Genomic DNA, 144179 nt, shown 5'->3' with positions numbered 1-144179 from the left:
TTCATGTTGATTTTAAAATGACCTTTTTCATGTTTGAAATGTACTAACTCGTTTTTCCCTCACAGCAGGTCACATTGTGTGTGGTTGCAACATTACGGTCACATTGAGTACATTTTTGGAGAAAGGGACATCAGTTGCACCACAGGGCGGGTGGGGGGTGCAGAGCACGATACATTTTCTTTCTTCGGTAAGCATTTTTCTGTGTATTATACTTTTGGAATTTTGGTTTTTCATGTTGATTTGAAAATGGCCTTTTTCATGTTTGAAATGTACTAACTCGTTTTTCCCTCACAGCAGGTCACATTGTGTGTGGTTGCAACATTACGGTCACAATGAGTACCTTTTTGGAGAAAGGGACATCAGTTGCACCACAGGGCGGTTGGAGGGTGCAGAGCACGATACATTTTCTTTCGTCGGTAAGCATTTTTCTGTGTATTATACTTTTGGAATTTTGGTTTTTCATGTTGATTTTAAAATGAACTTTTTCATGTTTGAAATGTACTAACTCGTTTTTCCCTCACAGCAGGTCACATTGTGTGTGGTTGCAACATTACGGTCCCATTGAGTACATTTTTGGAGAAAGGGACATCAGTTGCACCACAGGGCGGGTGGAGGGTGCAGAGCACGATACATTTTCATTCTTCGGTAAGCATTTTTTTGTGTATTATACTTTTGGAATTTTCGTTTTTCATGTTGATTTTAAAATGACCTTTTTCATGTTTGAAATGTACTAACTCGTTTTTTCTTCACAGCAGGTCATATTGTGTGTGGTTGCAACATTACGGTCCCATTGAGTACATTTTTGGAGAAAGGGACATCAGTTGCACCACAGGGCGGGAGGAGGGTGCCTAGCACGATACACTTTCTTTATTCGGTAAGAATTTTTTTGTGTTTTATACTTTTGGAATTTTGGTTTTTCATGTTGATTTTAAAATGACGTTTTTCATGTTTGAAATCTACTAACACGTTTCTTCCTCACAGCAGGTCGACTTGTGTGTGGTTGCAACATTGCGGTCCCATTGAGTACATTTTTGGAGAAAGGGACATCAGTTGCACCACAGGGCGGGTGGAGTGTGCAGAGCACGATACATTTTCTTTCTTCGGTAAGCATTTTTTTGTGTATTATACTTTTGGAATTTTGGTTTTTCATGTTGATTTTAAAATGACCTTTTTCATGTTTGAAATGTACTAACTCGTTTTTCCCTCACAGCAGGTCACATTGTGTGTGGTTGCAACATTACGGTCACATTATGTACATTTTTGGAGAAAGGGACATCAGTTGCACCACAGGGCGGGTGGAGGGTGCAGAGCACGATACATTTTCTTTCTTCGGTAAGCTTTTTTTGTGTATTATACTTGTGTAATTTTGGTTTTTCATGTTGATTTTAAAATGACGTTTTTCATGTTTGAAATGTACTAACTCGTTTCTTCCTCACAGCAGGTCAACTTGTGTGTGGTTGCAACATTACGGTCCCATTGAGTACATTTTTGGAGAAAGGGACATCAGTTGCACCACAGGGCGGGAGGGGGGTGCCTAGCACGATACACTTTCTTTATTCGGTAAGAATTTTTTGTGTTTTATACTTTTGGAATTTTGGTTTTTCATGTTGATTTTAAAATGACGTTTTTCATGTTTGATATCTACTAACTCGTTTCTTTCTCACAGCAGGTCACATTGTGTGTGGTTGCAACATTACGGTCCCATTGAGTACATTTTTGGAGAAAGGGACATCAGTTGCACCACAGGGCCGGTGGAGGGTGCAGAGCACGATACATTTTCTTTCTTCGGTAAGCATTCTTTGTGTATTATACTTTTGTAATTTTGGTTTTTCATGTTGATTTTAAAATGACGTTTTTCATGTTTGAAATGTACTAACTCGTTTCTTCCTCACAGCAGGTCAACTTGTGTGTGGTTGCAACATTACGGTCCCATTGAGTACATTTTTGGAGAAAGGGACATCAGTTGCACCACAGGGCGGGTGGAGGGTGCAGAGCACGATACATTTTCTTTCTTCGGTAATCATTTTTTTGTGTATTATACTCTTGGAATTTTGGTTTTTCATATTGATTTTAAAATGACCTTTTTCATGTTTGAAATGTACCAACTCGGTTGTTCCTCACAGCAGGACACATTGTGTGAGGTTGCAACATTACGGTCCCATTGAGTTCATTTTTGGAGAAAGGGACATCAGTTGCACCACAGGGCGGGAGGAGAGTGCTGAGCATGATACATTTTCTCTCTTCGGTAAGCATTTATAGTGTTTTATACTTTTGGAATTTTGGTTTTTCATGTTGATTTTAAAATGACGTTTTTCATGTTTGAAATGTACTAACTCGTTTCTTCCTCACAGCAGGTCGACTTGTGTGTGGTTGCAACATTGCGGTCCCATGGAGTACATTTTTGGAGAAAGGGACATCAGTTGCACCACAGGGCGGGTGGAGGGTGCAGAGCACGATACACTTTCTTTATTCGGTAAGCATTTTTTTGTGTATTATACTTTTGGAATTTTGGTTTTTCATGTTAATTTTAAAATGACGTTTTTCATGTTTGAAATGTACTAACTCGTTTTTCCCTCACAGCAGGTCACATTGTGTGTGGTTGCAACATTACGGTCCCATTGAGTACATTTTTGGAGAAAGGGACATCAGTTGCACCACAGGGCGGGTGGAGGGTGCAGAGCACGATACATTTTCTTTCTTCGGTAAGCATTTTTTTGTGCATTATCTTTTGGTTTTTGGTTTTTCATGTTGATTTTAAAACGACCTTTTTCATGTTTGAAATCTACTGACTCGTTTCTTCCTCACAGCAGGTCGACTTGTGTGTGGTTGCAACATTGCGGTCCCATTGAGTACATTTTTGGAGAAAGGGACATCAGTTGCACCACAGGGCGGGTGGAGGGTGCAGAGCACGATACATTTTCTTTCTTCGGTAAGCATTTTTTTGTGTATTATACTTTTGGAAGTATGGTTTTTCATGTTGATTTTAAAACGACCTTTTTCATGTTTGAAATGTACTAACTCGTTTTTCCCTCACAGCAGGTCACATTGTGTGTGGTTGCAACATTACGGTCCCATTCAGTACATTTTTGGAGAAAGGGACATCAGTTGCACCACAGGGCGGGAGGAGGGTGCTGAGCACGATACATTTTCTTTCTTCGGTAAGGATTTTTTTGTGTATTATACTTTTGGAATTTTGGTTTTTCATGTTGATTTTAAAATGACCTTTTTCATGTTTGAAATCTACTAACTCGTTTCTTCCTCACAGCAGGTCGACTTGTGTGTGGTTGCAACATTGCGGTCCCATTGAGTACATTTTTGGAGAAAGGGACATCAGTTGCACCACAGGGCGGGTGGAGGGTGCAGAGCACGATACATTTTCTTTCTTCGGTAAGCATTTTTTTGTGTATTATACTTTTGGAATTTTGGTTTTTCATGTTGATTTTAAAATGACGTTTTTCATGTTTGAAATGTACTAACTCGTTTTTCCCTCACAGCAGGTCACATTGTGTGTGGTTGCAACATTACGGTCCCATTGAGTACATTTTTGGAGAAAGGGACATCAGTTGCACCACAGGGCGGGAGGAGGGTGCTGAGCACGATACATTTTCTTTCTTCGGTAAGGATTTTTTTGTGTATTATACTTTTGGAATTTTGGTTTTTCATGTTGATTTTAAAATGACCTTTTTCATGTTTGAAATCTACTAACTCGTTTCTTCCTCACAGCAGGTCGACTTGTGTGTGGTTGCAACATTGCGGTCCCATTGAGTACATTTTTGGAGAAAGGGACATCAGTTGCACCACAGGGCGGGAGGAGGGCGCTGAGCACGATACATTTTCTTTCTTCGGTAAGCATTTTTTTGTGTATTATACTTTTCGTTTTTGGTTTTTCATGTTGATTTTAAGACGACCTTTTTCATGTTTGAAATGTACTAACTCGTTTTTCCCTCACAGCAGGTCACATTGTGTGTGGTTGCAACATTACTGTCCCATTGAGTACATTTTTGGAGAAAGGGACATCAGTTGCTCACAGGGCGGGAGGAGGGTGCTGAGCACGATACATTTTCTTTCTTCGGTAAGCGTTTTTTTGTGTATTATACTTTTGGAATTTTGGTTTTTCATGTTGATTTTAAAATGACCTTTTTCATGTTTGAAATGTACTAACTCGTTTTTCCCTCACAGCAGGTCACATTGTGTGTGGTTGCAACATTACGGTCCCATTGAGTACATTTTTGGAGAAAGGGACATCAGTTGCACCACAGGGCGGGTGGAGGGTGCAGAGCACGATATATTTTCTTTCTTTGGTAAGCATTTTTTTGTGTATTATATTTTCTAATTTTGGTTTTTCATGTTGATTTTAAAATGACCTTTTTCATGTTTGAAATGTACTAACTCGTTTCTTCCTCACAGCAGGTCGACTTGTGTGTGGTTGCAACATTGCGGTCCCATGGAGTACATTTTTGGAGAAAGGGACATCAGTTGCACCACAGGGCGGGTGGAGGGTGCAGAGCACGATACACTTTCTTTATTCGGTAAGCATTTTTTTGTGTATTATACTTTTGGAATTTTGGTTTTTCATGTTAATTTTAAAATGACGTTTTTCATGTTTGAAATGTACTAACTCGTTTTTCCCTCACAGCAGGTCACATTGTGTGTGGTTGCAACATTACGGTCCCATTGAGTACATTTTTGGAGAAAGGGACATCAGTTGCACCACAGGGCGGGTGGAGGGTGCAGAGCACGATACATTTTCTTTCTTCGGTAAGCATTTTTTTGTGCATTATCTTTTGGTTTTTGGTTTTTCATGTTGATTTTAAAACGACCTTTTTCATGTTTGAAATCTACTGACTCGTTTCTTCCTCACAGCAGGTCGACTTGTGTGTGGTTGCAACATTGCGGTCCCATTGAGTACATTTTTGGAGAAAGGGACATCAGTTGCACCACAGGGCGGGTGGAGGGTGCAGAGCACGATACATTTTCTTTCTTCGGTAAGCATTTTTTTGTGTATTATACTTTTGGAAGTATGGTTTTTCATGTTGATTTTAAAACGACCTTTTTCATGTTTGAAATGTACTAACTCGTTTTTCCCTCACAGCAGGTCACATTGTGTGTGGTTGCAACATTACGGTCCCATTCAGTACATTTTTGGAGAAAGGGACATCAGTTGCACCACAGGGCGGGAGGAGGGTGCTGAGCACGATACATTTTCTTTCTTCGGTAAGGATTTTTTTGTGTATTATACTTTTGGAATTTTGGTTTTTCATGTTGATTTTAAAATGACCTTTTTCATGTTTGAAATCTACTAACTCGTTTCTTCCTCACAGCAGGTCGACTTGTGTGTGGTTGCAACATTGCGGTCCCATTGAGTACATTTTTGGAGAAAGGGACATCAGTTGCACCACAGGGCGGATGGAGGGTGCAGAGCACGATACATTTTCTTTCTTCGGTAAGCATTTTTTTGTGTATTATACTTTTGGAATTTTGGTTTTTCATGTTGATTTTAAAATGACGTTTTTCATGTTTGAAATGTACTAACTCGTTTTTCCCTCACAGCAGGTCACATTGTGTGTGGTTGCAACATTACGGTCCCATTGAGTACATTTTTGGAGAAAGGGACATCAGTTGCACCACAGGGCGGGAGGAGGGTGCTGAGCACGATACATTTTCTTTCTTCGGTAAGGATTTTTTTGTGTATTATACTTTTGGAATTTTGGTTTTTCATGTTGATTTTAAAATGACCTTTTTCATGTTTGAAATCTACTAACTCGTTTCTTCCTCACAGCAGGTCGACTTGTGTGTGGTTGCAACATTGCGGTCCCATTGAGTACATTTTTGGAGAAAGGGACATCAGTTGCACCACAGGGCGGGAGGAGGGCGCTGAGCACGATACATTTTCTTTCTTCGGTAAGCATTTTTTTGTGTATTATACTTTTCGTTTTTGGTTTTTCATGTTGATTTTAAGACGACCTTTTTCATGTTTGAAATGTACTAACTCGTTTTTCCCTCACAGCAGGTCACATTGTGTGTGGTTGCAACATTACTGTCCCATTGAGTACATTTTTGGAGAAAGGGACATCAGTTGCTCACAGGGCGGGAGGAGGGTGCTGAGCACGATACATTTTCTTTCTTCGGTAAGCGTTTTTTTGTGTATTATACTTTTGGAATTTTGGTTTTTCATGTTGATTTTAAAATGACCTTTTTCATGTTTGAAATGTACTAACTCGTTTTTCCCTCACAGCAGGTCACATTGTGTGTGGTTGCAACATTACGGTCCCATTGAGTACATTTTTGGAGAAAGGGACATCAGTTGCACCACAGGGCGGGTGGAGGGTGCAGAGCACGATATATTTTCTTTCTTTGGTAAGCATTTTTTTGTGTATTATATTTTCTAATTTTGGTTTTTCATGTTGATTTTAAAATGACCTTTTTCATGTTTGAAATGTACTAACTCGTTTTTCCCTCACAGCAGGTCACTTTGTGTGTGGTTGCAACATTACGGTCACATTGAGTACATTTTTGGAGAAAGGGACATCAGTTGCACCACAGGGCGGGTGGAGGGTGCAGAGCACGATACATTTTCTTTCTTTGGTAAGCACTTTTTTGTGTATTATACTTTTGGAATTTTGGTTTTTCATGTTGATTTTAAAATGACCTTTTTCATGTTTGAAATGTACTAACTCGTTTTTCCCTCACAGCAGGTCACATTGTGTGTGGTTGCAACATTACGGTCCCATTGAGTACATTTTTGGAGAAAGGGACATCAGTTGCACCACAGGGCGGGTGGAGGGTGCAGAGCACGATACATTTTCTTTCTTCGGTAAGCTTTTTTTGTGTATTATACTTTTGGAATTTTGGTTTTTCATGTTGATTTGAAAATGACCTTTTTCATGTTTGAAATGCACTTACTCGTTATTCCCTTACAGCAGGTCACATTGTGTGTGGTTGCAACATTACGGTCTCATTGAGTACATTTTTGGAGAAAGGGACATCAGTTGCACCACAGGGCGGGTCGAGGGTGCAGAGCACGATACATTTTCTTTCTTCGTTAAGCATTTTTCTGTGTATTATACTTTTGGAATTTTGGTTTTTCATGTTGATTTTAAAATGACCTTTTTCATGTTTGAAATGTACTAACTCGTTTTTCCCTCACAGCAGGTCACATTGTGTGTGGTTGCAACATTACGGTCCCATTGAGTACATTTTTGGAGAAAGGGACATCAGTTGCACCACAGGGCGGGTGGGGGGTGCAGAGCACGATACATATTCTTTCTTCGGTAAGCATTTTTTTGTGCATTATCTTTTGGTTTTTGGTTTTTCATGTTGATTTTAAAACGACCTTTTTCATGTTTGAAATCTACTAACTCGTTTCTTCCTCACAGCAGGTCGACTTGTGTGTGGTTGCAACATTGCGGTCCCATTGAGTACATTTTTGGAGAAAGGGACATCAGTTGCACCACAGGGCGGGTGGAGGGTGCAGAGCACGATACATTTTCTTTCTTCGGTAAGCATTTCTTTGTGTATTATACTTTTGGAATTTTGGTTTTTCATGTTGATTTTAAAACGACCTTTTTCATGTTTGAAATGTACTAACTCGTTTTTCCCTCACAGCAGGTCACATTGTGTGTGGTTGCAACATTACGGTCCCATTGAGTACATTTTTGGAGAAAGGGACATCAGTTGCACCACAGGGCGGGAGGAGGGTGCTGAGCACGATACATTTTCTTTCTTCGGTAAGGATTTTTTTGTGTATTATACTTTTGGAATTTTGGTTTTTCATGTTGATTTTAAAATGACCTTTTCATGTTTGAAATCTACTAACTCGTTTCTTCCTCACAGCAGGTCGACTTGTGTGTGGTTGCAACATTGCGGTCCAATTGAGTACATTTTTGGAGAAAGGGACATCAGTTGCACCACAGGGCGGGAGGAGGGCGCTGAGCACGATACATTTTCTTTCTTCGGTAAGCATTTTTTTGTGTATTATACTTTTGGGTTTTGGTTTTTCATGTTGATTTTAAAACGACCTTCTTCATGTTTGAAATGTACTAACTCGTTTTTCCCTCACAGCAGGTCACATTGTGTGTGGTTGCAACATTACTGACCCATTGAGTACATTTTTGGAGAAAGGGACATCAGTTGCTCACAGGGCGGGAGGAGGGTGCTGAGCACGATACATTTTCTTTCTTCGGTAAGCGTTTTTTTGTGTATTACACTTTTGGAATTTTGGTTTTTCATGTTGATTTTAAAATGACCTTTTTCATGTTTGAAATGTACTAACTCGTTATTCCCTCACAGCAGGTCACATTGTGTGTGGTTGCAACATTACGGTCCCATTGAGTACATTTTTGGAGAAAGGGACATCAGTTGCACCACAGGGCGGGTGGAGGGTGCAGAGCACGATATATTTTCTTTCTTTGGTAAGCATTTTTTTGTGTATTATACTTTTCTAATTTTGGTTTTTCATGTTGATTTTAAAATGACCTTTTTCATGTTTGAAATGTACTAACTCGTTTTTCCCTCACAGCAGGTCACTTTGTGTGTGGTTGCAACATTACGGTCACATTGAGTACATTTTTGGAGAAAGGGACATCAGTTGCACCACAGGGCGGGTGGAGGGTGCAGAGCACGATACATTTTCTTTCTTTGGTAAGCATTTTTTTGTGTATTATACTTTTGGGATTTTGGTTTTTCATGTTGATTTTAAAATGACCTTTTTCATGTTTGAAATCTACTAACTCGTTTTTCCCTCACAGCAGGTCACATTGTGTGTGGTTGCAACATTACGGTCCCATTGAGTACATTTTTGGAGAAAGGGACATCAGTTGCACCACAGGGCGGGTGGAGGGTGCGGAGCACGATACATTTTCTTTCTTCGTTAAGCATTTTTCTGTGTATTATACTTTTGGAATTTTGGTTTTTCATGTTGATTTTAAAATGACCTTTTTCATGTTTGAAATGTACTAACTCGTTTTTCCCTCACAGCAGGTCACATTGTGTGTGGTTGCAACATTACGGTCCCATTGAGTACATTGTTGGAGAAAGGGACATCAGTTGCACCACAGGGCGGGTGGGGGGTGCAGAGCACGATACATATTCTTTCTTCGGTAAGCATTTTTTTGTGCATTATCTTTTGGTTTTTGGTTTTTCATGTTGATTTTAAAACGACCTTTTTCATGTTTGAAATCTACTAACTCGTTTCTTCCTCACAGCAGGTCGACTTGTGTGTGGTTGCAACATTGCGGTCCCATTGAGTACATTTTTGGAGAAAGGGACATCAGTTGCACCACAGGGCGGGTGGAGGGTGCAGACCACGATACATTTTCTTTCTTCGGTAAGCATTTTTTTGTGTATTATACTTTTGGAATTTTGGTTTTTCATGTTGATTTTAAAACGACCTTTTTCATGTTTGAAATGTACTAACTCGTTTTTCCCTCACAGCAGGTCACATTGTGTGTGGTTGCAACATTACGGTCCCATTGAGTACATTTTTGGAGAAAGGGACATCAGTTGCACCACAGGGCGGGAGGAGGGTGCTGAGCACGATACATTTTCTTTCTTCGGTAAGGATTTTTTTGTGTATTATACTTTTGGAATTTTGGTTTTTCATGTTGATTTTAAAATGACCTTTTTCATGTTTGAAATCTACTAACTCGTTTCTTCCTCACAGCAGGTCGACTTGTGTGTGGTTGCAACATTGCGGTCCCACTGAGTACATTTTTGGAGAAAGGGACATCAGTTGCACCACAGGGCGGGAGGAGGGCGCTGAGCACGATACATTTTCTTTCTTCGGTAAGCATTTTTTTGTGTATTATACTTTTGGGTTTTGGTTTTTCATGTTGATTTTAAAACGACCTTTTTCATGTTTGAAATGTACTAACTCGTTTTTCCCTCACAGCAGGTCACATTGTGTGTGGTTGCAACATTACTGACCCATTGAGTACATTTTTGGAGAAAGGGACATCAGTTGCTCACAGGGCGGGAGGAGGGTGCTGAGCACGATACATTTTCTTTCTTCGGTAAGCGTTTTTTTGTGTATTATACTTTTGGAATTTTGGTTTTTCATGTTGATTTTAAAATGACCTTTTTCATGTTTGAAATGTACTAACTCGTTTTTCCCTCACAGCAGGTCACATTGTGTGTGGTTGCAACATTACGGTCCCATTGAGTACATTTTTGGAGAAAGGGACATCAGTTGCACCACAGGGCGGGTGGAGGGTGCAGAGCACGATATATTTTCTTTCTTTGGTAAGCATTTTTTTGTGTATTATACTTTTCTAATTTTGGTTTTTCATGTTGATTTTAAAATGACCTTTTTCATGTTTGAAATGTACTAACTCGTTTTTCCCTCACAGCAGGTCACTTTGTGTGTGGTTGCAACATTACGGTCACATTGAGTACATTTTTGGAGAAAGGGACATCAGTTGCACCACAGGGCGGGTGGAGGGTGCAGAGCACGATACATTTTCTTTCTTTGGTAAGCATTTTTTTGTGTATTATACTTTTGGAATTTTGGTTTTTCATGTTGATTTTAAAATGACCTTTTTCATGTTTGAAATGTACTAACTCGTTTTTCCCTCACAGCAGGTCACATTGTGTGTGGTTGCAACATTACGGTCCCATTGAGTACACTTTTGGAGAAAGGGACATCAGTTGCACCACAGGGCGGGTGGAGCGTGCAGAGCACAATAAATTTTCTTTCTTCGGTAAGCATTTTTTGTGTATTATACTTTTGGAATTTTGGTTTTTCATGTTGATATTAAAATGACCTTTTTCATGTATGAAATGTACTAACTCGTTTTTCCCTTACAGCAGGTCACATTGTGTGTGGTTGCAACATTACGGTCAAATTGAGTACATTTTTGGAGAAAGGGACATCAGTTGCACCACAGGGCGGGTGGAGGGTGCAGAGCACGATACATTTTCTTTCTTCGGTAAGCTTTTTTTGTGTATTATACTTTTGGAATTTTGGTTTTTCATGTTGATTTGAAAATGACCTTTTTCATGTTTGAAATGCACTTACTCGTTATTCCCTTACAGCAGGTCACATTGTGTGTGGTTGCAACATTACGGTCTCATTGAGTACATTTTTGGAGAAAGGGACATCAGTTGCACCACAGGGCGGGTGGAGGGTGCAGAGCACGATACATTTTCTTTCTTCGTTAAGCATTTTTCTGTGTATTATACTTTTGGAATTTTGGTTTTTCATGTTGATTTTAAAATGACCTTTTTCATGTTTGAAATGTACTAACTCGTTTTTCCCTCACAGCAGGTCACATTGTGTGTGGTTGCAACATTACGGTCACATTGAGTACATTTTTGGAGAAAGGGACATCAGTTGCACCACAGGGCGGGTGGCGGGTGCAGAGCACGATACATTTTCTTTCTTCGGTAAGCATTTTTCTGTGTATTATACTTTTGGTATTTTGGTTTTTCATGTTGATTTGAAAATGACCTTTTTCATGTTTGAAATGTACTAACTCGTTTTTCCCTCACAGCAGGTCACATTGTGTGTGGTTGCAACATTACGGTCACAATGAGTACCTTTTTGGAGAAAGGGACATCAGTTGCACCACAGGGCGGGTGGAGGGTGCAGAGCACGATACAGTTTCTTTCTTCGGTAAGCATTTTTCTGTGTATTATACTTTTGGAATTTTGGTTTTTCATGTTGATTTTAAAATGACCTTTTTCATGTTTGAAATGTACTAACTCGTTTTTCCCTCACAGCAGGTCACATTGTGTGTGGTTGCAACATTACGGTCCCATTGAGTACATTTTTGGAGAAAGGGACATCAGTTGCACCACAGGGCGGGTGGAGGGTGCAGAGCACGATACATTTTCTTTCTTCGGTAAGCATTTTTTTGTGTATTATACTTTTCTAATTTTGGTTTTTCACGTTGATTTTAAAATGACCTTTTTCATGTTGTAAATGTACTAACTCGTTTTTCCCTCACAGCAGGTCACATTGTGTGTGGTTGCAACATTACGGTCACATTGAGTACATTTTTGGAGAAAGGGACATCAGTTGCACCACAGGGCGGGTGGAGGGTGCAGAGCATGATACATTTTCTTTCTTCGGTAAGCATTTTTTTGTGTATTATACTTTTGGAATTTTGGTTTTTCATGTTGATATTAAAATGACCCTTTTCATGTTTGAAATGTACTATCTCGTTTTTCCCTCACAGCAGGTCATACTGTGTGTGGTTGCAACATTATGGTCACATTGAGTACATTTTTGGAAAAAGGGACATCAGTTGCACCACAGGTCGGGTGGAGGGTGCAGAGCACGATACATTTTCTTTCTTCCGTAAGCATTCTTTTGTGTATTATACTTTTGGAATTTTGGTTTTTCATGTTGATTTTAAAATGACTTTTTTCATGTTTGAAATGTACTAACTCGTTTTTCCCTCACAGCAGGTCAACTTGTGTGTGGTTGCAACATTACGGTCCCATTGAGTACATTTTTGGAGAAAGAGACATCAGTTGCACCACAGGGCGGGTGGAGGGTGCAGAGTACGATATATTTTCTTTCTTCGGTAAGCATTTTTCTGTGTATTATACATTTGGAATTTTGGTTTTTCATGTTGATTTTAAAATGACCTTTTTCATGTTTGAAATGTACTAACTCGTTTTTACCTCACAGCAGGTCACTTTGTGTGTGGTTGCAACATTACGGTCACATTGAGTACATTTTTGGAGAAAGGGACATCAGTTGCACCACAGGGCGGGTGGAGGGTGCAGAGCACGATACATTTTCTTTCTTCGGTAAGCGTTTTTTTGTGTATTATACTTTTGGAATTTTTGTTTTTTATGTTGATTTTAAAATGACTTTTTCATGTTTGAAATGTACTAACTCGTTTTTCCCTCACAGCAGGTCACTTTGTGTGTGGTTGCAACATTACGGTCCCATTGAGTACACTTTTGGAGAAAGGGACATCAGTTGCACCACAGGGCGGGTGGAGGGTGCAGAGGACAATACATTTTCTTTCTTCGGTAAGCATTTTTTGTGTATTATACTTTTGGAGTTTTGGTTTTTCATGTTGATTTTAAAATGACCTTTTTCATGTTTGAAATGTACTAACTCGTTTTTCCCTCTCAGCAGGTCACATTGTGTGTGGTTGCAACATTACGGTCACATTGAGTACATTTTTGGAGAAAGGGACATCAGTTGCACCACAGGGCGGGTGGAGGGTGCAGAGCACGATACATTTTCTTTCTTCGGTAAGCTTTTTTTGTGTATTATACTTTTGGAATTTTGGTTTTTCATGTTGATCTTAAATTGACCTTTTTCGTGTTTGAAATGTACTAACTCGTTTTTCCCTCACAGCAGGTCACATTGTGTGTGGTTGCTACATTACGGTCCCATTGAGTACATTTTTGGAGAAAGGGACATCAGTTGCACCACAGGGAGGGTGGAGGGTGCAGAGCACGATACATTTTCTTTCTTCGGTAAGCATTTTTCTGGGTATTATACTTTTGGAATTTTGGTTTTTCATGTTTGATATGTACTAACTCGTTTTTCCCTCACAGCAGGTCACATTGTGCGTGGTTGCAACATTACGGTCACAATGAGTACATTTTTTGAGAAAGGGACATCAGTTGCACCACAGGACGGGTGGAGGGTGCAGAGCACGATACATTTTCTTTCTTCGGTAAGCATTTTTTGTGTATTATACTTTTGGAATTTTGGTTTTTCATGTTGATTTTAAAATGACCTTTTTCATGTTTGAAATGTACTAACTCGTTTTTTCCTCACAGCAGGTCACATTGTGTGTGGTTGCAACATTACGGTCCCAGTGACTACATTTTTGGAGAAAGGGACATCAGTTGCACCACAGGGCGGGTGGAGGGTGCAGAGCACGATACATTTTCTTTCTTTGGTAAGCATTTTTTTGTGTATTATACTTTTGGAATTTTGGTTTTTCATGATGATTTTAAAATGACGTTTTTCATGTTTGAAATGTACTAACTCGTTTTTCCCTCACAGCAGGTAACATTGTGTGTGGTTGCAACATTACGGTCCCATTGAGTACACTTTTGAAAAAAGGGACATCAGTTGCACCACAGGGCGGGTGGAGCGTGCAGAGCACAATACATTTTCTTTCTTCGGTAAGCATTTTTTGTGTATTATACTTTTGGAATTTTGGTTTTTCATGTTGATATTAAAATGACCTTTTTCATGTATGAAATGTACTAACTCGTTTTTCCCTTACAGCAGGTCACATTGTGTGTGGTTGCAACATTGCGGTCAAATTGAGTACATTTTTGGAGAAAGGGACATCAGTTGCACCACAGGGCGGGTGGAGGGTGCAGAGCACGATACATTTTCTTTCTTCGGTAAGCTTTTTTTGTGTATTATACTTTTGGAATTTTGGTTTTTCATGTTGATTTGAAAATGACCTTTTTCATGTTTGAAATGCACTTACTCGTTATTCCCTTACAGCAGGTCACATTGTGTGTGGTTGCAACATTACGGTCTCATTGAGTACATTTTTGGAGAAAGGGACATCAGTTGCACCACAAGGCGGGTGGAGGGTGCAGAGCACGATACATTTTCTTTCTTCGTTAAGCATTTTTCTGTGTATTATACTTTTGGAATTTTGGTTTTTCATGTTGATTTTAAAATGACCTTTTTCATGTTTGAAATGTACTAACTCGTTTTTCCCTCACAGCAGGTCACATTGTGTGTGGTTGCAACATTACGGTCACATTGAGTACATTTTTGGAGAAAGGGACATCAGTTGCACCACAGGGCGCGTGGCGGGTGCAGAGCACGATACATTTTCTTTCTTCGGTAAGCATTTTTCTGTGTATTATACTTTTGGAATTTTGGTTTTTCATGTTGATTTGAAAATGACCTTTTTCATGTTTGAAATGTACTAACTCGTTTTTCCCTCACAGCAGGTCACATTGTGTGTGGTTGCAACATTACGGTCACAATGAGTACATTTTTGGAGAAAGGGACATCAGTTGCACCACAGGGCGGGTGGAGGGTGCAGAGCACGATACATTTTCTTTCTTCGGTAAGCATTTTTCTGTGTATTATACTTTTGGAATTTTGGTTTTTCATGTTGATTTTAAAATGACCTTTTTCATGTTTGAGATGTACTAACTCGTTTTTCCCTCACAGCAGGTCACATTGTGTGTGGTTGCAACATTACGGTCCCATTGAGTACATTTTTGGAGAAAGGGACATCAGTTGCACCACAGGGCGGGTGGAGGGTGCAGAGCACGATACATTTTCTTTCTTCGGTAAGCATTTTTTTGTGTATTATACTTTTCTAATTTTGGTTTTTCATGTTGATTTTAAAATGACCTTTCTCATGTTGTAAATGTACTAACTCGTTTTTCCCTCACAGCAGGTCACATTGTGTGTGGTTGCAACATTACGGTCACATTGAGTACATTTTTGGAGAAAGGGACATCAGTTGCACCACAGGGCGGGTGGAGGGTGCAGAGCATGATACATTTTCTTTCTTCGGTAAGCATTTTTTTGTGTATTATACTTTTGGAATTTTGGTTTTTCATGTTGATTTTAAAATGACCCTTTTCATGTTTGAAATGTACTAACTCGTTTTTCCCTCACAGCAGGTCATACTGTGTGTGGTTGCAACATTACGGTCACATTGAGTACATTTTTGGAAAAAGGGACATCAGTTGCACCACAGGTCGGGTGGAGGGTGCAGAGCACGATACATTTTCTTTCTTCGGTAAGCATTCTTTTGTGTATTATACTTTTGGAATTTTGGTTTTTCATGTTGATTTTAAAATGACTTTTTTCATGTTTGAAATGTACTAACTCGTTTTTCCCTCACAGCAGGTCAACTTGTGTGTGGTTCAACATTACGGTCCCATTGAGTACATTTTTGGAGAAAGGGACATCAGTTGCACCACAGGGCGGGTGGAGGGTGCAGAGCACGATATATTTTCTTTCTTCGGTAAGCATTTTTCTGTGTATTATACATTTGGAATTTTGGTTTTTCATGTTGATTTTAAAATGACCTTTTTCATGTTTGAAATGTACTAACTCGTTTTTACCTCACAGCAGGTCACTTTGTGTGTGGTTGCAACATTACGGTCACATTGAGTACATTTTTGGAGAAAGGGACATCAGTTGCACCACAGGGCGGGTGGAGGGTGCAGAGCACGATACATTTTCTTTCTTCGGTAAGCGTTTTTTTGTGTATTATACTTTTGGAATTTTTGTCTTTTATGTTGATTTTAAAATGACCTTTTTCACGTTTGAAATGTACTAACTCGTTTTTCCCTCACAGCAGGTCACATTGTGTGTGGTTGCAACATTACGTCCCATTGAGTACACTTTTGGAGAAAGGGACATCAGTTGCACCACAGGGCGGGTAAAGGGTGCAGAGGACAATACATTTTCTTTCTTCGGTAAGCATTTTTTGTGTATTATACTTTTGGAGTTTTGGTTTTTCATGTTGATTTTAAAATGACCTTTTTCATGTTTGAAATGTACTAACTCGTTTTTCCCTCACAGCAGGTCTCATTGTGTGTGGTTGCAACATTACGGTCACATTGAGTACATTTTTGGAGAAAGGGACATCAGTTGCACCACAGGGCGGGTGGAGGGTGCAGAGCACGATACATTTTCTTTCTTCGGTAAGCTTTTTTTGTGTATTATACTTTTGGAATTTTGGTTTTTCATGTTGATCTTAAATTGACCTTTTTCGTGTTTGAAATGTACTAACTCGTTTTTCCCTCACAGCAGGTCACACTGTGTGTGGTTGCAACATTACGGTCCCATTGAGTACATTTTTGGAGAAAGGGACATCAGTTGCACCACAGGGCGGGTGGAGGGTGCAGAGCACGATACATTTTCTTTCTTCGGTAAGCATTTTTCTGGGTATTATACTTTTGGAATTTTGGTTTTTCATGTTTGATATGTACTAACTCGTTTTTCCCTCACAGCAGGTCACATTGTGCGTGGTTGCAACATTACGGTCACAATGAGTACATTTTTTGAGAAAGGGACATCAGTTGCACCACAGGGCGGGTGGAGGGTGCAGAGCACGATACATTTTCTTTCTTCGGTAAGCATTTTTTGTGTATTATACTTTTGGAATTTTGGTTTTTCATGTTGATTTTAAAATGACCTTTTTCATGTTTGAAATGTACTAACTCGTTTTTTCCTCACAGCAGGTCACATTGTGTGTGGTTGCAACATTACGGTCCCAGTGACTACATTTTTGGAGAAAGGGACATCAGTTGCACCACAGGGCGGGTGGAGGGTGCAGAGCACGATACATTTTCTTTCTTCGGTAAGCATTTTTTTGTGTATTATACTTTTGGAATTTTGGTTTTTCGTGTTTATTTTAAAATGACCTTTTTCATGTTTGAAATGTACTAACTCGTTTTTACCTCATAGCAGGTCACTTTGTGTGTGGTTGCAACATTACGGTCACATTGAGTACATTTTTGGAGAAAGGGACATCAGTTGCACCACAGGGCGGGTGGAGGGTGCAGAGCACGATACATTTTCTTTCTTCGGTAAGCGTTTTTTTGTGTATTATACTTTTGGAATTTTTGTTTTTCATGTTGATTTTAAAATGACCTTTCTCATGTTTGAAATGTACTAACTCGTTTTTCCCTCACAGCAGGTCACATTGTGTGTGGTTGCAACATTATGGTCCCATTGAGTACACTTTTGGAGAAAGGGACATCAGTTGCACCACAGGGCGGGTGGAGGGTGCAGAGGACAATATATTTTCTTTCTTCGGTAAGCATTTTTTGTGTATTATACTTTTGGAGTTTTGGTTTTTCATGTTGATTTTAAAATGCCCTTTTTCATGTTTGAAATGTACTAACTCGTTTTTCCCTCACAGCAGGTCACATTGTGTGTGGTTGCAACATTACGGTCCCATTGAGTACATTTTTGGAGAAAGGGACATCATTTGCACCACAGGGCGGGTGGAGGGTGCAGAGCACGATACATTTTCTTTCTTCGGTAAGCATTTTTTGTGTATTATACTTTTGGAATTTTGGTTTTTCATGTTGATTTTAAAATGACCTTTTTCATGTTTGAAATGGACTAACTCGATTTTTCCTCACAGCAGGTCACATTGTGTGTGGTTGCAACATTACGGTCCCATTGAGTACATTTTTGGAGAAAGGGACATCAGTTGCACCACAGGGCGGGTGGAGGGTGAAGAGCACGATACATTTTCTTTCTTCAGTAAGCATTTTTTTGTGTATTATACTTTTGGAATTTTGGTTTTTCATGTTGATTTTAAAATGACCTTTTTCATGTTTGAAATGTACTAACTCGTTTTTCCCTCACAGCAGGTCACATTGTGTGTGGTTGCAACGTTACGGTCACATTGAGTACATTTTTGGAGAAAGGGACATCAGTTGCACCACAGGGCGGGTGGAGGGTGCAGAGCACGATACATTTTCTTTCTTCGGTAAGCTTTTTTTTGTGTATTATACTTTTGGAATTTTGGTTTTTCATGTTGATTTTAAAATGACCTTTTTCATGTATGAAATGTACTAACTCGTTTTTCCCTCACAGCAGGTCACATTGTGTGTGGTTGCAACATTACGGTCACAATGAGTACATTTTTGGAGAAAGGGACATCAGTTGCACCACAGGGCGGGTGGAGGGTGTAGAGCACGATACATTTTCTTTCTTCGGTAAGCATTTTTTTGTGTATTATACTTTTGGAATTTTGGTTTTTCATGTTGATTTTAAAATGACCTTTTTCATGTTTGAAATGTACTAACTCGTTTTTCCCACACAGCAGGTCACTTTGTGTGTGGTTGCAACATTACGGTCACATTGAGTACATTTTTGGAGAAAGGGACATCAGTTGCACCACAGGGCGGGCGGAGGGTGCAGAGCACGATACATTTTCTTTCTTCGGTAAGCATTTTTTTGTGTATTATACTTTTGGAATTTTGGTTTTTCATGTTGATTTTAAAATGACCTTTTTGATGTTTGAAATGTACTAACTCGTTTTTCCCTCACAGCAGGTCACATTGTGTGTGGTTGCAACATTACGGTCCCATTGAGTACACTTTTGGAGAAAGGGACATCAGTTGCACCACAGGGCGGGTGGAGGGTGCAGAGCACAATACATTTTCTTTCTTCGGTAAGCATTTTTTGTGTATTATACTTTTGGAATTTTGGTTTTTCATGTTGATTTTAAAATGGCCTTTTTCATGTTTGAAATGTACTAACTCGTTTTTCCCTCACAGCAGGTCACATTGTGTGTGGTTGCAACATTACGGTCACATTGAGTACATTTTTGGAGAAAGGGACATCAGTTGCACCACAGGGCGGGTGGAGGGTGTAGAGCACGATACATTTTCTTTCTTCGGTAAGCGTTTTTTTGTGTATTATACTTTTGGAATTTTGGTTTTTCATGTTGATTTTAAAATGGCCTTTTTCATGTTTGAAATGTACTAACTCGTTTTTCCCTCACAGCAGGTCACATTGTGTGTGGTTGCAACATTACGGTCACATTGAGTACATTTTTGGAGAAAGGGACATCAGTTGCACCACAGGGCGGGCGGAGGGTGCAGAGCACAATACATTTTCTTTCTTCGGTAAGCATTTTTTTGTGTATTATACTTTTGGAATTTTGGTTTTTCATGTTGATTTTAAAATGACCTTTTTGATGTTTGAAATGTACTAACTCGTTTTTCCCTCACAGCAGGTCACATTGTGTGTGGTTGCAACATTACGGTCCCATTGAGTACACTTTTGGAGAAAGGGACATCAGTTGCACCACAGGGCGGGTGGAGGGTGCAGAGCACAATACATTTTCTTTCTTCGGTAAGCATTTTTTGTGTATTATACTTTTGGAATTTTGGTTTTTCATGTTGATTTTAAAATGACCTTTTTCATGTATGAAATGTACTAACTCGTTTTTCCCTCACAGCAGGTCACATTGTGTGTGGTTGCAACATTACGGTCACAATGAGTACATTTTTGGAGAAAGGGACATCAGTTGCACAACAGGGCGGGTGGAGGGTGTAGAGCACGATACATTTTCTTTCTTCGGTAAGCATTTTTTTGTGTATTATACTTTTGGAATTTTGGTTTTTCATGTTGATTTTAAAATGACCTTTTTCATGTTTGAAATGTACTAACTCGTTTTTCCCACACAGCAGGTCACATTGTGTGTGGTTGCAACATTACGGTCACATTGAGTACATTTTTGGAGAAAGGGACATCAGTTGCACCACAGGGCGGGTGGAGGGTGCAGAGCACGATACATTTTCTTTCTTCGGTAAGCATTTTTTTGTGTATTATACTTTTCGAATTTTGGTCTTTCATGTTGATTTTAAAATGACCTTTTTCATGTTAGAAATGTACTAACTCGTTTTTCCCTCACAGCAGGTCACATTGTGTGTGGTTGCAACATTACGGTCCCATTGAGTACACTTTTGGAGAAAGGGACATCAGTTGCACCACAGGGCGGGTGGAGGGTGCAGAGCACAATACATTTTCTTTCTTCGGTAAGCATTTTTTGTGTATTATACTTTTGGAATTTTGGTTTTTCATGTTGATTTTAAAATGGCCTTTTTCATGTTTGAAATGTACTAACTCGTTTTTCCCTCACAGCAGGTCACATTGTGTGTGGTTGCAACATTACGGTCACATTGAGTACATTTTTGGAGAAAGGGACATCAGTTGCACCACAGGGCGGGTGGAGGGTGCAGAGCACGTTACATTTTCTTTCTTCGGTAAGCTTTTTTTGTGTATTATACTTTTGGAATTTTGGTTTTTCATGTTTGATATGTACTAACTCGTTTTTCCCTCACAGCAGGTCACATTGTGTGTGGTTGCAACATTACGGTCCCATTGAGTACATTTTTGGAGAAAGGGACATCAGTTGCACCACAGGGCGGGTGGAGGCTGCAGAGCACGATATATTTTCTTTCTTCGGTAAGCATTTTTTGTGTATTATACTTTTGGAATTTTGGTTTTTCATGTTGATTTTAAAATGACCTTTTTCATGTTTGAAATGGACTAACTCGTTTTTTCCTCACAGCAGGTCACATTGTGTGTGGTTGCAACATTACGGTCCCATTGAGTACATTTTTGGAGAAAGGGACATCAGTTGCACCACAGGGCGGGTGGAGGGTGCAGAGCACGATACATTTTCTTTCTTCGGTAAGCATTTTTTTGTGTATTATACTTTTGGAATTTTGGTTTTTCATGTTGATTTTAAAATGACCTTTTTCATGTTTGAAATGTACTAACTCGTTTTTCCCTCACAGCAGGTCACATTGTGTGTGGTTGCAACATTACGGTCACATTGAGTACATTTTTGGAGAAAGGGACATCAGTTGCACCACAGGGCGGGTGGAGGGTGCAGAGCACGATACATTTTCTTTCTTCGGTAAGCTTTTTTTTGTGTATTATACTTTTGGAATTTTGGTTTTTCATGTTGATTTTAAAATGACCTTTTTCATGTATGAAATGTACTAACTTGTTTTTCCCTCACAGCAGGTCACATTGTGTGTGGTTGCAACATTACGGTCACATTGAGTACATTTTTGGAGAAAGGGACATCAGTTGCACCACAGGGCGGATGGAGGGTGCAGAGCACGATACATTTTCTTTCTTCGGTAAGCATTTTTTTGTGTATTATACTTTTGGAATTTTGGTTTTTCATGTTGATTTTAAAATGACCTTTTTCATGTTTGAAATGTACTAACTCGTTTTTCCCTCACAGCAGGTCACATTGTGTGTGGTTGCAACATTACGGTCCCATTGGGTACATTATTGGAGAAAGGGACATCAGTTGCACCACAGGGCGGGATTAGGGTGCTGAGCTCGATACATTTTCTTTCTTCGGTAAGCATTTTTTTGTGTATTATACTTTTGGAATTTTGGTTTTTCATGTTGATTTTAAAATGACGTTTTTCATGTTTGAAATGTACTACCTCGCTTTTCCCTCACAGCAGGTCACATTGTGTGTGGTTGCAACATTACGGTCACATTGAGTACATTTTTGGTGAAAGGGACATCAGTTGCACCACAGGGCGGGTGGAGGGTGCAGAGCACGATACATTTTCTTTCTTCGGTAAGCATTTTTTTGTGTATTATACTTTTCGAATTTTGGTCTTTCATGTTGATTTTAAAATGACCTTTTTCATGTTAGAAATGTACTAACTCGTTTTTCCCTCACAGCAGGTCACATTGTGTGTGGTTGCAACATTACGGTCCCATTGAGTACACTTTTGGAGAAAGGGACATCAGTTGCACCACAGGGCGGGTGGAGGGTGCAGAGCACAATACATTTTCTTTCTTCGGTAAGCATTTTTTGTGTATTATACTTTTGGAATTTTGGTTTTTCATGTTGATTTTAAAATGGCCTTTTTCATGTTTGAAATGTACTAACTCGTTTTTCCCTCACAGCAGGTCACATTGTGTGTGGTTGCAACATTACGGTCACAATGAGTACATTTTTGGAGAAAGGGACATCAGTTGCACCACAGGGCGGGTGGAGGGTGCAGAGCACGATACATTTTCTTTCTTCGGTAAGCATTTTTCTGTGTATTATACTTTTGGAATTTTGGTTTTTCATGTTGATTTTAAAATGACCTTTTTCATGTTTGAGATGTACTAACTCGTTTTTCCCTCACAGCAGGTCACATTGTGTGTGGTTGCAACATTACGGTCCCATTGAGTACATTTTTGGAGAAAGGGACATCAGTTGCACCACAGGGCGGGTGGAGGGTGCAGAGCACGATACATTTTCTTTCTTCGGTAAGCATTTTTTTGTGTATTATACTTTTCTAATTTTGGTTTTTCATGTTGATTTTAAAATGACCTTTCTCATGTTGTAAATGTACTAACTCGTTTTTCCCTCACAGCAGGTCACATTGTGTGTGGTTGCAACATTACGGTCACATTGAGTACATTTTTGGAGAAAGGGACATCAGTTGCACCACAGGGCGGGTGGAGGGTGCAGAGCATGATACATTTTCTTTCTTCGGTAAGCATTTTTTTGTGTATTATACTTTTGGAATTTTGGTTTTTCATGTTGATTTTAAAATGACCCTTTTCATGTTTGAAATGTACTAACTCGTTTTTCCCTCACAGCAGGTCATACTGTGTGTGGTTGCAACATTACGGTCACATTGAGTACATTTTTGGAAAAAGGGACATCAGTTGCACCACAGGTCGGGTGGAGGGTGCAGAGCACGATACATTTTCTTTCTTCGGTAAGCATTCTTTTGTGTATTATACTTTTGGAATTTTGGTTTTTCATGTTGATTTTAAAATGACTTTTTTCATGTTTGAAATGTACTAACTCGTTTTTCCCTCACAGCAGGTCAACTTGTGTGTGGTTCAACATTACGGTCCCATTGAGTACATTTTTGGAGAAAGGGACATCAGTTGCACCACAGGGCGGGTGGAGGGTGCAGAGCACGATATATTTTCTTTCTTCGGTAAGCATTTTTCTGTGTATTATACATTTGGAATTTTGGTTTTTCATGTTGATTTTAAAATGACCTTTTTCATGTTTGAAATGTACTAACTCGTTTTTACCTCACAGCAGGTCACTTTGTGTGTGGTTGCAACATTACGGTCACATTGAGTACATTTTTGGAGAAAGGGACATCAGTTGCACCACAGGGCGGGTGGAGGGTGCAGAGCACGATACATTTTCTTTCTTCGGTAAGCGTTTTTTTGTGTATTATACTTTTGGAATTTTTGTCTTTTATGTTGATTTTAAAATGACCTTTTTCACGTTTGAAATGTACTAACTCGTTTTTCCCTCACAGCAGGTCACATTGTGTGTGGTTGCAACATTACGTCCCATTGAGTACACTTTTGGAGAAAGGGACATCAGTTGCACCACAGGGCGGGTAAAGGGTGCAGAGGACAATACATTTTCTTTCTTCGGTAAGCATTTTTTGTGTATTATACTTTTGGAGTTTTGGTTTTTCATGTTGATTTTAAAATGACCTTTTTCATGTTTGAAATGTACTAACTCGTTTTTCCCTCACAGCAGGTCTCATTGTGTGTGGTTGCAACATTACGGTCACATTGAGTACATTTTTGGAGAAAGGGACATCAGTTGCACCACAGGGCGGGTGGAGGGTGCAGAGCACGATACATTTTCTTTCTTCGGTAAGCTTTTTTTGTGTATTATACTTTTGGAATTTTGGTTTTTCATGTTGATCTTAAATTGACCTTTTTCGTGTTTGAAATGTACTAACTCGTTTTTCCCTCACAGCAGGTCACACTGTGTGTGGTTGCAACATTACGGTCCCATTGAGTACATTTTTGGAGAAAGGGACATCAGTTGCACCACAGGGCGGGTGGAGGGTGCAGAGCACGATACATTTTCTTTCTTCGGTAAGCATTTTTCTGGGTATTATACTTTTGGAATTTTGGTTTTTCATGTTTGATATGTACTAACTCGTTTTTCCCTCACAGCAGGTCACATTGTGCGTGGTTGCAACATTACGGTCACAATGAGTACATTTTTTGAGAAAGGGACATCAGTTGCACCACAGGGCGGGTGGAGGGTGCAGAGCACGATACATTTTCTTTCTTCGGTAAGCATTTTTTGTGTATTATACTTTTGGAATTTTGGTTTTTCATGTTGATTTTAAAATGACCTTTTTCATGTTTGAAATGTACTAACTCGTTTTTTCCTCACAGCAGGTCACATTGTGTGTGGTTGCAACATTACGGTCCCAGTGACTACATTTTTGGAGAAAGGGACATCAGTTGCACCACAGGGCGGGTGGAGGGTGCAGAGCACGATACATTTTCTTTCTTCGGTAAGCATTTTTTTGTGTATTATACTTTTGGAATTTTGGTTTTTCGTGTTTATTTTAAAATGACCTTTTTCATGTTTGAAATGTACTAACTCGTTTTTACCTCATAGCAGGTCACTTTGTGTGTGGTTGCAACATTACGGTCACATTGAGTACATTTTTGGAGAAAGGGACATCAGTTGCACCACAGGGCGGGTGGAGGGTGCAGAGCACGATACATTTTCTTTCTTCGGTAAGCGTTTTTTTGTGTATTATACTTTTGGAATTTTTGTTTTTCATGTTGATTTTAAAATGACCTTTCTCATGTTTGAAATGTACTAACTCGTTTTTCCCTCACAGCAGGTCACATTGTGTGTGGTTGCAACATTATGGTCCCATTGAGTACACTTTTGGAGAAAGGGACATCAGTTGCACCACAGGGCGGGTGGAGGGTGCAGAGGACAATATATTTTCTTTCTTCGGTAAGCATTTTTTGTGTATTATACTTTTGGAGTTTTGGTTTTTCATGTTGATTTTAAAATGCCCTTTTTCATGTTTGAAATGTACTAACTCGTTTTTCCCTCACAGCAGGTCACATTGTGTGTGGTTGCAACATTACGGTCCCATTGAGTACATTTTTGGAGAAAGGGACATCATTTGCACCACAGGGCGGGTGGAGGGTGCAGAGCACGATACATTTTCTTTCTTCGGTAAGCATTTTTTGTGTATTATACTTTTGGAATTTTGGTTTTTCATGTTGATTTTAAAATGACCTTTTTCATGTTTGAAATGGACTAACTCGATTTTTCCTCACAGCAGGTCACATTGTGTGTGGTTGCAACATTACGGTCCCATTGAGTACATTTTTGGAGAAAGGGACATCAGTTGCACCACAGGGCGGGTGGAGGGTGAAGAGCACGATACATTTTCTTTCTTCAGTAAGCATTTTTTTGTGTATTATACTTTTGGAATTTTGGTTTTTCATGTTGATTTTAAAATGACCTTTTTCATGTTTGAAATGTACTAACTCGTTTTTCCCTCACAGCAGGTCACATTGTGTGTGGTTGCAACGTTACGGTCACATTGAGTACATTTTTGGAGAAAGGGACATCAGTTGCACCACAGGGCGGGTGGAGGGTGCAGAGCACGATACATTTTCTTTCTTCGGTAAGCTTTTTTTTGTGTATTATACTTTTGGAATTTTGGTTTTTCATGTTGATTTTAAAATGACCTTTTTCATGTATGAAATGTACTAACTCGTTTTTCCCTCACAGCAGGTCACATTGTGTGTGGTTGCAACATTACGGTCACAATGAGTACATTTTTGGAGAAAGGGACATCAGTTGCACCACAGGGCGGGTGGAGGGTGTAGAGCACGATACATTTTCTTTCTTCGGTAAGCATTTTTTTGTGTATTATACTTTTGGAATTTTGGTTTTTCATGTTGATTTTAAAATGACCTTTTTCATGTTTGAAATGTACTAACTCGTTTTTCCCACACAGCAGGTCACTTTGTGTGTGGTTGCAACATTACGGTCACATTGAGTACATTTTTGGAGAAAGGGACATCAGTTGCACCACAGGGCGGGCGGAGGGTGCAGAGCACGATACATTTTCTTTCTTCGGTAAGCATTTTTTTGTGTATTATACTTTTGGAATTTTGGTTTTTCATGTTGATTTTAAAATGACCTTTTTGATGTTTGAAATGTACTAACTCGTTTTTCCCTCACAGCAGGTCACATTGTGTGTGGTTGCAACATTACGGTCCCATTGAGTACACTTTTGGAGAAAGGGACATCAGTTGCACCACAGGGCGGGTGGAGGGTGCAGAGCACAATACATTTTCTTTCTTCGGTAAGCATTTTTTGTGTATTATACTTTTGGAATTTTGGTTTTTCATGTTGATTTTAAAATGGCCTTTTTCATGTTTGAAATGTACTAACTCGTTTTTCCCTCACAGCAGGTCACATTGTGTGTGGTTGCAACATTACGGTCACATTGAGTACATTTTTGGAGAAAGGGACATCAGTTGCACCACAGGGCGGGTGGAGGGTGTAGAGCACGATACATTTTCTTTCTTCGGTAAGCGTTTTTTTGTGTATTATACTTTTGGAATTTTGGTTTTTCATGTTGATTTTAAAATGGCCTTTTTCATGTTTGAAATGTACTAACTCGTTTTTCCCTCACAGCAGGTCACATTGTGTGTGGTTGCAACATTACGGTCACATTGAGTACATTTTTGGAGAAAGGGACATCAGTTGCACCACAGGGCGGGCGGAGGGTGCAGAGCACAATACATTTTCTTTCTTCGGTAAGCATTTTTTTGTGTATTATACTTTTGGAATTTTGGTTTTTCATGTTGATTTTAAAATGACCTTTTTGATGTTTGAAATGTACTAACTCGTTTTTCCCTCACAGCAGGTCACATTGTGTGTGGTTGCAACATTACGGTCCCATTGAGTACACTTTTGGAGAAAGGGACATCAGTTGCACCACAGGGCGGGTGGAGGGTGCAGAGCACAATACATTTTCTTTCTTCGGTAAGCATTTTTTGTGTATTATACTTTTGGAATTTTGGTTTTTCATGTTGATTTTAAAATGACCTTTTTCATGTATGAAATGTACTAACTCGTTTTTCCCTCACAGCAGGTCACATTGTGTGTGGTTGCAACATTACGGTCACAATGAGTACATTTTTGGAGAAAGGGACATCAGTTGCACAACAGGGCGGGTGGAGGGTGTAGAGCACGATACATTTTCTTTCTTCGGTAAGCATTTTTTTGTGTATTATACTTTTGGAATTTTGGTTTTTCATGTTGATTTTAAAATGACCTTTTTCATGTTTGAAATGTACTAACTCGTTTTTCCCACACAGCAGGTCACATTGTGTGTGGTTGCAACATTACGGTCACATTGAGTACATTTTTGGAGAAAGGGACATCAGTTGCACCACAGGGCGGGTGGAGGGTGCAGAGCACGATACATTTTCTTTCTTCGGTAAGCATTTTTTTGTGTATTATACTTTTCGAATTTTGGTCTTTCATGTTGATTTTAAAATGACCTTTTTCATGTTAGAAATGTACTAACTCGTTTTTCCCTCACAGCAGGTCACATTGTGTGTGGTTGCAACATTACGGTCCCATTGAGTACACTTTTGGAGAAAGGGACATCAGTTGCACCACAGGGCGGGTGGAGGGTGCAGAGCACAATACATTTTCTTTCTTCGGTAAGCATTTTTTGTGTATTATACTTTTGGAATTTTGGTTTTTCATGTTGATTTTAAAATGGCCTTTTTCATGTTTGAAATGTACTAACTCGTTTTTCCCTCACAGCAGGTCACATTGTGTGTGGTTGCAACATTACGGTCACATTGAGTACATTTTTGGAGAAAGGGACATCAGTTGCACCACAGGGCGGGTGGAGGGTGCAGAGCACGTTACATTTTCTTTCTTCGGTAAGCTTTTTTTGTGTATTATACTTTTGGAATTTTGGTTTTTCATGTTTGATATGTACTAACTCGTTTTTCCCTCACAGCAGGTCACATTGTGTGTGGTTGCAACATTACGGTCCCATTGAGTACATTTTTGGAGAAAGGGACATCAGTTGCACCACAGGGCGGGTGGAGGCTGCAGAGCACGATATATTTTCTTTCTTCGGTAAGCATTTTTTGTGTATTATACTTTTGGAATTTTGGTTTTTCATGTTGATTTTAAAATGACCTTTTTCATGTTTGAAATGGACTAACTCGTTTTTTCCTCACAGCAGGTCACATTGTGTGTGGTTGCAACATTACGGTCCCATTGAGTACATTTTTGGAGAAAGGGACATCAGTTGCACCACAGGGCGGGTGGAGGGTGCAGAGCACGATACATTTTCTTTCTTCGGTAAGCATTTTTTTGTGTATTATACTTTTGGAATTTTGGTTTTTCATGTTGATTTTAAAATGACCTTTTTCATGTTTGAAATGTACTAACTCGTTTTTCCCTCACAGCAGGTCACATTGTGTGTGGTTGCAACATTACGGTCACATTGAGTACATTTTTGGAGAAAGGGACATCAGTTGCACCACAGGGCGGGTGGAGGGTGCAGAGCACGATACATTTTCTTTCTTCGGTAAGCTTTTTTTTGTGTATTATACTTTTGGAATTTTGGTTTTTCATGTTGATTTTAAAATGACCTTTTTCATGTATGAAATGTACTAACTTGTTTTTCCCTCACAGCAGGTCACATTGTGTGTGGTTGCAACATTACGGTCACATTGAGTACATTTTTGGAGAAAGGGACATCAGTTGCACCACAGGGCGGATGGAGGGTGCAGAGCACGATACATTTTCTTTCTTCGGTAAGCATTTTTTTGTGTATTATACTTTTGGAATTTTGGTTTTTCATGTTGATTTTAAAATGACCTTTTTCATGTTTGAAATGTACTAACTCGTTTTTCCCTCACAGCAGGTCACATTGTGTGTGGTTGCAACATTACGGTCCCATTGGGTACATTATTGGAGAAAGGGACATCAGTTGCACCACAGGGCGGGATTAGGGTGCTGAGCTCGATACATTTTCTTTCTTCGGTAAGCATTTTTTTGTGTATTATACTTTTGGAATTTTGGTTTTTCATGTTGATTTTAAAATGACGTTTTTCATGTTTGAAATGTACTACCTCGCTTTTCCCTCACAGCAGGTCACATTGTGTGTGGTTGCAACATTACGGTCACATTGAGTACATTTTTGGTGAAAGGGACATCAGTTGCACCACAGGGCGGGTGGAGGGTGCAGAGCACGATACATTTTCTTTCTTCGGTAAGCATTTTTTTGTGTATTATACTTTTCGAATTTTGGTCTTTCATGTTGATTTTAAAATGACCTTTTTCATGTTAGAAATGTACTAACTCGTTTTTCCCTCACAGCAGGTCACATTGTGTGTGGTTGCAACATTACGGTCCCATTGAGTACACTTTTGGAGAAAGGGACATCAGTTGCACCACAGGGCGGGTGGAGGGTGCAGAGCACAATACATTTTCTTTCTTCGGTAAGCATTTTTTGTGTATTATACTTTTGGAATTTTGGTTTTTCATGTTGATTTTAAAATGGCCTTTTTCATGTTTGAAATGTACTAACTCGTTTTTCCCTCACAGCAGGTCACATTGTGTGTGGTTGCAACATTACGGTCACATTGAGTACATTTTTGGAGAAAGGGACATCAGTTGCACCACAGGGCGGGTGGAGGGTGCAGAGCACGATACATTTTCTTTCTTCGGTAAGCTTTTTTTGTGTATTATACTTTTGGAATTTTGGTTTTTCATGTTGATTTTAAAATGACCTTTTTCATGTTTGAAATGTACGAACTCGTTTTTCCCTCACAGTAGGTCACATTGTGTGTGGTTGCAACATTACGGTCCCATTGAGTACATTTTTGCAGAAAGGGACATCAGTTGCACCACAGGGCGGGTGGAGGGTGCAGAGCACGATACATTTTCTTTCTTCGGTAAGCATTTTTCTGTGTATTATACATTTGGAATTTTGGTTTTTCATGTTGATTTGAAAATGACCTTTTTCATGTTTGAAATGTACTAACTCGTTTTTCCATCACAGCGGGTCACATTGTGCGTGGTTGCAACATTACGGTCACAATGAGTACATTTTTGGAGAAAGGGACATCAGTTGCACCACAGGGCGGGTGGAGGGTGCAGAGCACGATACATTTTCTTTCTTCGGTAAGCATTTTTTGTGTATTATACTTTTGGAATTTTGGTTTTTCATGTTGATTTTAAAATGACCTTTTTCATGTTTGAAATGTACGAACTCGTTTTTCCCTCACAGCAGGTCACATTGTGTGTGGTTGCAACATTACGGTCCCATTGAGTACATTTTTGAGAAAGGGACATCAGTTGCACCACAGGGCGGGTGGAGGGTGCTGAGCACGATACATTTTCTTTCTTCGGTAAGCATTTTTTTGTGTATTATACTTTTGGAATTTTGGTTTTTCATGTTGATTTTAAAACGACCTTTTTCATGTTTGAAATCTACTAACTCGTTTCTTCCTCACAGCATGTCGACTTGTGTGTGGTTGCAACATTGCGGTCCCATTGAGTACATTTTTGGAGAAAGGGACATCAGTTGCATCACAGGGTGGGTGGAGGGTGCAGAGCACGATACATTTTCTTTCTTCGGTAAGCATTTTTTTGTGTATTACACTTTTGGAATTTTGGTTCTTCACGTTGATTTCAAAACGACCTTTTTCATGTTTGAAATGTACTAACTCGTTTTTCCCTCACAGCAGGTCACATTGTGTGTGGTTGCAACATTACGGTCCCATTGAGTACATTTTTGGAGAAAGGGACATCAGTTGCACCACAGGGCGGGAGGAGGGTGCTGAGCACGATACATTTTCTTTCTTCGGTAAGCATTTTTTTGTGTATTATACTTTTGGAATTTTGGTTTTTCATGTTGATTTTAAAATGACCTTTTTCATGTTTGAAATCTACTAACTCGTTTCTTCCTCACAGCAGGTCGACTTGTGTGTGGTTGCAACATTGCGGTCCCATTGAGTACATTTTTGGAGAAAGTGACATCAGTTGCACCACAGGGCGGGTGGAGGGTGCAGAGCACGATATATTTTCTTTCTTCGGTAAGCATTTTTTTGTGTATTATACTTTTCTAATTTTGGTTTTTCATGTTGATTTTAAAATGACCATTTTCATGTTTGAAATGTACTAACTCGTTTTTCCCTCACAGCAGGTCACTTTGTGTGTGGTTGCAACATTACGGTCACATTGAGTACATTTTTGGAAAAAGGGACATCAGTTGCACCACAGGGCGGGTGGAGGGTGCAGAGCAGGATACATTTTCTTTCTTTGGTAAGCATTTTTTTGTGTATTATACTTTTGGAATTTTGGTTTTTCATGTTGATTTTAAAATGACCTTTTTCATGTTTGAAATGTACTAACTCGTTTCTCCCTCACAGCAGGTCACATTGTGTGTGGTTGCAACATTACGGTCCCATTGAGTACACTTTTGGAGAAAGGGACATCAGTTGCACCACAGGGCGGGTGGAGCGTGCAGAGCACAATACATTTTCTTTCTTCGGTAAGCATTTTTTGTGTATTATACTTTTGGAATTTTGGTTTTTCATGTTGATTTGAAAATGACCTTTTTCATGTTTGAAATGTACTAACTCGTTTTTCCCTCACAGCAGGTCACTTTGTGTGTGGTTGCAACATTACGGTCACATTGAGTACATTTTTGGAGAAAGGGACATCAGTTGCACCACAGGGCGGGTGGAGGGTGCAGAGCACGATACATTTCCTTTCTTCGGTAAGCGTTTTTTTGTGTATTATACTTTTGGAATTTTTGTTTTTCATGTTGATTTTAAAATGACCTTTTTCATGTTTGAAATGTACTAACTCGTTTTTCCCTCACAGCAGGTCACATTGTGTGTGGTTGCAACATTACGGTCCCATTGAGTACACTTTTGGAGAAAGGGACATCAGTTGCACCAAAGGGCGGGTGGAGGGTGCAGAGCACGATACATTTTCTTTCTTCGGTAAGCTTTTTTTGTGTATTATACTTTTGGAATTTTGGTTTTTCATGTTGATTTTAAAATGACCTTTTTCATGTTTGAAATGTACTAACTCGTTTTTCCCTCACAGCAGGTCACATTGTGTGTGGTTGCAACATTACGGTCCCATTGAGTACTTTTTTGGAGAAAGGGACATCAGTTGCACCACAGGGCGGGTGGAGGGTGCAGAGCACGATACATTTTCTTTCTTCGGTAAGCATTTTTCTGTGTATTATACTTTTGGAATTTTGGTTTTTCATGTTTGAAATGTACTAACTCGTTTTTCCCTCACAGCAGGTCACATTGTGCGTGGTTGCAACATTACGGTCACAATGAGTACATTTTTGGAGAAAGGGACATCAGTTGCCCCACAGGGCGGGTGGAGGGTGTAGAGCACGATACATTTTCTTTCTTCGGTAAGCATTTTTTGTGTATTATACTTTTGGAATTTTGGTTTTTCATGTTGATTTTAAAATGACCTTTTTCATGTTTGAAATGTACTAACTCGTTTTTTCCTCACAGCAGGTCACATTGTGTGTGGTTGCAACATTACGGTCCCATTGAGTACATTTTTGGAGAAAGGGACATCAGTTGCACCACTGGGCGGGTGGAGGGTGCAGAGCACGATACATTTTCTTTCTTCGGTAAGCATTTTTTTGTGTATTATACTTTTGGAATTTTGGTTTTTCATGTTGATTTTAAAATGACCTTTTTCATGTTTGAAATGTACTAACTCGTTTTTCCCTCACAGCAGGTCACATTGTGTGTGGTTGCAACATTACGGTCACATTGAGTACATTTTTGGAGAAAGGGACATCAGTTGCACCACAGGGCGGGTGGAGGGTTGCAGAGCACGATACATTTTCTTTCTTCGGTAAGCATTTTTTTGTGTATTATACTTTTGGAATTTTGGTTTTTTATGTTGATTTTAAAATGACTTTTTTCATGTTTGAAATGTACTAACTCGTTTTTCCCTCACAGGAGGTCAACTTGTGTGTGGTTGCAACATTACGGTCCCATTGAGTACATTTTTGGAGAAAGGGACATCAGTTGCACCACAGGGCGGGTGGAGGGTGCGGAGCACGATATATTTTCTTTCTTCGGTAAGCATTTTTTTGTGTATTATACTTTTCTAATTTTGGTTTTTCATGTTGATTTTAAAATGACCTTTTTCATGTTTGAAATGTACTAACTCGTTTTTCCCTCACAGCAGGTCACTTTGTGTGTGGTTGCAACATTACGGTCACATTGAGTACATTTTTGGAGAAAGGGACATCAGTTGCACCACAGGGCGGGTGGAGGGTGCAGAGCACGATACATTTCCTTTCTTCGGTAAGCGTTGTTTTGTGTATTATACTTTTGGAATTTTTGTTTTTCATGTTGATTTTAAAATGACCTTTTTCATGTTTGAAATGTACTAACTCGTTTTTCCCTCACAGCAGGTCACATTGTGTGTGGTTGCAACATTACGGTCCCATTGAGTACACTTTTGGAGAAAGGGACATCAGTTGCACCACAGGGCGGGTGGAGGGTGCAGAGCACAATACATTTTCTTTCTTCGGTAAGCATTTTTTTGTGTATTATACTTTTGGAATTTTGGTTTTTCATGTTGATTATAAAATGACCTTTTTCATGTTTGAAATGTACTAACTCGTTTTTCCCTCACAGCAGGTCACATTGTGTGTGGTTGCAACATTACGGTCACATTGAGTACATTTTTGGAGAAAGGGACATCAGTTGCACCACAGGGCGGGTGGAGGGTGCAGAGCACGATACATTTTCTTTCTTCGGTAAGCTTTTTTTTGTGTATTATACTTTTGGAATTTTGGTTTCTCATGTTGATTTTAAAATGACCTTTTTCATGTATGAAATGTACTAACTCGTTTTTCCCTCACAGCAGGTCACACTGTGTGTGGTTGCAACATTATGGTCACAATGAGTACATTTTTGGAGAAAGGGACATCAGTTGCACCAGGGGGCGGGTGGAGGGTGCAGAGCACGATACATTTTCTTTCTTCGGTAAGCATTTTTTTGTGTATTATACTTTTGGAATTTTGGTTTTACATGTTGATTTTAAAATGTCCTTTTTCATGTTTGAAATGTACTAACTCGTTTTTCCCCACACAGCAGGTCACATTGTGTGTTGTTGCAACATTACGGTCACATTGAGTACATTTTTGGAGAAAGGGACATCAGTTGCACCACAGGGCGGGCGGAGGGTGCAGAGCATGATACATTTTCTTTCTTCGGTAAGCATTTTTTGTGTATTATACTTTTGGAATTTGGTTTTTCATGTTGATTTTAAAATGACCTTTTTCATGTTTGAAATGTACTAACTCGTTTTTCCCTCACAGCAGGTCACATTGTGTGTGGTTGCAACATTACGGTCCCATTGAGTACATTTTTGGAGAAAGGGACATCAGTTGCACCACAGGGCGGGAGGAGGGTGCTGAGCTCGATACATTTTCTTTCTTCGGTAAGCATTTTTTTGTGTATTATACTTTTGGAATTTTGGTTTTTCATGTTGATTTTAAAATGACGTTTTTCATGTTTGAAATTTACTACCTCGCTTTTCCCTCACAGCAGGTCACATTGTGAGTGGTTGCAACATTACGGTCACATTGAGTACATTTTTGGAGAAAGGGACATCAGTTGCACCACAGGGCGGGTGGAGGGTGCAGAGCACGATACATTTTCTTTCTTCGGTAAGCATTTTTTTGTGTATTATACTTTTGGAATTTTAGTCTTTCATGTTGATTTTAAAATGACCTTTTTCATGTTAGAAATGTACTAACTCGTTTTTCCCTCACAGCAGGTCACATTGTGTGTGGTTGCAACATTACGGTCCCATTGAGTACACTTTTGGAGAAAGGGACATCAGTTGCACCACAGGGCGGGTGGAGGGTGCAGAGCACAATACATTTTCTTCCTTCGGTAAGCATTTTTTGTGTATTATACTTTTGGAATTTTGGTTTTTCATGTTGATTTTAAAATGACCTTTTTCATGTTTGAAATGTACTAACTCGTTTTTCCATCACAGAAGGTCACATTGTGTGTGGTTGCAACATTAGGGTCACATTGAGTACATTTTTGGAGAAAGGGACATCAGTTGCACCACTGGGCGGGTGGAGGGTGCAGAGCACGATACATTTTCTTTCTTCGGTAAGCATTTTTTTGTGTATTATACTTTTGGAATTTTGGTTTTTCATGTTGATTTTAAAATGACCTTTTTCATGTTTGAAATGTACTAACTCGTTTTTCCCTCACAGCAGGTCACATTGTGTGTGGTTGCAACATTACGGTCACATTGAGTACATTTTTGGAGAAAGGGACATCAGTTGCACCACAGGGCGGGTGGAGGGTTGCAGAGCACGATACATTTTTTTTCTTCGGTAAGCATTTTTTTGTGTATTATACTTTTGGAATTTTGGTTTTTCATGTTGATTTTAAAATGACTTTTTTCATGTTTGAAATGTACTAACTCGTTTTTCCCTCACAGCAAGTCACATTGTGTGTGGTTGCAACATTACGGTCCCATTGAGTACATTTTTGGAGAAAGGGACATCAGTTGCACCACAGGGCGGGTGGAGGGTGCGGAGCACGATATATTTTCTTTCTTCGGTAAGCATTTTTTTGTGTATTATACTTTTGGAATTTTATTTTTACATGTTGATTTTAAAATGTCCTTTTTCATGTTTGAAATCTACTAACTCGTTTTTCCCCACACAGCAGGTCACATTGTGTGTTGTTGCAACATTACGGTCACATTGAGTACATTTTTGGAGAAAGGGACATCAGTTGCACCACAGGGCGGGCGGAGGGTGCAGAGCATGATACATTTTCTTTCTTCGGTAAGCATTTTTTTGTGTATTATACTTTTGGAATTTTGGTTTTTCATGTTGATTTTAAAATGACCTTTTTCATGTTTGAAATGTACTAACTCGTTTTTCCCTCACAGCAGGTCACATTGTGTGTGGTTGCAACATTACGGTCCCATTGAGTACATTTTTGGAGAAAGGGACATCAGTTGTACCACAGGGCGGGAGGAGGGTGCTGAGCTCGATACATTTTCTTTCTTCGGTAAGCATTTTTTTGTGTATTATACTTTTGGAATTTTGGTTTTTCATGTTGATTTTAAAATGACGTTTTTCATGTTTGAAATTTACTACCTCGCTTTTCCCTCACAGCAGGTCACATTGTGAGTGGTTGCAACATTACGGTCACATTGAGTACATTTTTGGAGAAAGGGACATCAGTTGCACCACAGGGCGGGTGGAGGGTGCAGAGCACGATACATTTTCTTTCTTCGGTAAGCATTTTTTTGTGTATTATACTTTTGGAATTTTAGTCTTTCATGTTGATTTTAAAATGACCTTTTTCATGTTAGAAATGTACTAACTCGTTTTTCCCTCACAGCAGGTCACATTGTGTGTGGTTGCAACATTACGGTCCCATTGAGTACACTTTTGGAGAAAGGGACATCAGTTGCACCACAGGGCGGGTGGAGGGTGCAGAGCACAATACATTTTCTTCCTTCGGTAAGCATTTTTTGTGTATTATACTTTTGGAATTTTGGTTTTTCATGTTGATTTTAAAATGACCTTTTTCATGTTTGAAATGTACTAACTCGTTTTTCCATCACAGCAGGTCACATTGTGTGTGGTTGCAACATTACGGTCACATTGAGTACATTTTTGGAGAAAGGGACATCAGTTGCACCACAGGGCGGGCGGAGGGTGCAGAGCACGATACATTTCCTTTCTTCGGTAAGCGTTTTTTTGTGTATTATACTTTTGGAATTTTTGTTTTTCATGTTGATTTTAAAATGACCTTTTTCATGTTTGAAATGTACTAACTCGTTTTTCCCTCACAGCAGGTCACATTGTGTGTGGTTGCAACATTACGGTCCCATTGAGTACACTTTTGGAGAAAGGGACATCAGTTGCACCACAGGGCGGGTGGAGGGTGCAGAGCACGATACATTTGCTTTCTTCGGTAAGCTTTTTTTGTGTATTATACTTTTGGAATTTTGGTTTTTCATGTTGATTTTAAAATGACCTTTTTCATGTTTGAAATGTACTAACTCGTTTTTCCCTCACAGCAGGTCACATTGTGTGTGGTTGCAACATTACGGTCCCATTGAGTACTTTTTTGGAGAAAGGGACATCAGTTGCACCACAGGGCGGGTGGAGGGTGCAGAGCACGATACATTTTCTTTCTTCGGTAAGCATTTTTATGTGTATTATACTTTTGGAATTTTGGTTTTTCATGTTTGAAATGTACTAACTCGTTTTTCCCTCACAGCAGGTCACATTGTGCGTGGTTGCAACATTACGGTCACAATGAGTACATTTTTGGAGAAAGGGACATCAGTTGCACCACAGGGCGGGTGGAGGGTGTAGAGCACGATACATTTTCTTTCTTCGGTAAGCATTTTTTGTGTATTATACTTTTGGAATTTTGGTTTTTCATGTTGATTTTAAAATGACCTTTTTCATGTTTGAAATGTACTAACTCGTTTTTCCCTCACAGCAGGTCACATTGTGTGTGGTTGCAACATTACGGTCACATTGAGTACATTTTTGGAGAAAGGGACATCAGTTGCACCACTGGGCGGGTGGAGGGTGCAGAGCACGATACATTTTCTTTCTTCGGTAAGCATTTTTTTGTGTATTATACTTTTGGAATTTTGGTTTTTCATGTTGATTTTAAAATGACCTTTTTCATGTTTGAAATGTACTAACTCGTTTTTCCCTCACAGCAGGTCACATTGTGTGTGGTTGCAACATTACGGTCACATTGAGTACATTTTTGGAGAAAGGGACATCAGTTGCACCACAGGGCGGGTGGAGGGTTGCAGAGCACGATACATTTTCTTTCTTCGGTAAGCATTTTTTTGTGTATTATACTTTTGGAATTTTGGTTTTTCATGTTGATTTTAAAATGACTTTTTTCATGTTTGAAATGTACTAACTCGTTTTTCCCTCACAGGAGGTCAACTTGTGTGTGGTTGCAACATTACGGTCCCATTGAGTACATTTTTGGAGAAAGGGACATCAGTTGCACCACAGGGCGGGTGGAGGGTGCGGAGCACGATATATTTTCTTTCTTCGGTAAGCATTTTTTTGTGTATTATACTTTTCTAATTTTGGTTTTTCATGTTGATTTTAAAATGACCTTTTTCATGTTTGAAATGTACTAACTCGTTTTTCCCTCACAGCAGGTCACTTTGTGTGTGGTTGCAACATTACGGTCACATTGAGTACATTTTTGGAGAAAGGGACATCAGTTGCACCACAGGGCGGGTGGAGGGTGCAGAGCACGATACATTTCCTTTCTTCGGTAAGCGTTTTTTTGTGTATTATACTTTTGGAATTTTTGTTTTTCATGTTGATTTTAAAATGACCTTTTTTATGTTTGAAATGTACTAACTCGTTTTTCCCTCACAGCAGGTCACATTGTGTGTGGTTGCAACATTACGGTCCCATTGAGTACACTTTTGGAGAAAGGGACATCAGTTGCACCACAGGGCGGGTGGAGGGTGCAGAGCACAATACATTTTCTTTCTTCGGTAAGCATTTTTTTGTGTATTATACTTTTGGAATTTTGGTTTTTCATGTTGATTTTAAAATGACCTTTTTCATGTTTGAAATGTACTAACTCGTTTTTCCCTCACAGCAGGTCACATTGTGTGTGGTTGCAACATTACGGTCACATTGAGTACATTTTTGGAGAAAGGGACATCAGTTGCACCACAGGGCGGGTGGAGGGTGCAGAGCACGATACATTTTCTTTCTTCGGTAAGCTTTTTTTTGTGTATTATACTTTTGGAATTTTGGTTTTTCATGTTGATTTTAAAATGACCTTTTTCATGTATGAAATGTACTAACTCGTTTTTCCCTCACAGCAGGTCACACTGTGTGTGGTTGCAACATTACGGTCACAATGAGTACATTTTTGGAGAAAGGGACATCAGTTGCACCACAGGGCGGGTGGAGGGTGCAGAGCACAATACATTTTCTTCCTTCGGTAAGCATTTTTTGTGTATTATACTTTTGGAATTTTGGTTTTTCATGTTGAATTTAAAATGACCTTTTTCATGTATGAAATGTACTAACTCGTTTTTCCCTCACAGCAGGTCACATTGTGTGTGGTTGCAACATTACGGTCCCATTGAGTACACTTTTGGAGAAAGGTACATCAGTTGCACCACAGGGCGGGTGGAGGGTGCAGAGCACAATACATTTTCTTCCTTCGGTAAGCATTTTTTGTGTATTATACTTTTGGAATTTTGGTTTTTCATGTTGAATTTAAAATGACCTTTTTCATGTTTGAAATGTACTAACTCGTTTTTCCCACACAGCAGGTCACATTGTGTGTGGTTGCAACATTAGGGTCACATTGAGTACATTTTTGGAGAAAGGGACATCAGTTGCACCACAGGGCGGGTGGAGGGTGCAGAGCACGATACATTTTCTTTCTTCGGTAAGCTTTTTTTGTGTATTATACTTTTGGAATTTTGGTTTTTCATGTTGATTTTAAAATGACCTTTTTCATGTTTGAAATGTACGAACTCGTTTTTCCCTCACAGTAGGTCACATTGTGTGTGGTTGCAACATTACGGTCCCATTGAGTACATTTTTGGAGAAAGGGACATCAGTTGCACCACAGGGCGGGTGGAGGGTGCAGAGCACGATACATTTTCTTTCTTCGGTAAGCATTTTTCTGTGTATTATACATTTGGAATTTTGGTTTTTCATGTTGATTTTAAAATGACCTTTTTCATGTTTGTAATGTACTAACTCGTTTTTCCATCGCAGCAGGGCACATCGTGCGTGGTTGCAACATTACGGTCACAATGAGTACATTTTTGGGGAAAGGGACATCAGTTGCACCACAGGGCGGGTGGAGGGTGCAGAGCACGATACATTTTCTTTCTTCGGTAAGCATTGTTTGTGTAGTATACTTTTGGAATTTTGGTTTTTCATGTTGATTTTAAAATTACCTTTTTCATGTTTGAAATTTACTAACTCGTTTTTCCCTCACAGCAGGTCACATTGTGTGTGGTTACAACATTACGGTCCCATTGAGTACATTTTTGGAGAAAGGGACATCAGTTGCACCACAGGGCGGGTGGAGGGTGCTGAGCACGATACATTTTCTTTCTTCGGTAAGCATTTTTTTGTGTATTATACTTTTGGAATTTTGGTTTTTCATGTTGATTTTAAAATGACCTTTTTCATATCTGAAATGTACTAACTCGTTTTTCCCTCACAGCAGGTCACATTGTGTGTGGTTGCAACATTACGGTCACATTGAGTACATTTTTGGAGAAAGGGCCATCAGTTGCACCACAGGGCGGGTGGAGGGTGCAGAGCACGATACATTTTCTTTCTTCGGTAAGCTTTTTTTTGTGTATTATACTTTTGGAATTTTGGTTTTTCATGTTGATTTTAAAATGACCTTTTTCATGTATGAAATGTACTAACTGGTTTTTCCCTCACAGCTGGTCACATTGCGTGTGATTGCAACATTACGGTCACAATGAGTATTTTTTTGGAGAAAGGGACATCAGTTGCACCACAGGGCGGGTGGAGGGTGCAGAGCACGATACATTTTCTTTCTTCGGTAAGCATTTTTTGTGTATTATACTTTTGGAATTTTGGTTTTTCATGTTGATTTTAAAATGACCTTTTTCATGTTTGAAATGTACTAACTCGTTTTTCCCTCACAGCAGGTCACATTGTGTGTGGTTGCAACATTACGGTCCCATTGAGTACATTTTTGGAGAAAGGGACATCAGTTGCACCACAGGGCGGGTGGAGGGTGCAGAGCACGATACATTTTCTTTCTTCGGTAAGCATTTTTTTGTGTATTATACTTTTGGAATTTTGGTTTTTCATGTTGATTTTAAAATGACCTTTTTCATGTTTGAAATGTACTAACTCGTTTTTCCCTCACAGCATGTCACATTGTGTGTCGTTGCAACATTACGGTCACAATGAGTACATTTTTGGAGAAAGGGACATCAGTTGCACCACAGGGCGGGTGGAGGGTGCAGAGCACGATACATTTTCTTTCTTCGGTAAGCATTTTTTGTGTATTATACTTTTGGAATTTTGGTTTTTCATGTTGATTTTAAAATGACCTTTTTCATGTTTGAAATGTACTAACTCGTTTTTCCCTCACAGCAGGTCACATTGTGTGTGGTTGCAACATTACGGTCACAATGAGTACATTTTTGGAGAAAGGGACATCAGTTGCACCACAGGGCGGGTGGAGGGTGCAGAGCACGATACATTTTCTTTCTTCGGTAAGCATTTTTTTGTGTATTATACTTTTGGAATTTTGGTTTTTCATGTTGATTTTAAAATGACCTTTTTCATGTTTGAAATGTACTAACTCGTTTTTCCCTCACAGCACGTCACATTGTGTTTGGTTGCAACATTACGGTCACATTGAGTACATTTTTGGAGAAAGGGACATCAGTTGCACCACAGGGCGGGTGGAGGGTGCAGAGCACGATACATTTTCTTTCTTCGGTAAGCTTTTTTTGTGTATTATACTTTTGGAATTTTGGTTTTTCATGTTGATTTTAAAATGACCTTTTTCATGTTTGAAATGTACTAACTCGTTTTTCCCTCACAGCAGGTCACATTGTGTGTGGTTGCAACATTACGGTCCCATTGAGTACATTTTTGGAGAAAGGGACATCAGTTGCACCACAGGGCGGGTGGAGGGTGCAGAGCACGATACATTTTCTTTCTTCGGTAAGCATTTTTCTGTGTATTATACATTTGGAATTTTGGTTTTTCATGTTGATTTTAAAATGACCTTTTTCATGTTTGAAATGTACTAACTCGTTTTTCCCTCACAGCAGGTCACATTGTGTGTGGTTGCAACATTACGGTCCCATTGAGTACATTTTTGGAGAAAGGGACATCAGTTGCACCACAGGGCGGGTGGAGGGTGCAGAGCACGATACATTTTCTTTCTTCGGTAAGCATTTTTTTGTGTATTATACTTTTGGAATTTTGGTTTTTCATGTTGATTTTAAAATGACCTTTTTCATGTTTGAAATGTACTAACTCGTTTTTCCCTCACAGCATGTCACATTGTGTGTCGTTGCAACATTACGGTCACAATGAGTACATTTTTGGAGAAAGGGACATCAGTTGCACCACAGGGCGGGTGGAGGGTGCAGAGCACGATACATTTTCTTTCTTCGGTAAGCATTTTTTGTGTATTATACTTTTGGAATTTTGGTTTTTCATGTTGATTTTAAAATGACCTTTTTCATGTTTGAAATGTACTAACTCGTTTTTCCCTCACAGCAGGTCACATTGTGTGTGGTTGCAACATTACGGTCACAATGAGTACATTTTTGGAGAAAGGGACATCAGTTGCACTACAGGGCGGGTGGAGGGTGCAGAGCAGGATACATTTTCTTTCTTCGGTAAGCATTTTTTGTGTATTATACTTTTGGAATTTTGGTTTTTCATGTTGATTTTAAAATAACCTTTTTCATGTTTGAAATGTACTAACTCGTTTTTCCCTCACAGCAGGTCACATTGTGTGTGGTTGCAACATTACGGTCACATTGAGTACATTTTTGGAGAAAGGGACATCAGTTGCACCACAGGGCGGGTGGAGGGTGCAGAGCACGATACATTTTCTTTCTTCGGTAAGCTTTTTTGTGTGTATTATACGTTTGGAAATTTGGTTTTTCATGTTGATTTTAAAATGACCTTTTTCATGTATGAAATGTACTAACTCGTTTTTCCCTCACAGCAGGTCACATTGTGTGTGGTTGCAACATTACGGTCCCATTGAGTACATTTTTGGAGAAAGGGACATCAGTTGCACCACAGGGCGGGTGGAGGGTGCAGAGCACGATACATTTTCTTTCTTCGGTAAGCATTTTTTTGTGTATTATACTTTTGGAATTTTGGTTTTTCATGTTGATTTTAAAATGACCTTTTTCATGTTTGAAATGTATTAACTTGTTTTTCCCTCACAGCAGGTCAACTTGTGTGTGGTTGCAACATTACGGTCCCATTGAGTACATTTTTGGAGAAAGGGACATCAGTTGCACCACAGGGCGGGTGGAGGGTGCAGAGCACGATACATTTTCTTTCTTCGGTAAGCATTTTTTTGTGTATTATACTTTTCTAATTTTGGTTTTTCATGTTGATTTTAAAATGACCTTTTCCATGTTTGAAATGTACTAACTCGTTTTTCCCTCACAGCAGGTCACATTGTGTGTGGTTGCAACATTACGGTCACATTGAGTACATTTTTGGAGAAAGGGACATTAGTTGCACCACAGGGTGGGTGGAGGGTGCAGAGCACGATACATTTTCTTTCTTCGGTAAGCATTTTTTTGTGTATTATACTTTTGGAATTTTGGTTTTTCATGTTGATTTTAAAATGACCTTTTTCATGTTTGAAATGTACTAACTTGTTTTTCCCTCACAGCAGGTCACATTGTGTGTGGTTGCAACATTACGGTCACAATGAGTACATTTATGGAGAAAGGGACATCAGTTGCACCACAGGGCGGGAGTAGGGTGCTCAGCACGATACATTTTCTTTCTTCGGTAAGCATTTTTTTGTGTATTATACTTTTGGAATTTTGGTTTTTCATGTTGATTTTAAAATGACCTTTTTCATGTTTGAAATGTACTAACTCGTTTTTCCCTCACAGCAGGTCACATTGTGTGTGGTTGCAACATTACGGTCACATTGAGTACATTTTTGGAGAAAGGGACATCAGTTGCACCACAGGGCGGGTGGAGGGTGCAGAGCACGATACATTTTCTTTCTTCGGTAAGCTTTTTTTTGTGTATTATACTTTTGGAATTTTGGTTTTTCATGTTGATTTTAAAATGACCTTTTTCATGTATGAAATGTACTAACTCGTTTTTCCCTCACAGCAGGTCACATTGTGTGCGGTTGCAACATTACGGTCACAATGAGTATTTTTTTGGAGAAAGGGACATCAGTTGCACCACAGGGCGGGTGGAGGGTGCAGAGCACGATACATTTTCTTTCTTCGGTAAGCATTTTTTTGTGTATTATACTTTTCTAATTTTGGTTTTTCATGTTGATTTTAAAATGACCTTTTCCATGTTTGAAATGTACTAACTCGTTTTTCCCTCACAGCAGGTCACATTGTGTGTGGTTGCAACATTACGGTCACATTGAGTACATTTTTGGAGAAAGGGCCATTAGTTGCACCACAGGGTGGGTGGAGGGTGCAGAGCACGATACATTTTCTTTCTTCGGTAAGCATTTTTTTGTGTATTATACTTTTGGAATTTTGGTTTTTCATGTTGATTTTAAAATGACCTTTTTCATGTTTGAAATGTACTAACTTGTTTTTCCCTCACAGCAGGTCACATTGTGTGTGGTTGCAACATTACGGTCACAATGAGTACATTTTTGGAGAAAGGGACATCAGTTGCACCACAGGGCGGGAGGAGGGTGCTCAGCACGATACATTTTCTTTCTTCGGTAAGCATTTTTTTGTTTATTATACTTTTGGAATTTTGGTTTTTCATGTTGATTTTAAAATCACCTTTTTCATGTTTGAAATGTACTAACTCGTTTTTCCCTCACAGCAGGTCACATTGTGAGTGGTTGCAACATTACGGTCACATTGAGTGCATTTTTGGAGAAAGGGACATCAGTTGCACCACAGGGCGGGTGGAGGGTGCAGAGCACGATACATTTTCTTTCTTCGGTAAGCTTTTTTTTGTGTATTATACTTTTGGAATTTTGGTTTTTCATGTTGATTTTAAAATGACCTTTTTCATGTATGAAATGTACTAACTCGTTTTTCCCTCACAGCAGGTCACATTGTGTGCGGTTGCAACATTACGGTCACAATGAGTATTTTTTTGGAGAAAGGGACATCAGTTGCACCACAGGGCGGGTGGAGGGTGCAGAGCACGATACATTTTCTTTCTTCGGTAAGCATTTTTTTGAGTATTATACTTTTGGAATTTTGGTTTTCATGTTGATTTTAAAATGACCTTTTTCATGTTTGAAATGTACTAACTCGTTTTTCCCTCACAGCAGGTCACATTGTGTGTGGTTGCAACATTACGGTCACAATGAGTACATTTTTGGAGAAAGGGACATCAGTTGCACCACAGGGCGGGTGGAGGGTGCAGAGCACGATACATTTTCTTTCTTCGGTAAGCATTTTTTGTGTATTATACTTTTGGTATTTTGGTTTTTCATGTTGATTTTAAAATGACCTTTTTCATGTTTGAAATGTACAAACTCGTTTTTCCCTCACAGCAGGTCACATTGTGTGTGGTTGCAACATTACGGTCACAATGAGTACATTTTTGGAGAAAGGGACATCAGTTGCACCACAGGGCGGGTGGAGGGTGCAGAGCACGATACATTTTCTTTCTTCGGTAAGCATTTTTTGTGTATTATACTTTTGGAATTTTGGTTTTTCATGTTGATTTTAAAATAGCCTTTTTCATGTTTGAAATGTACTAACTCGTTTTTCCCTCACAGCAGGTCACATTGTGTGTGGTTGCAACATTACGGTCACAATGTGTACATTTTTGGAGAAAGGGACATCAGTTGCACCACAGGCCGGGTGGAGGGTGCAGAGCACGATACATTTTCTTCCTTCGGTAAGCATTTTTTGTGTATTATACTTTTGGAATTTTGGTTTTTCATGTTAATTTTAAAATGACCTTTTTCATGTTTGAAATGTACTAACTCGTTTTTCCCTCACAGCAGGTCACATTGTGTGTGGTTGCAACATTACGGTCACAATGAGTACATTTTTGGAGAAAAGGACATCAGTTGCACCACAGGGCGGGTGGAGGGTGCAGAGCACGATACATTTTCTTTCTTCGGTAAGCATTTTTTGTGTATTATACTTTTGGAATTTTGGTTTTTCATGTTGATTTTAAAATGACCTTTTTCATGTTTGAAATGTACTAACTCGTTTTTCCCTCACAGCAGGTCACATTGTGTGTGGTTGCAACATTACGGTCACATTGAGTACATTTTTGGAGAAAGGGACATCAGTTGCACCACAGGGCGGGTGGAGGGTGCAGAGCACGATACATTTTCTTTCTTCGGTAAGCTTTTTTTTGTGTATTATACGTTTGGAATTTTGGTTTTTCATGTTGATTTTAAAATGACCTTTTTCATGTATGAAATGTACTAACTCGTTTTTCCCTCACAGCAGGTCACATTGTGTGTGGTTGCAACATTACGGTCACAATGAGTACAATTTTGGAGAAAGGGACATCAGTTGCACCACAGGGCGGGTGGAGGGTGCAGAGCACGATACATTTTCTTTCTTCGGTAAGCTTTTTTTTGTGTATTATACTTTTGGAATTTTGGTTTTCCATGTTGATTTTAAAATGACCTTTTTCATGTTTGAAATGTACTAACTCGTTTTTCCCACACAGCAGGTCACATTGTGTGTGGTTGCAACATTACGGTCACATTGAGTACATTTTTGGAGAAAGGGACATTAGTTGCACCACAGTGCGGGCGGAGGGTGCAGAGCACGATACATTTTCTTTCTTCGGTAAGCATTTTTTTGTGTATTATACTTTTAGAATTTTGGTTTTTCATGTTGATTTTAAAATGACCTTTTTCATGTTTGAAATGTACTAACTTGTTTTTCCCTCACAGCAGGTCACATTGTGTGTGGTTGCAACATTACGGTCACAATGAGTACATTTTTGGAGAAAGGGACATAAGTTGCACCACAGGGCGGGTGGAGGGTGCTGAGCACGATACATTTTCTTTCTTCGGTAAGCATTTTTTTGTGTATTATACTTTTGGAATTTTGGTTTTTCATGTTGATTTTAAAATGACGTTTTTCATGTTTGAAATGTACTACCTCGCTTTTCCCTCACAGCAGGTCACATTGTGTGTGGTTGCAACATTACGGTCACATTGAGTACATTTTTGGAGAAAGGGACATCAGTTGCACCACAGGGCGGGTGGAGGGTGCAGAGCACGATACATTTTCTTTCTTCGGTAAGCATTTTTTTGTGTATTATACTTTGGAATTTTGGTTTATCATGTTGATTTTAAAATGACCTTTTTCATGTTAGAAATGTACTAACTCGTTTTTCCCTCACAGCAGGTCACATTGTGTGTGGTTGCAACATTACGGTCCCATTGAGTACACTTTTGGAGAAAGGGACATCAGTTGCACCACAGGGCGGGTGGAGGGTGCAGAGCACAATACATTTTCTTTCTTCGGTAAGCATTTTTTGTGTATTATACATTTGGAATTTTGGTTTTTCATGTTGATTTTAAAATGACCTTTTTCATGTTTGAAATGTACTAACTCGTTTTTCCCTCACAGCACGTCACATTGTGTGTGGTTGCAACATTACGGTCACATTGAGTACATTTTTGGAGAAAGGGACATCAGTTGCACCACAGGGCGGGTGGAGGGTGCAGAGCACGATACATTTTCTTTCTTCGGTAAGCTTTTTTTGTGTATTATACTTTTGGAATTTTGGTTTTTCATGTTGATTTTAAAATGACCTTTTTCATGTTTGAAATGTACTAACTCGTTTTTCCCTCACAGCAGGTCACATTGTGTGTGGTTGCAACATTACGGTCCCATTGAGTACATTTTTGGAGAAAGGGACATCAGTTGCACCACAGGGCGGGTGGAGGGTGCAGAGAACGATACATTTTCTTTCTTCGGTAAGCATTTTTCTGTGTATTATACATTTGGAATTTTGGTTTTTCATGTTGATTTTAAAATGACCTTTTTCATGTTTGAAATGTACTAACTCGTTTTTCCCTCACAGCAGGTCACATTGTGCGTGGTTGCAACATTACGGTCACAATGAGTACATTTTTGGAGAAAGGGACATCAGTTGCACCACAGGGCGGGTGGAGGGTGCAGAGCACGATACATTTTCTTTCTTCGGTAAGCATTTTTTGTGTATTATACTTTTGGAATTTTGGTTTTTCATGTTGATTTTAAAATGACCTTTTTCATGTTTGAAATGTACTAACTCGTTTTTCCCTCTCAGCAGGTCACATTGTGTGTGGTTGCAACATTACGGTCCCATTGAGTACATTTTTGGAGAAAGGGACATCAGTTGCACCACAGGGCGGGTGCAGGGTGCCGAGCACGATACATTTTCTTTCTTCGGTAAGCATATTTTTGTGTATTATACTTTTGGAATTTTGGTTTTTCATGTTGATTTTAAAATGACCTTTTTCATGTTTGAAATGTACTAACTCGTTTTTCCCTCACAGCAGGTCACATTGTGTGTGGTTGCAACATTACGGTCACAATGAGTACATTTTTGGAGAAAGGGACATCAGTTGCACCACAGGGCGGGTGGAGGGTGCAGAGCACGATACATTTTCTTTCTTCGGTAAGCTTTTTTTTGTGTATTATACTTTTGGAATTTTGGTTTTTCATGTTGATTTTAAAATGACCTTTTTCATGTATGAAATGTACTAACTCGTTTTTCCCTCACAGCAGGTCACATTGTGTGCGGTTGCAACATTACGGTCACAATGAGTATTTTTTTGGAGAAAGGGACATCAGTTGCACCACAGGGCGGGTGGAGGGTGCAGAGCACGATACATTTTCTTTCTTCGGTAAGCATTTTTTTGAGTATTATACTTTTGGAATTTTGGTTTTCATGTTGATTTTAAAATGACCTTTTTCATGTTTGAAATGTACTAACTCGTTTTTCCCTCACAGCAGGTCACATTGTGTGTGGTTGCAACATTACGGTCACAATGAGTACATTTTTGGAGAAAGGGACATCAGTTGCACCACAGGGCGGGTGGAGGGTGCAGAGCACGATACATTTTCTTTCTTCGGTAAGCATTTTTTGTGTATTATACTTTTGGTATTTTGGTTTTTCATGTTGATTTTAAAATGACCTTTTTCATGTTTGAAATGTACAAACTCGTTTTTCCCTCACAGCAGGTCACATTGTGTGTGGTTGCAACATTACGGTCACAATGAGTACATTTTTGGAGAAAGGGACATCAGTTGCACCACAGGGCGGGTGGAGGGTGCAGAGCACGATACATTTTCTTTCTTCGGTAAGCATTTTTTGTGTATTATACTTTTGGAATTTTGGTTTTTCATGTTGATTTTAAAATAGCCTTTTTCATGTTTGAAATGTACTAACTCGTTTTTCCCTCACAGCAGGTCACATTGTGTGTGGTTGCAACATTACGGTCACAATGTGTACATTTTTGGAGAAAGGGACATCAGTTGCACCACAGGCCGGGTGGAGGGTGCAGAGCACGATACATTTTCTTCCTTCGGTAAGCATTTTTTGTGTATTATACTTTTGGAATTTTGGTTTTTCATGTTAATTTTAAAATGACCTTTTTCATGTTTGAAATGTACTAACTCGTTTTTCCCTCACAGCAGGTCACATTGTGTGTGGTTGCAACATTACGGTCACAATGAGTACATTTTTGGAGAAAAGGACATCAGTTGCACCACAGGGCGGGTGGAGGGTGCAGAGCACGATACATTTTCTTTCTTCGGTAAGCATTTTTTGTGTATTATACTTTTGGAATTTTGGTTTTTCATGTTGATTTTAAAATGACCTTTTTCATGTTTGAAATGTACTAACTCGTTTTTCCCTCACAGCAGGTCACATTGTGTGTGGTTGCAACATTACGGTCACATTGAGTACATTTTTGGAGAAAGGGACATCAGTTGCACCACAGGGCGGGTGGAGGGTGCAGAGCACGATACATTTTCTTTCTTCGGTAAGCTTTTTTTTGTGTATTATACGTTTGGAATTTTGGTTTTTCATGTTGATTTTAAAATGACCTTTTTCATGTATGAAATGTACTAACTCGTTTTTCCCTCACAGCAGGTCACATTGTGTGTGGTTGCAACATTACGGTCACAATGAGTACAATTTTGGAGAAAGGGACATCAGTTGCACCACAGGGCGGGTGGAGGGTGCAGAGCACGATACATTTTCTTTCTTCGGTAAGCTTTTTTTTGTGTATTATACTTTTGGAATTTTGGTTTTCCATGTTGATTTTAAAATGACCTTTTTCATGTTTGAAATGTACTAACTCGTTTTTCCCACACAGCAGGTCACATTGTGTGTGGTTGCAACATTACGGTCACATTGAGTACATTTTTGGAGAAAGGGACATTAGTTGCACCACAGTGCGGGCGGAGGGTGCAGAGCACGATACATTTTCTTTCTTCGGTAAGCATTTTTTTGTGTATTATACTTTTAGAATTTTGGTTTTTCATGTTGATTTTAAAATGACCTTTTTCATGTTTGAAATGTACTAACTTGTTTTTCCCTCACAGCAGGTCACATTGTGTGTGGTTGCAACATTACGGTCACAATGAGTACATTTTTGGAGAAAGGGACATAAGTTGCACCACAGGGCGGGTGGAGGGTGCTGAGCACGATACATTTTCTTTCTTCGGTAAGCATTTTTTTGTGTATTATACTTTTGGAATTTTGGTTTTTCATGTTGATTTTAAAATGACGTTTTTCATGTTTGAAATGTACTACCTCGCTTTTCCCTCACAGCAGGTCACATTGTGTGTGGTTGCAACATTACGGTCACATTGAGTACATTTTTGGAGAAAGGGACATCAGTTGCACCACAGGGCGGGTGGAGGGTGCAGAGCACGATACATTTTCTTTCTTCGGTAAGCATTTTTTTGTGTATTATACTTTGGAATTTTGGTTTATCATGTTGATTTTAAAATGACCTTTTTCATGTTAGAAATGTACTAACTCGTTTTTCCCTCACAGCAGGTCACATTGTGTGTGGTTGCAACATTACGGTCCCATTGAGTACACTTTTGGAGAAAGGGACATCAGTTGCACCACAGGGCGGGTGGAGGGTGCAGAGCACAATACATTTTCTTTCTTCGGTAAGCATTTTTTGTGTATTATACATTTGGAATTTTGGTTTTTCATGTTGATTTTAAAATGACCTTTTTCATGTTTGAAATGTACTAACTCGTTTTTCCCTCACAGCACGTCACATTGTGTGTGGTTGCAACATTACGGTCACATTGAGTACATTTTTGGAGAAAGGGACATCAGTTGCACCACAGGGCGGGTGGAGGGTGCAGAGCACGATACATTTTCTTTCTTCGGTAAGCTTTTTTTGTGTATTATACTTTTGGAATTTTGGTTTTTCATGTTGATTTTAAAATGACCTTTTTCATGTTTGAAATGTACTAACTCGTTTTTCCCTCACAGCAGGTCACATTGTGTGTGGTTGCAACATTACGGTCCCATTGAGTACATTTTTGGAGAAAGGGACATCAGTTGCACCACAGGGCGGGTGGAGGGTGCAGAGAACGATACATTTTCTTTCTTCGGTAAGCATTTTTCTGTGTATTATACATTTGGAATTTTGGTTTTTCATGTTGATTTTAAAATGACCTTTTTCATGTTTGAAATGTACTAACTCGTTTTTCCCTCACAGCAGGTCACATTGTGCGTGGTTGCAACATTACGGTCACAATGAGTACATTTTTGGAGAAAGGGACATCAGTTGCACCACAGGGCGGGTGGAGGGTGCAGAGCACGATACATTTTCTTTCTTCGGTAAGCATTTTTTGTGTATTATACTTTTGGAATTTTGGTTTTTCATGTTGATTTTAAAATGACCTTTTTCATGTTTGAAATGTACTAACTCGTTTTTCCCTCTCAGCAGGTCACATTGTGTGTGGTTGCAACATTACGGTCCCATTGAGTACATTTTTGGAGAAAGGGACATCAGTTGCACCACAGGGCGGGTGCAGGGTGCCGAGCACGATACATTTTCTTTCTTCGGTAAGCATATTTTTGTGTATTATACTTTTGGAATTTTGGTTTTTCATGTTGATTTTAAAATGACCTTTTTCATGTTTGAAATGTACTAACTCGTTTTTCCCTCACAGCAGGTCACATTGTGTGTGGTTGCAACATTACGGTCACAATGAGTACATTTTTGGAGAAAGGGACATCAGTTGCACCACAGGGCGGGTGGAGGGTGCAGAGCACGATACATTTTCTTTCTTCGGTAAGCATTTTTTGTGTATTATACTTTTGGAATTTTGGTTTTTCATGTTGATTTTAAAATGACCTTTTTCATGTTTGAAATGTACTAACTCGTTTTTCCCTCACAGCAGGTCACATTGTGTGTGGTTGCAACATTACGGTCACAATGAGTACATTTTTGGAGAAAGGGACATCAGTTGCACCACAGGGCGGGTGGAGGGTGCAGAGCACGATACATTTTCTTTCTTCGGTAAGCATTTTTTGTGTATTATACTTTTGGAATTTTGGTTTTTCATGTTGATTTTAAAATAACCTTTTTCATGTTTGAAATGTACTAACTCGTTTTTCCCTCACAGCAGGTCACATTGTGTGTGGTTGCAACATTACGGTCACAATAAGTACATTTTTGGAGAAAGGGACATCAGTTGCACCACAGGGCGGGTGGAGGGTGCAGAGCACGATACATTTTCTTCCTTCGGTAAGCATTTTTTGTGTATTATACTTTTGGAATTTTGGTTTTTCATGTTAATTTTAAAATGACCTTTTTCATGTTTGAAATGTACTAACTCGTTTTTCCCACACAGCAGGTCACATTGTGTGTGGTTGCAACATTACGGTCACATTGAGTACATTTTTGGAGAAAGGGACATCAGTTGCACCACAGGGCGGGCGGAGGGTGCAGAGCACGATACATTTTCTTTCTTCGGTAAGCATATTTTTGTGTATTATACTTTTGGAATTTTGGTTTTTCATGTTGATTTTAAAATGAACTTTTTCATGTTTGAAATGTACTAACTCGTTTTTCCCTCACAGCAGGTCACATTGTGTGTGGTTGCAACATTACGGTCACATTGAGTACATTTTTGGAGAAAGGGACATCTGTTGCACCACAGGGCGGGTGGAGGGTGCAGAGCACGATACATTTTCTTTCTTCGGTAAGCATTTTTTTGTGTATTATACTTTTGGAATTTTGGTTTTTCATGTTGATTTTAAAATGACCTTTTTCATGTTTGAAATGTATTAACTTGTTTTTCCCTCACAGCAGGTCAACTTGTGTGTGGTTGCAACATTACGGTCCCATTGAGTACATTTTTGGAGAAAGGGACATCAGTTGCACCACAGGGCGGGTGGAGGGTGCAGAGCACGATACATTTTCTTTCTTCGGTAAGCATTTTTTTGTGTATTATACTTATCTAATTTTGGTTTTTCATGTTGATTTTAAAATGACCTTTTTCATGTTTGAAATGTACTAACTCGTTTTTCCCTCACAGCAGGTCACATTGTGTGTGGTTGCAACATTACGGTCACATTGAGTACATTTTTGGAGAAAGGGACATTAGTTGCACCACAGGGTGGGTGGCGGGTGCAGAGCACGATACATTTTCTTTCTTCGGTAAGCATTTTTTTGTGTATTATACTTTTGGAATTTTGGTTTTTCATGTTGATTTTAAAATGACCTTTTTCATGTTTGAAATGTACTAACTTGTTTTTCCCTCACAGCAGGTCACATTGTGTGTGGTTGCAACATTACGGTCACAATGAGTACATTTTTGGAGAAAGGGACATCAGTTGCACCACAGTGCGGGTGGAGGGTGCAGAGCACGATACATTTTCTTTCTTCGGTAAGCATTTATTTGTGTATTATACTTTTGGAATTTTGGTTTTTCATGTTGATTTTAAAATGACCTTTTTCATGTTTGAAATGTACTAACTCGTTTTTCTCTCACAGCAGGTCACATTGTGCGTGGTTGCAACATTACGGTCCCATTGAGTACATTGTTGGAGAAAGGGACATCAGTTGCACCACAGGGCGGGCGGAGGGTGCAGAGCACGATACATTTTCTTTCTTCGGTAAGCATTTTTTTGTGTATTATACTTTTGGAATTTTGGTTTTTCATGTTGATTTTAAAATGACCTTTTTCATGTTTGAAATGTACTAACTCGTTTTTCCCTCACAGCAGGTCACATTGTGTGTGGTTGCAACATTACGGTCACATTGAGTACATTTTTGGAGAAAGGGACATCAGTTGCACCACAGGGCGGGTGGAGGGTGCAGAGCACGATACATTTTCTTTCTTCGGTAAGCATTTTTTTTTTTATTATACTTTTGGAATTTTGGTTTTTCATGTTGATTTTAAAATGACCTTTTTCATGTTTGAAATGTATTAACTTGTTTTTCCCTCACAGCAGGTCCACTTGTGTGTGGTTGCAACATTACGGTCCCATTGAGTACATTTTTGGAGAAAGGGACATCAGTTGCACCACAGGGCGGGTGCAGGGTGCAGAGCACGATACATTTTCTTTCTTCTGTAAGCATTTTTTTGTGTATTATACTTTTCTAATTTTGGTTTTTCTTGTTGATTTTAAAATGACCTTTTTCATGTTTGAAATGTACTAACTCGTTTTTCCCTCACAGCAGGTGACATTGTGTGTGGTTGCAACATTACGGTCACATTGAGTACATTTTTGGAGAAAGGGACATTAGTTGCACCACAGGGTGGGTGGAGGGTGCGGAGCACGATACATTTTCTTTCTTCGGTAAGCATTTTTTTGTGTATTATACTTTTGGAATTTTGGTTTTTCATGTTGATTTTAAAATGACCTTTTTCATGCTTGAAATGTACTAACTCGTTTTTCCCTCACAGCAGGTCACATTGTGTGTGGTTGCAACATTACGGTCACATTGAGTACATTTTTGGAGAAAGGAACATCAGTTGCACCACAGGGCGGGTGGAGGGTGCAGAGCACAATACATTTTCTTTCTTCGGTAAGCTTTTTTTTGTGTATTATACTTTTGGAATTTTGGTTTTTCATGTTGATTTTAAAATGACCTTTTTCGTGTTTGAAATGTATTAACTTGTTTTTCCCTCACAGCAGGTCAACTTGTGTGTGGTTGCAACATTACGGTCCCATTGAGTACATTTTTGGAGAAAGGGACATCAGTTGCACCACAGGGCGGTTGGAGGGTGCAGAGCACGATACATTTTCTTTCTTCGGTAAGCATTTTTTTGTGTATTATACTTTTCTAATTTTGGTTTTTCATGTTGATTTTAAAATGACCTTTTTCATGTTTGAAATGTACTAACTCGTTTTTCCCTCACAGCAGGTCACATTGTGTGTGGTTGCAACATTACGGTCACATTGAGTACATTTTTGGAGAAAGGGACATCAGTTGCACCACAGGGCGGGTGGAGGGTGCAGAGCACGATACATTTTCTTTCTTCGGTAAGCATTTTTTTGTGTATTATAGTTTGGAATTTTGGTTTATCATGTTGATTTTAAAATGACCTTTTTCATGTTAGAAATGTACTAACTCGTTTTTCCCTCACAGCAGGTCACATTGTGTGTGGTTGCAACATTACGGTCCCATTGAGTACACTTTTGGAGAAAGGGACATCAGTTGCACCACAGGGCGGGTGGAGGGTGCAGAGCACAATACATTTTCTTTCTTCGGTAAGCATTTTTTGTGTATTATACATTTGGAATTTTGGTTTTTCATGTTGATTTTAAAATGACCTTTTTCATGTTTGAAATGTACTAACTCGTTTTTCCCTCACAGCACGTCACATTGTGTGTGGTTGCAACATTACGGTCACATTGAGTACATTTTTGGAGAAAGGGACATCAGTTGCACCACAGGGCGGGTGGAGGGTGCAGAGCACGATACATTTTCTTTCTTCGGTAAGCTTTTTTTGTGTATTATACTTTTGGAATTTTGGTTTTTCATGTTGATTTTAAAATGACCTTTTTCATGTTTGAAATGTACTAACTCGTTTTTCCCTCACAGCAGGTCACATTGTGTGTGGTTGCAACATTACGGTCCCATTGAGTACATTTTTGGAGAAAGGGACATCAGTTGCACCACAGGGCGGGTGGAGGGTGCAGAGAACGATACATTTTCTTTCTTCGGTAAGCATTTTTCTGTGTATTATACATTTGGAATTTTGGTTTTTCATGTTGATTTTAAAATGACCTTTTTCATGTTTGAAATGTACTAACTCGTTTTTCCCTCACAGCAGGTCACATTGTGCGTGGTTGCAACATTACGGTCACAATGAGTACATTTTTGGAGAAAGGGACATCAGTTGCACCACAGGGCGGGTGGAGGGTGCAGAGCACGATACATTTTCTTTCTTCGGTAAGCATTTTTTGTGTATTATACTTTTGGAATTTTGGTTTTTCATGTTGATTTTAAAATGACCTTTTTCATGTTTGAAATGTACTAACTCGTTTTTCCCTCTCAGCAGGTCACATTGTGTGTGGTTGCAACATTACGGTCCCATTGAGTACATTTTTGGAGAAAGGGACATCAGTTGCACCACAGGGCGGGTGCAGGGTGCCGAGCACGATACATTTTCTTTCTTCGGTAAGCATATTTTTGTGTATTATACTTTTGGAATTTTGGTTTTTCATGTTGATTTTAAAATGACCTTTTTCATGTTTGAAATGTACTAACTCGTTTTTCCCTCACAGCAGGTCACATTGTGCGTGGTTGCAACATTACGGTCACAATGAGTACATTTTTGGAGAAAGGGACATCAGTTGCACCACAGGGCGGGTGGAGGGTGCAGAGCACGATACATTTTCTTTCTTCGGTAAGCATTTTTTGTGTATTATACTTTTGGAATTTTGGTTTTTCATGTTGATTTTAAAATGACCTTTTTCATGTTTGAAATGTACTAACTCGTTTTTCCCTCTCAGCAGGTCACATTGTGTGTGGTTGCAACATTACGGTCCCATTGAGTACATTTTTGGAGAAAGGGACATCAGTTGCACCACAGGGCGGGTGCAGGGTGCCGAGCACGATACATTTTCTTTCTTCGGTAAGCATATTTTTGTGTATTATACTTTTGGAATTTTGGTTTTTCATGTTGATTTTAAAATGACCTTTTTCATGTTTGAAATGTACTAACTCGTTTTTCCCTCACAGCAGGTCACATTGTGTGTGGTTGCAACATTACGGTCACAATGAGTACATTTTTGGAGAAAGGGACATCAGTTGCACCACAGGGCGGGTGGAGGGTGCAGAGCACGATACATTTTCTTTCTTCGGTAAGCATTTTTTGTGTATTATACTTTTGGAATTTTGGTTTTTCATGTTGATTTTAAAATGACCTTTTTCATGTTTGAAATGTACTAACTCGTTTTTCCCTCACAGCAGGTCACATTGTGTGTGGTTGCAACATTACGGTCACAATGAGTACATTTTTGGAGAAAGGGACATCAGTTGCACCACAGGGCGGGTGGAGGGTGCAGAGCACGATACATTTTCTTTCTTCGGTAAGCATTTTTTGTGTATTATACTTTTGGAATTTTGGTTTTTCATGTTGATTTTAAAATAACCTTTTTCATGTTTGAAATGTACTAACTCGTTTTTCCCTCACAGCAGGTCACATTGTGTGTGGTTGCAACATTACGGTCACAGTAAGTACATTTTTGGAGAAAGGGACATCAGTTGCACCACAGGGCGGGTGGAGGGTGCAGAGCACGATACATTTTCTTCCTTCGGTAAGCATTTTTTGTGTATTATACTTTTGGAATTTTGGTTTTTCATGTTAATTTTAAAATGACCTTTTTCATGTTTGAAATGTACTAACTCGTTTTTCCCACACAGCAGGTCACATTGTGTGTGGTTGCAACATTACGGTCACATTGAGTACATTTTTGGAGAAAGGGACATCAGTTGCACCACAGGGCGGGCGGAGGGTGCAGAGCACGATACATTTTCTTTCTTCGGTAAGCATTTTTTTGTGTATTATACTTTTGGAATTTTGGTTTTTCATGTTGATTTTAAAGTGAACTTTTTCATGTTTGAAATGTACTAACTCGTTTTTCCCTCACAGCAGGTCACATTGTGTGTGGTTGCAACATTACGGTCACATTGAGTACATTTTTGGAGAAAGGGACATCTGTTGCACCACAGGGCGGGTGGAGGGTGCAGAGCACGATACATTTTCTTTCTTCGGTAAGCATTTTTTTGTGTATTATACTTTTGGAATTTTGGTTTTTCATGTTGATTTTAAAATGACCTTTTTCATGTTTGAAATGTATTAACTTGTTTTTCCCTCACAGCAGGTCAACTTGTGTGTGGTTGCAACATTACGGTCCCATTGAGTACATTTTTGGAGAAAGGGACATCAGTTGCACCACAGGGCGGGTGGAGGGTGCAGAGCACGATACATTTTCTTTCTTCGGTAAGCATTTTTTTGTGTATTATACTTATCTAATTTTGGTTTTTCATGTTGATTTTAAAATGACCTTTTTCATGTTTGAAATGTACTAACTCGTTTTTCCCTCACAGCAGGTCACATTGTGTGTGGTTGCAACATTACGGTCACATTGAGTACATTTTTGGAGAAAGGGACATTAGTTGCACCACAGGGTGGGTGGCGGGTGCAGAGCACGATACATTTTCTTTCTTCGGTAAGCATTTTTTTGTGTATTATACTTTTGGAATTTTGGTTTTTCATGTTGATTTTAAAATGACCTTTTTCATGTTTGAAATGTACTAACTTGTTTTTCCCTCACAGCAGGTCACATTGTGTGTGGTTGCAACATTACGGTCACAATGAGTACATTTTTGGAGAAAGGGACATCAGTTGCACCACAGTGCGGGTGGAGGGTGCAGAGCACGATACATTTTCTTTCTTCGGTAAGCATTTATTTGTGTATTATACTTTTGGAATTTTGGTTTTTCATGTTGATTTTAAAATGACCTTTTTCATGTTTGAAATGTACTAACTCGTTTTTCTCTCACAGCAGGTCACATTGTGCGTGGTTGCAACATTACGGTCCCATTGAGTACATTGTTGGAGAAAGGGACATCAGTTGCACCACAGGGCGGGCGGAGGGTGCAGAGCACGATACATTTTCTTTCTTCGGTAAGCATTTTTTTGTGTATTATACTTTTGGAATTTTGGTTTTTCATGTTGATTTTAAAATGACCTTTTTCATGTTTGAAATGTACTAACTCGTTTTTCCCTCACAGCAGGTCACATTGTGTGTGGTTGCAACATTACGGTCACATTGAGTACATTTTTGGAGAAAGGGACATCAGTTGCACCACAGGGCGGGTGGAGGGTGCAGAGCACGATACATTTTCTTTCTTCGGTAAGCATTTTTTTTTTTATTATACTTTTGGAATTTTGGTTTTTCATGTTGATTTTAAAATGACCTTTTTCATGTTTGAAATGTATTGACTTGTTTTTCCCTCACAGCAGGTCCACTTGTGTGTGGTTGCAACATTACGGTCCCATTGAGTACATTTTTGGAGAAAGGGACATCAGTTGCACCACAGGGCGGGTGGAGGGTGCAGAGCACGATACATTTTCTTTCTTCTGTAAGCATTTTTTTGTGTATTATACTTTTCTAATTTTGGTTTTTCTTGTTGATTTTAAAATGACCTTTTTCATGTTTGAAATGTACTAACTCGTTTTTCCCTCACAGCAGGTGACATTGTGTGTGGTTGCAACATTACGGTCACATTGAGTACATTTTTGGAGAAAGGGACATTAGTTGCACCACAGGGTGGGTGGAGGGTGCGGAGCACGATACATTTTCTTTCTTCGGTAAGCATTTATTTGTGTATTATACTTTTGGAATTTTGGTTTTTCATGTTGATTTTAAAATGACCTTTTTCATGCTTGAAATGTACTAACTCGTTTTTCCCTCACAGCAGGTCACATTGTGTGTGGTTGCAACATTACGGTCACATTGAGTACATTTTTGGAGAAAGGAACATCAGTTGCACCACAGGGCGGGTGGAGGGTGCAGAGCACAATACATTTTCTTTCTTCGGTAAGCTTTTTTTTGTGTATTATACTTTTGGAATTTTGGTTTTTCATGTTGATTTTAAAATGACCTTTTTCGTGTTTGAAATGTATTAACTTGTTTTTCCCTCACAGCAGGTCAACTTGTGTGTGGTTGCAACATTACGGTCCCATTGAGTACATTTTTGGAGAAAGGGACATCAGTTGCACCACAGGGCGGGTGGAGGGTGCAGAGCACGATACATTTTCTTTCTTCGGTAAGCATTTTTTTGTGTATTATACTTTTGGAATTTTGGTTTTTCATGTTGATTTTAAAATGACGTTTTTCATGTTTGAAATGTACTACCTCGCTTTTCCCTCACAGCAGGTCACATTGTGTGTGGTTGCAACATTACGGTCACATTGAGTACATTTTTGGAGAAAGGGACATCAGTTGCACCACAGGGCGGGTGGAGGGTGCAGAGCACGATACATTTTCTTTCTTCGGTAAGCATTTTTTTGTGTATTATACTTTGGAATTTTGGTTTATCATGTTGATTTTAAAATGACCTTTTTCATGTTAGAAATGTACTAACTCGTTTTTCCCTCACAGCAGGTCACATTGTGTGTGGTTGCAACATTACGGTCCCATTGAGTACACTTTTGGAGAAAGGGACATCAGTTGCACCACAGGGCGGGTGGAGGGTGCAGAGCACAATACATTTTCTTTCTTCGGTAAGCATTTTTTGTGTATTATACATTTGGAATTTTGGTTTTTCATGTTGATTTTAAAATGACCTTTTTCATGTTTGAAATGTACTAACTCGTTTTTCCCTCACAGCACGTCACATTGTGTGTGGTTGCAACATTACGGTCACATTGAGTACATTTTTGGAGAAAGGGACATCAGTTGCACCACAGGGCGGGTGGAGGGTGCAGAGCACGATACATTTTCTTTCTTCGGTAAGCTTTTTTTGTGTATTATACTTTTGGAATTTTGGTTTTTCATGTTGATTTTAAAATGACCTTTTTCATGTTTGAAATGTACTAACTCGTTTTTCCCTCACAGCAGGTCACATTGTGTGTGGTTGCAACATTACGGTCCCATTGAGTACATTTTTGGAGAAAGGGACATCAGTTGCACCACAGGGCGGGTGGAGGGTGCAGAGAACGATACATTTTCTTTCTTCGGTAAGCATTTTTCTGTGTATTATACATTTGGAATTTTGGTTTTTCATGTTGATTTTAAAATGACCTTTTTCATGTTTGAAATGTACTAACTCGTTTTTCCCTCACAGCAGGTCACATTGTGCGTGGTTGCAACATTACGGTCACAATGAGTACATTTTTGGAGAAAGGGACATCAGTTGCACCACAGGGCGGGTGGAGGGTGCAGAGCACGATACATTTTCTTTCTTCGGTAAGCATTTTTTGTGTATTATACTTTTGGAATTTTGGTTTTTCATGTTGATTTTAAAATGACCTTTTTCATGTTTGAAATGTACTAACTCGTTTTTCCCACACAGCAGGTCACATTGTGTGTGGTTGCAACATTACGGTCACATTGAGTACATTTTTGGAGAAAGGGACATCAGTTGCACCACAGGGCGGGCGGAGGGTGCAGAGCACGATACATTTTCTTTCTTCGGTAAGCATTTTTTTGTGTATTATACTTTTGGAATTTTGGTTTTTCATGTTGATTTTAAAATGAACTTTTTCATGTTTGAAATGTACTAACTCGTTTTTCCCTCACAGCAGGTCACATTGTGTGTGGTTGCAACATTACGGTCACATTGAGTACATTTTTGGAGAAAGGGACATCTGTTGCACCACAGGGCGGGTGGAGGGTGCAGAGCACGATACATTTTCTTTCTTCGGTAAGCATTTTTTTGTGTATTATACTTTTGGAATTTTGGTTTTTCATGTTGATTTTAAAATGACCTTTTTCATGTTTGAAATGTATTAACTTGTTTTTCCCTCACAGCAGGTCAACTTGTGTGTGGTTGCAACATTACGGTCCCATTGAGTACATTTTTGGAGAAAGGGACATCAGTTGCACCACAGGGCGGGTGGAGGGTGCAGAGCACGATACATTTTCTTTCTTCGGTAAGCATTTTTTTGTGTATTATACTTATCTAATTTTGGTTTTTCATGTTGATTTTAAAATGACCTTTTTCATGTTTGAAATGTACTAACTCGTTTTTCCCTCACAGCACGTCACATTGTGTGTGGTTGCAACATTACGGTCACATTGAGTACATTTTTGGAGAAAGGGACATTAGTTGCACCACAGGGTGGGTGGCGGGTGCAGAGCACGATACATTTTCTTTCTTCGGTAAGCATTTTTTTGTGTATTATACTTTTGGAATTTTGGTTTTTCATGTTGATTTTAAAATGACCTTTTTCATGTTTGAAATGTACTAACTTGTTTTTCCCTCACAGCAGGTCACATTGTGTGTGGTTGCAACATTACGGTCACAATGAGTACATTTTTGGAGAAAGGGACATCAGTTGCACCACAGTGCGGGTGGAGGGTGCAGAGCACGATACATTTTCTTTCTTCGGTAAGCATTTATTTGTGTATTATACTTTTGGAATTTTGGTTTTTCATGTTGATTTTAAAATGACCTTTTTCATGTTTGAAATGTACTAACTCGTTTTTCTCTCACAGCAGGTCACATTGTGCGTGGTTGCAACATTACGGTCCCATTGAGTACATTGTTGGAGAAAGGGACATCAGTTGCACCACAGGGCGGGCGGAGGGTGCAGAGCACGATACATTTTCTTTCTTCGGTAAGCATTTTTTTGTGTATTATACTTTTGGAATTTTGGTTTTTCATGTTGATTTTAAAATGACCTTTTTCATGTTTGAAATGTACTAACTCGTTTTTCCCTCACAGCAGGTCACATTGTGTGTGGTTGCAACATTACGGTCACATTGAGTACATTTTTGGAGAAAGGGACATCAGTTGCACCACAGGGCGGGTGGAGGGTGCAGAGCACGATACATTTTCTTTCTTCGGTAAGCATTTTTTTTTTTATTATACTTTTGGAATTTTGGTTTTTCATGTTGATTTTAAAATGACCTTTTTCATGTTTGAAATGTATTGACTTGTTTTTCCCTCACAGCAGGTCCACTTGTGTGTGGTTGCAACATTACGGTCCCATTGAGTACATTTTTGGAGAAAGGGACATCAGTTGCACCACAGGGCGGGTGGAGGGTGCAGAGCACGATACATTTTCTTTCTTCTGTAAGCATTTTTTTGTGTATTATACTTTTCTAATTTTGGTTTTTCTTGTTGATTTTAAAATGACCTTTTTCATGTTTGAAATGTACTAACTCGTTTTTCCCTCACAGCAGGTGACATTGTGTGTGGTTGCAACATTACGGTCACATTGAGTACATTTTTGGAGAAAGGGACATTAGTTGCACCACAGGGTGGGTGGAGGGTGCGGAGCACGATACATTTTCTTTCTTCGGTAAGCATTTTTTTGTGTATTATACTTTTGGAATTTTGGTTTTTCATGTTGATTTTAAAATGACCTTTTTCATGCTTGAAATGTACTAACTCGTTTTTCCCTCACAGCAGGTCACATTGTGTGTGGTTGCAACATTACGGTCACATTGAGTACATTTTTGGAGAAAGGAACATCAGTTGCACCACAGGGCGGGTGGAGGGTGCAGAGCACAATACATTTTCTTTCTTCGGTAAGCTTTTTTTTGTGTATTATACTTTTGGAATTTTGGTTTTTCATGTTGATTTTAAAATGACCTTTTTCGTGTTTGAAATGTATTAACTTGTTTTTCCCTCACAGCAGGTCAACTTGTGTGTGGTTGCAACATTACGGTCCCATTGAGTACATTTTTGGAGAAAGGGACATCAGTTGCACCACAGGGCGGGTGGAGGGTGCAGAGCACGATACATTTTCTTTCTTCGGTAAGCATTTTTTTGTGTATTATACTTTTGGAATTTTGGTTTTTCATGTTGATTTTAAAATGACGTTTTTCATGTTTGAAATGTACTACCTCGCTTTTCCCTCACAGCAGGTCACATTGTGTGTGGTTGCAACATTACGGTCACATTGAGTACATTTTTGGAGAAAGGGACATCAGTTGCACCACAGGGCGGGTGGAGGGTGCAGAGCACGATACATTTTCTTTCTTCGGCAAGCATTTTTTTGTGTATTATACTTTGGAATTTTGGTTTATCATGTTGATTTTAAAATGACCTTTTTCATGTTAGAAATGTACTAACTCGTTTTTCCCTCACAGCAGGTCACATTGTGTGTGGTTGCAACATTACGGTCCCATTGAGTACACTTTTGGAGAAAGGGACATCAGTTGCACCACAGGGCGGGTGGAGGGTGCAGAGCACAATACATTTTCTTTCTTCGGTAAGCATTTTTTGTGTATTATACATTTGGAATTTTGGTTTTTCATGTTGATTTTAAAATGACCTTTTTCATGTTTGAAATGTACTAACTCGTTTTTCCCTCACAGCACGTCACATTGTGTGTGGTTGCAACATTACGGTCACATTGAGTACATTTTTGGAGAAAGGGACATCAGTTGCACCACAGGGCGGGTGGAGGGTGCAGAGCACGATACATTTTCTTTCTTCGGTAAGCTTTTTTTGTGTATTATACTTTTGGAATTTTGGTTTTTCATGTTGATTTTAAAATGACCTTTTTCATGTTTGAAATGTACTAACTCGTTTTTCCTTCACAGCAGGTCACATTGTGCGTGGTTGCAACATTACGGTCACAATGAGTACATTTTTGGAGAAAGGGACATCAGTTGCACCACAGGGCGGGTGGAGGGTGCAGAGCACGATCCATTTTCTTTCTTCGGTAAGCATTTTTTGTGTATTATACTTTTGGAATTTTGGTTTTTCATGTTGATTTTAAAATGACCTTTTTCATGTTTGAAATGTACTAACTCGTTTTTCCCTCTCAGCAGGTCACATTGTGTGTGGTTGCAACATTACGGTCCCATTGAGTACATTTTTGGAGAAAGGGACATCAGTTGCACCACAGGGCGGGTGCAGGGTGCCGAGCACGATACATTTTCTTTCTTCGGTAAGCATATTTTTGTGTATTATACTTTTGGAATTTTGGTTTTTCATGTTGATTTTAAAATGACCTTTTTCATGTTTGAAATGTACTAACTCGTTTTTCCCTCACAGCAGGTCACATTGTGTGTGGTTGCAACATTACGGTCACAATGAGTACATTTTTGGAGAAAGGGACATCAGTTGCACCACAGGGCGGGTGGAGGGTGCAGAGCACGATACATTTTCTTTCTTCGGTAAGCATTTTTTGTGTATTATACTTTTGGAATTTTGGTTTTTCATGTTGATTTTAAAATGACCTTTTTCATGTTTGAAATGTACTAACTCGTTTTTCCCTCACAGCAGGTCACATTGTGTGTGGTTGCAACATTACGGTCACAATGAGTACATTTTTGGAGAAAGGGACATCAGTTGCACCACAGGGCGGGTGGAGGGTGCAGAGCACGATACATTTTCTTTCTTCGGTAAGCATTTTTTGTGTATTATACTTTTGGAATTTTGGTTTTTCATGTTGATTTTAAAATAACCTTTTTCATGTTTGAAATGTACTAACTCGTTTTTCCCTCACAGCAGGTCACATTGTGTGTGGTTGCAACATTACGGTCACAATAAGTACATTTTTGGAGAAAGGGACATCAGTTGCACCACAGGGCGGGTGGAGGGTGCAGAGCACGATACATTTTCTTCCTTCGGTAAGCATTTTTTGTGTATTATACTTTTGGAATTTTGGTTTTTCATGTTAATTTTAAAATGACCTTTTTCATGTTTGAAATGTACTAACTCGTTTTTCCCACACAGCAGGTCACATTGTGTGTGGTTGCAACATTACGGTCACATTGAGTACATTTTTGGAGAAAGGGACATCAGTTGCACCACAGGGCGGGCGGAGGGTGCAGAGCACGATACATTTTCTTTCTTCGGTAAGCATTTTTTTGTGTATTATACTTTTGGAATTTTGGTTTTTCATGTTGATTTTAAAATGAACTTTTTCATGTTTGAAATGTACTAACTCGTTTTTCCCTCACAGCAGGTCACATTGTGTGTGGTTGCAACATTACGGTCACATTGAGTACATTTTTGGAGAAAGGGACATCTGTTGCACCACAGGGCGGGTGGAGGGTGCAGAGCACGATACATTTTCTTTCTTCGGTAAGCATTTTTTTGTGTATTATACTTTTGGAATTTTGGTTTTTCATGTTGATTTTAAAATGACCTTTTTCATGTTTGAAATGTATTAACTTGTTTTTCCCTCACAGCAGGTCAACTTGTGTGTGGTTGCAACATTACGGTCCCATTGAGTACATTTTTGGAGAAAGGGACATCAGTTGCACCACAGGGCGGGTGGAGGGTGCAGAGCACGATACATTTTCTTTCTTCGGTAAGCATTTTTTTGTGTATTATACTTATCTAATTTTGGTTTTTCATGTTGATTTTAAAATGACCTTTTTCATGTTTGAAATGTACTAACTCGTTTTTCCCTCACAGCAGGTCACATTGTGTGTGGTTGCAACATTACGGTCACATTGAGTACATTTTTGGAGAAAGGGACATTAGTTGCACCACAGGGTGGGTGGCGGGTGCAGAGCACGATACATTTTCTTTCTTCGGTAAGCATTTTTTTGTGTATTATACTTTTGGAATTTTGGTTTTTCATGTTGATTTTAAAATGACCTTTTTCATGTTTGAAATGTACTAACTTGTTTTTCCCTCACAGCAGGTCACATTGTGTGTGGTTGCAACATTACGGTCACAATGAGTACATTTTTGGAGAAAGGGACATCAGTTGCACCACAGTGCGGGTGGAGGGTGCAGAGCACGATACATTTTCTTTCTTCGGTAAGCATTTATTTGTGTATTATACTTTTGGAATTTTGGTTTTTCATGTTGATTTTAAAATGACCTTTTTCATGTTTGAAATGTACTAACTCGTTTTTCTCTCACAGCAGGTCACATTGTGCGTGGTTGCAACATTACGGTCCCATTGAGTACATTGTTGGAGAAAGGGACATCAGTTGCACCACAGGGCGGGCGGAGGGTGCAGAGCACGATACATTTTCTTTCTTCGGTAAGCATTTTTTTGTGTATTATACTTTTGGAATTTTGGTTTTTCATGTTGATTTTAAAATGACCTTTTTCATGTTTGAAATGTACTAACTCGTTTTTCCCTCACAGCAGGTCACATTGTGTGTGGTTGCAACATTACGGTCACATTGAGTACATTTTTGGAGAAAGGGACATCAGTTGCACCACAGGGCGGGTGGAGGGTGCAGAGCACGATACATTTTCTTTCTTCGGTAAGCATTTTTTTTTTTATTATACTTTTGGAATTTTGGTTTTTCATGTTGATTTTAAAATGACCTTTTTCATGTTTGAAATGTATTAACTTGTTTTTCCCTCACAGCAGGTCCACTTGTGTGTGGTTGCAACATTACGGTCCCATTGAGTACATTTTTGGAGAAAGGGACATCAGTTGCACCACAGGGCGGGTGGAGGGTGCAGAGCACGATACATTTTCTTTCTTCTGTAAGCATTTTTTTGTGTATTATACTTTTCTAATTTTGGTTTTTCTTGTTGATTTTAAAATGACCTTTTTCATGTTTGAAATGTACTAACTCGTTTTTCCCTCACAGCAGGTGACATTGTGTGTGGTTGCAACATTACGGTCACATTGAGTACATTTTTGGAGAAAGGGACATTAGTTGCACCACAGGGTGGGTGGAGGGTGCGGAGCACGATACATTTTCTTTCTTCGGTAAGCATTTTTTTGTGTATTATACTTTTGGAATTTTGGTTTTTCATGTTGATTTTAAAATGACCTTTTTCATGTTTGAAATGTACTAACTCGTTTTTCCCTCACAGCAGGTCACATTGTGTGTGGTTGCAACATTACGGTCACATTGAGTACATTTTTGGAGAAAGGAACATCAGTTGCACCACAGGGCGGGTGGAGGGTGCAGAGCACAATACATTTTCTTTCTTCGGTAAGCTTTTTTTTGTGTATTATACTTTTGGAATTTTGGTTTTTCATGTTGATTTTAAAATGACCTTTTTCGTGTTTGAAATGTATTAACTTGTTTTTCCCTCACAGCAGGTCAACTTGTGTGTGGTTGCAACATTACGGTCCCATTGAGTACATTTTTGGAGAAAGGGACATCAGTTGCACCACAGGGCGGGTGGAGGGTGCAGAGCACGATACATTTTCTTTCTTCGGTAAGCATTTTTTTGTGTATTATACTTATCTAATTTTGGTTTTTCATGTTGATTTTAAAATGACCTTTTTCATGTTTGAAATGTACTAACTCGTTTTTCCCTCACAGCAGGTCACATTGTGTGTGGTTGCAACATTACGGACACATTGAGTACATTTTTGGAGAAAGGGACATTAGTTGCACCACAGGGTGGGTGGAGCGTGCAGAGCACGATACATTTTCTTTCTTCGGTAAGCATTTTTTTGTGTATTATACTTGCGGAATTTTGGTTTTTCATGTTGATTTTAAAATGACCTTTTTCATGTTTGAAATGTACTAACTTGTTTTTCCCTCACAGCAGGTCACATTGTGTGTGGTTGCAACATTACGGTCACAATGAGTTCATTTTTGGAGAAAGGGACATCAGTTGCACCACAGTGCGGGTGGAGGGTGCAGAGCACGATACATTTTCTTTCTTCGGTAAGCATTTATTTGTGTATTATACTTTTGGAATTTTGGTTTTTCATGTTGATTTTAAAATGACCTTTTTCATGTTTGAAATGTACTAACTCGTTTTTCTCTCACAGCAGGTCACATTGTGTGTGGTTGCAACATTACGGTCACATTGAGTACATTTTTGGAGAAAGGGACATCAGTTGCACCACAGGGCGGGTGGAGGGTGCAGAGCACGATACATTTTCTTTCTTCGGTAAGCATTTTTCTGTGTATTATACTTTTGGAATTTTGGTTTTTCATGTTGATTTTAAAATGACCTTTTTCATGTTTGAAATGTACTAACTCGTTTTTCCCTTACAGCAGGTCACATTGTGTGTGGTTGCAACATTACGGTCACAATGAGTACATTTTTGGAGAAAGGGACATCAGTTGCACCACAGGGCGGGTGGAGGGTGCAGAGCACGATACACTTTCTTTCTTCGGTAAGCATTTTTTGTGTATTACACTTTTGGAATTTTGGTTTTTCATGTTGATTTTAAAATGACCTTTTTCATGTTTGAAATGTACTAACTCGTTTCTTCCTCACAGCAGGTCAACTTGTGGTTGGTTGCAACATTACGGTCACAATGAGTACATTTTTGGAGAAAGGGACATCAGTTGCACCACAGGGCGGGTGGAGGGTGCAGAGCACGATACATTTTCTTTCTTCGGTAAGCATTTTTTTGTGTATTATACTTTTGGAATTTTGGTTTTTCATGTTGATTTTAAAATGACCTTTTTCATGTTTGAAATGTACTAACTCGTTTTTCCCTCACAGCAGGTCACATTGTGTGTGGTTGCAACATTACGGTGACATTGAGTACAGTTTTGGAGATAGGGACATCAGTTGCACCACAGGGCGGGTGGAGGCTGCAGAGCACGATACATTTTCTTTCTTCGGTAAGCATTTTTTTGTGTATTATACTTTTGGATTTTGGTTTTTCATGTTGATTTTAAAATGACCTTTTTCATGTTTGAAATGTACTAACTCGTTTATCCCTCACAGCAGGTCACATTGTGTGTGGTTGCATCATTACGGTCACATTGAGTACATTTTTGGAGAAAGGGACATCAGTTGCACCACAGGGCGGGCGGAGGGTGCAGAGCACGATACATTTTCTTTCTTCGGTAAGCATTTTTTTGTGTATTATACTTTTGTAATTTTGGTTTTTCATGTTGATTTTAAAATGACCTTATTCATGTTTGAAATGTACTAACTCGTTTTTCCCTCACAGCAGGTCACATTGTGTGTGGTTGCAACTTTACGGTGACATTGAGTACAGTTTTGGAGAAAGGGACATCAGTTGCACCACAGGGCGGGTGGAGGGTGCAGAGCACGATACATTTTCTTTCTTCGGTAAGCATTTTTTTGTGTATTATACTTTTGGAATTTTGGTTTTTCATGTTGATTTTAAAATGACCATTTTCATGTTTGAAATGTACTAACTCGGTTTTCCCTCACAGCAGGTCACATTGTGTGTGGTTGCAACATTACGGTCACATTGAGTACATTTTTGGAGAAAGGGACATCAGTTGCACCACAGGACGGGTGGAGGGTGCAGAGCACGATACATTTTCTCTCTTCGGTAAGCAGTTTTTTGTGTATTATACTTTTGGAATTTTGGTTTTTCATGTTGATTTTAAAATGACCTTTTTCATGTTTGAAATGTACTAACTCGTTTTTCCCTCACAGCAGGTCACATTGTGTGTAATTGCAACATTACGGTAACAATGAGTACATTTTTGGAGAAAGGGACATCAGTTGCACCACAGGGCGGGTGGAGGGTGCAGAGCACGATACATTTTCTTTCTTCGGTAAGCATTTTTTTGTGTGTTATACTTTTGGAAATTTGGTTTTTCATGTCGATTTTAAAATGACCTTTTTCATGTTTGAAGTGTACTAACCCGTTTTCCCCTCACAGCAGGTCACATTGCGTGCGGTTGCAACATTACGGTCACAATGAGTACATTTTTGGAGAAAGGGACGTCAGTTGCACCACAGGGCGGGTGGAGGGTGCAGAGCACGATACATTTTCTTTCTTCGGTAAGCATTTTTTTGTGTATTATACTTTTGGAATTTTGGTTTTTCATGTTAATTTAAAATGACCTTTTTCATGTTTGAAATGTACTAACTCGTTTTTCCCTCACAGCAGGTCACATTGTGTGTGGTTGCAACATTACGGTCCCATTGAGTACATTTTTAGAGAAAGGGATATCAGTTGCACCACAGGGCGGGAGGAGGGTGCAGAGCACGATACATTTCCTTTCTTCGGTAAGCATTTTTATGTGTATTACACTTTTGGAATTTTGATTTTTCATGTTGATTTTAAAATGGCCTTTTTCATGTTTGAAATGTACTAACTCGTTTTTCCCTCACATCAGGTCACATTGTGTGTGGTTGCAACATTACGGTCCCATTGAGTACATTTTTGGAGAAAGGGACATCAGTTGCACCACAGGGCGGGTGGAGGTGCAGAGCACGATACATTTTCTTTCTTCGGTAAGCATTTTTTTGTGTATTATACTTTTGGAATTTTGGTTTTTCATGTTGATTTCAAAATGACCTTTTTCATGTTTGAAATGTACTAACTCGTTTTTCCCTCACAGCAGGTCACATTGTGTGTGGTTGCAACATTACGGTCACATTGAGTACATTTTTGGAGAAAGGGACATCAGTTGCACCACAGGGCGGGTGGAGGCTGCAGAGCACGATACATTTTCTTTCTTCGGTAAGCATTTTTTTGTGTATTATACTTTTGGAATTTTGGTTTTTCATGTTGATTTTAAAATGACCTTTTTCATGTTTGAAACGTACTAACTCGTTTTTCCCTCACAGCAGGTCACATTGTGTGTGGTTGCAACATTACGGTCCCATTGAGTACATTTTTGGAGAAAGGGACATCAGTTGCATTACAGGGCGGGAGGAGGGTGCTGAGCACGATACATTTTCTCTCTTCGGTAAGCATTTTTTTGTGTTTTATACTTTTGGAATTTTGGTTTTTCATGTTGATTTTAAAATGACCTTTTTCATGTTTGAAATGTTCTAACTCGGTTTTTCCTCACAGCAGGTCAACTTGTGTGTGGTTGCAACATTACGGTCCCATTGAGTACATTTTTGGAGAAATGGACATCAGTTGCACTACAGGGCAGGAGGAGGGTGCTGAGCACGATACATTTTCTCTCTTCGGTAAGCATTTTTTTGTGTTTTATACTTTTGGAATTTTGGTTTTTCATGTTGATTTTAAAATTACCTTTTTCATGTTTGAAATGTACTAACTCGGTTGTTCCTCACAGCAGGTCAACTTGTGTGTTGTTGCAACATTACGGTCCCATTGAGTACATTTTTGGAGAAAGGGACATCAATTGCACCACAGGGCGGGAGGAGGGTGCTGAGCACGACACATTTTCTCTCTTCGGTAAGCATTTTTTTGTGTTTTATACTTTTGGAATTTTGGTTTTTCATGTTGATTTTAAAATTACCTTTTTCATGTTTGAAATGTACTAACTCAGTTTTTCCTCACAGCAGGTCAACTTGTGTGTTGTTGCAACATTACGGTCCCATTGAGTACATTTTTGGAGAAAGCGACATCAGTTGCACCACAGGGCGGGAGGAGGGTGCTGAGCACGATACATTTTCTCTCTTCGGTAAGCATTTTTTTGTGTTTTATACTTTTGGAATTTTGGTTTTTCATGTTGATTTGAAAATGACCTTTTTCATGTTCGAAATGTACTAACTCGGTTTTTCCTCACAGCAGGTCAATTTGTGTGTGGTTGCTACATTACGGTCCCATTGAGTACATTTTTGGAGAAAGGGACATCAGTTGCACCACAGGGCGGGAGGAGGGGGCTGAGCACGATACATTTTCTCTCTTCGGTAAGCATTTTTTTGTGTTTTATACTTTTGGAATTTTGGTTTTTCATGTCGATTTTAAAATGACCTTTTTCATGTTTGAAATGTACTAACTCAGTTGTTCCTCACAGCAGGTGAACTTGTGTGTGGTTGCAACATTACGGTCCCATTGAGTACATTTTTGGAGAAAGGACATCAGTTGCACCACAGGGCGGGAGGAGGATGCTGAGCACTATACATTTTCTCTGTTCGGTAAGCATTTTTTTGTGTTTTTTACTTTTGGAATTTTGGTTCTTCATGTTGATTTTAAAATGACCTTTTTCATGTTTGAAATGTACTAACTCGGTTTTTCCTCACAGCAGGTCAACTTGTGTGTGGTTGCAACATTACGGTCCCATTGAGTACATTTTTGGAGAATGGGACCTCAGTTGCACCACAGGGCGGGAGGAGGGTGCTGAGCATGATAGAGTTTCTCTCTTCGGTAAGCATTTTTTTGTGTATTATACTTTTGGAATTTTGGTTTTTCATGTTGATTTTAAAATGACCTTTTTCATGTTTGAAATGTACTAACTCGGTTGTTCCTCACAGCAGGTCAACTTGTGTGTGGTTGCAACATTACGGTCCCATTGAGTACATGTTTGGAGAAAGGGACATCAGTTGCACCACAGGGCGGGAGGAGGGTGCTGAGCACGATACATTTTCTCTCTTCGGTAAGCATTTTTTTGTGTTTTATACTTTTGGAATTTTGATTTTTCATGTTGATTTTAAAATGACCTTTTTCATGTTTGAAATGTACTAACTCGTTTGTTCCTCACAGCAGGTCAACTTTTGTGTGGTTGCAACATTACGGTCCCATTGAGTACGTTGTTGGAGAAAGGGACATCAGTTGCACCACAGGGCAGGAGGAGGGTGCTGAGCACGATACATTTTTCTCTTCGGTAATCATTTTTTTGTTTTTTATACTTTTGGAATTTTGGTTTTTCATATTGATTTTAAAATGACCTTTTTCATGTTTGAAATGTACTAACTCGTTTTTTCCTCACAGCAGGTCAACTTGTGTGTGGTTGCAACATTACGGTCAAATTGAGTACATTTTTGGAGAAAGGGACATCAGTTGCACCACAGGGCGGGAGGAGGGTGCTGAGCACGATACATTTTCTCTCTTTGGTAAGCATTTTTTTGTGTTTTATACTTTTGGAGTTTTGGTTTTTCATGTTGATTTTAAAATGACCTTTTTCATGTTTGAAATGTACTAACTCGGTTGTTCCTCACAGGAGGTCAATTTGTGTGTGGTTGCAACATTTCGGTCCCATTGAGTACATTTTTGGAGAAAGGGACATCAGTTGCACCACAGGGCGGGAGGAGGGTGCAGAGCACGATACATTTTCTCTCTTCGGTAAGCATTTTTTTGTGTTTTATACTTTTGGAATTTTGGTTTTTCATGTTGATTTTAAAATGACCTTTTTCATGTTTGAAATGTACTAACTCGGTTGTTCCTCACAGCAGGTCAACTTGTGTGTGGCTGCAACATTAAGGTCCCATTGAGTACATTTTTGGAGAAAGGGACATCAGTTGCACCACAGGGCGGGAGGAGTGTGCTGAGCACGATACATTTTCTCTCTTCGGTAAGCATTTTTTTGTGTTTTATACTTTTGGAATTTTGGTTTTTCATGTTGATTTTAAAATGACCTTTTTCATGTTTGAAATGTAGTAACTCGGTTGTTCCTCACAGCAGGTCAACTTGTGTGTGGTTGCAACATTACGGTCCCATTGAGTACATTTTTGGAGAAAGGGACATCAGTTGCACCACAGGGCAGGAGGAGGGTGCTGAGCACGATAAATTTTCTCTCTTCGGTAAGCATTTTTTTGTGTATTATACTTTTGGTATTTTAAGTTTTCATGTTGATTTTACAATGACCTTTATCATGTTTGAAATGTACTAACTCGGTTGTTCCTCACAGCAGGTCAACTTATGTGTGGTTGCAACATTACGGTCCCATTGAGTACATTTTTGGAGAAAGGGACATCAGTCGCACCACAGGGCGGGAGGAGGGTGCTGAGCACCATACATTTTCTCTCTTCGGTAAGCATTTTTTTGTGTTTTATACTTTTGGAATTTTGGTTTTTCATGTTGATTTTAAAATGACCTTTTTCATGTTTGAAATGTACTAACTCGGTTGTTCCTCACAGCAGGTCAACTTGTGTGTGGTTGCAACATTACGGTCCCATTGAGTACATTTTTGGAGAAAGGGACATCAGTTGCACCACAGGGCGGGAGGAGGGTGCTGAGCACGATACATTTTCTCTCTTCGGTAAGCATTTTTTTGTGTTTTATACTTTTGGAATTTTGGTTTTTCATGTTGATTTTAAAATTACCTTTTTCATGTTTGAAATGTACTAACTCGGTTGTTCCTCACAGCAGGTCAACTTTTGTGTGGTTGCAACATTACGGTCCCATTGAGTACATTTTTGGAGAAAGGGACATCAGTTGCACCACAGGGTGGGAGGAGGGTGCTGAGCACGATACATTTTCTCTCTTCGATAAGCATTTTTTTGTGTTTTATACTTTTGGAATTTTGGTTTTTCATGTTGATTTTAAAATGACCTTCTTCATGGTTGAAATGTACTAACTCGTTTTTTCCTCACAGCAGGACAACCTGTGTGTGGTTGCAACATTACGGTCCCATTGAGTACATTTTTGGAGAAAGGGACATCAGTTGCACCACAGGGCGGGAGGAGGGTGCTGAGCACGATACATTTACTCTCTTCGGTAAGCATTTTTTTGTGTTTTATACTTTTGGAATTTTGGTTTTTCATGTTGATTTTAAAATGACCTTTTTCATGTTTGAAATGTACTAATTCGGTTTTTCCTCACAGCAGGTCAACTTGTGTGTGGTTGCAACATTACGGTCCCATTGAGTACATTTTTGGAGAAAGGGACATCAGTTGCACCACAGGGCGGGAGGAGGGTGCAGAGCACGATACATTTTCTTTCTTCGGTAAGCATTTTTTTGTGTATTATACTTTTGGAATTTTGGTTTTTCATGTTGATTTTAAAATGACCTTTTTCGTGTATGAAATGTACTAACTCGTTTTTCTCTCACAGCGGGTCACATTGTGTGTGGTTGCAACATTACGGTCACATTGAGTACATTTTTGGAGAAAGGGACATCAGTTGCACCACAGGGCGGGTGGAGGGTGCAGAGCACGATACATTTTCTTTCTTCGGTAAGCATTTTTTTGTGTGTTATACTTTTGGAATTTTGGTTTTTCATGTCGATTTTAAAATGACCTTTTTCATGTTTGAAGTGTACTAACCCGTTTTCCCCTCACAGCAGGTCACATTGTGTGTGGTTGCAACATTACGGTCCCATTGAGTACATTTTTAGAGAAAGGGATATCAGTTGCACCACAGGGCGGGAGGAGGGTGCAGAGCACGATACATTTCCTTTCTTCGGTAAGCATTTTTATGTGTATTACACTTTTGGAATTTTGGTTTTTCATGTTGATTTTAAAATGGCCTTTTTCATGTTTGAAATGTACTAACTCGTTTTTCCCTCACATCAGGTCACATTGTGTGTGGTTGCAACATTACGGTCCCATTGAGTACATTTTTGGAGAAAGGGACATCAGTTGCACCACAGGGCGGGTGGAGGGTGCAGAGCACGATACACTTTCTTTCTTCGGTAAGCATTTTTTTGTGTATTATACTTTTGGAATTTTGGTTTTTCATGTTGATTTCAAAATGACCTTTTTCATGTTTGAAATGTACTAACTCGTTTTTCCCTCACAGCAGGTCACATTGTGTGTGGTTGCAACATTACGGTCACATTGAGTACATTTTTGGAGAAAGGGACATCAGTTGCACCACAGGGCGGGTGGAGGCTGCAGAGCACGATACATTTTCTTTCTTCGGTAAGCATTTTTTTGTGTATTATACTTTTGGAATTTTGGTTTTTCATGTTGATTTTAAAATGACCTTTTTCATGTTTGAAATGTACTAACTCGGTTGTTCCTCACAGCAGGTCAACTTGTGTGTGGCTGCAACATTAAGGTCCCATTGAGTACATTTTTGGAGAAAGGGACATCAGTTGCACCACAGGGCGGGAGGAGTGTGCTGAGCACGATACATTTTCTCTCTTCGGTAAGCATTTTTTTGTGTTTTATACTTTTGGAATTTTGGTTTTTCATGTTGATTTTAAAATGACCTTTTTCATGTTTGAAATGTAGTAACTCGGTTGTTCCTCACAGCAGGTCAACTTGTGTGTGGTTGCAACATTACGGTCCCATTGAGTACATTTTTGGAGAAAGGGACATCAGTTGCACCACAGGGCAGGAGGAGGGTGCTGAGCACGATAAATTTTCTCTCTTCGGTAAGCATTTTTTTGTGTATTATACTTTTGGTATTTTAAGTTTTCATGTTGATTTTACAATGACCTTTATCATGTTTGAAATGTACTAACTCGGTTGTTCCTCACAGCAGGTCAACTTATGTGTGGTTGCAACATTACGGTCCCATTGAGTACATTTTTGGAGAAAGGGACATCAGTCGCACCACAGGGCGGGAGGAGGGTGCTGAGCACCATACATTTTCTCTCTTCGGTAAGCATTTTTTTGTGTTTTATACTTTTGGAATTTTGGTTTTTCATGTTGATTTTAAAATGACCTTTTTCATGTTTGAAATGTACTAACTCGGTTGTTCCTCACAGCAGGTCAACTTGTGTGTGGTTGCAACATTACGGTCCCATTGAGTACATTTTTGGAGAAAGGGACATCAGTTGCACCACAGGGCGGGAGGAGGGTGCTGAGCACGATACATTTTCTCTCTTCGGTAAGCATTTTTTTGTGTTTTATACTTTTGGAATTTTGGTTTTTCATGTTGATTTTAAAATTACCTTTTTCATGTTTGAAATGTACTAACTCGGTTGTTCCTCACAGCAGGTCAACTTTTGTGTGGTTGCAACATTACGGTCCCATTGAGTACATTTTTGGAGAAAGGGACATCAGTTGCACCACAGGGCGGGAGGAGGGTGCTGAGCACGATACATTTTCTCTCTTCGATAAGCATTTTTTTGTGTTTTATACTTTTGGAATTTTGGTTTTTCATGTTGATTTTAAAATGACCTTCTTCATGGTTGAAATGTACTAACTCGTTTTTTCCTCACAGCAGGACAACCTGTGTGTGGTTGCAACATTACGGTCCCATTGAGTACATTTTTGGAGAAAGGGACATCAGTTGCACCACAGGGCGGGAGGAGGGTGCTGAGCACGATACATTTACTCTCTTCGGTAAGCATTTTTTTGTGTTTTATACTTTTGGAATTTTGGTTTTTCATGTTGATTTTAAAATGACCTTTTTCATGTTTGAAATGTACTAATTCGGTTTTTCCTCACAGCAGGTCAACTTGTGTGTGGTTGCAACATTACGGTCCCATTGAGTACATTTTTGGAGAAAGGGACATCAGTTGCACCACAGGGCGGGAGGAGGGTGCAGAGCACGATACATTTTCTTTCTTCGGTAAGCATTTTTTTGTGTATTATACTTTTGGAATTTTGGTTTTTCATGTTGATTTTAAAATGACCTTTTTCGTGTATGAAATGTACTAACTCGTTTTTCTCTCACAGCGGGTCACATTGTGTGTGGTTGCAACATTACGGTCACATTGAGTACATTTTTGGAGAAAGGGACATCAGTTGCACCACAGGGCGGGTGGAGGGTGCAGAGCACGATACATTTTCTTTCTTCGGTAAGCATTTTTTTGTGTGTTATACTTTTGGAATTTTGGTTTTTCATGTCGATTTTAAAATGACCTTTTTCATGTTTGAAGTGTACTAACCCGTTTTCCCCTCACAGCAGGTCACATTGTGTGTGGTTGCAACATTACGGTCCCATTGAGTACATTTTTAGAGAAAGGGATATCAGTTGCACCACAGGGCGGGAGGAGGGTGCAGAGCACGATACATTTCCTTTCTTCGGTAAGCATTTTTATGTGTATTACACTTTTGGAATTTTGGTTTTTCATGTTGATTTTAAAATGGCCTTTTTCATGTTTGAAATGTACTAACTCGTTTTTCCCTCACATCAGGTCACATTGTGTGTGGTTGCAACATTACGGTCCCATTGAGTACATTTTTGGAGAAAGGGACATCAGTTGCACCACAGGGCGGGTGGAGGGTGCAGAGCACGATACATTTTCTTTCTTCGGTAAGCATTTTTTTGTGTATTATACTTTTGGAATTTTGGTTTTTCATGTTGATTTCAAAATGACCTTTTTCATGTTTGAAATGTACTAACTCGTTTTTCCCTCACAGCAGGTCACATTGTGTGTGGTTGCAACATTACGGTCACATTGAGTACATTTTTGGAGAAAGGGACATCAGTTGCACCACAGGGCGGGTGGAGGCTGCAGAGCACGATACATTTTCTTTCTTCGGTAAGCATTTTTTTGTGTATTATACTTTTGGAATTTTGGTTTTTCATGTTGATTTTAAAATGACCTTTTTCATGTTTGAAATGTACTAACTCGTTTTTCCCTCACAGCAGGTCACATTGTGTGTGGTTGCAACATTACGGTCCCATTGAGTACATTTTTGGAGAAAGGGACATCAGTTGCACCACAGGGCGGGAGGAGGGTGCTGAGCACGATACATTTTCTCTCTTCGGTAAGCATTTTTTTGTGTTTTATACTTTTGGAATTTTGGTTTTTCATGTTGATTTTAAAATGACCTTTTTCATGTTTGAAATGTTCTAACTCGGTTTTTCCTCACAGCAGGTCAACTTGTGTGTGGTTGCAACATTACGGTCCCATTGAGTACATTTTTGGAGAAATGGACATCAGTTGCACTACAGGGCAGGAGGAGGGTGCTGAGCACGATACATTTTCTCTCTTCGGTAAGCATTTTTTTGTGTTTTATACTTTTGGAATTTTGGTTTTTCATGTTGATTTTAAAATTACCTTTTTCATGTTTGAAATGTACTAACTCGGTTGTTCCTCACAGCAGGTCAACTTGTGTGTTGTTGCAACATTACGGTCCCATTGAGCACATTTTTGGAGAAAGGGACATCAGTTGCACCACAGGGCGGGAGGAGGGTGCTGAGCACGACACATTTTCTTTCTTCGGTAAGCATTTTTTTGTGTTTTATACTTTTGGAATTTTGGTTTTTCATGTTGATTTTAAAATTACCTTTTTCATGTTTGAAATGTACTAACTCGGTTGTTCCTCACAGCAGGTCAACTTGTGTGTTGTTGCAACATTACGGTCCCATTGAGTACATTTTTGGAGAAAGCAACATCAGTTGCACCACAGGGCGGGAGGAGGGTGCTGAGCACGATACATTTTCTCTCTTCGGTAAGCATTTTTTTGTGTTTTATACTTTTGGAATTTTGGTTTTTCATGTTGATTTGAAAATGACCTTTTTCATGTTCGAAATGTACTAACTCGGTTTTTCCTCACAGCAGGTCAACTTGTGTGTTGTTGCTACATTACGGTCCCATTGAGTACATTTTTGGAGAAAGGGACATCAGTTGCACCACAGGGCGGGAGGAGGGGGCTGAGCACGATACATTTTCTCTCTTCGGTAAGCATTTTTTTGTGTTTTATACTTTTGGAATTTTGGTTTTTCATGTCGATTTTAAAATGACCTTTTTCATGTTTGAAATGTACTAACTCGGTTGTTCCTCACAGCAGGTGAACTTGTGTGTGGTTGCAACATTACGGTCCCATTGAGTATATTTTTGGAGAAAGGACATCAGTTGCACCACAGGGCGGGAGGAGGATGCTGAGCACTATACATTTTCTCTGTTCGGTAAGCATTTTTTTGTGTTTTATACTTTTGGAATTTTGGTTCTTCATGTTGATTTTAAAATGACCTTTTTCATGTTTGAAATGTACTAACTCGGTTTTTCCTCACAGCAGGTCAACTTGTGTGTGGTTGCAACATTACGGTCCCATTGAGTACATTTTTGGAGAATGGGACATCAGTTGCACCACAGGGCGGGAGGAGGGTGCTGAGCATGATAGAGTTTCTCTCTTCGGTAAGCATTTTTTTGTGTATTATACTTTTGGAATTTTGGTTTTTCATGTTGATTTTAAAATGACCTTTTTCATGTTTGAAATGTACTAACTCGGTTGTTCCTCACAGCAGGTCAACTTGTGTGTGGTTGCAACATTACGGTCCCATTGAGTACATGTTTGGAGAAAGGGACATCAGTTGCACCACAGGGCGGGAGGAGGGTGCTGAGCACGATACATTTTCTCTCTTCGGTAAGCATTTTTTTGTGTTTTATACTTTTGGAATTTTGGTTTTCATGTTGATTTTAAAATGACCTTTTTCATGTTTGAAATGTACTAACTCGGTTGTTCCTCACAGCAGGTCAACTTTTGTGTGGTTGCAACATTACGGTCCCATTGAGTACGTTGTTGGAGAAAGGGACATCAGTTGCACCACAGGGCAGGAGGAGGGTGCTGAGCACGATACATTTTCTCTCTTCGGTAATCATTTTTTTGTTTTTTATACTTTTGGAATTTTGGTTTTTCATATTGATTTTAAAATGACCTTTTTCATGTTTGAAATGTACTAACTCGTTTTTTCCTCACAGCAGGTCAACTTGTGTGTGGTTGCAACATTACGGTCAAATTGAGTACATTTTTGGAGAAAGGGACGTCAGTTGCACCACAGGGCGGGAGGAGGGTGCTGAGCACGATACATTTTCTCTCTTCGGTAAGCATTTTTTTGTGTTTTATACTTTTGGAATTTTGGTTTTTCATGTTGATTTTAAAATGACCTTTTTCATGTTTGAAATGTACTAACTCGGTTGTTCCTCACAGCAGGTCAACTTGTGTGTGGCTGCAACATTACGGTCCCATTGAGTACATTTTTGGAGAAAGGGACATCAGTTGCACCACAGGGCGGGAGGAGTGTGCTGAGCACGATACATTTTCTCTCTTCGGTAAGCATTTTTTTGTGTTTTATACTTTTGGAATTTTGGTTTTTCATGTTGATTTTAAAATGACCTTTTTCATGTTTGAAATGTAGTAACTCGGTTGTTCCTCACAGCAGGTCAACTTGTGTGTGGTTGCAACATTACGGTCCCATTGAGTACATTTTTGGAGAAAGGGACATCAGTTGCACCACAGGGCAGGAGGAGGGTGCTGAGCATGATAAATTTTCTCTCTTCGGTAAGCATTTTTTTGTGTATTATACTTTTGGTATTTTGGGTTTTCATGTTGATTTTAAAATGACCTTTATCATGTTTGAAATGTACTAACTCGGTTGTTCCTCACAGCAGGTCAACTTATGTGTGGTTGCAACATTACGGTCCCATTGAGTACATTTTTGGAGAAAGGGACATCAGTCGCACCACAGGGCGGGAGGAGGGTGCTGAGCACCATACATTTTCTCTCTTCGGTAAGCATTTTTTTGTGTTTTATACTTTTGGAATTTTGGTTTTTCATGTTGATTTTAAAATGACCTTTTTCATGTTTGAAATGTACTAACTCGGTTGTTCCTCACAGCAGGTCAACTTGTGTGTGGTTGCAACATTACGGTCACATTGAGTACATTTTTGGAGAAAGGGACATCAGTTGCACCACAGGGCGGGAGGAGGGTGCTGAGCACGATACATTTTCTCTCTTCGGTAAGCATTTTTTTGTGTTTTATACTTTTGGAATTTTGGTTTTTCATGTTGATTTTAAAATGACCTTTTTCATGTTTGAAATGTACTAACTCGGTTGTTCCTCACAGCAGGTCAACTTTTGTGTGGTTGCAACATTACGGTCCCATTGAGTACATTTTTGGAGAAAGGGACATCAGTTGCACCACAGGGCAAGAGGAGGGTGCTGAGCACGATACATTTTCTCTCTTCGATAAGCATTTTTTTGTGTTTTATACTTTTGGAATTTTGGTTTTTCATGTTGATTTTAAAATGACCTTCTTCATGGTTGAAATGTACTAACTCGTTTTTTCCTCACAGCAGGACAACCTGTGTGTGGTCGCAACATTACGGTCCCATTGAGTACATTTTTGGAGAAAGGGACATCAGTTGCACCACAGGTCGGGAGGAGGGTGCAGAGCACGATACATTTACTCTCTTCGGTAAGCATTTTTTTGTGTTTTATACTTTTGGAATTTTGGTTTTTCATGTTGATTTTAAAATGACCTTTTTCATGTTTGAAATGTACTAACTCGTTTCTTCCTCACAGCAGGTCAACTTGTGTGTGGTTGCAACATTACGGTCCCATTGAGTACATTTTTGGAGAAAGGGACATCAGTTGCACCACAGGGCGGGAGGCGGGTGCTGAGCACGATACATTTTCTCTCTTCGGTAAGCATTTTTTTGTGTTTTGTACATTTGGAATTTTGGTTTTTCATGTTGATTTTAAAATGACCTTTTTCATGTTTGAAATGTACTAACTCGGTTGTTCCTCACAGCAGGTCAACTTGTGTGTGGTTGCAACATTACGGTCCCATTGAGTACATTTTTGGAGAAAGGGACATCAGTTGCACCACAGGGCGGGAGGAGGGTGCTGAGCACGATACATTTTCTCTCTTCGGTAAGCATTTTTTTGTGTTTTATACTTTTATAATTTTGGTTTTTCATGTTGATTTTAAAATGACCTTTTTCATGTTTGAAATGTACTAACTCGGTTGTTCCTCACAGCAGGTCAACTTGTGTGTGGTTGCAACATTACAGTCCCATTGAGTACATTTTTGGAGAAAGGGACATCAGTTGCACCACAGGGCGGGAGGAGGGTGCTGAGCACGATACATTTTCTCTCTTCGGTAAGCATTTTTTTGTGTTTTATACTTTCGGAATTTTGGTTTTTCATGTTGATTTTAAAATGACCTTTTTCATGTTTGAAATGTACTAACTCGTTTTTTCTTCACAGCAGGTCAACTTGTGTGTGGTTGCAACATTACGGTCTCATTGAGTACATTTTTGGAGAAAGGGACATCAGTTGCACCACAGGGCGGGAGGAGGGTGCTGAGCACGATACATTTTCTCTCTTCGGTAATCATTTTTTTGTTTTTTATACTTTTGGAATTTTGGTTTTTCATATTGATTTTAAAATGTCCTTTTTCATGTTTGAAATGTACTAACTCGTTTTTTCCTCACAGCAGGTCAACTTGTGTGTGGTTGCAACATTACGGTCAAATTGAGTACATTTTTGGAGAAAGGGACATCAGTTGCACCACAGGGCGGGAGGAGGGTGCTGAGCACGATACATTTTCTCTCTTCGGTAAGCATTTTTTTGTGTTTTATACTTTTGGAATTTTGGTTTTTCATGTTGATTTTAAAATGACCTTTTTCATGTTTGAAATGTACTAACTCGGTTGTTCCTCACAGGAGGTCAATTTGTGTGTGGTTGCAACATTACGGTCCCATTGAGTACATTTTTGGAGAAAGGGACATCAGTTGCACCACAGGGCGGGAGGAGGGTGCAGAGCACGATACATTTTCTCTCTTCGGTAAGCATTTTTTTGTGTTTTATACTTTTGGAATTTTGGTTTTTCATGTTGATTTTAAAATGACCTTTTTCATGTTTGAAATGTACTAACTCGGTTGTTCCTCACAGCAGGTCAACTTGTGTGTGGCTGCAACATTACGGTCCCATTGAGTACATTTTTGGAGAAAGGGACATCAGTTGCACCACAGGGCGGGAGGAGTGTGCTGAGCACGATACATTTTCTCTCTTCGGTAAGCATTTTTTTGTGTTTTATACTTTTGGAATTTTGGTTTTTCATGTTGATTTTAAAATGACCTTTTTCATGTTTGAAATGTAGTAACTCGGTTGTTCCTCACAGCAGGTCAACTTGTGTGTGGTTGCAACATTACGGTCCCATTGAGTACATTTTTGGAGAAAGGGACATCAGTTGCACCACAGGGCAGGAGGAGGGTGCTGAGCACGATAAATTTTCTCTCTTCGGTAAGCATTTTTTGTGTATTATACTTTTGGTATTTTGGGTTTTCATGTTGATTTTAAAATGACCTTTATCATGTTTGAAATGTACTAACTCGGTTGTTCCTCACAGCAGGTCAACTTGTGTGTGGTTGCAACATTACGGTCCCATTGAGTACATTTTTGGAGAAAGGGACATCAGTCGCACCACAGGGCGGGAGGAGGGTGCTGAGCACCATACATTTTCTCTCTTCGGTAAGCATTTTTTTGTGTTTTATACTTTTGGAATTTTGGTTTTTCATGTTGATTTTAAAATGACCTTTTTCATGTTTGAAATGTACTAACTCGGTTGTTCCTCACAGCAGGTCAACTTGTGTGTGGTTGCAACATTACGGTCCCATTGAGTACATTTTTGGAGAAAGGGACATCAGTTGCACCACAGGGCGGGAGGAGGGTGCTGAGCACGATACATTTTCTCTCTTCGGTAAGCATTTTTTTGTGTTTTATACTTTTGGAATTTTGGTTTTTCATGTTGATTTTAAAATGACCTTTTTCATGTTTGAAATGTACTAACTCGGTTGTTCCTCACAGCAGGTCAACTTGTGTGTGGTTGCAACATTACGGTCCCATTGAGTACATTTTTGGAGAAAGGGACATCAGTTGCACCACAGGGCGGGAGGAGGGTGCTGAGAACGATACATTTTCTCTCTTCGATAAGCATTTTTTTGTGTTTTATACTTTTGGAATTTTGGTTTTTCATGTTGATTTTAAAATGACCTTCTTCATGGTTGAAATGTACTAACTCGTTTTTTCCTCACAGCAGGACAACCTGTGTGTGGTTGCAACATTACGGTCCCATTGAGTACATTTTTGGAGAAAGGGACATCAGTTGCACCACAGGGCGGTAGGAGGGTGCTGAGCACGATACATTTACTCTCTTCGGTAAGCATTTTTTTGTGTTTTATACTTTTGGAATTTTGGTTTTTCATGTTGATTTTAAAATGACCTTTTTCATGTTTGAAATGTACTAAATCGGTTTTTCCTCACAGCAGGTCAACTTGTGTGTGGTTGCAACATTACGGTCCCATTGAGTACATTTTTGGAGAAAGGGACATCAGTTGCACCACAGGGCGGGAGGAGGGTGCTGAGCACGATACATTTTCTCTCTTCGGTAAGCATTTTTTTGTGTTTTATACTTTTGGTATTTTGGTTTTTCATGTTGATTTTAAAATGACCTTTTTCATGTTTGAAATGTACTAACTCGTTTTTTCCTCACAGCAGGTCAACTTGTTTGTGGTTGCAACATTACGGTCCCATTGAGTACATTTGAGGAGAAAGGGACATCAGTTGCACCACAGGGCGGGAGGAGGGTGCTGAGCACGATACATTTTCTCTCTTCGGTAAGCATTTATTCGTGTTTTATACTTTTGGAATTTTGGTTTTTCATGTTGATTTTAAAATGACCTTTTTCATGTTTGAAATGTACTAACTCGTTTCTTCCTCACAGCAGGTCAACTTGTGTGTGGTTGCAACATTACGGTCCCATTGAGTACATTTTTGGAGAAAGGGACATCAGTTGCACCACAGGGCGGGAGGAGGGTGCTGAGCACGATACATTTTCTCTCTTCGGTAAGCATTTTTTTGTGTTTTGTACATTTGGAATTTTGGTTTTTCATGTTGATTTTAAAATGACCTTTTTCATGTTTGAAATGTACTAACTCGGTTGTTCCTCACAGCAGGTCAACTTGTGTGTGGTTGCAACATTACGGTCTCATTGAGTACATTTTTGGAGAAAGGGACATCAGTTGCACCACATTGCGGGAGGAGGGTGCTGAGCACGATACATTTACTCTCTTCGGTAAGCATATTTTTGTGTTTTATACTTTTGGAATTTTGGTTTTTCATGTTGATTTTAAAATGACCTTTCTCATGTTTGAAATGTACTAACTCGGTTGTTCCTCACAGCAGGTCAACTTGTGTGTGGTTGCAACATTACAGTCCCATTGAGTACATTTTTGGAGAAAGGGACATCAGTTGCACCACAGGGCGGGAGGAGGGTACTGAGCACGATACATTTTCTCTCTTCGTTAAGCATTTTTTTGTGTTTTATACTTTCGGAATTTTGGTTTTTCATGTTGATTTTAAAATGACCTTTTTCATGTTTGAAATGTACTAACTCGTTTTTTCCTCACAGCAGGTCAACTTGTGTGTGGTTGCAACATTACGGTCTCATTGAGTACATTTTTGGAGAAAGGGACATCAGTTGCACCACAGGGCGGGAGGAGGGTGCTGAGCACGATACATTTTCTATCTTTGGTAAGCATTTTTTTGTGTTTTATACTTTTGGAATTTTGGTTTTTCATGTTGATTTTAGGATGACCTTTTTCATGTTTGAAATGTACTAACTCGTTTGTTCCTCACAGCAGGTCAACTTGCGTGTGATTGCAACAATACGGTCCCATTGAGTACATTTTTGGAGAAAGGGACATCAGTTGCACCACAGGGCGGGAGGAGGGTGCTGAGCACGATACATTTTCTCTCTTCGGTAAGCATTTTTTTGTGTTTTATACTTTCGGAATTTTGGTTTTTCATGTTGATTTTAAAATGACCTTTTTCATGTTTGAAATGTACTAACTCGTTTTTTCCTCACAGCAGGTCAACTTGTGTGTGGTTGCAACATTACGGTCTCATTGAGTACATTTTTGGAGAAAGGGACATCAGTTGCACCACATTGCGGGAGGAGGGTGCTGAGCACGATACATTTTCTCTCTTCGGTAAGCATTTTTTTGTGTTTTATACTTTTGGAATTTTGGTTTTTCATGTTGATTTTAAAATGACCTTTTTCATATTTGAAATGTACTAACTCGGTTGTTCCTCACAGCAGGTCAACTTGTGTGTGGTTGCAACATTACGGTCCCATTGAGTACATTTTTGGAGAAAGGGACATCAGTTGCACCACAGGGCGGGAGGAGGGTGCTGAGCACGATACATTTTCTCTCTTCGGTAACCATTTTTTGTGTTTTATACTTTTGGAATTTTTGTTTTTCATGTTGATTTTAAAATGACCTTTTTCATGTTTGAAATGTACTAACTCGTTTTTTCCTCACAGCAGGTCAACTTGTGTGTGGTTGCAACATTACGGTTCCATTGAGTACATTTTTGGAGAAAGGGACATCAGTTGCACCACAGGGCGGGAGGAGGGTGCTGAGACCGATACATTTTCTCTCTTTGGTAAGCATTTTTTTGTGTTTTATACTTTTGGAATTTTGGTTTTTCATGTTGATTTTAAGATGACCTTTTTCATGTTTGAAATGTACTAACTCGGTTGTTCCTCACAGCAGGTCAACTTGTGTGTGATTGCAACAATACGGTCCCATTGAGTACATTTTTGGAGAAATGGACATCAGTTGCACCACAGGGCGGGAGGAGGGTGCTGAGCACGATACATTTTCTCTCTTCGGTAAGCATTTTTTTGTTTTTTATACTCTTGGAATTTTGGTTTTTCATGTTGACTTTAGAATGACCTCTTTCATGTTTGAAATGTACTAACTCGGTTGTTCCTCAGAACAGGTCAACTTGTGTATGGTTGCAATATTACGGTCCCATTGAGTACATTTTTGGAGAAAGGGACATCAGTTGCACCTCAGTTCGGGAGGAGGGTGCTGAGCACGATACATTTTCTCTCTTCGGTAAGCATTTTTTTGTGTTTTATACTTTTGGAAATTTGGTTTTTCATGTTGATTTTAAAATGACCTTTTTCATGTTTGAAATGTACTAACTCGTTTTTTCCTCACAGCAGGTCAACTTGTGTGTGGTTGCAACATTACGGTCCCATTGAGTACATTTGTGAAGAAAGGGACATCAGTTGCACCACAGGGCGGGAGGAGGGTGCTGAGCACGATACATTTTCTCTCTTCGGTAAGCATTTTTTTGTGTTTTTCACTTTTGGAATTTTGGTTTTTCATGTTGATTTTAAAATGACCCTTTTCATGTTTGAAATGTACTAACTCGGTTGTTCCTCACAGCAGGTCAACTTGTGTGTGGTTGCAACATTACGGTCCCATTGAGTACATTTTTGGAGAAAGGGACATCAGTTGCACCACAGGGCGGGAGGAGGGTGCTGAGCACGATACATTTTCTTTCTTCGGTAAGCATTTTTTTGTGTTTTATACTTTTGGAAATTTGGTTTTTCATGTTGATTTTAAAATGACCTTTTTCATGTTTGAAATGTACTAACTCGTTTTTTCCTCACAGCAGGTCAACTTGTGTGTGGTTGCAACATTACGGTCCCATTGAGTACATTTGTGAAGAAAGGGACATCAGTTGCACCACAGGGCGGGAGGAGGGTGCTGAGCACGATACATTTTCTCTCTTCGGTAAGCGTTTATTTGTGTATTATACTTTTGGAATTTTGGTTTTTCATGTTGATTTTAAAATGACCTTTTTCATGTTTGAAATGAACTAACTCGTTTCTTCCTCACAGCAGGTCAACTTGTGTGTGGTTGCAACATTACGGTCCCATTGAGTAAATTTTTGGAGGAAGGGACATCAGTTGCACCACAGGGCGGGAGGAGGGTGCTGAGCACGATACATTTTCTCTCTTCGGTAAGCATTTTTTTGTTATTTATACTTTTGGAATTTTGATTTTTCATGTTGATTTTAAAATGACCTTTTTCATGTTTGAAATGTACTAACTCGGTTGTTCCTCACAGCAGGTCAACTTGTGTGTGGTTGCAACATTACGGTCCCATTGAGTACATTTTTGGAGAAAGGGACATCAGTTGCACCACAGGGCGGGAGGAGGGTGCTGAGCACGATACATTTTCTCTCTTCGGTAAGCATTTTTTTGTGTTTTATACTTTTGGAATTTTGGTTTTTCATGTTGATTTTAAAATGACCTTTTTCATGTTTGAAATGTACTAACTCGGTTGTTCCTCACAGCAGGTCAACTTGTGTGTGGTTGCAACATTACGGTTCCATTGAGTACATTTTTGGAGAAAGGGACATCAGTTGCACCACAGGGCGGGAGGAGGGTGCTGAGCACGATACATTTTCTCTCTTCGGTAAGCATTTTTTTATGTTTTATACATTTATAATTTTGGTTTTTCATATTGATTTTAAAATGACCTTTTTCATGTTTGAAATGTACTAACTCGTTTTATCCTCACAGCAGGTCAACTTGTGTGTGGTTGCAACATTACGGTCCCATTGAGTACATTTTTGGAGTAAGGGACATCAGTTGCACTACAGGGCGGGAGGAGGGTGCTGAGCATGATACATTTTCTCTCTTCAGTAAGCATTTTTTTGTGTTTTATACTTTTGGAATTTTGGTTTTTCATGTTGATTTTAAAATGACCTTTTTCATGTTTGAAATGTACTAACTCGGTTGTTCCTCACAGCAGGTCAACTTGTGTGTGGTTGCAACGTTACGGTCCCATTGAGTACATTTTTGGAGAAAGGGACATCAGTTGCACCACAGGGCGGGAAAAGGGTGCTCAGCACGATACATTTTCTCTCTTCGGTAAGAATTTTTTTGTGTTTTATACTTTTGGAATTTTATTTTTTCATGTTGATTTTAAAATGACCTTTTTCATGTTTGAAATGTACTAACTCGTTTTTTCCTCACAGCAGGTCACATTGTGTGTGGTTGCAACATTACGGTCCCATCGAGTACATTTGTGGAGAAAGGGACATCAGTTGCCCCACAGGGCGGGAGGAGAGTGCTGAGCACGATACATTTTCTCTCTTCGGTAAGCATTTTTTTGTGTTTTATACTTTTATAATTTTGGTTTTTCATGTTGATTTTAAAATGACCTTTTTCATGTTTTTAATGTACTAACTCGGTTGTTCCTCACAGTAGGTCAACTTGTGTGTGGTTGCAACATTACGGTCCCATTGAGTACATTTTCGGAGAAAGGGACATCAGTCGCACCACAGGGTGGGAGGAGGGTGCTGAGCACCATACATTTTCTCTCCTCGGTAAGCATTTTTTTGTGTTTTATACTTTTGGAATTTTGGTTTTTCATGTTGATTTTAAAATGACCTTTTTCATGTTTTAAATGTACAAACTCGGTTGTTCTTCGCAGCAGGTCAACTTGTGTGTGGTTGCAACATTACGGTCCCATTGAGTACATTTTTGGAGAAAGGGACATCAGTTGCACCTCAGGGCGGGAGGAGGGTGCTGAGCACGATACATTTTCTCTCTTCGGTAAGCATTTTTTTGTGTTTTATACTTTTGGAATTTTGGTTTTTCATGTTGATTTTAAAATGACCTTTTTCATGTTTGAAATGTACTAACTCGGTTGTTCCTCACAGCAGGTCAACTTGTGTGTGGTTGCAACATTACGGTCCCATTGAGTACATTTTTGGAGAAAGGGACATCAGTTGCACCACAGGGCGGGAGGAGGGTGCTGAGCACGATACATTTTCTCTCTTCGGTAAGCATTTTTTTGTGTTTTATACTTTTGGAATTTTGGTTTTTCATGTTGATTTTAAAATGACCTTTTTCATGTTTGAAATGTACTAACTCGGTTGTTCCTCACAGCAGGTCAACTTGTGTGTGGTTGCAACATTACGGTCCCATTGAGTACATTTTTGGAGAAAGGGACATCAGTTGCACCACAGGGCGGGAGGAGGGTGCTGAGCACGATACATTTTCTCTCTTCGGTAAGCATTTTTTTGTGTTTTATACTTTTGGAATTTTGGTTTTTTATGTTGATTTTAAAATGACCATTTTCATGTCTGAAATGTACTAACTCGGTTGTTCCCACACAAGGTCAACTTGTGTGTGGTTGCAACATTACGGTCCCATTGAGCACATTTTTGGAGAAAGGGACATCAGTTGCACCACAGGGCGGGAGGAGGGTGCTGAGCTCGATACATTTTCTCTCTTCGGTAAGCATTTTTTTGTGTTTTATACTTTTGGAATTTTGGTTTTTCATGTTGATTTTAAAATGACCTTTTTCATGTTTTGAATGTACAAACTCGGTTGTTCCACACAGCAGGTCAACTTGTGTGTGGTTGCAACATTACGGTCCCATTGAGTACATTTTTGGAGAAAGGGACATCAATTGCACCACAGGGCGGGAGGAGGGTGCTGAGCATGATACATTTTCTCTCTTCGGTAAGCATTTTTTTGTGTTTCATACTTTTGGAATTTTGGTTTTTCATGTTGATTTGAAAATGACCTTTTTCATGTTTGAAATGTACTAACTCGGTTGTACCTCACAGCAGGTCAACTTGCGTGTGGTTGCAACATTACGGTCCCATTGAGTACATTTTTGGAGAAAGGGACATCAGTTGCACCACAGGGCGGGTGGAGGGTGCTGAGCACGATACATTTTCTCTCTTCGGTAAGCATTTTTTTGTGTTTTATACTTTTGGAATTTTGGTTTTTCATGTTGATTTTAAAATGACCTTTTTCATGTTTGAAATGTACTAACTCGGTTGTTCCTCACAGCAGGTCAACTTGTGTGTGGTTGCAACATTACGGTCCCATTGAGTACATTTTTGGAGAAAGGGACATCAGTTGCACCACAGGGCGGGAGGAGGGTGCAGAGCACGATACATTTTCTCTCTTCGGTAAGCATTTTTTTGTGTTTTATTCTTTTGGAATTTTGGTTTTTCATGTTGATTTTAAAATGACCTTTTTCATGTTTGAAATGTACTAACTCGGTTGTTCCTCACAGCAGGTCAACTTTTGTGTGGTTGCAACATTACGGTCCCATTGAGTACATTTTTGGATAAAGGGACATCAGTTGCACCACAGGGCGGGAGGAGGGCGCTGAGCACGATACATTTTCTTTCTTCGGTAAGCATTTTTTTGTGTTTTATACTTTTGGAATTTTGGTTTTTCATGTTGATTCTAAAATGACCTTTTTCATGTTTGAAATGTACGAACTCGGTTGTTCCTCACAGCAGGTCATCTTGTGTGTGGTTGCAACATTACGGTCCCATTGAGTACATTTTTGGAGAAAGGGACATCAGTTGCACCACAGGGCGGTAGGAGGGTGCTGAGCACGATACATTTTCTCTCTTCGGTAAGCATTTTTTTGTGTTTTATACTTTTGGAATTTTGGTTTTTCATGTTGATTTGAAAATGACCTTTTTCATGTTTGAAATGTACTAACTCGGTTGTTCCTCACAGCAGGTCAACTTGTGCGTGGTTGCAACGTTACAGTCCCATTGAGTACATTTTTGGAGAAAGGGACATCAGTTGCACCACAGGGCGCGAGGAGGGTGCTGAGCACGATACATTTTCTCTCTTCGGTAAGCATTTTTTTGTGTTTTATACTTTTGGAATTTTGGTTTTTCATGTTGATTTTAAAATGACCTTTTTCATGTTTGAAATGTACTAACTCGGTTGTTCCTCACAGCAGGTCAACTTGTGTGTGGTTGCAACATTACGGTCCCATTGAGTACATTTTTGGAGAAAGGGACATCAGTTGCACCACAGGGCGGGAGGAGGGTGCAGAGCACGATACATTTTCTCTCTTCGGTAAGCATTTTTTTGTGTTTTATACTTTTGGAATTTTGGTTTTTCATGTTGATTTTAAAATGACCTTTTTCATGTTTGAAATGTACTAACTCGGTTGTTCCTCACAGCAGGTCAACTTTTGTGTGGTTGCAACATTACGGTCCCATTGAGTACATTTTTGGATAAAGGGACATCAGTTGCACCACAGGGCGGGAGGAGGGCGCTGAGCACGATACATTTTCTCTCTTCGGGAAGCATTTTTTTGTGTTTTATACTTTTGGAATTTTGGTTTTTCATGTTGATTCTAAAATGACCTTTTTCATGTTTGAAATGTACTAACTCGGTTGTTCCTCACAGCAGGTCATCTTGTGTGTGGTTGCAACATTACGGTCCCATTGAGTACATTTTTGGAGAAAGGGACATCAGTTGCACCACAGGGCGGTAGGAGGGTGCTGAGCACGATACATTTTCTCTCTTCGGTAAGCATTTTTTTGTGTTTTATACTTTTGGAATTTTGGTTTTTCATTTTGATTTTAAAATGACCTTTTTCATGTTTGAAATGTACTAAGTCGGTTGTTCCTCACAGCAGGTCAACTTGTGCGTGGTTGCAACATTACGGTCCCATTGAGTACATTTTTGGAGAAAGGGACATCAGTTGCACCACAGGGCGCGAGGAGGGTGCTGAGCACGATACATTTTCTCTCTTCGGTAAGCATTTTTTTGTGTTTTATACTTTTGGAATTTTGGTTTTTCATGTTGATTTAAAAATGACCTTTTTCATGTTTGAAATGTATTAACTCGGTTGTTCCTCACAGCAGGTCAACTTGTGTGTGGTTGCAACATTACGGTCCCATTGAGTACATTTTTGGAGAAAGGGACATCAGTTGCACCACAGGGCGGGAGAAGGGTGCTGAGCACGATACATTTTCTCTCTTCGGTAAGCATTTTTTTGTGTTTTATACATTTATAATTTTGGTTTTTCATGTTGATTTTAAAATGACCTTTTTCATGTTTGAAATGTACTAACGCGTTTTTTCCTGAAGGCAGGTCAACTTGTGTGTGGTTGCAACATTACGGTCCCATTGAGTACATTTTTGGAGAAAGGGACATCAGTTGCACTACAGGGCGGGAGGAGGGTGCTGAGCACGATACATTTTCTCTCTTAAGTAAGCATTTTTTTGTGTTTTATACTTTTGGAATTTTGGTTTTTCATGTTGATTTTAAAATGACCTTTTTCATGTTTGAAATGTACTAACTCGGTTGTTCCTCACAGCAGGTCAACTTGTGTGTGGTTGCAACATTACGGTCCCATTGAGTACATTTTTGGAGAAGGGGACATCAGTTGCACCACAGGGCGGGAGGAGGGTGCTGAGCACGATACATTTTCTCTCTTCGGTATGCATTTTTTTGTGTTTTATACTTTTGGAATTTTGGTTTTTCATGTTGATTTTAAAATGACCTTTTTCATGTTTGAAATGTACTAACTCGTTTTTTCATCACAGCAGGTCAACTTGTGTGTGGTTGCAACATTACGGTCCCATTGAGTACATTTCTGGAGAAAGGGACATCAGTTTCCCAACAGGGCGGGGGGAGAGTGCTGAGCACGATACATTTTCTCTCTTCGGTAAGCATTTTTTTGTGTTTTAAACTTTTGGGGTTTTGGTTTTTCATGTTGATTTTAAAATGACCTTTTTCATGTTTGAAATGTACTAACTCGGTTGTTCCTCACAGCAGGTCAACTTGTGTGTGGTTGCAACATTACGGTCCCATTGAGTACATTTTTGGAGAAAGGGACATCAGTTGCACCACAGGGCGGGAGGAGGGTGCAGAGCACGATACATTTTCTCTCTTCGGTAAGCATTTTTTTGTGTTTTATTCTTTTGGAATTTTGGTTTTTCATGTTGATTTTAAAATGACCTTTTTCATGTTTGAAATGTACTAACTCGGTTGTTCCTCACAGCAGGTCATCTTGTGTGTGGTTGCAACATTACGGTCCCATTGAGTACATTTCTGGAGAAAGGGACATCAGTTTCCCAACAGGGCGGGGGGAGAGTGCTGAGCACGATACATTTTCTCTCTTCGGTAAGCATTTTTTTGTGTTTTATACTTTTGGAATTTTGGTTTTTCATTTTGATTTTAAAATGACCTTTTTCATGTTTGAAATGTACTAACTCGGTTGTTCCTCACAGCAGGTCAACTTGTGCGTGGTTGCAACATTACGGTCCCATTGAGTACATTTTTGGAGAAAGGGACATCAGTTGCACCACAGGGCGCGAGGAGGGTGCTGAGCACGATACATTTTCTCTCTTCGGTAAGCATTTTTTTGTGTTTTATACTTTTGGAATTTTGGTTTTTCATGTTGATTTAAAAATGACCTTTTTCATGTTTGAAATGTATTAACTCGGTTGTTCCTCACAGCAGGTCAACTTGTGTGTGGTTGCAACATTACGGTCCCATTGAGTACATTTTTGGAGAAAGGGACATCAGTTGCACCACAGGGCGGGAGAAGGGTGCTGAGCACGATACATTTTCTCTCTTCGGTAAGCATTTTTTTGTGTTTTATACATTTATAATTTTGGTTTTTCATGTTGATTTTAAAATGACCTTTTTCATGTTTGAAATGTACTAACGCGTTTTTTCCTGAAGGCAGGTCAACTTGTGTGTGGTTGCAACATTACGGTCCAATTGAGTACATTTTTGGAGAAAGGGGCATCAGTTGCACTACAGGGCGGGAGGAGGGTGCTGAGCACGATACATTTTCTCTCTTAAGTAAGCATTTTTTTGTGTTTTATACTTTTGGAATTTTGGTTTTTCATGTTGATTTTAAAATGACCTTTTCATGTTTGAAATGTACTAACTCGGTTGTTCCTCACAGCAGGTCAACTTGTGTGTGGTTGCAACATTACGGTCCCATTGAGTACATTTTTGGAGAAGGGGACATCAGTTGCACCACAGGGCGGGAGGAGGGTGCTGAGCACGATACATTTTCTCTCTTCGGTATGCATTTTTTTGTGTTTTATACTTTTGGAATTTTGGTTTTTCATGTTGATTTTAAAATGACCTTTTTCATGTTTGAAATGTACTAACTCGTTTTTTCATCACAGCAGGTCAACTTGTGTGTGGTTGCAACATTACGGTCCCATTGAGTACATTTCTGGAGAAAGGGACATCAGTTTCCCAACAGGGCGGGGGGAGAGTGCTGAGCACGATACATTTTCTCTCTTCGGTAAGCATTTTTTTGTGTTTTATACTTTTGGGGTTTTGGTTTTTCATGTTGATTTTAAAATGACCTTTTTCATGTTTGAAATGTACTAACTCGGTTGTTCCTCACAGCAGGTCAACTTGTGTGTGGTTGCAACATTACGGTCCCATTGAGTACATTTTTGGAGAAAGGGACATCAGTCGCACCACAGGGCGGGAGGAGGGTGCTGAGCACCATACATTTTCTCTCCTCAGTAAGCATTTTTTTGTGTTTTATACCTTTGGAATTTTGGTTTTTCATGTTGATTTTAAAATGACCTTTTTCATGTTTGAAATGTACTAACTCGGTTGAATCTCACAGCAGGTCAACTTGTGTGTGGTTGCAACATTACGGTCCCATTGAGTACATTTTTGGAGAAAGGGACATCAGTTGCACCACAGGGCGGGAGGAGGGTGCTGAGCACGATACATTTTCTCTCTTCGGTAAGCATTTTTTTGTGTTTTATACTTTTATAATTTTGGTTTTTCATGTTGATTTTAAAATGACCTTTTTCATGTTTGAAATGTACTAACTCGGTTGTTCCTCAAAGCAAGTCAACTTGTGTGTGGTTGCAACATTACGGTCCCATTGAGTACATTTTTGGAGAAAGGGACATCAGTTGCACCAGAGGGCGGGAGGAGGGTGCTGAGCACAATACATTTTCTCTCTTCGGTAAGCATTTTTTTGTGTTTTGTACTTTCGGAATTTTGGTTTTTGATGTTGATTTTAAAATGACCTTTTTCATGTTTGAAATGTACTAACTCGTTTTTTCCTCACAGCGGGTCAACTTGTGTGTGGTTGCAACATTACGGTCCCATTGAGTACATTTTTGGAGAAAGGGACATCAGTTGCACCACAGGGCAGGAGGAGGGTGCTGAGCACGATACATTTTCTCTCTTCGGTATGCATTTTTTTGTGTTTTATACTTTTGGAATTTTGGTTTTTCATGTTGATTTTAAAATGACCATTTTCATCTTTGAAATGTACTAACTCGGTTGTTCCTCACAGCAGGTCAACTTGTGTGTGGTTGCAACATTACGGTCCCATTGAGTACATTTTTGGAGAAAGGGACATCAGTTGCACCACAGGGCGGGAGGAGGGTGCTGAGCACGATACATTTTCTCTCTTCGGTAAGCATTTTTTTGTGTTTTATACTTTTGGAATTTTGGTTTTTCATGTTGATTTTAAAATGACCTTTTTCATGTTTGTAATGTACTAACTCGTTTTTTCCTCACAGCAGGTCAACTTGTGTGTGGTTGCAACATTACGGTCCCATTGAGTACATTTTTGGAGAAAGGGACATCAGTTGCAACACAGGGCAGGAGGAGGGTGCTGAGCACGATACATTTTCTCTCTTCGGTAAGCATTTTTTTGTGTTTTATACTTTTGGAATTTTGGTTTTTCATGTTGATTTTAAAATGACCTTTTTCATGTTTGAAATGTATTAACTCGGTTGTTCCTCACAGCAGGTCAACTTGTGCGTGGTTGTAACATTACGGTCCCATTGAGTACATTTTTGGGGAAAGGGACATCAGTTGCACCACAGGGCGGGAGGAGGGTGCTGAGCACGATACATTTTCTCTCTTCGGTAAGCATTTTTTTGTGTTTTATACTTTTGGAAGTTTGGTTTTTCATGTTGATTTTAAAATGACCTTTTTCATGTTTGAAATGTACTAACTCGGTTGTTCCTCACAGCAGGTCAACTTGTGTGTGGTTGCAACATTACCGTCCCTTTGAGTACATTTTTGGAGAAAGGGACATCGGTTGCACCTCAGGGCGGGAGGAGGGTGCTGAGCACGATACATCTTCTCTCTTCGGTAAGCATTTTTTTGTGTTTTATACTTTTATAATTTTGGTTTTTCATGTTGATTTTAAAATGACCTGTTTCATGTTTGAAATGTACTAACTCGGTTGTTCCTCACAGCAGGTCAACTTGTGTGTGGTTGCATCATTACGGTTCCATTGAGTACATTTTTGGAGAAAGGGACATCAGTTGCACCACAGGGCGGGAGGAGGGTGCTGAGTACGATACATTTTCTCTCTTCGGAAAGCAATATTTTGTGTTCTATACTTTTGGAATTTTGGTTTTTCATGTTGATTTTAAAATGACCTTTTTCATGTTTGAAATGTACTAACTCGGTTGTTCCTCACAGCAGGTCAACTTGTGTGTGGTTGCAACATTACGGTCCCATTGAGTACATTTTTGGAGAAAGGGACATTAGTTGCACCACAGGGCGGGAGGAGGGTGCTGAGCACGATACATTTTCTCTCTTCGGTAAGCATTTTTTTGTGTTTTATACTTTTGGAATTTTGGTTTTTCATGTTAATTTTAAAATGACCTTTTTCATGTTTGAAATGTACTAACTCGGTTGTTCCTCACAGCAGGTCAACTTGTGTGTGGTTGCAACATTACGGTCCCATTGAGTACATTTTTGGAGAAAGGGACATCAGTTGCACCACAGGGCGGGAGGAGGGTGCTGAGCACGATACATTTTCTCTCTTCGGTAAGCATTTTTTTGTGTTTTATACTTTTGGAATTTTGGTTTTTCATGTTGATTTTAAAATGACCTTTTTCATGTTTGAAATGTACTAACTCGGTTGTTCCTCACAGCAGGTCAACTTGTGCGTGGTTGCAACATTACGGTCCCATTGAGTACAATTTTGGAGAAAGGGACATCAGTTGCACCACAGGGCGGGAGGAGGGTGCTGAGCACGATACATTTTCTCTCTTCGGTAAGCACTTTTTTGTGTTTTATACTTTTGGTATTTTGGTTTTTCATGTTGATTTTAAAATGACCTTTTTCATGTTTGAAATGTATTAATTCGGTTGTTCCTCACAGCAGGTCAACTTGTGTGTGGTTGCAACATTACGGTCCCATTGAGTACATTTTTGGAGAAAGGGACATCAGTTGCACCACAGGGCGGGAGGAGGGAGCTGAGCACGATACATTTTCTCTCTTCGGTAAGCATTTTTTTGTGTTTTATACTTTTGGAATTTTGGTTTTTCATGTTGATTTTAAAATGACCTTTTTCATGTTTGAAATGTATTAACTCGGTTGTTCCACACAGCAGGTCAACTTGTGTGTGGATGCAACATTACGGTCCCATTGAGTACATTTTTGGAGAAAGGGGCATCAGTTGCACCACAGGGCGGATGAAGGGTGCTGAGCACGATACATTTTCTCTCTTCGGTAAGCATTTTTTTGTGTTTTATACTTTTGGAATTTTGGTTTTCCATGTTGACTTTAAAATGACCTTTTTCATGTTTGAAATGTATTAACTCGGTTGTTCCTCACAGCAGGTCAACTTGTGTGTGGATGCAACATTACGGTCCCATTGAGTACATTTTTGGAGAAAGGGGCATCAGTTGCACCACAGGGCGGATGAAGGGTGCTGAGCACGATACATTTTCTCTCTTCGGTAAGCATTTTTTTGTGTTTTATACTTTTGGAATTTTGGTTTTTCATGTTGATTTTAAAATGACCTTTTTCATGTTTGAAATGTACTAACTCGGTTGTTCCTCACAGCAGGTCAACTTGTGTGTGGTTGCAACATTACGGTCCCATTGAGTACATTTTTGGAGAAAGGGACATCAGTTGCACCACAGGGCGGGAGGAGGGTGCTGAGCACGATACATTTTCTCTCTTCGGTAAGCATTTTTTTGTGTTTTATACTTTTGGAATTTTGGTTTTTCATGTTGATTTTAAAATGACCTTTTTCATGTTTGAAATGTACTAACTCGGTTGTTCCTCACAGCAGGTCACATTGTGTGTGGTTGCAACATTACGGTCCCATTGAGTACATTTTTGGAGAAAGGGACATCAGTTGCACCACAGGGCGGGAGGAGGGTGCTGAGCACGATAAATTCTCACTCTTCGGTAAGCATTTTTTGTGTTTTATACTTTAGGAATTTTGGTTTTTCATGTTGATTTTAAAATGACCTTTTTTATGTTTGAAATGTACTAACTCGGTTGTTCCTCACAGCAGGTCAACTTGTGTGTGGTTGCAACATTACGGTCCCATTGAGTACATTTTTGGAGAAAGGGACATCAGTTGCACCACAGGGCGGGAGGAGGGTGCTGAGCACGATACATTTTCTCTCTTCGTTAATCATTTTTTTGTGTTTTATATTTTTGGAATTTTGGTTTTTCATGTTGATTTTAAAATGACCTTTTTCATGTTTGAAATGTACTAACTCGGTTGTTCCTCACAGCAGGTCAACTTGTGTGTGGTTGCAACATTACGGTCCCATTGAGTACATTTTTGGAGAAAGGGACATTAGTTGCACCACAGGGCGGGAGGAGGGTGCTGAGCACGATACATTTTCTCTCTTCGGTAAGCATTTTTTTGTGTTTTATACTTTTGGAATTTTGGTTTTTCATGTTAATTTTAAAATGACCTTTTTCATGTTTGAAATGTACTAACTCGGTTGTTCCTCACAGCAGGTCAACTTGTGTGTGGTTGCAACATTACGGTCCCATTGAGTACATTTTTGGAGAAAGGGACATCAGTTGCACCACAGGGCGGGAGGAGGGTGCTGAGCACGATACATTTTCTCTCTTCGGTAAGCATTTTTTTGTGTTTTATACTTTTGGAATTTTGGTTTTTCATGTTGATTTTAAAATGACCTTTTTCATGTTTGAAATGTACTAACTCGGTTGTTCCTCACAGCAGGTCAACTTGTGCGTGGTTGCAACATTACGGTCCCATTGAGTACAATTTTTAGAAAGGGACATCAGTTGCACCACAGGGCGGGAGGAGGGTGCTGAGCACGATACATTTTCTCTCTTCGGTAAGCACTTTTTTGTGTTTTATACTTTTGGTATTTTGGTTTTTCATGTTGATTTTAAAATGACCTTTTTCATGTTTGAAATGTATTAACTCGGTTGTTCCTCACAGCAGGTCAACTTGTGTGTGGTTGCAACATTACGGTCCCATTGAGTACATTTTTGGAGAAAGGGACATCAGTTGCACCACAGGGCGGGAGGAGGGAGCTGAGCACGATACATTTTCTCTCTTCGGTAAGCATTTTTTTGTGTTTTATACTTTTGGAATTTTGGTTTTTCATGTTGATTTTAAAATGACCTTTTTCATGTTTGAAATGTATTAACTCGGTTGTTCCTCACAGCAGGTCAACTTGTGTGTGGATGCAACATTACGGTCCCATTGAGTACATTTTTGGAGAAAGGGGCATCAGTTGCACCACAGGGCGGATGAAGGGTGCTGAGCACGATACATTTTCTCTCTTCGGTAAGCATTTTTTTGTGTTTTATACTTTTGGAATTTTGGTTTTCCATGTTGACTTTAAAATGACCTTTTTCATGTTTGAAATGTATTAACTCGGTTGTTCCTCACAGCAGGTCAACTTGTGTGTGGATGCAACATTACGGTCCCATTGAGTACATTTTTGGAGAAAGGGGCATCAGTTGCACCACAGGGCGGATGAAGGGTGCTGAGCACGATACATTTTCTCTCTTCGGTAAGCATTTTTTTGTGTTTTATACTTTTGGAATTTTGGTTTTTCGAATTGATTTTAAAATGACCTTTTTCATGTTTGAAATGTACTAACTCGGTTGTTCCTCACAGCAGGTCAACTTGTGTGTGGTTGCAACATTACGGTCCCATTGAGTACATTTTTGGAGAAAGGGACATCAGTTGCACCACAGGGCGGGAGGAGGGTGCTGAGCACGATACATTTTCTCTCTTCGGTAAGCATTTTTTTGTGTTTTATACTTTTGGAATTTTGGTTTTTCATGTTGATTTTAAAATGACCTTTTTCATGTTTGAAATGTACTAACTCGGTTGTTCCTCACAGCAGGTCACATTGTGTGTGGTTGCAACATTACGGTCCCATTGAGTACATTTTTGGAGAAAGGGACATCAGTTGCACCACAGGGCGGGAGGAGGGTGCTGAGCACGATAAATTCTCACTCTTCGGTAAGCATTTTTTGTGTTTTATACTTTAGGAATTTTGGTTTTTCATGTTGATTTTAAAATGACCTTTTTTATGTTTGAAATGTACTAACTCGGTTGTTCCTCACAGCAGGTCAACTTGTGTGTGGTTGCAACATTACGGTCCCGTTGAGTACATTTTTGGAGAAAGGGACATCAGTTGCACCACAGGGCGGGAGGAGGGTGCTGAGCACGATACATTTTCTCTCTTCGGTAAGCATTTTTTTGTGTTTTATATTTTTGGAATTTTGGTTTTTCATGTTGATTTTAAAATGACCTTTTTCATGTTTGAAATGTACTAACTCGTTTTTTCCTCACAGCAGGTCAACTTTTGTGTGGTTGCAACATTACGGTCCCATTGAGTACATTTTTGGAGAAAGGGACATCAGTTGCACCACAGGGCGGATGAAGGGTGCTGAGCACGATACATTTTCTCTCTTCGGTAAGCATTTTTTTGTGTTTTATACTTTTGGAATTTTGGTTTTTCATGTTGATTTTAAAATGACCTTTTTCATGTTTGAAATGTACTAACTCGGTTGTTCCTCACAGCAGGTCAACTTGTGTGTGGTTGCAACATTACGGTCCCATTGAGTACATTTTTGGAGAAAGGGACATGAGTTGCACCACAGGGCGGGAGGAGGGTGCTGAGCACGATACATCTTCTCTCTTCGGTAAGCATTTTTTTGTGTTTTATACTTTTGGAATTTTGGTTTTTCATGTTGATTTTAAAATGACCTTTTTCATGTTTCAAATGTACTAACTCGGTTGTTCCTCACAGCAGGTCACATTGTGTGTGGTTGCAACATTACGGTCCCATTGAGTACATTTTTGGAGAAAGGGACATCAGTTGCACCACAGGGCGGGATTAGGGTGCTGAGCACGATACATTTTCTCTCTTCGGTAAGCATTTTTTTGTGTTTTATACTTTTGGAATTTTTGTTTTTCATGTTGATTTAAAAATGACCTTTTTCATGTTTGAAATGTACTAACTCGGTTGTTCCTCACAGCAGGTCAACTTGTGCGTGGTTGCAACATTACGGTCCCATTGAGTACATTTTTGGAGAAAGGGACATCAGTTGGACCACAGGGCGGGAGGAGGGTGCTGAGCACGATACATTTTCTCTCTTCGGTAAGCATTTTTTTGTGTTTTATACTTTTGGAATTTTGGTTTTTCATGTTGATTTTAAAATGACCTTTTTCATGTTTGAAATGTACTAACTCGGTTGTTCCTCACAGCAGGTCAACTTGTGTGTGGTTGCAACATTACGGTCCCATTGAGTACATTTTTGGAGAAAGGGACATCAGTTGCACCACAGGGCGGGAGGAGGGTGCTGAGCACGATACATTTTCTCTCTTCGGTAAGCATTTTTTTGTGTTTTATACTTTTGCAATTTTGGTTTTTCATGTTGATTTTAAAATGACCTTTTTCATGTTTGAAATGTACTAACTCGGTTGTTCCTCACAGCAGGTCAACTTGTGTGTGGTTGCAACATTACGGTCCCATTGAGTACATTTTTGGAGAAAGGGACATCAGTTGCACCACAGGGCGGGAGGAGGGTGCTGAGCACGATACATTTTCTCTCTTCGTTAAGCATTTTTTTGTGTTTTATACTTTTGGAATTTTGGTTTTTCATGTTGATTTTAAAATGACCTTTTTCATGTTTGAAATGTACTAACTCGGTTGTTCCTCACAGCAGGTCAACTTGTGCGTGGTTGCAACATTACGGTCCTATTGAGTACATTTTTGGAGAAAGGGACATCAGTTGCACCACAGGACGGGAGGAGGGTGCTGAGCACGATACATTTTCTCTCTTCGGTAAGCACTTTTTTGTGTTTTATACTTTTGTAATTTTGGTTTTTCATGTTGATTTTAAAATGACCTTTTTCATGTTTGAAATGTATTAACTCGGTTGTTCCTCACAGCAGGTCAACTTGTGTGTGGTTGCAACATTACGGTCCTATTGAGTACATTTTTGGAGAAAGGGAAATCAGTTGCACCACAGGGCGGGAGAAGGGTGCTGAGCACGATACATTTTCTCTCTTCGGTAAGCATTTTTTTGTGTTTTATACTTTTATAATTTTGGTTTTTCATGTTGCTTTTAAAATGACCTTTTTCATGTTTGAAATGTACTAACTGGTTTTTTTCCTCACAGCAGGTCAACTTATGTGTGGTTGCAACATTACGGTCCCATTGAGCACATTTTTGGAGAAAGGGACATAAGTTCCACCACAGGGCGGGAGGAGGGTGCTGAGCACGATACATTTTCTCTCTTCAGTAAGCATTTTTTTGTGTTTTATACTTTTGGAATTTTGGTTTTTCATGTTGATTTTAAAATGACCTTTTTCATGTTTGAAATGTACCAACTCGGTTGTTCCTCACAGCAGGTCAACTTGTGTGTGGTTGCAACATTACGGTCCCATTGAGTACATTTTTGGAGAAAGGGACATCAGTTGCACCACAAGGCGGGAGGAGGGTGCTGAGCATGATACATTTTCTCTCTTCGGTAAGCATTTTTTTGGGTTTTATACTTTTGGAATTTTGGTTTTTCATGTTGATTTTAAAATGACCTTTTCCATGTTTGAAATGTACTAACTCGGTTGTTCCTCACAGCAGGTCAACTTGTGTGTGGTTGCAACATTACGGTCCCATTGAGTATATTTGTGGAGAAGGGGACATCAGTTGCACCACAGGGCGGGAGGAGGGTGCTGAGCACGATACATTTTCTCTCTTCGGTAAGCAATATTTTTGTGTTTTATACTTTTGGAATTTTGGTTTTTCATGTTGATTTTAAAATGACCTTTTTCATGTTTGAAATGTGCTAACTCGGTTGTTCCTCACAGCAGGTCAACTTTTGTGTGGTTGTAACATTACGGTCCCATTGAGTACATTTTTGGAGAAAGGGACATCAGTAGCACCACAGGGCGGGAGGAGGGTGCTGAGCACGATACATTTTCTCTCTTCGGTAAGCACTTTTTTGTGTTTTATACTTTTGCAATTTTGGTTTTTCATGTTGATTTTAAAATGACCTTTTTCATGTTTGAAATGTACTAACTCGGTTGTTCCTCACAGCAGGTCAACTTGGGTATGGTTGCAACATTACGGTCCCATTGAGTACATTTTTGGAGAAAGGGACATCAGTTGCACCACAGGGCGGGAGGAGGGTGCTGAGCACGATACATTTTCTCTCTTCTGTAAGCATTTTTTTGTGTTTTATACTTTTGGAATTTTGGTTTTTCATGTTGATTTTAAAATGACCTTTTTCATGTTTGAAATGTACTAACTCGGTTGTTCCTCACAGCAGGTCAACTTGTGCGTGGTTGCAACATTACGGTCCTATTGAGTACATTTTTGGAGAAAGGGACATCAGTTGCACCACAGGACGGGAGGAGGGTGCTGAGCACGATACATTTTCTCTCTTCGGTAAGCACTTTTTTGTGTTTTATACTTTTGTAATTTTGGTTTTTCATGTTGATTTTAAAATGACCTTTTTCATGTTTGAAATGTATTAACTCGGTTGTTCCTCACAGCAGGTCAACTTGTGTGTGGTTGCAACATTACGGTCCTATTGAGTACATTTTTGGAGAAAGGGAAATCAGTTGCCCCACAGGGCGGGAGAAGGGTGCTGAGCACGATACATTTTCTCTCTTCGGTAAGCATTTTTTTGTGTTTTATACTTTTATAATTTTGGTTTTTCATGTTGATTTTAAAATGACCTTTTTCATGTTTGAAATGTACTAACTGGTTTTTTTCCTCACAGCAGGTCAACTTATGTGTGGTTGCAACATTACAGTCCCATTGAGCACATTTTTGGAGAAAGGGACATAAGTTCCACCACAGGGCGGGAGGAGGGTGCTGAGCACGATACATTTTCTCTCTTCGGTAAGCGTTTTTTTGTGTTTTATACTTTTGGAATTTTAGTTTTTCATGTTGATTTTAAAATGAACTTTTTCATGTTTGAAATGTACTAACTCGTTTTTTCCTCACAGCAGGTCAACTTGTATGTGGATGCAACATTACGGTCCCATTGAGTACATTTGTGGAGAAAGAGACTTCAGTTGCACAACAGGGCGGGAGGAGGGTGCTGAGCACCATACATTTTCTCTCTTCGGTAAGCATTTTTTTGTGTTTTATACTTTTGGAATTTTGGTTTTTCATGTTGATTTTAAAATGACCTTTTTCATGTTTGAAATGTACTAACTCGGTTGTTCCTCACAGCCGGTCAACTTGTGTGTGGTTGCAACATTACGGTCCCATTGAGTACATTTTTGGAGAAAGGGACATCAGTTGCACCACAGGGCGGGAGGAGGGTGCTGAGCACGATACATTTTCTCTCTTCGGTAAGCATTTTTTTGTCTTTTATACTTTTGGAATTTTGGTTTTTCATGTTGATTTTAAAATGACCTTTTTCATGTTTCAAATGTACTAACTCGGTTGTTCCTCACAGCAGGTCAACTTGTGTGTGGTTGCAACATTACTGTCCCATTGAGTACATTTTTGGAGAAAGGGACATCAGTTGCACCACAGGACGGGAGGAGGGTGCTGAGCACGACACATTTTCTCTCTTCGGTAAGCATTTTTTTGTGTTTTATACTTTTGGAATTTTGCTTTTTCATGTTGATTTTAAAATGACCTTTTTCATGTTTGAAATGTACTAACTCGGTTGTTCCTCACAGCAGGTCAACTTGTGTGTGGTTGCAACATTACGGTCCCATTGAGTACATTTTTGAGGAAAGGGACATCAGTTGCACCACATGGCGGGAGGAGGGTGCTGAGCACGAACATTTTCTCTCTTCGGTAAGCATTTTTTTGTGTTTTATACTTTTGGAATTTTGGTTTTTCATGTTGATTTTAAAATGACCTTTTTCATGTTTGAAATGTACTAACTCCGTTGTTCCTCACAGCAGGTCAACTTGTGTGTGGTTGCAACATTACGGTCCCATTGAGTACATTTTTGGAGAAAGGGACATCAGTTGCACCACAGGGCGGGAGGAGGGTGCTGAGCACGATACATTTTCTCTCTTCGGTAAGCATTTTTTTGTGTTTTATACTTTTGGAATTTTGGTTTTTCATGTTGATTTTAAAATGACCTTTTTCATGTTTGAAATGTACTAACTCGGTTGTTCCTCACAGCAGGTCAACTTGTGCGTGCTTGCAACATTACGGTCCCATTGAGTACATTTTTGGAGAAAGGGCCATCAGTTGCACCACAGGCGGGAGGAGGGTGCTGAGCACGATACATTTTCTCTCTTCGGTAAGCATTTTTTTGTGTTTTATACTTTTGGAATTTTGATTTTTCATGTTGATTTTAAAATGACCTTTTTAATGTTTGAAATGTACTAACTCGTTTTTTTCTCACAGCAGGTCAACTTGTGTGTGGATGCAACATTACGGTCCCATTGAGAACATTTGTGGAGAAAGGGACATCAGTTGCACCACAGGGCGGGAGGAGGGTGCTGAGCACAATACATTTTCTCTCTTCGGTAAGCATTTTTTTGTGTTTTATACTTTCGGAATTTTGGTTTTTCATGTTGATTTTAAAATGACCTTTTTCGTGTTTGAAATGTACTAACTCGGTTGTTCCTCACAGCAGGTCAACTTGTGTGTGGTTGCAACATTACGGTCCCATTGAGTACATTTTTGGAGAAAGGGACATCAGTTGCACCACAGGGCGGGAGGAGGGTGCTGAGCACGATACATTTTCTCTCTTCGGTAAGCATTTTTTTGTGTTTTATACTTTTGGAATTTTGGTTTTTCATGTTGATTTTAAAATGACCTTTTTCATGTTTGAAATGTATTAACTCGGTTGTTCCTCACAGCAGGACAACTTGTGTGTGGTTGCGACATTACGGTCCCATTGAGTACATATTTGGAGAAAGGGACATCAGTTGCACCACAGGGCGGAAGAAGGGTGCTGAGCACGATACATTTTCTCTCTTCGGTAAGCATTTTTTTGTGTTTTATACTTTTATAATTTTGGTTTTTCATGTTGATTTTAAAATGACCTTCTTCATGTTTGAAATGTGCTAACTCGTTTTTTCCTCACAGCAGGTCAACTTGTGTGTGGTTGCAACATTACGGTCCCATTGAGTACATTTGTGGAGAAAGGGAAATCAGTTGCACCACAGGGCGGGAGGTGGGTGCTGAGCACGATGCATTTTCTCTCTTCGGTAAGCATTTTTTTGTGTTTTATACTTTTGGAATTTGGTTTTTCATGTTGATTTTAAAATGACCTTTTTCATGTTTGAAATGTACTAATTCGGTTGTTCCTCACAGCAGGTCAACTTGTGTGTGGTTGCAACATTACGGTCCCATTGAGTACATTTTTGAAGAAAGGGACATCAGTTGCACCACAGGGCGGGAGGAGGGTGCTGAGCACGATACATTTTCTCTCTTCGGTAAGCATTTTTTTGTGTTTTATACTTTTGGAATTTTGGTTTTTCATGTTGATTTTAAAATGACCTTTTTCATGTTTGAAATGTACTAACTCGGTTGTTCCTCACAGCAGGTCAACTTGTGTGTGGTTGCAACATTACGGTCCCATTGAGTATATTGTGGAGAAAGGGACATCAGTTGCACCACAGGGCGGGAGGAGGGTGCTGAGCACGATACATTTTCTCTCTTCGGTAAGCATTTTTTTGTGTTTTTTACTTTTGGAATTTTGGTTTTTCATGTTGATTTTAAAATGACCTTTTTCATAGTTGTAATGTACTAACTCGTTTTTACTCACAGCAGGTCAACTTGTGTGTGGTTGCAACATTACGGTCCCATTGAGTACATTTTTGGAGAAAGGGACATCAGTTGCACCACAGGGCGGGAGGAGGCTGCTGAGCACGAACATTTTCTCTCTTCGGTAAGCATTTTTTTGTGTTTTATACTTTTGGAATTTTGGTTTTTCATGTTGATTTTAAAATGACCTTTTTCATGTTTGAAATGTACTAACTCCGTTGTTCCTCACAGCAGGTCAACTTGTGTGTGGTTGCAACATTACGGTCCCATTGAGTACATTTTTGGAGAATGGGACATCAGTTGCACCACAGGGCGGGAGGAGGGTGCTGAGCACGATACATTTTCTCTCTTCGGTAAGCATTTTTTTGTGTTTTATACTTTTGGAATTTTGGTTTTTCATGTTGATTTTAAAATGACCTTTTTCATGTTTGAAATGTACTAACTCGGTTGTTCCTCACAGCAGGTCAACTTGTGTGTGGTTGCAACATTACGGTCCCATTGAGTACATTTTTGGAGAAAGGGACATCAGTTGCACCACAGGGCGGGAGGAGGGTGCTGAGCACGATACGTTTTCTCTCTTCGGTAAGCATTTTTTTGTGTTTTATACTTTTGGAATTTTGGTTTTTCATGTTGATTTTAAAATGACCTTTTTCATGTTTGAAATGTACTAACTCGGTTGTTCCTCACAGCAGGTCAACTTGTGTGTGGTTGCAACATTACGGTCCCATTGAGTACATTTTTGGAGAAAGGGACATCAGTTGCACCACAGGGCGGGAGGAGGGTGCTGAGCACGATACATTTTCTCTCTTCGGTAAGCATTTTTTTGTGTTTTATACTTTTGGAATTTTGGTTTTTCATGTTGATTTTAAAATGACCTTTTTCATGTTTGAAATGTACTAACTTGGTTGTTCCTCACAGCAGGTCAACTTGTGTGTGGTTGCAACATTACGGTCCCATTGAGTACATTTTTGGAGAAAGGGACATCAGTTGCATCACAGGGCGGGAGGAGGGTGCTGAGCACGATACATTTTCTCTCTTCGGTAAGCACTTTTTTGTGTTTTATACTTTTGGAATTTGGTTTTTCATGTTCATTTTAAAATGACCTTTTTCATGTTTGAAATGTACTAACTCGGTTGTTCCTCACTGCAGGTCAACTTGTGTGTGGTTGCAACATTACGGTCCCATTGAGTACATTTTTGGAGAAAGGGACATCAGTTGCACCACAGGGCGGGAGGAGGGTGCTGAGCACGATACATTTTCTCTCTTCGGTAAGAATTTTTTGTGTTTTATACTTTTGGAATTTTGGTTTTTCATGTTGATTTTAAAATGACCTTTTTCATGTTTGAAATGTACTAACTCGGTTGTTCCTCACAGCAGGTCAACTTGTGTGTGGTTGCAACATTACGGTCCCATTGAGTACATTTTTGGAGAAAGGGACATCAGTTGCACCACAGGGCGGGAGGAGGGTGCTGAGCACGATACATTTTCTCTCTTCGGTAAGCATTTTTTTGTGTTTTATACTTTTGGAATTTTGGTTTTTCATGTTGATTTTAAAATGACCTTTTTCATGTTTGTAATGTACTAACACGTTTTTACTCACAGCAGGTCAACTTGTGTGTGGTTGCAACATTACGGTCCCATTGAGTACATTTTTGGAGAAAGGGACATCAGTTGCACCACAGGGCGGGAGGAGGGTGCTGAGCACGAACATTTTCTCTCTTCGGTAAGCATTTTTTTGTGTTTTATACTTTTGGAATTTTGGTTTTTCATGTTGATTTTAAAATGACCTTTTTCATGTTTGAAATGTACTAACTCCGTTGTTCCTCACAGCAGGTCAACTTGTGTGTGGTTGCAACATTACGGTCCCATTGAGTACATTTTTGGAGAAAGGGACATCAGTTGCACCACAGGGCGGGAGGAGGGTGCTGAGCACGATACATTTTCTCTCTTCCGTAAGCATTTTTTTGTGTTTTATACTTTTGGAATTTTGGTTTTTCATGTTGATTTTAAAATGACCTTTTTCATGTTTGAAATGTACTAACTCGGTTGTTCCTCACAGCAGGTCAACTTGTGTGTGGTTGCAACATTACGGTCCCATTGAGTACATTTTTGGAGAAAGGGACATCAGTTGCACCACAGGGCGGGAGGAGGGTGCTGAGCACGATACATTTTCTCTCTTTGGTAAGCATTTTTTTGTGTTTTATACTTTTGGAATTTTGGTTTTTCATGTTGATTTTAAAATGACCTTTTTCGTGTTTGAAATGTACTAACTTGGTTGTTCCTCACAGCAGGTCAACTTGTGTGTGGTTGCAACATTACGGTCCCATTGAGTACATTTTTGGAGAAAGGGACATCAGTTGCATCACAGGGCGGGAGGAGGGTGCTGAGCACGATACATTTTCTCTCTTCGGTAAGCACTTTTTTGTGTTTTATACTTTTGGAATTTTGGTTTTTCATGTTCATTTTAAAATGACCTTTTTCATGTTTGAAATGTACTAACTCGGTTGTTCCTCACAGCAGGTCAACTTGTGTGTGGTTGCAACACTACGGTCCCATTGAGTACATTTTTGGAGAAAGGGACATCAGTTGCACCACAGGGCGGGAGGAGGGTGCTGAGCACGATACATTTTCTCTCTTCGGTAAGCATTTTTTTGTGTTTTATACTTTTGGAATTTTGGTTTTTCATGTTGATTTTAAAATGACCTTTTTCATGTTTGAAATGTACTAACTCGTTTTTACTCACAGCAGGTCAACTTGTGTGTGGTTGCAACATTACGGTCCCATTGAGTACATTTTTGGAGAAAGGGACATCAGTTGCACCACAGGGCGGGAGGAGGGTGCTGAGCACGAACATTTTCTCTCTTCGGTAAGCATTTTTTTGTGTTTTATACTTTTGGAATTTTGGTTTTTCATGTTGATTTTAAAATGACCTTTTTCATGTTTGAAATGTACTAACTTGGATGTTCCTCACAGCAGGTCAACTTGTGTGTGGTTGCAACATTACGGTCCCATTGAGTACATTTTTGGAGAAAGGGACATCAGTTGCACCACAGGGCGGGAGGAGGGTGCTGAGCACGATGCATTTTCTCTCTTCGGTAAGCATTTTTTTGTGTTTTATACTTTTGGAATTTTGGTTTTTCATGTTGATTTTAAAATGACCTTTTTCATGTTTGAAATGTACTAACTCGGTTGTTGCTCACAGCAGGTCAACTTGTGTGTGGTTGCAACATTACGGTCCCATTGAGTACATTTTTGGAGAAAGGGACATCAGTTGCACCACAGGGCGGGAGGAGGGTGCTGAGCACGATACATTTTCTCTGTTCGGTGAGCATTTTTTTGTGTTTTATACGTTTGGAATTTTGGTTTTTCATGTTGATTTTAAAATGACCTTTTTCATGTTTGTAATGTAGTAACTCGTTTTTACTCACAGCAGGTCAACTTGTGTGTGGTTGCAACATTACAGTCCCATTGAGTACATTTTTGGAGAAAGGGACATCAGTTGCACCACAGGGCGGGAGGAGGGTGCTGAGCACGAACATTTTCTCTCTTCGGTAAGCATTTTTTTGTGTTTTATACTTTTGGAATTTTGGTTTTTCATGTTGATTTTAAAATGACCTTTTTCATGTTTGAAATGTACTAACTCCGTTGTTCCTCACAGCAGGTCAACTTGTGTGTGGTTGCAACATTACGGTCCCATTGAGTACATTTTTGGAGAAAGGGACATCAGTTGCACCACAGGGCGGGAGGAGGGTGCTGAGCACGATACATTTTCTCTCTTCGGTAAGCATTTTTTTGTGTTTTATACTTTTGGAATTTTGGTTTTTCATGTTGATTTTAAAATGACCTTTTTCATGTTTGAAATGTACTAACTCGGTTGTTCCTCACAGCAGGTCAACTTGTGTGTGGTTGCAACATTACGGTCCCATTGAGTACATTTTTGGAGAAAGGGACATCAGTTGCACCACAGGGCGGGAGGAGGGTGCTGAGCACGATACATTTTCTCTCTTCGGTAAGCATTTTTTTGTGTTTTATACTTTTGGAATTTTGGTTTTTCATGTTGATTTTAAAATGACCTTTTTCATGTTTGAAATGTACTAACTCGGTTGTTCCTCACAGCAGGTCAACTTGTGTGTGGTTGCAACATTACGGTCCCATTGAGTACATTTTTGGAGAAAGGGACATCAGTTGCACCACAGGGCGGGAGGAGGGTGCTGAGCACGATACATTTTCTCTCTTCGGTAAGCATTTTTTTGTGTTTTATACTTTTGGAATTTTGGTTTTTCATGTTGATTTTAAAATGACCTTTTTCATGTTTGAAATGTACTAACTTGGATGTTCCTCACAGCAGGTCAACTTGTGTGTGGTTGCAACATTACGGTCCCATTGAGTACATTTTTGGAGAAAGGGACATCAGTTGCACCACAGGGCGGGAGGAGGGTGCTGAGCACGAACATTTTCTCTCTTCGGTAAGCATTTTTTTGTGTTTTATACTTTTGGAATTTTGGTTTTTCATGTTGATTGTAAAATGACCTTTTTCATGTTTGAAATGTACTAACTCCGTTGTTCCTCACAGCAGGTCAACTTGTGTGTGGTTGCAACATTACGGTCCCATTGAGTACATTTTTGGAGAAAGGGACATCAGTTGCACCACAGGGCGGGAGGAGGGTGCTGAGCACGATGCATTTTCTCTCTTCGGTAAGCATTTTTTTGTGTTTTATACTTTTGGAATTTTGGTTTTTCATGTTGATTTTAAAATGACCTTTTTCATGTTTGAAATGTACTAACTCGGTTGTTGCTCACAGCAGGTCAACTTGTGTGTGGTTGCAACATTACTGTCCCATTGAGTACATTTTTGGAGAAAGGGACATCAGTTGCACCACAGGGCGGGAGGAGGGTGCTGAGCACGATACATTTTCTCTCTTCGGTAAGCATTTTTTTGTGTTTTATACGTTTGGAATTTTGGTTTTTCATGTTGATTTTAAAATGACCTTTTTCATGTTTGTAATGTACTAACTCGTTTTTACTCACAGCAGGTCAACTTGTGTGTGGTTGCAACATTACGGTCCCATTGAGTACATTTTTGGAGAAAGGGACATCAGTTGCACCACAGGGCGGGAGGAGGGTGCTGAGCACGAACATTTTCTCTCTTCGGTAAGCATTTTTTTGTGTTTTATACTTTTGGAATTTTGGTTTTTCATGTTGATTTTAAAATGACCTTTTTCATGTTTGAAATGTACTAACTCGGTTGTTCCTCACAGCAGGTCAACTTGTGTGTGGTTGCAACATTACGGTCCCATTGAGTACATTTTTGGAGAAAGGGACATCAGTTGCACCACAGGGCGGGAGGAGGGTGCTGAGCACGATACATTTTCTCTCTTCGGTAAGCATTTTTTTGTGTTTTATACTTTTGCAATTTTGGTTTTTCATGTTGATTTTAAAATGACCTTTTTCATGTTTGAAATGTACTAACTCGGTTGTTCCTCACAGCAGGTCAACTTGTGTGTGGTTGCAACATTACGGTCCCATTGAGTACATTTTTGGAGAAAGGGACATCAGTTGCACCACAGGGCGGGAGGAGGGTGCTGAGCACGATACATTTTCTCTCTTCGTTAAGCATTTTTTTGTGTTTTATACTTTTGGAATTTTGGTTTTTCATGTTGATTTTAAAATGACCTTTTTCATGTTTGAAATGTACTAACTCGGTTGTTCCTCACAGCAGGTCAACTTGTGCGTGGTTGCAACATTACGGTCCTATTGAGTACATTTTTGGAGAAAGGGACATCAGTTGCACCACAGGACGGGAGGAGGGTGCTGAGCACGATACATTTTCTCTCTTCGGTAAGCACTTTTTTGTGTTTTATACTTTTGTAATTTTGGTTTTTCATGTTGATTTTAAAATGACCTTTTTCATGTTTGAAATGTATTAACTCGGTTGTTCCTCACAGCAGGTCAACTTGTGTGTGGTTGCAACATTACGGTCCTATTGAGTACATTTTTGGAGAAAGGGAAATCAGTTGCACCACAGGGCGGGAGAAGGGTGCTGAGCACGATACATTTTCTCTCTTCGGTAAGCATTTTTTTGTGTTTTATACTTTTATAATTTTGGTTTTTCATGTTGCTTTTAAAATGACCTTTTTCATGTTTGAAATGTACTAACTGGTTTTTTTCCTCACAGCAGGTCAACTTATGTGTGGTTGCAACATTACGGTCCCATTGAGCACATTTTTGGAGAAAGGGACATAAGTTCCACCACAGGGCGGGAGGAGGGTGCTGAGCACGATACATTTTCTCTCTTCAGTAAGCATTTTTTTGTGTTTTATACTTTTGGAATTTTGGTTTTTCATGTTGATTTTAAAATGACCTTTTTCATGTTTGAAATGTACCAACTCGGTTGTTCCTCACAGCAGGTCAACTTGTGTGTGGTTGCAACATTACGGTCCCATTGAGTACATTTTTGGAGAAAGGGACATCAGTTGCACCACAAGGCGGGAGGAGGGTGCTGAGCATGATACATTTTCTCTCTTCGGTAAGCATTTTTTTGGGTTTTATACTTTTGGAATTTTGGTTTTTCATGTTGATTTTAAAATGACCTTTTCCATGTTTGAAATGTACTAACTCGGTTGTTCCTCACAGCAGGTCAACTTGTGTGTGGTTGCAACATTACGGTCCCATTGAGTATATTTGTGGAGAAGGGGACATCAGTTGCACCACAGGGCGGGAGGAGGGTGCTGAGCACGATACATTTTCTCTCTTCGGTAAGCAATATTTTTGTGTTTTATACTTTTGGAATTTTGGTTTTTCATGTTGATTTTAAAATGACCTTTTTCATGTTTGAAATGTGCTAACTCGGTTGTTCCTCACAGCAGGTCAACTTTTGTGTGGTTGTAACATTACGGTCCCATTGAGTACATTTTTGGAGAAAGGGACATCAGTAGCACCACAGGGCGGGAGGAGGGTGCTGAGCACGATACATTTTCTCTCTTCGGTAAGCACTTTTTTGTGTTTTATACTTTTGCAATTTTGGTTTTTCATGTTGATTTTAAAATGACCTTTTTCATGTTTGAAATGTACTAACTCGGTTGTTCCTCACAGCAGGTCAACTTGGGTATGGTTGCAACATTACGGTCCCATTGAGTACATTTTTGGAGAAAGGGACATCAGTTGCACCACAGGGCGGGAGGAGGGTGCTGAGCACGATACATTTTCTCTCTTCTGTAAGCATTTTTTTGTGTTTTATACTTTTGGAATTTTGGTTTTTCATGTTGATTTTAAAATGACCTTTTTCATGTTTGAAATGTACTAACTCGGTTGTTCCTCACAGCAGGTCAACTTGTGCGTGGTTGCAACATTACGGTCCTATTGAGTACATTTTTGGAGAAAGGGACATCAGTTGCACCACAGGACGGGAGGAGGGTGCTGAGCACGATACATTTTCTCTCTTCGGTAAGCACTTTTTTGTGTTTTATACTTTTGTAATTTTGGTTTTTCATGTTGATTTTAAAATGACCTTTTTCATGTTTGAAATGTATTAACTCGGTTGTTCCTCACAGCAGGTCAACTTGTGTGTGGTTGCAACATTACGGTCCTATTGAGTACATTTTTGGAGAAAGGGAAATCAGTTGCCCCACAGGGCGGGAGAAGGGTGCTGAGCACGATACATTTTCTCTCTTCGGTAAGCATTTTTTTGTGTTTTATACTTTTATAATTTTGGTTTTTCATGTTGATTTTAAAATGACCTTTTTCATGTTTGAAATGTACTAACTGGTTTTTTTCCTCACAGCAGGTCAACTTATGTGTGGTTGCAACATTACAGTCCCATTGAGCACATTTTTGGAGAAAGGGACATAAGTTCCACCACAGGGCGGGAGGAGGGTGCTGAGCACGATACATTTTCTCTCTTCGGTAAGCGTTTTTTTGTGTTTTATACTTTTGGAATTTTAGTTTTTCATGTTGATTTTAAAATGAACTTTTTCATGTTTGAAATGTACTAACTCGTTTTTTCCTCACAGCAGGTCAACTTGTATGTGGATGCAACATTACGGTCCCATTGAGTACATTTGTGGAGAAAGAGACTTCAGTTGCACAACAGGGCGGGAGGAGGGTGCTGAGCACCATACATTTTCTCTCTTCGGTAAGCATTTTTTTGTGTTTTATACTTTTGGAATTTTGGTTTTTCATGTTGATTTTAAAATGACCTTTTTCATGTTTGAAATGTACTAACTCGGTTGTTCCTCACAGCCGGTCAACTTGTGTGTGGTTGCAACATTACGGTCCCATTGAGTACATTTTTGGAGAAAGGGACATCAGTTGCACCACAGGGCGGGAGGAGGGTGCTGAGCACGATACATTTTCTCTCTTCGGTAAGCATTTTTTTGTCTTTTATACTTTTGGAATTTTGGTTTTTCATGTTGATTTTAAAATGACCTTTTTCATGTTTCAAATGTACTAACTCGGTTGTTCCTCACAGCAGGTCAACTTGTGTGTGGTTGCAACATTACTGTCCCATTGAGTACATTTTTGGAGAAAGGGACATCAGTTGCACCACAGGACGGGAGGAGGGTGCTGAGCACGACACATTTTCTCTCTTCGGTAAGCATTTTTTTGTGTTTTATACTTTTGGAATTTTGCTTTTTCATGTTGATTTTAAAATGACCTTTTTCATGTTTGAAATGTACTAACTCGGTTGTTCCTCACAGCAGGTCAACTTGTGTGTGGTTGCAACATTACGGTCCCATTGAGTACATTTTTGAGGAAAGGGACATCAGTTGCACCACATGGCGGGAGGAGGGTGCTGAGCACGAACATTTTCTCTCTTCGGTAAGCATTTTTTTGTGTTTTATACTTTTGGAATTTTGGTTTTTCATGTTGATTTTAAAATGACCTTTTTCATGTTTGAAATGTACTAACTCCGTTGTTCCTCACAGCAGGTCAACTTGTGTGTGGTTGCAACATTACGGTCCCATTGAGTACATTTTTGGAGAAAGGGACATCAGTTGCACCACAGGGCGGGAGGAGGGTGCTGAGCACGATACATTTTCTCTCTTCGGTAAGCATTTTTTTGTGTTTTATACTTTTGGAATTTTGGTTTTTCATGTTGATTTTAAAATGACCTTTTTCATGTTTGAAATGTACTAACTCGGTTGTTCCTCACAGCAGGTCAACTTGTGCGTGCTTGCAACATTACGGTCCCATTGAGTACATTTTTGGAGAAAGGGCCATCAGTTGCACCACAGGCGGGAGGAGGGTGCTGAGCACGATACATTTTCTCTCTTCGGTAAGCATTTTTTTGTGTTTTATACTTTTGGAATTTTGATTTTTCATGTTGATTTTAAAATGACCTTTTTAATGTTTGAAATGTACTAACTCGTTTTTTTCTCACAGCAGGTCAACTTGTGTGTGGATGCAACATTACGGTCCCATTGAGAACATTTGTGGAGAAAGGGACATCAGTTGCACCACAGGGCGGGAGGAGGGTGCTGAGCACAATACATTTTCTCTCTTCGGTAAGCATTTTTTTGTGTTTTATACTTTCGGAATTTTGGTTTTTCATGTTGATTTTAAAATGACCTTTTTCGTGTTTGAAATGTACTAACTCGGTTGTTCCTCACAGCAGGTCAACTTGTGTGTGGTTGCAACATTACGGTCCCATTGAGTACATTTTTGGAGAAAGGGACATCAGTTGCACCACAGGGCGGGAGGAGGGTGCTGAGCACGATACATTTTCTCTCTTCGGTAAGCATTTTTTTGTGTTTTATACTTTTGGAATTTTGGTTTTTCATGTTGATTTTAAAATGACCTTTTTCATGTTTGAAATGTATTAACTCGGTTGTTCCTCACAGCAGGACAACTTGTGTGTGGTTGCGACATTACGGTCCCATTGAGTACATATTTGGAGAAAGGGACATCAGTTGCACCACAGGGCGGAAGAAGGGTGCTGAGCACGATACATTTTCTCTCTTCGGTAAGCATTTTTTTGTGTTTTATACTTTTATAATTTTGGTTTTTCATGTTGATTTTAAAATGACCTTCTTCATGTTTGAAATGTGCTAACTCGTTTTTTCCTCACAGCAGGTCAACTTGTGTGTGGTTGCAACATTACGGTCCCATTGAGTACATTTGTGGAGAAAGGGAAATCAGTTGCACCACAGGGCGGGAGGTGGGTGCTGAGCACGATGCATTTTCTCTCTTCGGTAAGCATTTTTTTGTGTTTTATACTTTTGGAATTTGGTTTTTCATGTTGATTTTAAAATGACCTTTTTCATGTTTGAAATGTACTAATTCGGTTGTTCCTCACAGCAGGTCAACTTGTGTGTGGTTGCAACATTACGGTCCCATTGAGTACATTTTTGAAGAAAGGGACATCAGTTGCACCACAGGGCGGGAGGAGGGTGCTGAGCACGATACATTTTCTCTCTTCGGTAAGCATTTTTTTGTGTTTTATACTTTTGGAATTTTGGTTTTTCATGTTGATTTTAAAATGACCTTTTTCATGTTTGAAATGTACTAACTCGGTTGTTCCTCACAGCAGGTCAACTTGTGTGTGGTTGCAACATTACGGTCCCATTGAGTATATTGTGGAGAAAGGGACATCAGTTGCACCACAGGGCGGGAGGAGGGTGCTGAGCACGATACATTTTCTCTCTTCGGTAAGCATTTTTTTGTGTTTTTTACTTTTGGAATTTTGGTTTTTCATGTTGATTTTAAAATGACCTTTTTCATAGTTGTAATGTACTAACTCGTTTTTACTCACAGCAGGTCAACTTGTGTGTGGTTGCAACATTACGGTCCCATTGAGTACATTTTTGGAGAAAGGGACATCAGTTGCACCACAGGGCGGGAGGAGGCTGCTGAGCACGAACATTTTCTCTCTTCGGTAAGCATTTTTTTGTGTTTTATACTTTTGGAATTTTGGTTTTTCATGTTGATTTTAAAATGACCTTTTTCATGTTTGAAATGTACTAACTCCGTTGTTCCTCACAGCAGGTCAACTTGTGTGTGGTTGCAACATTACGGTCCCATTGAGTACATTTTTGGAGAATGGGACATCAGTTGCACCACAGGGCGGGAGGAGGGTGCTGAGCACGATACATTTTCTCTCTTCGGTAAGCATTTTTTTGTGTTTTATACTTTTGGAATTTTGGTTTTTCATGTTGATTTTAAAATGACCTTTTTCATGTTTGAAATGTACTAACTCGGTTGTTCCTCACAGCAGGTCAACTTGTGTGTGGTTGCAACATTACGGTCCCATTGAGTACATTTTTGGAGAAAGGGACATCAGTTGCACCACAGGGCGGGAGGAGGGTGCTGAGCACGATACGTTTTCTCTCTTCGGTAAGCATTTTTTTGTGTTTTATACTTTTGGAATTTTGGTTTTTCATGTTGATTTTAAAATGACCTTTTTCATGTTTGAAATGTACTAACTCGGTTGTTCCTCACAGCAGGTCAACTTGTGTGTGGTTGCAACATTACGGTCCCATTGAGTACATTTTTGGAGAAAGGGACATCAGTTGCACCACAGGGCGGGAGGAGGGTGCTGAGCACGATACATTTTCTCTCTTCGGTAAGCATTTTTTTGTGTTTTATACTTTTGGAATTTTGGTTTTTCATGTTGATTTTAAAATGACCTTTTTCATGTTTGAAATGTACTAACTTGGTTGTTCCTCACAGCAGGTCAACTTGTGTGTGGTTGCAACATTACGGTCCCATTGAGTACATTTTTGGAGAAAGGGACATCAGTTGCATCACAGGGCGGGAGGAGGGTGCTGAGCACGATACATTTTCTCTCTTCGGTAAGCACTTTTTTGTGTTTTATACTTTTGGAATTTGGTTTTTCATGTTCATTTTAAAATGACCTTTTTCATGTTTGAAATGTACTAACTCGGTTGTTCCTCACTGCAGGTCAACTTGTGTGTGGTTGCAACATTACGGTCCCATTGAGTACATTTTTGGAGAAAGGGACATCAGTTGCACCACAGGGCGGGAGGAGGGTGCTGAGCACGATACATTTTCTCTCTTCGGTAAGAATTTTTTGTGTTTTATACTTTTGGAATTTTGGTTTTTCATGTTGATTTTAAAATGACCTTTTTCATGTTTGAAATGTACTAACTCGGTTGTTCCTCACAGCAGGTCAACTTGTGTGTGGTTGCAACATTACGGTCCCATTGAGTACATTTTTGGAGAAAGGGACATCAGTTGCACCACAGGGCGGGAGGAGGGTGCTGAGCACGATACATTTTCTCTCTTCGGTAAGCATTTTTTTGTGTTTTATACTTTTGGAATTTTGGTTTTTCATGTTGATTTTAAAATGACCTTTTTCATGTTTGTAATGTACTAACACGTTTTTACTCACAGCAGGTCAACTTGTGTGTGGTTGCAACATTACGGTCCCATTGAGTACATTTTTGGAGAAAGGGACATCAGTTGCACCACAGGGCGGGAGGAGGGTGCTGAGCACGAACATTTTCTCTCTTCGGTAAGCATTTTTTTGTGTTTTATACTTTTGGAATTTTGGTTTTTCATGTTGATTTTAAAATGACCTTTTTCATGTTTGAAATGTACTAACTCCGTTGTTCCTCACAGCAGGTCAACTTGTGTGTGGTTGCAACATTACGGTCCCATTGAGTACATTTTTGGAGAAAGGGACATCAGTTGCACCACAGGGCGGGAGGAGGGTGCTGAGCACGATACATTTTCTCTCTTCCGTAAGCATTTTTTTGTGTTTTATACTTTTGGAATTTTGGTTTTTCATGTTGATTTTAAAATGACCTTTTTCATGTTTGAAATGTACTAACTCGGTTGTTCCTCACAGCAGGTCAACTTGTGTGTGGTTGCAACATTACGGTCCCATTGAGTACATTTTTGGAGAAAGGGACATCAGTTGCACCACAGGGCGGGAGGAGGGTGCTGAGCACGATACATTTTCTCTCTTTGGTAAGCATTTTTTTGTGTTTTATACTTTTGGAATTTTGGTTTTTCATGTTGATTTTAAAATGACCTTTTTCGTGTTTGAAATGTACTAACTTGGTTGTTCCTCACAGCAGGTCAACTTGTGTGTGGTTGCAACATTACGGTCCCATTGAGTACATTTTTGGAGAAAGGGACATCAGTTGCATCACAGGGCGGGAGGAGGGTGCTGAGCACGATACATTTTCTCTCTTCGGTAAGCACTTTTTTGTGTTTTATACTTTTGGAATTTTGGTTTTTCATGTTCATTTTAAAATGACCTTTTTCATGTTTGAAATGTACTAACTCGGTTGTTCCTCACAGCAGGTCAACTTGTGTGTGGTTGCAACACTACGGTCCCATTGAGTACATTTTTGGAGAAAGGGACATCAGTTGCACCACAGGGCGGGAGGAGGGTGCTGAGCACGATACATTTTCTCTCTTCGGTAAGCATTTTTTTGTGTTTTATACTTTTGGAATTTTGGTTTTTCATGTTGATTTTAAAATGACCTTTTTCATGTTTGAAATGTACTAACTCGTTTTTACTCACAGCAGGTCAACTTGTGTGTGGTTGCAACATTACGGTCCCATTGAGTACATTTTTGGAGAAAGGGACATCAGTTGCACCACAGGGCGGGAGGAGGGTGCTGAGCACGAACATTTTCTCTCTTCGGTAAGCATTTTTTTGTGTTTTATACTTTTGGAATTTTGGTTTTTCATGTTGATTTTAAAATGACCTTTTTCATGTTTGAAATGTACTAACTTGGATGTTCCTCACAGCAGGTCAACTTGTGTGTGGTTGCAACATTACGGTCCCATTGAGTACATTTTTGGAGAAAGGGACATCAGTTGCACCACAGGGCGGGAGGAGGGTGCTGAGCACGATGCATTTTCTCTCTTCGGTAAGCATTTTTTTGTGTTTTATACTTTTGGAATTTTGGTTTTTCATGTTGATTTTAAAATGACCTTTTTCATGTTTGAAATGTACTAACTCGGTTGTTGCTCACAGCAGGTCAACTTGTGTGTGGTTGCAACATTACGGTCCCATTGAGTACATTTTTGGAGAAAGGGACATCAGTTGCACCACAGGGCGGGAGGAGGGTGCTGAGCACGATACATTTTCTCTGTTCGGTGAGCATTTTTTTGTGTTTTATACGTTTGGAATTTTGGTTTTTCATGTTGATTTTAAAATGACCTTTTTCATGTTTGTAATGTAGTAACTCGTTTTTACTCACAGCAGGTCAACTTGTGTGTGGTTGCAACATTACAGTCCCATTGAGTACATTTTTGGAGAAAGGGACATCAGTTGCACCACAGGGCGGGAGGAGGGTGCTGAGCACGAACATTTTCTCTCTTCGGTAAGCATTTTTTTGTGTTTTATACTTTTGGAATTTTGGTTTTTCATGTTGATTTTAAAATGACCTTTTTCATGTTTGAAATGTACTAACTCCGTTGTTCCTCACAGCAGGTCAACTTGTGTGTGGTTGCAACATTACGGTCCCATTGAGTACATTTTTGGAGAAAGGGACATCAGTTGCACCACAGGGCGGGAGGAGGGTGCTGAGCACGATACATTTTCTCTCTTCGGTAAGCATTTTTTTGTGTTTTATACTTTTGGAATTTTGGTTTTTCATGTTGATTTTAAAATGACCTTTTTCATGTTTGAAATGTACTAACTCGGTTGTTCCTCACAGCAGGTCAACTTGTGTGTGGTTGCAACATTACGGTCCCATTGAGTACATTTTTGGAGAAAGGGACATCAGTTGCACCACAGGGCGGGAGGAGGGTGCTGAGCACGATACATTTTCTCTCTTCGGTAAGCATTTTTTTGTGTTTTATACTTTTGGAATTTTGGTTTTTCATGTTGATTTTAAAATGACCTTTTTCATGTTTGAAATGTACTAACTCGGTTGTTCCTCACAGCAGGTCAACTTGTGTGTGGTTGCAACATTACGGTCCCATTGAGTACATTTTTGGAGAAAGGGACATCAGTTGCACCACAGGGCGGGAGGAGGGTGCTGAGCACGATACATTTTCTCTCTTCGGTAAGCATTTTTTTGTGTTTTATACTTTTGGAATTTTGGTTTTTCATGTTGATTTTAAAATGACCTTTTTCATGTTTGAAATGTACTAACTTGGATGTTCCTCACAGCAGGTCAACTTGTGTGTGGTTGCAACATTACGGTCCCATTGAGTACATTTTTGGAGAAAGGGACATCAGTTGCACCACAGGGCGGGAGGAGGGTGCTGAGCACGAACATTTTCTCTCTTCGGTAAGCATTTTTTTGTGTTTTATACTTTTGGAATTTTGGTTTTTCATGTTGATTTTAAAATGACCTTTTTCATGTTTGAAATGTACTAACTCCGTTGTTCCTCACAGCAGGTCAACTTGTGTGTGGTTGCAACATTACGGTCCCATTGAGTACATTTTTGGAGAAAGGGACATCAGTTGCACCACAGGGCGGGAGGAGGGTGCTGAGCACGATGCATTTTCTCTCTTCGGTAAGCATTTTTTTGTGTTTTATACTTTTGGAATTTTGGTTTTTCATGTTGATTTTAAAATGACCTTTTTCATGTTTGAAATGTACTAACTCGGTTGTTGCTCACAGCAGGTCAACTTGTGTGTGGTTGCAACATTACTGTCCCATTGAGTACATTTTTGGAGAAAGGGACATCAGTTGCACCACAGGGCGGGAGGAGGGTGCTGAGCACGATACATTTTCTCTCTTCGGTAAGCATTTTTTTGTGTTTTATACGTTTGGAATTTTGGTTTTTCATGTTGATTTTAAAATGACCTTTTTCATGTTTGTAATGTACTAACTCGTTTTTACTCACAGCAGGTCAACTTGTGTGTGGTTGCAACATTACGGTCCCATTGAGTACATTTTTGGAGAAAGGGACATCAGTTGCACCACAGGGCGGGAGGAGGGTGCTGAGCACGAACATTTTCTCTCTTCGGTAAGCATTTTTTTGTGTTTTATACTTTTGGAATTTTGGTTTTTCATGTTGATTTTAAAATGACCTTTTTCATGTTTGAAATGTACTAACTCCGTTGTTCCTCACAGCAGGTCAACTTGTGTGTGGTTGCAACATTACGGTCCCATTGAGTACATTTTTGGAGAAAGGGACATCAGTTGCACCACAGGGCGGGAGGAGGGTGCTGAGCACGATACATTTTCTCTCTTCGGTAAGCATTTTTTTGTGTTTTATACTTTTGGAATTTTGGTTTTTCATGTTGATTTTAAAATGACCTTTTTCATGTTAGAAATGTACTAACACGGTTGTTCCTCACAGCAGGTCAACTTGTGTGTGGTTGCAACATTACGGTCCCATTGAGGACATTTTTGGAGAAAGGGACATCAGTTGCACCACAGGGCGGGAGGAGGGTGCTGAGCACGATACATTTTCTCTCTTCGGTAAGCATTTCTTTGTGTTTTATACTTTTGGAATTTTGGTTTTTCATGTTGATTTTAAAATGACCTTTTTCATGTTTGAAATGTACTAACTCGGTTGTTCCTCACAGCAGGTCAACTTGTGTGTGGTTGCAACATTACGGTCCCATTGAGTACATTTTTGGAGAAAGGGACATCAGTTGCACCACAGGGCGGGAGGAGGGTGCTGAGCACGATACATTTTCTCTCTTCGGTAAGCATTTTTTTGTGTTTTATACTTTTGGAATTTTGGTTTTTCATGTTGATTTTAAAATGACCTTTTTCATGTTTGAAATGTACTAACTTGGATGTTCCTCACAGCAGGTCAACTTGTGTGTGGTTGCAACATTACGGTCCCATTGAGTACATTTTTGGAGAAAGGGACATCAGTTGCACCACAGGGCGGGAGGAGGGTGCTGAGCACGATACATTTTCTCTCTTCGGTAAGCACTTTTTTGTGTTTTATACTTTTGGAATTTTGGTTTTTCATGTTGATTTTAAAATGACCTTTTTCATGTTTGAAATGTACTAACTCGGTTGTTCCTCACAGCAGGTCAACTTGTGTGTGGTTGCAACATTAAGGACCCATTGAGTACATTTTTGGAGAAAGGGACATCAGTTGCACCACAGGGCGGGAGGAGGGTGCTGAGCACGATACATTTTCTCTCTTCGGTAAGCATTTTTTGTGTTTTATACTTTTGGAATTTTGGTTTTTCATGTTGATTTTAAAATGACCTTTTTCATGTTTGAAATGTACTAACTCGGTTGTTCCTCACAGCAGGTCAACTTGTGTGTGGTTGCAACATTACGGTCCCATTGAGTACATTTTTGGAGAAAGGGACATCAGTTGCACCACAGGGCGGGAGGAGGGTGCTGAGCACGATACATTTTCTCTCTTCGGTAAGCATTTTTTTGTGTTTTATACTTTTGGAATTTTGGTTTTTCATGTTGATTTTAAAATGACCTTTTTCATGTTTGTAATGTACTAACTCATTTTTACTCACAGCAGGTCAACTTGTGTGTGGTTGCAACATTACGGTCCCATTGAGTACATTTTTGGAGAAAGGGACATCAGTTGCACCACAGGGCGGGAGGAGGGTGCTGAGCACGATACATTTTCTCTCTTCGGTAAGCATTTTTTTGTGTTTTATACTTTTGGAATTTTGGTTTTTCATGTTGATTTTAAAATGACCTTTTTCATGTTTGAAATGTACTAACTCCGTTGTTCCTCACAGCAGGTCAACTTGTGTGTGGTTGCAACATTACGGTCCCATTGAGTACATTTTTGGAGAAAGGGACATCAGTTGCACCACAGGGCGGGAGGAGGGTGCTGAGCACGATACATTTTCTCTCTTCGGTAAGCATTTTTTTGTGTTTTATACTTTTGGAATTTTGGTTTTTCATGTTGATTTTAAAATGACCTTTTTCATGTTTGAAATGTACTAACTCGGTTGTTCCTCACAGCAGGTCAACTTGTGTGTGGTTGCAACATTACGGTCCCATTGAGTACATTTTTGGAGAAAGGGACATCAGTTGCACCACAGGGCGGGAGGAGGGTGCTGAGCACGATACATTTTCTCTCTTCGGTAAGCATTTTTTTGTGTTTTATACTTTTGGAATTTTGGTTTTTCATGTTGATTTTAAAATGACCTTTTTCATGTTTGAAATGTACTAACTCGGTTGTTCCTCACAGCAGGTCAACTTGTGTGTGGTTGCAACATTACAGTCCCATTGAGTACATTTTTGGAGAAAGGGACATCAGTTGCACCACAGGGCGGGAGGAGGGTGCTGAGCACTATACATTTTCTCTCTTCGGTAAGCATTTTTTTGTGTTTTATACTTTTGGAATTTTGGTTTTTCATGTTGATTTTAAAATGACCTTTTTCATGTTTGAAATGTACTAACTCCGTTGTTCCTCACAGCAGGTCAACTTGTGTGTGGTTGCAACATTACGGTCCCATTGAGTACATTTTTGGAGAATGGGACATCAGTTGCACCACAGGGCGGGAGGAGGGTGCTGAGCACGATACATTTTCTCTCTTCGGTAAGCATTTTTTTGTGTTTTATACTTTTGCAATTTTGGTTTTTCATGTTGATTCTAAAATGACCTTTTTCATGTTTGAAATGTACTAACTCGTTTTTACTCACAGCAGGTCAACTTGTGTGTGGTTGCAACATTACGGTCCCATTGAGTACATTTTTGGAGAAAGGGCCATCAGTTGCACCACAGGGCGGGAGGAGGGTGCTGAGCACGATACATTTTCTCTCTTCGGTAAGCATTTTTTTGTGTTTTATACTTTTGGAATTTTGGTTTTTCATGTTGATTTTAAAATGACCTTTTTCATGTTTGAAATGTACTAACTCGTTTTTACTCACAGCAGGTCAACTTGTGTGTGGTTGCAACATTACGGTCCCATTGAGTACATTTTTGGAGAAAGGGACATCAGTTGCACCACAGGGCGGGAGGAGGGTGCTGAGCACGATACATTTTCTCTCTTCGGTAAGCATTTTTTTGTGTTTTATACTTTTGGAATTTTGGTTTTTCATGTTGATTTTAAAATGACCTTTTTCATGTTTGAAATGTACTAACTCGGTTGTTCCTCACAGCAAGTCAACTTGTGTGTGGTTGCAACATTATGGTCCCATTGAGTATATTTTTGGAGAAAGGGACATCAGTTGCACTACAGGGCGGGAGGAGGGTGCTGAGCACGATACATTTTCTCTCTTCGGTAAGCAATTTTTTGTGTTTTATACTTTTGGAATTTTGGTTTTTCACGTTCATTTTAAAATGACCTTTTTCATGTTTGAAATGTACTAACTTGGTTGTTCCTCACAGCAGGTCAACTTTTGTGTGGTTGCAACGTTATGGTCCCATTGAGTACATTTTTGGAGAAAGGGACATCAGTTGCACCACAGGGCGGGAGGAGGGTGCTGAGCACGATACATTTTCTCTCTTCAGTAAGCATTTTTTTGTGTTTTATACTTTTGGAATTTTGGTTTTTCATGTTGATTTTAAAATGACCTTTTTCATGTTTGAACTGTACTAACTCAGTTGTTCCTCACAGCAGGTCAACTTGTGTGTGGTTGCAACATTACGGTCCCATTGAGTACATTTTTGGAGAAAGGGACATCAGTTGCACCACAGGGCGGGAGGAGGGTGCTGAGCACGATACATTTTCTCTCTTCGGTAAGCATTTTTTTGTGTTTTATACTTTTGGAATTTTGGTTTTTCATGTTGATTTTAAAATGACCTTTTTCATGTTTGAAATGTACTAACTCGGTTGTTCCTCACAGCAGGTCAACTTGTGTGTGGTTGCAACATTACGGTCCCATTGAGTACATTTTTGGAGAAAGGGACATCAGTTGCACCACAGGGCGGGAGGAGGGTGCTGAGCACGATACATTTTCTCTCTTCGGTAAGCATTTTTTTGTGTTTTATACTTTTGGAATTTTGGTTTTTCATGTTGATTTTAAAATGACCTTTTTCATGTTTGTAATGTACTAACTCGTTTTTACTCACAGCAGGTCAACTTGTGTGTGGTTGCAACATTACGGTCCCATTGAGTACATTTTTGGAGAAAGGGACATCAGTTGCACCACAGGGCGGGAGGAGGGTGCTGAGCACGAACATTTTCTCTCTTCGGTAAGCATTTTTTTGTGTTTTATACTTTTGGAATTTTGGTTTTTCATGTTGATTTTAAAATGACCTTTTTCATGTTTGAAATGTACTAACTCCGTTGTTCCTCACAGCAGGTCAACTTGTGTGTGGTTGCAACATTACGGTCCCATTGAGTACATTTTTGGAGAAAGGGACATCAGTTGCACCACAGGGCGGGAGGAGGGTGCTGAGCACGATGCATTTTCTCTCTTCGGTAAGCATTTTTTTGTGTTTTATACTTTTGGAATTTTGGTTTTTCATGTTGATTTTAAAATGACCTTTTTCATGTTTGAAATGTACTAACTCGGTTGTTGCTCACAGCAGGTCAACTTGTGTGTGGTTGCAACATTACGGTCCCATTGAGTACATTTTTGGAGAAAGGGACATCAGTTGCACCACAGGGCGGGAGGAGGGTGCTGAGCACGATACATTTTCTCTCTTCGGTAAGCATTTTTTTGTGTTTTATACGTTTGGAATTTTGGTTTTTCATGTTGATTTTAAAATGACCTTTTTCATGTTTGTAATGTACTAACTCGTTTTTACTCACAGCAGGTCAACTTGTGTGTGGTTGCAACATTACAGTCCCATTGAGTACATTTTTGGAGAAAGGGACATCAGTTGCACCACAGGGCGGGAGGAGGGTGCTGAGCACGAACATTTTCTCTCTTCGGTAAGCATTTTTTTGTGTTTTATACTTTTGGAATTTTGGTTTTTCATGTTGATTTTAAAATGACCTTTTTCATGTTTGAAATGTACTAACTCCGTTGTTCCTCACAGCAGGTCAACTTGTGTGTGGTTGCAACATTACGGTCCCATTGAGTACATTTTTGGAGAAAGGGACATCAGTTGCACCACAGGGCGGGAGGAGGGTGCTGAGCACGATACATTTTCTCTCTTCGGTAAGCATTTTTTTGTGTTTTATACTTTTGGAATTTTGGTTTTTCATGTTGATTTTAAAATGACCTTTTTCATGTTAGAAATGTACTAACACGGTTGTTCCTCACAGCAGGTCAACTTGTGTGTGGTTGCAACATTACGGTCCCATTGAGGACATTTTTGGAGAAAGGGACATCAGTTGCACCACAGGGCGGGAGGAGGGTGCTGAGCACGATACATTTTCTCTCTTCGGTAAGCATTTCTTTGTGTTTTATACTTTTGGAATTTTGGTTTTTCATGTTGATTTTAAAATGACCTTTTTCATGTTTGAAATGTACTAACTCGGTTGTTCCTCACAGCAGGTCAACTTGTGTGTGGTTGCAACATTACGGTCCCATTGAGTACATTTTTGGAGAAAGGGACATCAGTTGCACCACAGGGCGGGAGGAGGGTGCTGAGCACGATACATTTTCTCTCTTCGGTAAGCATTTTTTTGTGTTTTATACTTTTGGAATTTTGGTTTTTCATGTTGATTTTAAAATGACCTTTTTCATGTTTGAAATGTACTAACTTGGATGTTCCTCACAGCAGGTCAACTTGTGTGTGGTTGCAACATTACGGTCCCATTGAGTACATTTTTGGAGAAAGGGACATCAGTTGCACCACAGGGCGGGAGGAGGGTGCTGAGCACGATACATTTTCTCTCTTCGGTAAGCACTTTTTTGTGTTTTATACTTTTGGAATTTTGGTTTTTCATGTTCATTTTAAAATGACCTTTTTCATGTTTGAAATGTACTAACTCGGTTGTTCCTCACAGCAGGTCAACTTGTGTGTGGTTGCAACATTACGGTCCCATTGAGTACATTTTTGGAGAAAGGGACATCAGTTGCACCACAGGGCGGGAGGAGGGTGCTGAGCACGATACATTTTCTCTCTTCGGTAAGCATTTTTTGTGTTTTATACTTTTGGAATTTTGGTTTTTCATGTTGATTTTAAAATGACCTTTTTCATGTTTGAAATGTACTAACTCGGTTGTTCCTCACAGCAGGTCAACTTGTGTGTGGTTGCAACATTACGGTCCCATTGAGTACATTTTTGGAGAAAGGGACATCAGTTGCACCACAGGGCGGGAGGAGGGTGCTGAGCACGATACATTTTCTCTCTTCGGTAAGCATTTTTTTGTGTTTTATACTTTTGGAATTTTGGTTTTTCATGTTGATTTTAAAATGACCTTTTTCATGTTTGTAATGTACTAACTCATTTTTACTCACAGCAGGTCAACTTGTGTGTGGTTGCAACATTACGGTCCCATTGAGTACATTTTTGGAGAAAGGGACATCAGTTGCACCACAGGGCGGGAGGAGGGTGCTGAGCACGATACATTTTCTCTCTTCGGTAAGCATTTTTTTGTGTTTTATACTTTTGGAATTTTGGTTTTTCATGTTGATTTTAAAATGACCTTTTTCATGTTTGAAATGTACTAACTCCGTTGTTCCTCACAGCAGGTCAACTTGTGTGTGGTTGCAACATTACGGTCCCATTGAGTACATTTTTGGAGAAAGGGACATCAGTTGCACCACAGGGCGGGAGGAGGGTGCTGAGCACGATACATTTTCTCTCTTCCGTAAGCATTTTTTTGTGTTTTATACTTTTGGAATTTTGGTTTTTCATGTTGATTTTAAAATGACCTTTTTCATGTTTGAAATGTACTAACTCGGTTGTTCCTCACAGCAGGTCAACTTGTGTGTGGTTGCAACATTACTGTCCCATTGAGTACATTTTTGGAGAAAGGGACATCAGTTGCACCACAGGGCGGGAGGAGGGTGCTGAGCACGATACATTTTCTCTCTTCGGTAAGCATTTTTTTGTGTTTTATACTTTTGGAATTTTGGTTTTTCATGTTGATTTTAAAATGACCTTTTTCATGTTTGAAATGTACTAACTCGGTTGTTCCTCACAGCAGGTCAACTTGTGTGTGGTTGCAACATTACGGTCCCATTGAGTACATTTTTGGAGAAAGGGACATCAGTTGCACCACAGGGCGGGAGGAGGGTGCTGAGCACTATACATTTTCTCTCTTCGGTAAGCATTTTTTTGTGTTTTATACTTTTGGAATTTTGGTTTTTCATGTTGATTTTAAAATGACCTTTTTCATGTTTGAAATGTACTAACTCGGTTGTTCCTCACAGCAGGTCAACTTGTGTGTGGTTGCAACATTACGGTCCCATTGAGTACATTTTTGGAGAATGGGACATCAGTTGCACCACAGGGCGGGAGGAGGGTGCTGAGCACGATACATTTTCTCTCTTCGGTAAGCATTTTTTTGTGTTTTATACTTTTGGAATTTTGGTTTTTCATGTTGATTTTAAAATGACCTTTTTCATGTTTGAAATGTACTAACTCGGTTGTTCCTCACAGCAGGTCAACTTGTGTGTGGTTGCAACATTACGGTCCCATTGAGTACATTTTTGGAGAAAGGGACATCAGTTGCACCACAGGGCGGGAGGAGGGTGCTGAGCACGATACATTTTCTCTCTTCGGTAAGCATTTTTTTGTGTTTTATACTTTTGGAATTTTGGTTTTTCATGTTGATTTTAAAATGACCTTTTTCATGTTTGAAATGTACTAACTTGGATGTTCCTCACAGCAGGTCAACTTGTGTGTGGTTGCAACATTACGGTCCCATTGAGTACATTTTTGGAGAAAGGGACATCAGTTGCACCACAGGGCGGGAGGAGGGTGCTGAGCACGAACATTTTCTCTCTTCGGTAAGCATTTTTTTGTGTTTTATACTTTTGGAATTTTGGTTTTTCATGTTGATTTTAAAATGACCTTTTTCATGTTTGAAATGTACTCACTCGGTTGTTCCTCACAGCAAGTCAACTTGTGTGTGGTTGCAACGTTATGGTCCCATTGAGTACATTTTTGGAGAAAGGGACATCAGTTGCACCACAGGGCGGGAGGAGGGTGCTGAGCACGATACATTTTCTCTCTTCAGTAAGCATTTTTTTGTGTTTTATACTTTTGGAATTTTGGTTTTTCATGTTGATTTTAAAATGACCTTTTTCATGTTTGAACTGTACTAACTCAGTTGTTCCTCACAGCAGGTCAACTTGTGTGTGGTTGCAACATTACGGTCCCATTGAGTACATTTTTGGAGAAAGGGACATCAGTTGCACCACAGGGCGGGAGGAGGGTGTTGAGCACGATACATTTTCTCTCTTCGGTAAGCATTTTTTTGTGTTTCATACTTTTGGAATTTTGGTTTTTCATGTTGATTTTAAAATGACCTTTTTCGTGTTTGAAATGTACTAACTCGTTTTTACTCACAGCAGGTCAACTTGTGTGTGGTTGCAACATTACGGTCCCATTGAGTACATTTTTGGAGAAAGGGACATCAGTTGCACCACAGGGCGGGAGGAGGGTGCTGAGCACGATACATTTTCTCTCTTCGGTAAGCATTTTTTTGTGTTTTATACTTTTGGAATTTTGGTTTTTCATGTTGATTTTAAAATGACCTTTTTCATGTTTGAAATGTACTAACTCGGTTGTTCCTCACAGCAGGTCAACTTGTGTGTGGTTGCAACATTATGGTCCCATTGAGTATATTTTTGGAGAAAGGGACATCAGTTGCACTACAGGGCGGGAGGAGGGTGCTGAGCACGATACATTTTCTCTCTTCGGTAAGCATTTTTTTGTGTTTTATACTTTTGGAATTTTGGTTTTTCGTGTTCATTTTAAAATGACCTTTTTCATGTTTGAAATGTACTAACTTGGTTGTTCCTCACAGCAGGTCAACTTGTGTGTGGTTGCAACGTTGTGGTCCCATTGAGTACATTTTTGGAGAAAGGGACATCAGTTGCACCACAGGGCGGGAGGAGGGTGCTGAGCACGATACATTTTCTCTCTTCGGTAAGCATTTTTTTGTGTTTTATACTTTTGGAATTTTGGTTTTTCATGTTGATTTTAAAATGACCTTTTTCATGTTTGAAATGTACTAACTCGGTTGTTCCTTACAGCAGGTCAACTTGTGTGTGGTTGCAAAATTACGGTCCCATTGAGTACATTTTTGGAGAAAGGGACATCAGTTGCACCACAGGGCGGGAGGAGGGTGCTGAGCACGATACATTTTCTCTCTTCGGTAAGCATTTTTTTGTGTTTTATACTTTTGGAATTTTGGTTTTTCATGTTGATTTGAAAATGACATTTTTCATGTTTGAAATGTACTAACTCGGTTGTTCCTCACAGCAGGTCAACTTGTGTGTGGTTGCAACATTACGGTCCCATTGAGTGCATTTTTGGAGAAAGGGACATCAGTTGCACCACAGGGCGGGAGGAGGGTGCTGAGCACGATACATTTTCTCTCTTCGGTAAGCATTTTTTTGTGTTTTATACTTTTGGAATTTTGGTTTCTCATGTTGATTTTAAAATGACCTTTTTCATGTTTGAAATGTACTAACTCGGTTGTTCCTCACAGCAAGTCAGTTTGTGTGTGGTTGCAACATTACGGTGCCATTGAGTACATTTTTGGAGAAAGGGACATCAGTTGCACCACAGGGCGGGAGGAGGGTGCTGAGCACGATACATTTTCTCTCTTCGGTAAGCATTTTTTTGTGTTTTATACTTTTGGAATTTTGATTCTTCATGTTCATTTTAAAATGACCTTTTTCATGTTTGAAATGTACTAACTCGGTTGTTCCTCACAGCAGGTCAACTTGTGTGTGGTTGCAACATTACGGTCCCATTGAGTACATTTTTCGAGAAAGGGACATCAGTTGCACCACAGGGCGGGAGGAGGGTGCTGAGCACGATACATTTTCTCTCTTCGGTAAGCATTTTTTTGTGTTTTATACTTTTGGAATTTTGGTTTCTCATGTTGATTTTAAAATGACCTTTTTCATGTTTGAAATGTACTAACTCGGTTGTTCCTCACAGCACGTCAACTTGTGTGTGGTTGCAACATTACGGTCCCATTGAGTACATTTTTGGAGAATGGGACATCAGTTGCACCACAGGGGGGGAGGAAGGTGCTGAGCACGATACATTTTCTCTCTTTGGTAAGCATTTTTTTGTGTTTTATACTTTTGGAATTTTGGTTTTTCATGTTGATTTTAAAATGACCTTATTCATGTTTGAAATGTACTAACTCGTTTTTACTCACAGCAGGTCAACTTGTGTGTGGTTGCAACATTACGGTCCCATTGAGTACATTTTTGGAGAAAGGGACATCAGTTGCACCACAGGGCGGGAGGAGGGTGCAGAGCATGATACATTTTCTCTCTTCGGTAAGCATTTTTTTGTGTTTTATACTTTTGGAATTTTGGTTTTTCATGTTGATTTTAAAATGACCTTTTTCATGTTTGAAATGTACTAACTCGGTTGTTCCTCACAGCAGGTCAACTTGTGTGTGGTTGCAACATTACGGACCCATTGAGTACATTTTTGGAGAAAGGACATCAGTTGCACCACAGGGCGGGAGGAGGGTGCTGAGCACGATACATTTTCTCTCTTCGGTAAGCATTTTTTTGTGTTTTATACTTTTGGAATTTTGGTTTTTCATGTTCACTTTAAAATGACCTTTTTTATGTTTGAAATGTACTAACTCGGTTGTTCCTCACAGCAGGTCAACTTGTGTGTGGTTGCAACATTACGGTCCCATTGAGTACATTTTTGGAGAAAGGGACATCAGTTGCACCACAGGGCGGGAGGAGGGTGCTGGGCACGATACATTTTCTCTCTTCGGTAAGCATTTCTTTGTGTTTTATACTTTTGGAATTTTGGTTTTTCAAGTTCATTTTAAAATGACCTTTTTCATGTTTGAAATGTACTAACTCGGTTGTTCCTCACAGCAGGTCAACATGTGTGTGGTTGCAACATTACGGTCCCATTGAGTACATTTTTGGAGAAAGGGACATCAGTTGCACCACAGGGCGGGAGGAGAGTGCTGAGCACGATACATTTTCTCTCTTCGGTAAGCATTTTTTGTGTTTTATACTTTTGGAATTTTGATTTTTTATGTTGATTTTAAAATGACCTTTTTCATGTTTGAAATGTACTAACTCGGTTGTTCCTCACAGCAGGTCAACTTGTGTGTGGTTGCAACATTATGGTCCCATTGAGTATATTTTTGGAGAAAGGGACATCAGTTGCACTACAGGGCGGGAGGAGGGTGCTGAGCACGATACATTTTCTCTCTTCGGTAAGCATTTTTTTGTGTTTTATACTTTTGGAATTTTGGTTTTTCATGTTCATTTTAAAATGACCTTTTTCATGTTTGAAATGTACTAACTCGGTTGTTCCTCACAGCAGGTCAACTTGTGTGTGGTTGCAACATTATGGTCCCATTGAGTACATTTTTGGTGAAAGGGACATCAGTTGCACCACAGGGCGGGAGGAGGGTGCTGAGCACGATACATTTTCTCTCTTCGGTAAGCATTTTTTTGTGTTTTATACTTTTGGAATTTTGGTTTTTCATGTTGATTTTAAAATGACCTTTTTTCATGTTTGAAATGTACTAACTCGGTTGTTCCTCACAGCAGGTCAACTTGTGTGTGGTTGCAACATTACGGTCCCATTGAGTACATTTTTGGAGAAAGGGACATCAGTTGCACCACAGGGAGGGAGGAGGGTGCTGAGCACGATACATTTTCTCTCTTCGGTAAGCATTTTTTTGTGTTTTATACTTTTGGAATTTTGGATTTTCATGTTGATTTTAAAATGACCTTTTTCATGTTTGAAATGTACTAACTCGGTTGTTCCTCACAGCAGGTCAACTTGTGTGTGGTTGCAACATTACGGTCCCATTGAGTACATTTTTGGAGAAAGGGACATCAGTTGCACCACAGGGCGGGAGGAGGGTGCTGAGCACGATACATTTTCTCTCTTCGGTAAGCATTTTTTTGTGTTTTATACTTTTGGAATTTTGGTTTTTCATGTTGATTTTAAAATGACCTTTTTCATGTTTGAAATGTACTAACTCGGTTGTTCCTCACAGCAGGTCAACTTGTGTGTGGTTGCAACATTACGGTCCCATTGAGTACATTTTTGGAGAAAGGGACATAAGTTGCACCACAGGGCGGGAGGAGGGTGCTGAGCACGATACATTTTCTCTCTTCGGTAAGCATTTTTTTGTGTTTTATACTTTTGGAATTTTGGTTTTTCATGTTGATTTTAAAATGACCTTTTTCATGTTTGAAATGTACTAACTCGGTTGTTCCTCACAGCAGGTCAACTTGTGTGTGGTTGCAACATTACGGTCCCATTGAGTACATTTTTGGAGAAAGGGACATCAGTTGGACCACAGGGCGGGAGGAGGGTGCTGAGCACGATACATTTTCTCTCTTCGGTAAGCATATTCTTGTGTTTTATACTTTTGGAATTTTGGTTTTTCATGTTGATTTTAAAATGACCTTTTTCATGTTTGAAATGTACTAACTCGGCTGTTCCTCACAGCAGGTCAACTTGTGTGTGGTTGCAACATTACGGTCCCATTGAGTACATTTTTAGAGAAAGGGACATCAGTTGCACCACAGGACGGGAGGAGGGTGCTGAGCACGATACATTTTCTCTCTTCGGTAAGCATTTTTTTGTGTTTTATACTTTTGGAATTTTGGTTTTTCATGTTCATTTTAAAATGACCTTTTTCATGTTTGAAATGTACTAACTCGGTTGTTCCTCACAGCAGGTCAACTTGTGTGGTTGCAACATTACGGTCCCATTGAGTACATTTTTGGAGAAAGGGACATCACTTGCACCACAAAGCGGGAGGAGGGTGCTGAGCACGATACATTTTCTCTCTTCGGTAAGCATTTTTTTGTGTTTTATACTTTTGGAATTTTGGTTTTTCATGTTCACTTTAAAATGACCTTTTTTATGTTTGAAATGTACTAACTCGGTTGTTCCTCACAGCAGGTCAACTTGTGTGTGGTTGCAACATTACGGTCCCATTGAGTACATTTTTGGAGAATGGGACATCAGTTGCACCACAGGGCGGGAGGAGGGTGCTGAGCACGATACATTTTCTCTCTTCGGTAAGCATTTTTTTGTGTTTTATACTTTTGGAATTTTGGTTTATCATGTTGATTTTAAAATGACCTTTTTCATGTTTGAAATTTACTAACTCGGTTGTTCCTCACAGCAGGTCAACTTGTGTGTGGTTGCAACATTACGGTCCCATTGAGTACATTTTTGGAGAAAGGACATCAGTTGCACCACAGGGCGGGAGGAGGGTGCTGAGCACGATACATTTTCTCTCTTCGGTAAGCATTTTTTTGTGTTTTATACTTTTGGAATTTTGGTTTCTCATGTTGACTTTAAAATGACCTTTCTCATGTTTGAAATGTACTATCTCGGTTGTTCCTCACAGCAGGTCAACTTGTGTGTGGTTGCAACATTACGGTCCCATTGAGTACATTTTTGGAGAAAGGGACATCAGTTGCACCACAGGGCGGGAGGAGGGTGCTGAGCACGATACATTTTCTCTCTTCGGTAAGCATTTTTTTGTGTTTTATACTTTTGGAATTTTGGTTTTTCATGTTGATTTTAAAATGACCTTTTTCATGTTTGAAATATACTAACTCGGTTGTTCCTCACAGCAGGTCAACTTGTGTGTGGTTGCAACATTACGGTCCCATTGAGTACATTTTTGGAGAAAGGGACATCAGTTGCACCACAGGGCGGGAGGAGGGTGCTGAGCACGATACATTTTCTCTCTTCGGTAAGCATTTTTTTGTGTTTTATACTTTTGGAATTTTGGTTTTTCATGTTGATTTTAAAATGACCTTTTTCATGTTTGAAATGTACTAACTCGGCTGTTCCTCACAGCAGGTCAACTTGTGTGTGGTTGCAACATTACGGTCCCATTGAGTATATTTTTGGAGAAAGGGACATCAGTTGCACCACAGGGCAGGAGGAGGGTGCTGAGCACGATACATTTTCTCTCTTCGGTAAGCATTTTTTTGTGTTTTAAACTTTTGGAATTTTGGTTTTTCATGTTGATTTTAAAATGACCTTTTTCATGTTTGAAATGTACTAACTCGGTTGTTCCTCACAGCAGGTCAACTTGTGTGTGGTTGCAACATTACGGTCCCATTGAGTACATTTTTGGAGAAAGGGACATCACTTGCACCACAGGGCGGGAGGAGGGTGCTGAGCACGATACATTTTCTCTCTTCGGTAAGCATTTTTTTGTGTTTTATACTTTTGGAATTTTGGTTTTTCATGTTGATTTTAAAATGACCTTTTTCATGTTTGAAATGTACTAACTTGGTTGTTCCTCACAGCAGGTCAACTTGTGTGTGGTTGCAACGTTATGGTCCCATTGAGTACATTTTTGGAGAAAGGGACATCAGTTGCACCACAGGGCGGGAGGAGGGTGCTGAGCACGATACATTTTCTCTCTTCGGTAAGCATTTTTTTGTGTTTTATACTTTTGGAATTTTGGTTTTTCATGTTGATTTTAAAATGACCATTTTCATGTTTGAAATCTACTAACTCAGTTGTTCCTCACAGCAGGTCAACTTGTGTGTGGTTGCAACATTACGGTCCCATTGAGTACATTTTTGGAGAAAGGGACATCAGTTGCACCACAGGGCGGGAGGAGGGTGCTGAGCACGATACATTTTCTCTCTTCGGTAAGCATTTTTTTGTGTTCTATACTTTTGGAATTTTGGTTTTTCATGTTGATTTTAAAATGACCTTTTTCATGTTTGAAATGTACTAACTCGGTTGTTCCTCACAGCAGGTCAACTTGTGTGTGGTTGCAACATTACGGTCCCATTGAGTACATTTTTGGAGAAAGGGACATCAGTTGCACCACAGGGCGGGAGGAGGGTGCTGAGCACGATACATTTTCTCTCTTCGGTAAGCATTTTTTTGTGTTTTATACTTTTGGAATTTTGGTTTTTCATGTTGATTTTAAAATGACATTTATCATGTTTGAAATGTACTAACTCGGTTGTTCCTCACAGCAGGTCAACTTGTGTGTGGTTGCAACATTACGGTCCCATTGAGTGCATTTTTGGAGAAAGGGACATCAGTTGCACCACAGGGCGGGAGGAGGGTGCTGAGCACGATACATTTTCTCTCTTCGGTAAGCATTTTTTTGTGTTTTATACTTTTGGAATTTTGGTTTCTCATGTTGATTTTAAAATGTCCTTTTTCATGTTTGAAATGTACTAACTCGGTTGTTCCTCACAGCAGGTCAACTTGTGTGTGGTTGCAACATTACGGTCCCATTGAGTACATTTTTGGAGAAAGGGACATCAGTTGCACCACAGGGTGGGAGGAGGGTGCTGAGCACGATACATTTTCTCTCTTCGGTAAGCATTTTTTTGTGTTTTGTACTTTTGGAATTTTGGTTTTTCATGTTGATTTTAAAATGACCTTTTTCATGTTTGAAATGTACTAACTCGGTTGTTCCTCACAGCAGGTCAACTTGCGTGTGGTTGCAACATTATGGTCCCATTGAGTACATTTTTGGAGAAAGGGACATCAGTTGCACCACAGGGCGGGGGAAGGTGCTGAGCACGATACATTTTCTGTCTTCGGTAAGCATTTTTTTGTGTTTTATACTTTTGGAATTTTGGTTTTTCATGTTGATTTTAAAATGACCTTTTTCATGTTTGAAATGTACTAACTCGGTTGTTCCTCACAGCAGGTCAACTTGTGTGTGGTTGCAACATTACGGTCCCATTGAGTACATTTTTGGAGAAAGGGACATCATTTGCACCACAGGGCGGGAGGAGGGTGCTGAGCACGATACATTTTCTCTCTTCGGTAAGCTTTTTTTTGTGTTTTATACTTTTGGAATTTTGGTTTTTCATGTTGATTTTAAAATGACCTTTTTCATGTTTGAAATGTACTAACTCGGTTGTTCCTCACAGCAGGTCAACTTGTGTGTGGTTGCAACATTGCGGTCCCATTGAGTACATTTTTGGAGAAAGGGACATCACTTGCACCACAGGGCGGGAGGAGGGTGCTGAGCACGATACATTTTCTCTCTTTGGTAAGCATTTTTTTGTGTTTTATACTTTTGGAATTTTGGTTTTTCATGTTGATTTTAAAATGACCTTATTCATGTTTGAAATGTACTAACTTGTTTTTACTCACAGCAGGTCAACTTGTGTGTGGTTGCAACATTACGGTCCCATTGAGTACATTTTTGGAGAAAGGGACATCAGTTGCACCACAGGGCGGGAGGAGGGTGCAGAACACGATACATTTTCTGTCTTCGGTAAGCATTTTTTTGTGTTTTATACTTTTGGAATTTTGGTTTTTCATGTTGATTTTAAAATGTCCTTTTTCATGTTTGAAATGTACTAACTCGGTTGTTCCGCACAGCAGGTCAACTTGTGTGTGGTTGCAACATTACGGTCCCATTGAGTACATTTTTGGAGAAAGGACATCAGTTGCACCACAGGGCGGGAGGAGGGTGCTGAGCACGATACATTTTCTCTCTTCGGTAAGCATTTTTTTGTGTTTTATACTTTTGGAATTTTGGTTTTTCATGTTCACTTTAAAATGACCTTTTTTATGTTTGAAATGTACTAACTCGGTTGTTCCTCACAGCAGGTCAACTTGTGTGTGGTTGCAACATTACGGTCCCATTGAGTACATTTTTGGAGAAAGGGACATCAGTTGCACCACAGGGCGGGAGGAGGGTGCTGGGCACGATACATTTTCTCTCTTCGGTAAGCATTTTTTTGTGTTTTATACTTTTGGAATTTTGGTTTTTCATGTTCATTTTAAAATGACCTTTTTCATGTTTGAAATGTACTAACTCGGTTGTTCCTCACAGCAGGTCAACTTGTGTGTGGTTGCAACATTACGGTCCCATTGAGTACATTTTTGGAGAAAGGGACATCAGTTGCACCACAGGGCGGGAGGAGAGTGCTGAGCACGATACATTTTCTCTCTTCGGTAAGCATTTTTTTGTGTTTTATACTTTTGGAATTTTGGTTTTTCATGTTGATTTTAAAATGACCTTTTTCATCTTTGAAATGTACTAAATCGTTTTTTCCTCACAGCAGGTCAACTTGTGTGTGGTTGCAACATTACGGTCCCATTGAGTACATTTTTGGAGAAAGGGACATCACTTGCACCACAGGGCGGGAGGAGGGTGCTGAGCACGATACATTTTCTCTCTTCGGTAAGCATTTTTTTGTGTTCTATACTTTTGGAATTTTGGTTTTTCATGTTGATTTTAAAATGACCTTTTTCATGTTTGAAATGTACTAACTCGGTTGTTCCTCACAGCAGGTCAACTTGTGTGTGGTTGCAACATTACGGTCCCATTGAGTACATTTTTGGAGAAAGGGACATCAGTTGCACCACAGGGCGGGAGGAGGGTGCTGAGCACGATACATTTTCTCTCTTCGGTAAGCATTTTTTTGTGTTTTATACTTTTGGAATTTTGGTTTTTCATGTTGATTTTAAAATGACATTTTTCATGTTTGAAATGTACTAACTCGGTTGTTCCTCACAGCAGGTCAACTTGTGTATGGTTGCAACATTACGGTCCCATTGAGTGCATTTTTGGAGAAAGGGACATCAGTTGCACCACAGGGCGGGAGGAGGGTGCTGAGCACGATACATTTTCTCTCTTCGGTAAGCATTTTTTTGTGTTTTATACTTTTGGAATTTTGGTTTCTCATGTTGATTTTAAAATGTCCTTTTTCATGTTTGAAATGTACTAACTCGGTTGTTCCTCACAGCAGGTCAACTTGTGTGTGGTTGCAACATTACGGTCCCATTGAGTACATTTTTGGAGAAAGGGACATCAGTTGCACCACAGGGTGGGAGGAGGGTGCTGAGCACGATACATTTTCTCTCTTCGGTAAGCATTTTTTTGTGTTTTGTACTTTTGGAATTTTGGTTTTTCATGTTGATTTTAAAATGACCTTTTTCATGTTTGAAATGTACTAACTCGGTTGTTCCTCACAGCAGGTCAACTTGCGTGTGGTTGCAACATTATGGTCCCATTGAGTACATTTTTGGAGAAAGGGACATCAGTTGCACCACAGGGCGGGGGAAGGTGCACAGCACGATACATTTTCTGTCTTCGGTAAGCATTTTTTTGTGTTTTATACTTTTGGAATTTTGGTTTTTCATGTTGATTTTAAAATGACCTTTTTCATGTTTGAAATGTACTAACTCGGTTGTTCCTCACAGCAGGTCAACTTGTGTGTGGTTGCAACATTACGGTCCCATTGAGTACATTTTTGGAGAAAGGGACATCATTTGCACCACAGGGCGGGAGGAGGGTGCTGAGCACGATACATTTTCTCTCTTCGGTAAGCTTTTTTTTGTGTTTTATACTTTTGGAATTTTGGTTTTTCATGTTGATTTTAAAATGACCTTTTTCATGTTTGAAATGTACTAACTCGGTTGTTCCTCACAGCAGGTCAACTTGTGTGGGGTTGCAACATTGCGGTCCCATTGAGTACATTTTTGGAGAATGGGACATCAGTTGCACCACAGGGCGGGAGGAGGGTGCTGAGCACGATACATTTTCTCTCTTTGGTAAGCATTTTTTTGTGTTTTATACTTTTGGAATTTTGGTTTTTCATGTTAATTTTAAAATGACCTTATTCATGTTTGAAATGTACTAACTCGTTTTTACTCACAGCAGGTCAACTTGTGTGTGGTTGCAACATTACGGTCCCATTGAGTACATTTTTGGAGAAAGGGACATCAGTTGCACCACAGGGCGGGAGGAGGGTGCAGAACACGATACATTCTCTCTCTTCGGTAAGCATTTTTTTGTGTTTTATACTTTTGGAATTTTGGTTTTTCATGTTGATTTTAAAATGTCCTTTTTCATGTTTGAAATGTACTAACTCGGTTGTTCCGCACAGCAGGTCAACTTGTGTGTGGTTGCAACATTACGGTCCCATTGAGTACATTTTTGGAGAAGGGACATCAGTTGCACCACAGGGCGGGAGGAGGGTGCTGAGCACGATACATTTTCTCTCTTCGGTAAGCATTTTTTTGTGTTTTATGCTTTTGGAATTTTGGTTTTTCATGTTCACTTTAAAATGACCTTTTTTATGTTTGAAATGTACTAACTCGGTTGTTCCTCACAGCAGGTGAACTTGTGTGTGGTTGCAACATTACGGTCCCATTGAGTACATTTTTGGAGAAAGGGACATCAGTTGCACCACAGGGCGGGAGGAGGGTGCTGGGCACGATACATTTTCTCTCTTCGGTAAGCATTTTTTTGTGTTTTATACTTTTGGAATTTTGGTTTTTCATGTTCATTTTAAAATGACCTTTTTCATGTTTGAAATGT

The sequence above is a fragment of the Schistocerca piceifrons genome, unplaced genomic scaffold (genome assembly GCF_021461385.2).
Source record: "Schistocerca piceifrons isolate TAMUIC-IGC-003096 unplaced genomic scaffold, iqSchPice1.1 HiC_scaffold_1887, whole genome shotgun sequence".
NCBI classification, from domain to species: Eukaryota; Metazoa; Arthropoda; class Insecta; order Orthoptera; family Acrididae; genus Schistocerca; species Schistocerca piceifrons.
The sequence above is the reverse complement of the archived record's forward strand: the minus strand, read 5'-3'. Positions refer to the sequence as shown.